The 136,461-nt window shown below is 45.8% G+C and overlaps 1 protein-coding gene across 3 annotated transcripts; it reads left to right on the top strand.

Annotated features, from left to right (window-relative positions):
* Positions 1 to 40,937: 40,937 nt before the first annotated feature.
* Positions 40,938 to 128,356, top strand: TMEM144 (transmembrane protein 144). 3 transcript variants are annotated; one of them, XM_063920477.1, is made up of 12 exons: positions 40,938 to 41,062; positions 49,801 to 49,983; positions 50,074 to 50,196; positions 66,230 to 66,329; positions 66,742 to 66,822; positions 68,178 to 68,259; positions 68,720 to 68,793; positions 77,778 to 77,896; positions 79,113 to 79,232; positions 80,085 to 80,182; positions 125,894 to 125,947; positions 126,721 to 128,356. In XM_063920477.1, exons 2-12 carry the CDS (start codon positions 49,842 to 49,844, stop codon positions 126,802 to 126,804), a joined length of 1,077 nt encoding a protein of 358 aa, XP_063776547.1. In that variant the 5' UTR covers positions 40,938 to 41,062; positions 49,801 to 49,841; the 3' UTR covers positions 126,805 to 128,356. The 3 variants fall into 3 exon arrangements, with proteins under 3 accessions (XP_063776547.1, XP_063776545.1, XP_063776544.1); XM_063920475.1 differs by lacking the exon at positions 40,938 to 41,062 and adding an exon at positions 41,071 to 41,205; XM_063920474.1 differs by lacking the exon at positions 40,938 to 41,062 and adding an exon at positions 41,228 to 41,484.
* Positions 128,357 to 136,461: the final 8,105 nt, after the last annotated feature.

Here is a 136,461-nt window from a genome sequence, read left to right as displayed (position 1 = left end):
TGTGTGCTGCTGGTCACCTCCTCTGAGCCCCCCTCTCAACCACACATCAGAAAGTGGGTCCTTCTTCCTCCATGGCGCCTTCTTCCAAGTGATAGTCGGGAAGATGACGCATGCATGCCACTGGGAAGATGGTGCAATGGAAAAGTAGGGACCCCATTGCTGGTGCGCAGTTCAGGTGCCCCCTGGACTCAAGGGCATGTGTGCACTCCACACATTCTCGGCAGTTGGGATGCTTGTGGTCATGTGACTGATGCCAGAATAACCCTAGCCGCTACCCCCACTATCTTAGCCATAACCCCCCCCCCCTCTTCCCTGTACAGTTAGGGGAGAGGTACAAAAATTATTACCCCTTCCCTTGTCATCATTCTAATTGTCGGAATGCCGGTGTCGGTCATGTGACCACCGTCATCCTGACTGCCGGAATCCTGTATCACACCCAAATATACCTACGCTGCTCCCCCTCTCTGCACTACTGAGTCTACACAAACACAGGGTATGCAGAGTAGTATACATCTACACTTACAACTAAATAGGTGTAATTGGCCTGTAGCCGGGTGTTCTCACCTAGGGAAAGTTAGGGTGTGTTGATAGACATGTCAACTATGTCAGATACGTAGAGCTGGTCATAAGTGTAAATACACCTGTTTCTGGGTGTATCTTTTGCAAGTGCACACTGATGGTGATGACTAGTAAAGCAGGAGTAGAGATGGTGGAGGGGGGGGGGGGGGCACAATGCAAACAATGCATACAGGTGAATGTCTGCAATCTTTCCATGCTTGCAGTGTAAGAGCTCAAATGCAGAATTTCCATCCACCGCTATCAGGTCCATGGTGTCTTACAATGCTGATGGTTTATACTGTATTTTACGTTTTATCAACACCGTGCTGTAACCAGGGCCCGAATACTGCTCCGCCGGGTGCTATGGGCCTGGCAGAGCAGTATTCTGAATCTGGTTACAGCAAGGTATTGATGCTGTTGTAATCTCACAAGCCCCCGCTTTGCTCTGATAAGATCAGAAAGGATTACTCTTCTGTACATATGTGTCCACTCTGGGTGGGAGGTGCAGAGCAGTAGCGGATTTTCCCAGTGTTTGGTGTGTCTCCCACCCCAACTCCTAAGGATAAACTTTCCCATGCTGAGATAAACTGAGATACTCTGCCAGGTTTTCCCAGGATTCTTAAAATAAATAGTTGACACCAGTTTATGGCTTCTGATACACAGTTTGTTAGTAAATAAATATTGTGTTCATCATGAAAAGGTTTTGCCAACAATAAGTTGTATACAGTATGTTTTACTCTTACTTTTTGACAAGTAAAACACATTTTTCAGACGAAACAAGAGATGAGTAAAAATTTCCGCCACACAGTAGCATGAATTGGTTATTATAGTGTCAGCTCCATCCTTAGACTATAAATGCCTCAAAATGCAAATGCTCAAATATAGGCCCTCATTCCGAGTTGATCGGTCGCAATGCGAATGTAGCAGAGTTACACACGCTAAGCCGCCGCCTACTGGGAGTGTATCTTAGCTTCTTAAAAGTGCGACCGAAGTAATCGCAATATTGCGATCACAAACCTCGTAGCAGTTTTGGAGTAGCTTCAGACTTACTCTGCCTGTGCGATCAGTTCAGTGCTTGTCGTTCCTGGTTGACGTCACAAACACACCCAGCGTTCGCCCAGGCACTCCCACCGTTTCTCCGGCCACTCCTGCGTTTTTTCCGGAAACGGTAGCGTTTTCAGCCACACGCCCCTGAAACGCCGTGTTTCCGCCCAGTAACACCCATTTCCTGTCAATCACATTACGATCGCCGGAGCGATGAAAAAGCCGTGAGTAAAATTACTTTCTACATAGCAAAGTTACTTGGCGCAGTCGCAGTGCGAACATTGCGCATGCGTACTAAGCGGATTTTCATTGCGATGCGATGAAAAATACCGAGCGAACAACTCGGAATGAGGGCCATAGTGTATTCCGTAGTCTTCTGAAACTAAAGTTTAACTAGGAAACTTTAAAATCGGAGCTTCGTAGCAGTGTGAAACAGTCTGTTCCCACTGAGAAATGGAATTCATGTGAAGTGTCACTATGCTTCACTCTTTCAAGAAGAGCTAAGAGAAATCATTTGTCCACTGAGTGAATTTGTTTAAGGATCATTAATGACTTCATATGTAAACCTGCTTTGCAAATTCTCTTCTGTGCTACTTACTTTTGCACAATTGCATACATGATTTCACATTCATATTGTACATTTGGGGTGAAAACATTTGGGTGTTCCAAGCTTGATGAGAATTTGGATGTACATTAAGAAGTTTAGAATAGATTTTATATGACTGAATTGCTTAAATTAGGTAAAGGCGTAGAGAGGGTATACATAAACCTTTCAGCTTCTGGAGTTGAACGCTTGACTCATTAATTAAAACGAGACATGTTGTACTTTCCAGTTCCACATCTGTGGGATCCTGCTCATGGAACAACATAAGAAAAAGCTTAAAACACAAAAAAACTAAAAGTTGTGTTAATGACAGGCCCAAAGCTAATACAATGGGACATCTCCAAGTGTTATTAGGTAGTTATAATTATGTTCCACTTATGACTTACTCCCTAGCCACTGGCCAGCTTTTCCTGCATCAGTCACAGAGACAAATTGCCCAGACAGACCTTATATACTCTAGACTCCTCCCCCTCCCCCATTCCTCCAACTGACAGGCAAACAACACTCCTAACTTGCCTTTAAAAGAGAGCTCTTCACAGCTTCTCTGTTTTGGTCAGTCACATGCCTGCAGCTGTGCTAGGCTTCCGGGAGAAATACCCTGAAATCAACAAACAGGTACAGATGAAGCCACGCTCATTGTGGCTACATCTGCTGTGGATGGGCACTCTCGGCACTGAGCTGTGTATTTAGCCAACCAATTCACTGTGGATGGGGCGCACCTTAGATACGCATGCAGTCGTGCTTACGCTGAGATGTAGCCACAATGAGCGTGACTACATTTGTAAGACACACTTTTTTTTAACTCTGCAGCACACTGTTCCTGTCGCCTTACTGGGTACACATTAGAAAGATAAAGTGGTCGACCTGCAGTCACGCCATAAGCCACAGCATGTTAGTACCTACAGTGCCTTGCCAAAGTATTCACCCCCTTACATTTTTCATGTTTTGTTGCCTCACAACAACCAGAATTAAAATGGATTGTTTGAAGGTTTGCATCATTTCATTCACAGAACATGGCTACAACTTTGAAGATGTTTTTTTTTTATTGTGAAACAACAAATAGAACAAAATAACAGAAAACTTCAGTGTGCATAACTATTCACCACCTAAAGTCAGTACTTTGTAGAGCCACCTTTTGCGGCAATTACAGCTGCAAGTCGCTTTGGATAAGTCTCTATGAGCTTGCCACATCTTGCCACTGGGATTTTTGCCCATTCCTCAAGGCAAAACTGCTGCAGCTCCTTCATGTTGGATGGTTTACGCTTGTGAACAGCAATCTTCAAGTCTGACCACAAATTCTCAATTGGATTGAGATCTGGGCTTTGACTAGGCCATTCCAACACATTTAAATGTTCCCCTTATACCTTAAACCACTCGAGTGTTGCTTTAGCAGTATGCTTCGGGTCATTTTCCTGCTGGAAGGTGAACCTCCATCCCAGTCTCAAATCACTGGCAGACTGAAACAGGTTTTGCTCAAGAATATCCCTATATTTAGCACCATACATCTTTCTCTCGACTTGAAAGCTTCCCAGTCCCTGCTGCTGAAAAACATCCCCACAGCATGATGCTGCCACCACCATGTGTCACTGTGGGGATGGTGTTCTTGGGGTGATGGGATGTGTTGGGTTTGCGCCAGACATAGCGTTTTCCTTGGTGGCCGAAAAGTTAAATTTTAGTCTCATCTGACCAGAGCACCTTCCTCCATACATTTGGGGAGTTGTCCACATGCCTTTTGGCAAACTCAAAACGTGCCTTCTTATTTTTAACACTAAGTAATGGCTTTTTTCTGTCCACTCTTCCATAAAGCCCAACTCTATGGGGTGTATGGCTTATTGTGGTCACATGCGCAGATACACCAGTCTGTGCTGTGGAACTGTGCAGCTCCTTCAGGGCTACCTTTGGTCTCTGGGCTGCCTCTCTAATTAATGCCCTCCTTGCCCGGTCTGTGAGTTTTGGTGGCCGGTCCTCTCTTGGCAGGTTTGTTGTGGTACCATGTTCTTTCCATTTGAAGATGATGGATTTGATGGTGCTCCGGGGAATCATCAAAGATTTGGATATTTTTTTATAACCCAACCCTGACTTGTACTTCTCAACAACTTTGTCCCTGACATGTTTGGAAAGCTCCTTGGTCTTCATGGTGTGATCGTTTTGCTTAGTGGTGTTGCAGCCTCTGGGGCCTTTCAGAAAAGGTGTGTTTATACTGAAAGATCATGTGACACTTAGGGGTATATTCAATTAGGGTCGGATCCATTCCGACATGCAGTTGTCGGAATGGATCCGACAACCCCTATTCAATTCCATCTCAATTCGACTTTAAAAACAGTCGAATTGAGATGAGACCTGTGAGCGGAGGAGAGGGGGGAGACCAGCGGGGAGAGCTGCGGGCAGACAGAGGAGAGCAGCGCTGCAGAGGTCTCACAGCCGCCAGACCTCACGGCAGTGTCCACCCGGCTCCAGCAAGCGTGACCTCACTTGCTGGAGCCGGGTGGATGCTGCTGTGAGCGGCGCAGCTGTGACACATCCTCCTGCAGCGCTGTGCTGTAGCGCTGCTCTCCGCTGTCTGCCCGCGGCTCTCTCCCGTCTCCCCGCGGCTCCCCCCCCTCCTCCTCTAAGATCCCTCATCTCAGTCTGACATTTTTTTATGTCGGACTGAGATGGTCGGAAACGGGGCCAAATCCTGTCGAATTTGGCCCTGTTTCCCTCAAAAGTACGTGAATTGGCAGCTATACCGCCGATTCACGTACTATTCGACATGTCGAATTCCCCGACTTGTCGAATAAAAATAGTGGGGACTGAATAGGTCGAATCACCATTCAACCTTAAAAAGTCGAAAACTGTCGTCTTTTCGACAGACGGCAGCTTTCAACCCTAATTGAATATACCCCTTAGATTGCACACAGGTGGACTTCATTTCGCTAATTATGTGACATCTGAAGGTAATTGGTTGCACCATAACTTTTGAGGGGCTTCATAGCAAAGGGGGTGAATACATATGCACATGCCAATATTCAGATTTTTATTTATAAAAATTATTTTTTATATAAGTTTTTCTCATTTCACTTCACTAACTTAAAATTCAGATTAAAAAAATCAATTAAATTACAGGTTGTAATGTAACAAAATAGGTAAAAAGCGAAGAGGGGTGAATACTTTAGCAAGGCAATGTATGTTTGTGTTTAAAATTAAGCTATACAAACCAGCTGGTCCCCCATCCTTTCCTATAAGAAAAGTTGCCAGTATTTACTTGGACCCCTTGCATTGGAACCAGAGCCGGATTAAGGGGGGGGTCCCGGGGATACGTACCCCCGGGCCCCCCTTCCCAAAAGGGCCCCCTGCCACACCACCAGCGGCGGAGCTTGCGCCAGGGCAGCCAGTGCAATTCACAGAGGCCCAGCGCTATGAAGGGGCCCACAGCCGGCAGCAATGTAATGAGTCAGCCTGACTCATTACACGCTGCCTGCACACAGGACACGGCGCCAGTGAGTGAGAAGGGTGATCTCATCACCCTTCAACTCGGCACCGCGCTGCTGCAGCAGCTATCAGTTTCCTGCTGGCTCTGTTACTGTGTGTTGTCCACACTGCATGCTGGGAGGAGGGAGAGTCACTGACAGGGCAGCAGTGTGTGCACAGGAGACGTCAGCACTCACCCCCTGCAGTGAAGAGCATTGCCGGAACCAGGGAGCCAGAGCCAGGATGTGCAGCAAAGTAAGTTGTGGATAAAGAAAACACATGTACTGTAAATACAAGGGTGTGTTTGTTTTGCTGGCTGTGTGTGCATGTTTAGCTGTTTGTGTGTTTGTTTTGCTATGGGTGTGTATGTGTATATCTGTTTTCCTATGGGTGTGTGTATGTGTTTTGCTATTGGTGTTTAGTGTGTGTATGTGTTTTCCTATGGGTGTGCGTTTGTGTATATATGTGTTTTGCTATGTGTGTTTAGCTGTAGGTGTGGGTGTTTTTTCTCTATGGGTGTGTGTGTATATATGTATTCTAATGTGTGTGTTTTACTATGTGTGTGTATACAGTACATATATCAATATCTACATATATAGCCATGCTCATGAATAGTGTGACCATGTCTGAGGCATAGGGGGATATTCAATTAGTGCCGAGTTTTCCGACAGTCGGAAAATCGGCACTAATTCGACCGTTTAGTAGCCAATAGCGGGAGTTTTCGACAGTGTTTTGCACCGTTTTCTCCATGCCTTTTTTTGGGGGGTCAAACAGACCAAAAAACTGAAAACGCACGTACGGCTCAGCTGTCCAATAACGAATGAGTGAAGTAGGCTGCCCCAATGGCTGAGCGGCAGGCTGCTTCATTCATACATGATTGGAGAGCTGATCCGTCGCTCTGCTGTCTATACGGTTGGCGGGGACGGGAGCGCAATTCGTTCACTGGATGGTATGTGAGTGACATCCCCCCCCCCCCCCGGTCCTCCTCCTCTCTTGAATAGGGGCCCCACTGTTTTAAGTACCCCGGGCCCCCCAGCGACTTAATCTGGCTCTGATTGGAACATGGGCTATCCAGTTGCAAAGTTACTTGCTTTTTTTTGTTTTTACTTCCAACTCATCATCTGTAAATACGATATAGCCTGATTCCGAGATGGATGCAGCTGTGGCAGTGTGTGCTTATTTTGCAGCAATTACAACTGTGATTTTATTCTAATGCCACTACAGAGCCCATCCCTGGTATTCAGCCATGTGTCACAATGTTCAAGGACTTTGGCGCCCAATTTGAGGGTCTTCAAACATGGCAATTATTCTTGGTGCGGCTTTAGATGCCAACATCTGTCGCAACATTAAAACTTGCACCAATCCTTTGCTAGGTGCAGACTCGAGGGCCTTATTCAGATTCGTTAGCAAACCAAAAAAGTTAGTAATTGGGCAAAACCATGTGCACTGTAGGTGGGGCAGATGTAACATGTGCAGAGAGAGTTAGATTTTGGTGGGTTATATTGTTTCTGTGCATGGGGAATACTGGCTGCTTTATTTTTACACTGCAATTTAGAATTCAGTTTGAACACACCTCACCCAAATCTAAGTCTCTCTGCACATGTTACATCTGCCCCACCTGCAGTGCACATGGTTTTGTCCAATTGCTAACTTTTTTGGTTTGCTAACAAACCTTAATAACCCCCAGATTCTCCATCTAAGTATGGCTTCTAATGTAAGTGCTTGTGTCCCATAATACTCCCATAAGATGCAGCATCTCTGTGCGTCTGAATAGCCACCTTCCTGTCACTTCCTGGTACATCGGCAGTGCGTGTGACTCAGGCCCATAGTACTGAAAGTACATGGTACTTTATGAAGTGTCAGAAAAAAACCCTGCCAATAAATGCCAGAAGGGTTGATGGTCTGATGAGCTGGTCCAGCCCTAAAGCCTGGCAAAGCTAGATACCTGGGATGTGCTGTGAGGTAAATGGCTCAGGAAGCACTGGCTAGCACCAGAGCTAGATTTACACACAATATATGAGCCAAAGGGTACATCTGGGCATTATACACAGGTGCAGAGGTATAAGAATGCCAAATTGATTTCTCACAAATATTTCAAATGTCCGCTCTAATATATATTGTAAATGCCTGCATCTCTTATTACCATATCCCATGAATGTGCGCTATACATCGCAAAACACTGCATCCCATAAGAGAAAACAATACACCCACACATTATCTGAGTTCCAAAGCTCATTGATGTATATATTTGTTATTAAAAGGATATGGATTCAATATACATTGCAAAGTACAGTATACCTATAGTTACATGATTACAACTCACACGGTAAGCAGTTAATACATAAAGTTACATACAGTTACATACAGTTACAGGCCAGCGATACAATTACCATTCCCTCCAATGCATCTTATGTCTCCCTCTCTCTGTAAATAAATACAGGAACTGTACTGGCAGCAAGTCCATCATTCTCTGAGACCAAAAAGCCACTGAGCTTCTGTGTGATCAATGTGTTATCTAGTTTCTGGGGGAGGGGTTCACGATGAGTCACCAGTCCCTTTGTATATGATGAACAGGTTCAGCCTTGGGGACGTCCAAAGGGGCTGGCCTGAGTTTCCTGTTCATTACCTGTTCTAATAAGAGTGATTTTTTTAGCTTTCATACATGTAATCATAATTATCCGCTGCAATGTCCCACAACAAGCATCAAATGAATCTACACATCAATCTGGTTGCTTCAATAGTAAACATGACCAGTCTATCTGGTTTTGTTCAAATAATACACATACATGATACCACTCCATCATATACAATTCTAAATCATCATGATGTCTGGCGCTTGATACCACCACAATTATGTACTGCATGAGATAAGTGTCGAATCCATCTCTGTGGCATGTCCGTGTAAATGCGGGTGTTACCATATATTGCTGTGCTTGCTACGCATATTTGCAAGTATAGCGACTTATATGTGTGTAGTTTGTATGTTCTCTTTATGTAATTTTTTTTTTACTTCGACAGTCCACCCTTTGGCACTAAACAATAACTGCCATCAATTATTAACATAAGAAAAAATATTTCATACCATAATCGGTGACCTAGACACAAGTATGTATGCATTTCGCAAATAAGACGCTTGACTATATTTGGGGAAGACAGGGAGGAGGACGAGACATCCTCTATATGCACTCGGCGGTCTCGGGACCACTGGTTGGGTCTGGGACAACATTCAACCTATAGAGTATGCTGGGACAGTGCTTTGGCCTATAATGTCTGATTTGCGATGAACATTTCACACATACATGTACCTACGTCTTTGTACACTGGTGTTTGGATTCGATTGAGGTTCTGCTGGGTAGATGAAGAAGACACAAACAAATCGTGACAGTGACATATAAAATTTTCATGATCTACATATTCCTATCATTTTCTGAACATTGTTTCCATTTCTGGAACGTATGCTAGGTCTGTTTAATCATTGAACAAGGGTTATAAGTAGTGTCCTTCCTAAATAACATAAACCTTCAGAGTTCGGGGAGAGTCACTCATAAACCTTTCTTCCACATATATTAATGAGCTCTTTATCTGCAATGTGTGAATAGCCATTGTCTGACTGTTCCTTATTACCTCTGAACTCCATAACTACTAGAACTTTGATTTTTCTCTGACTTTAACAAACTGATCGGCTAATCCTGGGATGCTATAAGGAGATCACTCCTTCCTACAGAACCAGTTCCAGTCCCACACTCGACTCCTCATAAAAAAACCTCGCAAAAATAGACTATCCTGAAAAATAAATGTTTGTCAGCGGGAAAGAGAGAAAAGAGAAATAGAACAAAACAACTCTTGTTCATAACAAATCAATTACAATGACTGGTCTTTCTGCAATCCTTTAGTACGCTCAGGTAGTGTTCAACAGTGCCGCCTCTCAGTCTTCACGGAACAGAGTCTCTAGTGATACGAGGTTCTCTTTGCCTTGCTCTTTGAACACACAGTTCACTTGGAACACACAGTTCACTTTGCTCTCCACTTTGCTCTTTGAACACACAGTTCACAAACTCGATGAATGTGAGCAATAAACTACTTTGTCACGAGTTCTCTGCGGGTCAGCGACCTTCTTGCAGTGGGACGAGTGGACCCAAATCTCTCTTTCGGCGACCTTTAGTGCTGTCAACAAAACTTGGTATGGTCCTTTCCACCTGTCTATTAGGCAACCTGAGCGTAAGAACAATCACACAGTCTCTTGGTTCATAATCAAGACAGTTAGCATTTGGCATACCAGCAATCAACAGTTTCAAGTTCTTCTGTCAAGTTCTCAAATGCTGGCTCATCTCAACAAGGTACTGTACTGTCACCTCATTGGTGTATTTCTGATCATTGTGCGGATCAATCATGACATGAGGTTGTCTTCCAAAAACAACCCAAAAAGACACAAATACCAAAACAAAAACAAATTTCGAAGGGGGTGATTCGTCGAGTGAAGATCTGGGAGTGGTTCCGAAGCTACATAATACTAGTGGCAGTATCTATGATCACAATAGTACAATTTCAAACTTTGCTCCTACTTCTAGGGGTACCATTATCTACACACAAATTTCTGCGCAATTTTCCTTTGCGGTAAACACAGCAGTATCCGTGGCGGCAGGAAATGCCTCTACCCAGTTTGAGAAAACATCAGTGCACACCAATACATAACAATGATTCCTAAAGGGTGTTAACTTTACGAAGTCGATTTGTATTTCCTGAAAAGATACGTCTGCAGGAGGGATATGGGATGGCTCTGTTGGTATTGCTTTACCAATATTCTTCCTCAAGCAAGGAAGACAGGTCATTGCTCTCTTTACCTGCATGAGAATAGAATCCTGGCGCACACCAGTAGGCTCTCATCAGCCTGCACCTACCCTCTTTGCCTAGATGAGTCAGACCGTGTGCCACCTCAGCTAGACTTGGAAGGTATGCTCTGGGGGCTACTGGCTTACCGTGTCCACCTGCCCGCAGTCCTGAGGACTCCTGGCCATACCCCTTTGTCCTCCAGACTGCCTCTTGTAGGATACACAATTTTTTTGTATCTTAATTTAACTATCGTGTGTTTGCAATGTAGAGTACCATGAGCATAACTCAAAAAAAAAAAAAAAAAGCAAAAGAATCATCTCTAGAGGAGAGAAGGAAGAAGAAAATTAAAAAGAAAATGTCAGTTTTGCCATTCACCAACAGGCATTTCAGTGTCTATACAAAATTTCCCTTCACCAGTATTCCCATTCTCCACCCTTTGTGCATGACAAGGCACACTGCAGTAATACTGGTGTCATCGTGCTGTTGAGATATACTGGGTTCGGGCAGAACTCTGAAGGACCTAGGCATGTGGAGTTTGAACTGTACTTGGGTCCATGTATTGTACCACCCTGTGTGAACGCAAAAGATGAAGAGGAAACTGTAGAGAAACAGAATAGAGGTTGGTGACAGATGAGTTTGTAGAGGTTAAGAAGATTTTATAAAAATTTGACAACTGGATTGGGCACTACGGGGAAGTGATTCTCTACTTGGTCTATACCCCTAAAAAAAAAATTCTGTGTGTCTTATCTCTACTTGGACTATCCCAGCCATCAATCCAGTGTCCTGTCCATCCTAAGTTCATAGGGAACCCGGTATCTGTGAGATAATTTCCTCTACCTGTGATGGACATGCATCTAGAACAGCAGAATGCGACATTAGTCTTCAAGTTTTGTCAAAGGGTAATGTTGCATTTATTTTGTTCTTCCCATTAGCCGAATCTATGTTTTCTATATGGCTTATGATTCCTTACTATATGTCCCTTGGTCCCGTCTATGTGTTTAATAATGTGGCTTGTGTTTTCTGTCTAGGGGATCTATATTGACTATGTGTCCTACTACTCCTACAATCTCTGGCAAAATGCCCTTCCTTCTTACAAGTGTAACATATTATTGACCATTAGGGGTCTGGGGTTTGGACTGATGGGTCTTTCCTGTATGTGCCAGTATACTTACCGTCCTCAACCTCTCCACCTGTTGTTCTCTGCGCCTAACACTATTCTTGTGATGTTCAATAGCACACTATCTAAGATTAGCTACTGTGACCCCTTTCCAATTTTGCAAAGAAGTCTGCACCCTGACACTCAATGCCTTATTGAGCTCGTCCATTTGTACAGAGACAGCCATCTCCCATTTGCCGAATTAGTGTTTACCAGTGGTCTTATCCAGATGGAGAGTTTTCTATTTCTGCAAGAGACAAAAACAAAAAAAAAGTTTAACAAGCTTCTAGGTCATGCAAAGTATTTCATTCAATCCTTCTCATCCCGTATTAAGGGTCTGTACATGGTCCAACAAACATTTCCAAGCTCATCTTTACTAGGGGCATTACTAGGAATGAATACTTCTTATATGGTTACTGAAAGAAATACCCTGGGGTTACCTTGTCTCTATCCGCTTTCCTACTGGCAAATACTAATGTGCGGACAGGTTATTTTCTCCATTTCTGACGTTACTTTCTTGATTTTTTTAGTTTTATTTTTGGGTTTTACTATATACGTACACAAATGATACCATACTTACCTGTTCCACTGGTCTCAGCCACTTCCCCACAGGCTACTGCTCTTCTTTTACCGGTTGGATACTCCTCTGGGTGCATGAGAAATGGCTGAAAACAATCAGGTCACCTTCTCCTCCTAAATAAAACTTCAACATTCATTAGTACATATATAGGTTACAGTCATATTTTTCATATTTTTATTATTTTCTATAGTTTGTATGCTGGCCGTAACTGCTTCCACATCTACATAAGGCGGTGTACTGGTTTCTCTTTTTTTTTCTTCCTACTTATTTATTGTTGCTACAAGTTCAAACAGTTCTTATATTTCCATTCTTGTCTTATATGACTTTGGTTAAACATACCACCTGCAATACCTTAGGATCAAACTCACCAACCCCTCTTGCTACCACAGGTTTAAACACTTTGTATGTCTGACCCTTTGTTTTCGGGATTTTATCAGACATATTCTTATCCTTAAGTTCTGCAATACCTCTGGTTCAAATCTGATCACCTTAGGGAATGGTACCCTATCTTTGTCAGTCATACATACCCATTCAGACAAAAAGTCTTCCGTGTGTGATCCATATTTACCACACATAACAAACTTCGCTGAACCTGAACCCTGGCTACAAAACGTCCACCGCTTGTGCAATTGGATCCCATCGCGGACTTTTTCCTTTTTACGCAATCCCCAATGCACAATACGAATAGACAGACGGTGAAAGTTCTTAGAGTGCTTTCACCCACTCCTTCTCCACCGAGTACCACGACTCACTCCAATAGTGACCACCGCGAACCCAGTGAGGCCCCTATCTGGTTTCTATTCACTGGAAGTGTTTAGGAGTGACTTACCTATTCCAGTGAATATACACCGCTGGAGATTTTCCTGAGAGAGACCAGCGAAAACTCCCTATACACTTACACACAAATCACGCTTGCGTATGCTCTACACAGCACCACTGATACCGCGATTCTTCGCAAAAGCTCGTAAAAGGGGTATCAAGTTGCGCTGTATATATCGCACCCACAAACGCGTGGTCCAATTGCACAGCTTATAGGTACTTGTTACCTATCTGCCGTACAACCACGGGTCGATGTACAAACTGTGACCCTCAGCCCCGGAGCGTAATACAAAAACCTTTTTACTTCAATACTTCTCAATACTTATGCACTATCACGCTCCTTTGCAAATCACCTCACGATTTGCGTATTAAACCTTATACTAACGTGAGTCAGCCACTTCACGCCATCAAGCCTCCTCTTACTTGATGTACCACACGACGGGATCCCGAATTCCCTGGGTTCAAATATCCACTCACTCCTACGTTCGCTCACTCAAATACACTTTGTTTTTCTGTACAGAAAATTTTAATTCATTCAGATAGGCAGCTTTACCCCAGAGGCAATACAGTTTTTAAACTAAATTTAGAGTAACCTGCTTTTGAAATCTGATAGTTATGTGCTATTGTATTAAAGGTCTACTATCTCACCTTTAAACTAAACAACACTATTGTGTGGTTTTATTATGCGCACACAACCCTATGCAAGCTTGCGTAATTACGCAACCGTGCGTACCTCTATGCCACGTGTGCGGCCTTGCGCCACGTGCACGTTTTTGTACGCTGTCCTCACGTTCCGTACCAAGTGTACCAATGTGCGTACGCAATAAAACAAATCACACAACTTCGATAAATGTGAACAATATAAACTACTATTGCCCACTAAACACAACACACACTTGTTCCATTTAACCCTATTACAACTGGGCCAGAACTGCGTTTTGTGTCTTTACGTTTACTTCCTTAAAATACTGTTATTTCAGTTTTAACTATATAGCAACAAATGTATACTATTTCACATGGATATATAATGACTCTAGCAATAATCAATAATTTAAATGATATGATTCAGATTGGATAGCTATCCTGCAGAACATACACTGATATAAACACACACATAATTATAATAATATTATATATAATATACCATTCACTGGTCTCCTATGAGACTCATTTACCCATTCAGTGCTTCTAATTTGCATATCAAAGCTATGTGCTTTTGCCTGCCTGTAAAAGTGTTTTTCACTGCTAAGAAAAAGCAGTTACACAGGTTAATTAACATTTCAATGGCTATCCTAAACTAGCAAGCAGATTTAACTAAATCCTGGAGGAAAAAAAAAAAAAAAACTTTGTTTATATCTGTGTGTAATTCTTACATCAAGTATTCATCTATTAACTCTCACTATGCCCAGCTGAAACTATTTGTAATTGACTATGGCATGGGTTAAATAAATGCATTGGTAACTCATAAATGGTGTTTGATGTGACCAAGGAAAGCTGATTATTCTGAGCAGTGAAAATCAGCCATTTAGAAAATGACCTTCCCAATATGGCCGCTGCTCCTCCCCCTTCCACATCCATGAGGGTTTCACAAAATGTTGGACAGGCCATGTGGTTAGTCCAAAATGAAGGACAGACCATGCGGCTTCCTTTGTCACAAAGAAATCACACACCATACAAGCACCAAAAGTTATTTTAGGCCTGAGTTAAAAAAAAAACTATATCAAGGCTATGCAGCAACTTTTAAACCTACTTAACAGATAAACAATCCAATCTGAATCAAACACAATATGACTTATTTGAACCTTGTTTTGCAACAGTAAAAATACATTTTAGCATCTTAAATATTATGAGAAACGCATTGTCCCTTGAATTTCATATCAGCGTCTTACTAATAACACAAAAATACACACGGATATGATTTTCTCAGCTTTTAAGATGCGTCCATCACAAGCTGATCGACCACAGCGTTGTGTTTATAATGTACAGTGCATCATTAAGAACGTGATATCCCGGACGTGCCCCCATCTAAGAATGCCAAATTGATTTCTCACAAATATTTAAAATGTCCGCTCTAATATATATTGTAAATGCCTGCATCTCTTATTAACATATCCCATGAATGTGCGCTATACATCGCAAAACACTGCATCCCATAAGAGAAAACAATACACCCACACATTATCTGAGTTCCAAAGCTCATTGATGTATATATTTGTTATTAAAAGGATATGGATTCAATATATATTACAAAGTACAGTATACCTATAGTTACATGATTACAACTCACACGGTAAGCAGTTAATACATAAAGTTACATACAGTTACAGGCCAGCGATACAATTACCATTCCCTCCAATGCATCTTATGTCTCCCTCTCTCTGTAAATAAATACAGGAACTGAACTGGCAACAAGTCCATCATCCTCTGAGACCAAAAAGCCACTGAGCTTCTGTGTGATCAATGTGTTATCTAGTTTCTGGGGGAGGGGTTCACGATGAGTCACCAGTCCCTTTGTATATGCTGAACAGGTTCAGCCTTGGGGACGTCCAAAGGGGCTGGCTTGAGTTTCCTGTTCATTACCTGTTCTAATATGTAATCATAATTATCCGCTGCAATGTCCCACAACTTCACAACAAGCATCAAATGAATCTACACATCAATCTGGTTGCTTCAATAGTAAACATGACCGGTCTATCTGGTTTTGTTCAAATAATACACATACATGACACCACTCCATCATATACAATTCTAAATCATCATGATGTCTGGCGCTTGATACCACCACAATTATGTACTGCATGAAAAAAGTGTCGAATCCATCTTTGTGGCATGTCTGTGTAAATGCGGATGTTACCATATATTGCTGTGCTTGCTGCGCATATTTGCAAGTATAGCAACTTATATCTGTGTAGTTTGTATGTTCTCTTTATGTAATATTTTTTTGACTTCGACAGGTATAACCTCCTGAAAATTTGCTGAGTTTTGATCAGAGATGTGCAGAAAAGGAAGGCAGGGGAGGCACTGCCTCATCTGCCATAGACATTATACTCCAGCGTTTTGACTATAAAAAGGATTAGAATAATACAAAGTAAATATTTCTAACATATTATGTATTTTTTTATATACTTTATACAGTCTAAATTCTGGCGCAGACATTAGTATGGCAGGAAAGGCTCTGCCTCACCTGCCTCACCCCCCCCCCCCCCGCACGTCACTAATAGCTACGTGAACATAGAGGTATACCTGGGCTGAAATACAGCCCCAGTCCTTCTTTAGTTCCTACCAGTGCTTAAAGTGATTCTGAAGAGGTGGTGGAACTCACCCCCCCAACTCTAAAGGCACTGTGCGCACTGTAGACACGCGGTGCAAAAAAGGGGAGTGGTCTCAAAACAGAAAGGGGCGTGGTCACCCAACATGACCACAGCATTGGCACCCCTTATACAATGCCCTCAGTAGTAGTGCCCCTTATGCAATGGCAGTGCCCACAGTTGTAGTGCCCCTTATGTAAAGCCCATAGTATTGTGTCCCTTATACAGTGAACCCAGTATTAGTGCCCCTTATGTCCCAAGGAGTGATGCCCCTTATTAAGTGCCCCCTATGCAATGCCCCAGTAGAGATGCCCCCTGTAGTTATGCCCCAGTCCAGATGCCCCCCCTAGAATCTGCCCCAGTACAGATGCTTCCTGTAGTTATGCCCCCAGTACAGCTGTCCCCTGTAGAGCTGCCCCTAGTAGAGCTGCCCTCAGTACAGATGTCCCCAGTACAGATGCCCCCTGTAGTTATGCTCCCAGTACAAATGCTCCCAGTAGAAGCTGCCCCAGTAAAAGCTTCCCCCAATACAGTTGCCCCCAGTACAGTTGCCCCCTATACTTATGCCCCCAGTAGAATCTGCCTCCTAGTAGAAGCTGCCCCAGTACAGTTGCCCCCTGTAGTTATGCCCCCAGTACAGATGCCCCCAGTAGAAGCTGGCCCTAGTAGAAGCTGCCTCCAGTACAGATGCCCCCAGTACAGCTGTCCCTACTAGAGCTGCCCTCAGTACAGATGTCCCCTGTAGTTATGCCCCCAGTACAGATGCCCCCTATAGTTATGCCCCCAGTACAGATGCACCCTATAGTTATGCCGCCAGTACAAATGCCCCCAGTAGAAGCTGCCCCCAGTACAGTTGCCACTGTAGTTATGTCCCAGTGTAGATGCCCCCAGTAGAAGTTGCCTCCAGTACAGTTGCCCCCTGTAGTTATGCCCCAGTGTAGATGCCCCCAATAGAGGCTGCCCCCAGTACAGTTGCCCCCTGTAGTTATGCCCACAGTAGTGATGCCCCCAGCAGTGATGCCCCTAGTATAGATGCCTCCAGTAGAAGCTGCCCCCTAGTATTAGCTGCCCCCAGTACAGTTGCCCCCAATAGTTATGCCCCCAGTACAGATTCCCCCAGTATAGATGCCCCTAGTAGAAGCTGCCCCTAGTACAGATGCCTCCTGTAGTTATGCCCCCAGTAGAGATCCCCCTGTAGTTATGCCCACAGAACATCTGTCCCTAGTAGAGCTGCCCTCAGTACAAATGTCCCCAGTACAGATGCCCCCTGTAGTTATGCCCCCAGTAAAGATGCCACCAGTACAGATGCCCCCTATAGTTATGCCCCAGTACAGATGCCCCCTGTAGTTATGCCCCCAGTACAAATGCTCCAGTAGAGGCTGCCCCCAGTACAGTCGCCTCCTGTAGTTATGCCTCAGTATAGATGCCCCCAGTACAGATGTCCCCGTAGAAGCTGCCCTCTAGTAGAAGCTGCCCCCAGTACAGCTGCCCCCTGTAGTTATGCCCCCAGTAGTGATGCCCCCAGTACAGATGCCCCTAGTACAGATGCCCCCAGTAGAAGCTGCCTCCTAGTAGAAGCTGCCCCCTAGTATTAGCTGCCTCCAGTACAGTTGCCCCCTGTAGTTATGTCCCCAGTACAGATGCCCCCAGTAGAAGCTGCCCCCTGTAGTTATGCCCCAGTATAGATGCCCTCAGTATAAGCTGCCCCCTAGTAGCGCCGCTTCACATGCACACAAAAAAAACAAAAAAAACACCACAATACTCACCAGCCTCGCTCCTACTTCCGAACAGCTGACTTCCGCTTGGCCGCCCGCTCCTCGGATCTATGGGAGAGACGTCATGACATCTCTTCCATAGCGCCTCACAGCCGCACACAGCCAGAAGCCGGAGCTCAGGAGTGAGCTCCGGCTACCGCTGAGGGGAAGGTGCCGGCGCCCCCTGGTAACAACCTCAGCGGGCGTCCGGCATCCCCATGCAGCTCCAGGCTCACATTCTTGGTTAGGTGAGCTGGAGGAGGCGGAACTGGGTTTCGTCTCCAACTGGAACTGAAGGAACGCAGTTCCGCCCCATTCCAGCTCACTTTAACCTCTGGTTCCTACTATGTAGAGCACCAACTCCATTTTTATATTCTTATTGTAATACATGGCCAAGTCACATTATTATGACCAGCAGCTAATAGCCAGAGTAACCACCGTGTGCAGCACGGACATCAGCTAGACGGGCTGGACTGTCGTTATAGACACATGTCTGATAGCCCCCAGGTTCATTTTGATTGTGAGCTGCTCCACTGTAGCGTGTCGGTCGGCCCTTGCTCACCTTTGTAGCTGACGTTCACCTCTCACATCAATGGCATGTGGTGTTCCGCAATTTCCACGTTGGTTATTCGCAATGGTGCCATTTTTCCAGTCACGATACACCTTCACCACAGCAACATGAAAATAGTTTACAAACAGCGCTGTTTCAGAAATACTGCCACACTGGGTCTGCAAACCGATAATCATCCCTTTTTGCAACTTGGATAAATCAGCCCTTTTCCACATGACAGCAATTCATGATATGTGTGTAGATGGCCTATCGCACACCTACCCACCAAGCCAGCGCAAGACATGCTGCCAAAGTCAATTGTAGGAGGTGGTCATAATAATGTGACTCGACCGTGTATATGCAATGTGTGATTTATATACAGTCCTCACATTTATATTTTGTAAGCCTGTTACTTTAAGATCACAAGACTTGCTGAAAGTCACAAGGAACTTTAAAAAACTCAAGAACCAACAGTTTTCTCTTTTTTTTTTTTTTTTTTTTCTGCAGGGTCAGTATTTTAATCACAAGATGAACCCAGTCAGAGTTCACATGTTGATTTAAGGTTACTCTTATGGTTATGTGGTTAATGATCAGACTAAATTGCAATGTTAGACTCCTAGGGGTATATTTACTAAGCTCCCGATTTTGACCGATTTGATGTTTTTTCATCAAAGTGTCATCTCGGGAATTTACTAACCTCAAATCTCAGCAGTGATGAGGCCATTCGTATTTTTTTAGAAGTCTAAGAGAAAAAATACAAATGAATACACCATCGGTCAAACGCGGCTGTTTAGGTATAGAATTCGGTAATTTACTAAAAATTCTAATTCACAAACACTGCCGGCAATAGCCAAACACTGCAGTGAAAAAATACAAATCGTAAAAAAAAGCAGTTTTAAAACCGACCTGCTTTTTTTTACCGTGTTCTGATAGTCATGCACGGATCCATGAGATCCGTGCATGTTTATCAGTGGGAAGGGGTGGGAAAGTGTTAAAAATCTGATTTTTTTTTTGCGTGGGGTCCCCCCTCCTAAGCAAAACCAGCCTCGGACTCTTTGAGCCGGTCCTGGTTGCAAAAATACGGGGGGGGCTCTGCGCTTGGTCCTGGTGTAAAAAATATGGGGGACAAAAGACGTAGGGGTCCCCCGTATTTTTTTACACCAGCACCGGGCTCCACTAGTCAGAGAGATAATGCCACAGCCAGGGGACACTTTTATAATGGTCCCTGCGGCCCTGGCATTAAATCACTAACTAGTCACCCCTGGCCGGGGTACCCTGGAGGAGTGGGAACCCCTTAAATCAAGGGTCCCCCCCCTCCAGCCACCCAAGGGCGGCAGATGGGAGGCTGATTGGCAAGTGACAAAATAAAGAATATTGGTGGTTTTTTTAGCAGAACTACAAGTCCCAGCAAGCCTCCCCCGCAAGCTGGTACTTGGAGAACCACAAGTACCAGCATGCGGGGGGGGACGGGCCCGCTGGTACCTGTAGTGCCAAGACGTGGCGCTCCCTGATTGGCTGAAGGGACCCTCTTTGACAGGAGTCACGGGGGTCCCGGCAGTCGGGAAAGGGGTTCCATGTGTAAACATGGGACCCCTTTCAGTGCGTGGTCCGAGTTTTGCGTTTTATTATTTTGCCAAGTACGTGGATTACAAGCAGAAGAGGACCGATCTACACAGGATTTTTGTGAGTATAATTTTATTTACAGGTAACCCGTGGATTCTACGTGGAGAAGGGGAGCGACTGCTTCGTGTCAACATAGGTAAGTATGTGTGTGTCGGTGTGCATGTATGTAATAAAGTTTTACTATCACGGTGTGTGTGTACTGTTTTTATTTGGGTATTTTTTTTGCAGTAGAACTACAGGTACCAGTGGGCCAGTTTTTTACCCGCATGCTGGTACTTGTGGTTCTCCAAGTACCAGCTTGCTGGGAGGCTTGCTGGGACTTGTAGTTCTGCTACAAAAAACAATATTCTCTATTTTGTCACTTGACTATCAGCCTCCCATCCGCCGCCCTTGGATGGGGGGGGGGGGGGACAGCCTCGGGCTTCACCCCTGGCCCTTGGGTGGCTGGAGGGGGGGGACCCCTTGATTTAAGGGGTTCCCACTCCTCCAGGGTACCCCGGCCAGGGGTGACTAGTTAGTGATTTAATGCCAGGGCCGCAGGGACCAATGTAAAAGTGTCCCCCGGCTGTGGCATTATCTCTCTGACTAGTGGAGCCCGGTGCTGGTGTAAAAAATACGGGGGACCCCTACGTCTTTTGTCCCCCGTATTTTTTGCACCAGGACCAGGCGCAGAGCCCGGTGCTGGTTGTTAAAATATGGGGGATCCCCTGTCATTTCCCCCCCCATATTTTTGCAACCAGGACCGGCTCAAAGAGCCCAAGGCTGGTTATCCTTAGGAGGGGGGACCCCACGCAATTTTTATTTTTTATTTTTAATACTTTAAATTTTTTTTTAAAGGTACACAATGAAGCCCTGCAAGGATCTCACAGATCCGGCCGAGATTCATTGTGTTAATTTCGGCAGTGGTTTACTATTCACTCCGTGAAATACTGGCCGAAAATACGAATGACATCGACATCGGAAAAAATGAAAATGCAGAATACGACAGCATAGTAAATGAGGCGTACAAAATTCAAAAAAGTTGCAAATTCACACATTCGATGTCATTCGTGTTTGAACTTTAACCTAATTCAGAAAAATACGAATTTTAGTAAATATACCCCTAAGACTTGTAATTGTTGTTATAATGATACTATTTGGAACAACATGGAGGCCCTCTAGTGGGTCATGAATGCTATTGCTACAATTACGTAACACTTCATTAGCTGCAGGAAATATCCAAGTCAGCTTTAGTAAACTTTAAAATATCATAGGTGAACATGGGAAAAGATTGCTTTTTATGGGGCAAAGTACACATGATCAGCTACATTGAAAATTTGTTTTTCAGAAAAAGTCACTTTGAATAGATAGGAGGGGCAGAGATTGCATAGATTTGCAGAGGTGCTTGACTTTGTGGAATAAGGAAAGGTTTTACGAATTTAAAGAAGGGGAGAACCTAGGGATATAGGGGGTCATTCCGAGTTGATCGTTCGCTGACGATTTTTGCAGAGCAGCGATCAGATAAAAAACCAGCAAAACTGCACATGCATATGCACCGCAATGCGCGCGCGTCGTACGGGCACAAAGAGCATTGTTGTTTTGCCCTGCTTCTAGCGACAATTTCATTCGCAAAACCGATCGCAAGGAGATTGACAGGAAGTGGGAGTTTATGGATGTCAACTGACCGTTTTCTGGGTGTGTTTGGAAAAACGCAGGCGTGTCCAGGCGTTTGCAGGGCGGGTATCTGATGTCAATTCCGGGACCTTCGTTGCAGCAATCATCGCACAGAATAAGTAACTACAGGGCTGGTCTTGTTTTGCACAAAAACAGGATTTTAACACCTACCGGTAAATCCTTTTCTCCTAGTCCGTAGAGGATGCTGGGGTCCACTTCAGTACCATGGGGTATAGACGGTTCCGCAGGAGCCATGGGCACTTTAAGACTTTTTCAGAGTGTGAACTGGCTCCTCCCTCTATGCCCCTCCTCCAAACCTCAGTATAGGAACTGTGCCCAGGGAGACGGACATTTTGAGGAAAGGATTTACTATTTTACTTAATGGTGAGATTCATACCAGCTCACACTTCAACCATGCCGCACACATGGCATTCAACAAAATACATGCCAACGGGCATGAACATTACAGTAACCGTGCTAAAACCATATATAACAAATCAACAACTGCAGGTAAAGTACGCACTGGGCTGGGTGCCCAGCATCCTCTACGGACTAGGAGAAAAGGATTTACCGGTAGGTTTTAAAATCCTGTTTTCTCATACGTCCTAGAGGATGCTGGGGTCCACTTCAGTACCATGGGGTTATACCAAAGCTCCAGTACGGGCGGGAGAGTGCGGATGACCCTGCAGCACCGATTGACCAAACTGTAGGTCCTCATCGGCCAAGGTGTCAAACTTGTAAAACTTAGCAAAGGTGTTTGCCCCTGACCAAGTAGCTGCTCGGCAAAGTTGTAATGCCGAGACCCCCCGAACAGCCGCCCAGGACGAGCCCACCTTTCTAGTAGAATGGGCAGTCACCGAATTCGGTATCGGCAATCCTGCTGTAGAATGAGCGTGCTGAATCGTACCCCTGATCCAGCGCACAATAGTCTGCTTAGAAGCAGGACACCCAATCTTGTTGGGAGCATACAGGACAAACAGCGCCTCTGTTTACCTTATCCGAGCCGTTCTTGCGACATAGATTCTCAAAGCCCTGACCACATCCAGAGACTTTGAAGCAGCGAAGGTGTCAGTAGCCGCTGGCACCACAATAGGTTGGTTTATATGGAAAGAAGAAACCACCTTTGGAAGAAATTGTTGACGAATTCGTAACTCAGCCCTATCTTCATGGAAAACCAAGTAAGGGCTCTTGTGAGACAAGGCCCCCAACTCAGACACCCTTCTTGCAGATACCAAGGCCAACAGCATGACCACTTTCCAAGTGAGAAATTTCAACTCTATCTCCTGGAGAGGTTCAAACCAATCCGATTGAAGGAATCACAACACGACGTTAAGATACCATGGCGCCACAGGAGGCACAAATGGAGGTTGGATGTGTAGCACCCCTTTCACGAATGTCTGAACTTCTGGAAGGGAGGCCAATTGTTTCTGAAAGAAAACAGACAAAGCCGAAATCTGGACCTTGATTGAACCCAATCGTAGGCCCGCATCCACACCCACCTGGAGAAAATGGAGAAAACGTCCTAACTCAAATTCTTCCGTTGGAGCCTTCTTGGTTTCACACCAAGACACATATTTTCTCCAAATACGGTGGTAATGTTTAGACGTTACTCCTTTCCTGGCCTGAATAAGAGTGGGAATGACTTCTTTGGGATTACCCTTTCGGGCTAGGATATGGCGCTCAACAGCCATGCCGTCAAACGTAGCCGCGGTAAGTCGTGATACACGCACGGCCCCTGCTGTAGCAGGTCCTTGCGAAGAGGAAGAGGCAGAGGATCTTCTATTATCAACACTTGAAGATCTGGATACCAAGACCTCCTTGGCCAGTCTGGGCCAATGAGGATCGCTCAAACTCCTGTTCTCCTTATGATTTTGAGAACTTTTGGTATCAGTGGAAGTGGAGGGAAGACATATACCGACTGGAACACCCACTGGGTCACTAGTGCATCCACTGCTATTGCTTGAGGGTCTCGACCTGGAACAATATCTCTGAAGCTTCTTATTGAGACAAGATGCCATCATGTCTACTTGAGGAACTCCCCAAAGACCTGTCACCTCTACGAAGTCTTCTTGGTGGAGGCCCCATTCTCCTGGATGGAGATCGTGTCTGCTGAGGAAGTCTGCTTCCCAGTTGTCCACTCTCAGAATGAAAATTGCCAACAGAGCTCTTGCATGTCTTTCTGCCCAGTGGAGGATCTTTGTCACCTCTGGCATTGCTGCTCTGCTTTTCGTTCCGCCCTGACGGTTTATGTACGCGACTGCTGTTACATTGTCCGACTGGATCTGTACAGGTTGATCTTGAAGAAGGCCGTTGTAAATGGCACTCAACTCCAGAACGTTTATGTAAAGACAAGTTTCTTGACTTGACCATCTTCCTTGGAAGCTCTCCCCCTGTGTGACTGATCCCCAGCCTCGGAGACTTGCATCCGTGGTCACCAGGATCAAGTCTTGAATCCCGAACCTGCGTCCCTCTAGGAGGTGAGAACTGTGTAGCCACCACAGGAGCGAAATTCTGGCTTTGGATGACAGGATTATCCTCTGATGCATGTGTAGATGGGATCCGGATCACTTGTCCAATAGGTCCCACTGGAATACTCTAGCATGGAAATCGGCCAAACTGTAAGGCCTCGTAGGCCGCTACCATCTTTCCCAACAACCGAATACATTGATGAATCGACACTCTTGTTGGTTTCAGAATTTGTTTGACCATTCTCTAGATTTCCAGAGCCTTCTCTACTGGAAGAAATACCCTCTGTAGTTCTGTGTCCAGTATCATCCCGAGGAAGGACAATCTTGTCGTCAGTTCCAATTCTGACTTTGGAAAATTTATGATCCAACCGTGATGTTGGAGTATTGTCAGGGAGAGTGCAATGTTCTGCACCAACTTTTCCCTGGACCTCGCTTTTATCAGGAGTCGTCCAGGTATGGAATTATGTTGACTCCTTGCTGTCAAAGGAGGACCATCATCTCCGCCATCACCTTGGTGAATACCCTCGGTGCCGTGGAGAGTCCGAATGGCAACGTCTGAAATTGGTAATGGCAAGCCTGTACTGCGAATCTCAGATAAGCTTGATGCAGAGGATAAATGGGAGCATGTAAGTATGCATCTTTTATGTCCACTGACACAATAAATTCACCCTCCTTCAGACTGGAAATCACTGCCCAAAGAGATTCCATCTTGAACCTTTGTCGGTAGAGATTCAGATTTTTCAGGTTTAGAATTGGTCTGACCGAGCTATCCGGCTTCGGAACTACAAATAGGCTTGAATAAAACCCTTCTCCTTGTTGTAACAAGGGAACCAGGACAATGACTTGATCCTGACACAATTTTTGTATTGCTGCTGCTACTACTTCCCTGTCCGGGACAGAAGCTGGTAAGGCCGGTTTGAAAAAGCGGCATGGGGGAACGTCTTGAAACTCCAGTTTGTACCCTTGGGACACTATTTGTACGACCCACGGGTCAAGGCCAGATTGAACCCAGTAGTGACTGAAAAGTTTCAGACGTGCCCCCACCTGAGCGGACTCCCGCAAGGGAGCCCCAGCGTCATGCTGCAGGTTTGGCAGAAGCAGAGATTGATTTCTGCTCCTGTGATCCCGGAGACACTGTGGGCTTTTTTCCTTTTCCCCTTCCTCTACCCGCAAAGAAAGGGGAACCTTTTCCCTTTTTGTATCTATTGGGCCAAAAGGACTGCATCTGAGAGTGATGTGTCTTTTTCACCGGTGCAGGAGCATAAGGCAAGAATGTCAACTTACCTGTGGTAGCCGCAGAAACTGAAGCATCCTGCCTATCTCCAACCAAGGCCTCACCTTTGTACGGGAGAGCCTCCATATTCCTTTTGGCGAATCCACAATGCCCTCCGTGCTGAGATTGCCATTGTAGCGGTTTTTGATCCCAAAAGACCAATATCCTTCATGGCTTCTAGCATATACGCAGCAGCATCTTTGATATGACCTAAAGTTAGGAGTATTTCGTCTCTATCTATTGTGTCAATTTCTGATGACAAGTTTTCTGACCACTTTTCAATAGCATTACTCACCCACACACAGGCAATGGTAGGTCTTAGTAATGTTCCATTGGCCACATAAATAGATTTCAACGTATTCTCTAACGTGCGGTCTGCCGGCTCTTTAAGTGAAGCCGTCCGAGGCGCAGGGAGAATCACCTTTTTAGTTAACCGTGACAGGGCACTGTCTAAAACTGGGGGTGACTCCCACCTTTCCTGTCCTCTGCAGGGAAAGGGTACGCTACCTGAATTCTTTTAGGAATCTGACATTTCTTTTCAGGGTTTGCCCAGATTCCCTCAAATAAACTGTTCAGTTCATGAGACGGAGGAAAAGTTACCTTAAGTTTCTTTTCTTTACAAAAGTAAGCCTTCTCCTGCGGTAAAGGAGGGGGCTCCGTAACTTCTAATACCTCCTTTATAGCCACAATCATGTATTGAATGTTTTTTGCCAATTTTGGATCTATGTCCCTGGAATCACTAGTGTCGACATAGGAATCAGAGTCAGTGTCGGTATCAGTAGTTACTATTTGTGCAAATGACCTTTTATGTGACCCAGAGGGATCCCCCGTGGATGAAAAACAGAACCACTAAAAATCACAATCTTCCACAGATTTTCTCCAGGTTTCTGCATGAGACTCAGACTTATCCAATCTCTTACTGATATGATTCACACTATCACGTAATTCTTTCACCCATTCAGCGCCACCACATTACAACTCTTTGTCCCTAAAATAGCTCCCTCTGGGGAAGAGCTCCCTGCCTCAGACATGCCACACGCGTGCACAAACACACCACAGACACCCCGGGGCTTATAGGGGACAGACCCACAGTAAAATCTGTCAGAAGGACACAGAAGGACTTGCCAGTTCACAACTCAGCGCCAGTGACTAAAATCCCTGTGCATGTAAAATGCCTACAGAGACTTTCAGCGCTGCCAAATTGTATTAATTGAGCACCAATACACTCTGCCCCCCCCCCCCCTTTTTCACCCTGATACTTGTTTCAGAAGTGGAGGAGGACCAGCGTTTCTTCCCCTGCAGCCTGCCTTGGAGAAAATGGCGCTGAGCAGTGTGCTGGCTGACTGAGGAGGAAGCCCCGCCCCCGTAATGGCACATTTCTCCTCAGAATTTTCCACACTATTTTTTATACTGGCGGGGGCTAGGACTGTGCATCAGCATCTTATGTCCCCTTTTAGCCAGTTTTGAGTAGGTTTCATGCTGCCCAGGGCACCCCCCCCCCCCCGCCCTGCACCCTGCTGTGCCTGTGTAATGGGCAGCATGGTCACGCAGCGTTCCTGCCCGCTGCGCGGTACCTTTTAGCCGTCACGATAACTGAAGATCCTCTCTTCTGTACACTAACCTGTCTTCTGACTTCTGGCTCTGTAAGGGGGGTGACGGCGTGCTGTGGAAGTGAGCGCATAGCCGCAGCTAGTGTTCAGTTCCCTTCAGGAGCTAATGGTGTCCTGTCAGCAAGAAGGAGAGCCATGAAACTATTCAGGAAGTTGGTTCCTACTTCTTCCCCCTAAGTCCCACGAAGCAGGGAGACTGTTGCCAGCAGCCTCCCTGAAAATAAAAAACCTAACATAAAGTCTTTTTTAGTGAAACTCAGTAGAGCTCCACTAGAGTGCGACGAGTCTGCCTGGGCACATTTTCTAAACCGAGGTCTGGAGGTGGGGCATAGAGGGAGGAGCCAGTTCACACTCTGAAAAAGTCTTAAAGTGCCCATGGCTCCTGCGGAACCGTCTATACCCCATGGTACTGAAGTGGACCCTAGCATCCTCTAGGACGTATGAGAAATGTTTTTGTACCGCTCGGGTGCACAAGCGTTCGCACTCTTGCAAAGTGAAAATACACTCCCCCGTGGGCAGCGACTATGCGTTTGCACGGCTGCTAAAAGTAGCTAGCGAGCGATCAACTCGGAATGAGGGCCATAGAACCAAATTCAGGTTTAATCGCTATTTAGACTATGAAGAGCCTCCCAGCTATGAAGATCCGCCCAGAAAGGTAAAAGAGGCCAGGACCGGCAACAGGGGGGGTCAAAGGGGACACCTGTACTGGGCCCCAAGGATTAGAGGGGCCGCAAGGATATGCTGCTTAGTGTCCAGCAGGGACCGGGTGCCATGTTTTTAATTGCAGGAATCGCAGCTGACGTCAAATACACGCCCCAAAAATGGCCATGACACACCTGTGTTTTCTCAACTGCTCCCCACAAATGCCATGTTTATGCCCATGAACACCCGCTGCCTGTCAATAATCAATCAATCAGCTTGCGATCGCATCATGGCAAGATGCTATCACATAAGAATCACAAAATCGCAGGTCATGCAAGTACAATGTGTTCGCAGCACATCGGATGATTGCAATTTAGCAAAAATTGCAACTGAAGCTGAATAAGGCCCTTAGACAGTACTTTGTTCTGCTATGATGTATGTAGAAGTGAGCATACCTTATATTCCTTTTATACCTGGCCTGGCAAACCTAGGAGGCTGCTTAGGATGCCAATAATTATTGAATGTACTGGTGTATTTATAAAGGGTGCAGAGTGTGGGGTGCACGCAGACCCCCGGGGTCCAGATGTGCCCACACCGCACACTCTACTCACATTATTTTCAATACTTACCCTCCGGAGTCCCGTGGCATAGCAGCAGCACTACAGAAATCACTAAGGCAAATTGTGTTTTTCCGGTGTTTCACACATGCGCAGTAGGGAAATCAATGGGAAAGCAGCCGCCACGTCATTTTTCCAGAGATCTGCTCGTGAGCTCTAGGCTCTGGGACGTCTCTAAGGTCCCCTAGGGACCCTAGTGCCCAGAGCTATGGCGCAGTCGGCTAGAGAGGAGGGGGCCCAGATGAAGCCTGCACATGGTCCTCCTCCTCTCTAGATACACCCCTGATTGTATGAGTGATATAGTATCACTAAACCAGTGTTTTTTAATGTACCCTCACTGATTGTTGACTTTATAATGCAGACAACCCAAAATCTCCAATGGTTTACATACAGACCCCAGTTCTATGATGCCTTTATAAAACAGATCTCTAGTGGCTTTAATATACAGACCACAGACATGTTAGACTTATTATATAAACCAAAGGTCTCTGATTGCTTTACAATTCAGACAAGACACCTAACCAAAAATCTATTTTGTGACAATATCAGATCTACTGGCGGCAATCCAAATATATATTTCACACCTCCTGCTGTCCCGTACTGTATTCTAGAATGCTAGAGAAATTTGCCGTACCCAGTAGGCAGCTCCACACTCTGATTGTTGGATAGATTTACAGCCATTTACCAATCATGGTATGGGGACCTCATGAGTCATGAAGCTTTGATTGGTGAATGGAGCTGGCTATAGTATTAACCAATCAGCATGCTTATAATTGTAATCTACTCAGTATGCCTAGTAACTGGTTAGCCACATAGTGTGTGGCCAAGCTTAACAGCTGTGAGACAAACAGAGGATCCTCCCCACACATTATAACTGTGTTTATAAGAAAACTAGAGATGTGCGTGGAGTCTTGTGTTTTGGTTTTTCGTTCTACTTTCATTGTTGTGTTTTGGTTTTGCAAAACCACCCTCAAGTGTTTCAGTTTGGAATTTGGATTTAAAATCCGAATCTTGGGTTATGGCTTTCGTGAAAATTGATTAAAACTGCTAACGTCATGCATTTTTTGCAATCCAAAACCCGAAATTCGGTTTTAAAAAACAGTATTCTGAACTACAGGAAGATCCGAAACAGGAATGTTTTGGATTGGATCCACAACATTCAAGTGGGTTCTTCTTTCTAAAGAACCAAATGCCACATCTATAAATAAAACATTCTAGTGACATCTATGAATCTGCACCATGCCAGGACAGATATTCTTCCCTCCTGCCCAGCCCATACCTGCTGCTTGATTATTGGAAAAGTTTAATAAATCAGGAAAATGTTAATAGTACATAAAAAGTATGTTAATAAAAAGTGTCTTTTCTGAAATGAAATGGGATGAATTATTATAATTTGTACTTTTTGCTATCCATGAAGTGCCCCAGACTTCCATTGGTTCTCTCTAATTATATGGGAGAAACCATCCAAGAAATTCTGGATCTACATCTGTATACTATTCCAGAAGAAAAATATTGCAATATGTTGTAAATATGAGAAATGTATGTGATTTGTTAGGGACCATTTGCTGATAAATCACAGGAAAGAAATCTGTGGTCAGAATTCTCACCCACTGTAAGAACTGCAATCATAAATGAATATGGTAATTCAGAAGCAGCGCATGTTTGGCAGAGCAGTGGTGAATAGACGCTGTGTGCGCATTCACGGAGACAGAGGAACTCTGGGCATGCCAGCAGCTCACAAAGCACTGACCATGCCTCCATAGTGATGGAAAATGGGGGAGTGGCTCACAATCGTGGCATTACAGTGAAGTCACCCCCCTTTACTGAGGCCACAAAGTTGGGAGGTATGGGATTCTGCTATGTGCAGACGTGCAAAGGCACAAGCTGAGGAGAAAATGGCCCAGTTAGTGGGTAAAGGAGGCAAAACTTTTTTTAGGTATATAAGCGAAAGGAGAAAAACAAAAGGCTGAATAATAAAACTAAAGACAGAGACTGGGAGTCTTGTTGAGGGAGACAATGTAATAGCAGATCATCTTAATAATTATTTTTGCTCAGTGTTCACTACTGAAAGAGAGGGGAAAGGGCCACAGTTAAGTTGCAGGGATATTCAGGGCAATGAAACAAGTACATTTACAGAGGAGAAGGTCCTAACAGAACTCACAAAGCTGAAAGTGGACAAATCTATGGGGCCAGATGGGATACATCCAATGATACTAGAAGAACTTAGCAGAACCCACCATTAACAGAATTATTCAACCAGTCATTAGCTACAGGAGCAATTCCAGAGGACTGGGAAAGAGCGAACATAGTCCCACTGCATAAAAGTGGAAGCAAGGAAGAGGCAAACTACTACAGACCAGTGAGCCATACATCAGTAGTAGGGAAATTGATGGAAACACTCTTTAAAGAAAGAGTTGTAGATTATCTCAAATCCAGCAATTTACAGGATCCCAAACAGAATGAATTTACTGGGGGGAGATCATGTCAAAAAAATGTGACTAAAGTGATGTATAAAGGTGGAGCCGTAGATATAGCTTATCTAGACTTTAGTAAGGCTTTTGACACTGTTCCACATCACAGACTGTTAAACAAACTTAAAAGTTTGGGATTGGATACTAAGATTATTGAATGGATAAGATCTTGGTTGCAGGATAGAAAACAGAGAGTTGTGGTAAATAGAGTGCATTCACAGGAGGGAAATGTTATCAGTGGAGTAACCCAGGTATCTGTACTTGGACCAGTGCTTTATAATGTCTTTATTGGTGACATTGCAAATGGCATTAAAGGGAAAGTATGCCTTTTTGCAGGTGACACAAAGGTATGCAACAAGGTAGACACACCAGGTGGGGGTAAAACAAATGACTGAGGATCTAGTTAGACTAGAGGAATGGTCAAGAGTGTGGCAATTACCGTTTAATGCCAAAAAATGCAAAATCATGCACTTGGGTCTCCAAAATCCAAAGGCTAAATATAGTATTAATGGCAGTCTACTGAAAACTACTGAGGAGGAAGGGGATCTAGGAGTCACTATTTCAGGTGACTTAAAGGCAGGTAAGCAATGTAACAAAGCAATGAGGAAGGCTAGTCAGATACTTGGCTTCACTGGGAGAGGAATCAGCGGCAGAAAGAAAGAAGTAATAATGCCACTGTATAGGTTATTGGTACGGCCTCATCTAGAATACGGTGTTCAATTATGGAGGCCATACCTTCAAAAGGATATTAATAAATTAGAGACTGTACAAAGAAGGGCAACTACAATGGTGCATGGCCTACATCACAAAACATACCCAGAAAGACTAACAAATCTCAATATGTATAGCATGGAGCAGAGAAGGGAAAGGGGGGACATGATAGAAACTTTCAAATATCAATATTGGCATCAAAACGGTTTCTTTACATTATCTAAAGCGGGAAAGTTTTGGACATGAATCCCAATACAGTGTAGTTATTTTGTTAGATTTAATGTTGATCTATTAATCTGTATGGAAAAATTCTATTTCTCCTTAAAGTTGATCTCTTATTTTAGTCCTATATATAATTGCATTTTTTTCTAATTATGTCATTTTTTAATTACAGTATTTAATTATGTAATTGTAAGCTCAATGGAGCGGGCCCTCAATGGAGTGGCTGCCTGCACCTAGCAGTATGCCGACTACTCCTTTGCTTCCTTCCATCTCAGCTGTATTGTGTACTAAGAATTGTGGTGCTAATTGTTACCTGTGATCCGTTTTAGTTTTTCAGATACTGTAATGTTAAGTTCTGTGTACCCTGTATTGTTCTAATGTCTGCCGTATGTACGGCGCTGTGAAACACTTGTGGCGCCTTATAAAGTAAATGTAATAATAATAATAATAACAATGTGGTTATAGCTGTGGGGTTTTTTTAACAGTCATTTATATGTAAACATTTGTTAATAACCTGTATTATGCCCATTGCTGAGTATCAGGGTCGTCCATCTGGCTCACCAATATGGTTGAGACAGTCATTGATGGTTTAACTTTGTGCATGCGCAGAATGTGGCTAGCATTAGTAATTGGGACTCTGCCACTGATGTACACAATTGATGGCCTTCCATTCTATCATAGATGTTGGAACCATAGGCGTGCGCAGGACATTTTATTAGGGGGTGCACGATTAGAAGGGCGTGTTTAGCACCGCCTATTGGGCATGTCTAACACCACCTAATGGGCGTGTCTAGCACCACCTATCAGGCGTGTCTACCACCACATATTGGCACTCAATGCAAACTAAATAATATAGAGAATTGATGCACAGATATATATATATATATTAAATCTGTTAAATTTGTATATTTTATTACCATAGATTATATCCTAATCTCTTGAAATATATATTGTTATTGAATTTGAACTTGTCCTCCTCCAAGAGGAACGCTGTATTCTATGGCGTTGGCACATGATGAGGAGAGAGAGAGCATGGGTGGGAGCATGAGCGGGCATGCACGCGGCATGACATCATCACGACACATCCCACAGTTTAGAGGAACTGGGAGTAGGATTATGTCAGTGATGCTGCACCATGCAAATGAATGACAGCCAGACTGAGCAGAGGGGGTGGCGGGCGCAATGGGCGGGAGGACAGAAATGAGCACACTCTGCGATCGCAGATACTGTAGCAGCAGCAGGTGTGTGAGGGGGTGACAGACATTAGGGGGTGCCTGTGCGCACCAGGAACCCCCCCTGCGCACGCCTATGGTTGGAACTGGAACAAGGAAGTAGCTTGCATCCCCTCAAATATTTGAGAGGCGTCAGTCAATGTACTGGGTCACCACCATCTACGCTTACCATGTGCAGTGTCAGGATGGAAAAAGAGCCCTTTTCTGGCTGCTACACCTCCTCCCTCCCCAGAGCCCTTCTCCGTCCACCTCCAGGGCCCTTCTCTGTCCTGAATCCAGCTCCAGCCTCTACAGTGTGTGGCTATGTCCCTACTCTGGGACCAGCCCTGCACCCTTCTCATGATTCCCTTCCCACTTTTTATGATCCTCCCCTCCCTCTGATACATAGAGACATCTATATAAATATAGATATACCTATGTCTGTCAGGTAGGTGGTGTGGCGGGCAAGTCCAGCTGCCTCTGAGGGGTCGACATTTAGCAATTTAGGGGTGCCAAAATGCAATTATATGTTGCCCCCCCATCTAAAAACATTGTGGCACCCCTGTCTCCGATTGATGGTAAAACTAGATACCATCTGCAACAGATCATCCACTGCTAGTCATCAATCAAAGACCAAGGGGTGGGGCTTAGTGAGCCATCAGGGTCAGGGCTAAGCTCTGTGTCTCTGGTGATGATGGAAAACAGAATAAAACTTTGGTTCCCAGTCTGCCATCAATAGTGGAGAACTATTAAATCTTAGCCACTGGAGCTGATTCAGCACACAAATCTGAGTGGACTTGTATTCACAAACTATTGGCGGAAAAAAAAAATAGATTTATGAACTTTGATTTTTATGGAATGGTCAAGTAACACACATAAATATAGCCACAATATTCCACATGGGGGATATTCAATAACCCGCGGTCGATGACAGCAGGTAATTGTTTCCCCAGTGGGCTATCCTAATCGCCCCAATGCGGCGTGCTCCTCCCCTTCGATGTCGGCCAGTGGTGCAAGTAGAAAAAATAAGATTTTACTTACCGATAAATCTATTTCTCGGAGTCCGTAGTGGATGCTGGGGTTCCTGAAAGGACCATGGGGAATAGCGGCTCCGCAGGAGACAGGGCACAAAAAGTAAAGCTTTTCCAGATCAGGTGGTGTGCACTGGCTCCTCCCCCTATGACCCTCCTCCAGACTCCAGTTAGGTACTGTGCCCGGACGAGCGTACACAATAAGGGAGGATTTTGAATCCCGGGTAAGACTCATACCAGCCACACCAATCACACCGTACAACTTGTGATCTAAACCCAGTTAACCGTATGATAACAGCGGAGCCTCTGAAAGATGGCTTCCTTCAACAATAACCCGAATTAGTTAACAATAACTATGTACAATTATTGCAGATAATCCGCACTTGGGATGGGCGCCCAGCATCCACTACGGACTCCGAGAAATAGATTTATCGGTAAGTAAAATCTTATTTTCTCTATCGTCCTAGTGGATGCTGGGGTTCCTGAAAGGACCATGGGGATTATACCAAAGCTCCCAAACGGGCGGGAGAGTGCGGATGACTCTGCAGCACCGAATGAGAGAACTCCAGGTCCTCCTTAGCCAGAGTATCAAATTTGTAAAATTTTACAAACGTGTTCTCCCCTGACCACGTAGCTGCTCGGCAAAGTTGTAATGCCGAGACCCCTCGGGCAGCCGCCCAAGATGAGCCCACCTTCCTTGTGGAGTGGGCCTTTACAGATTTAGGCTGTGGCAGGCCTGCCACAGAATGTGCAAGTTGGATTGTGCTACAGATCCAACGAGCAATCGTCTGCTTAGACGCAGGAGCACCCATCTTGTTGGGTGCATACAATATAAACAACGAGTCAGATTTTCTGACTCCAGCTGTCCTTGCAATATATATTTTTAATGCTCTGACAACGTCCAGTAACTTGGAGTCCTCCAAGTCACTTGTAGCCGCAGGCACTACAATAGGCTGGTTCAGATGAAATGCTGACACCACCTTAGGGAGAAAATGCGGACGAGTCCGCAGTTCTGCCCTGTCCGAATGGAAAATCAGATATGGGCTTTTGTAAGATAAAGCTGCCAGTTCTGACACTCTCCTGGCCGAAGCCAGGGCTAGAAGCATGGTCACTTTCCATGTGAGATATTTCAAATCCACCTTCTTTAGTGGTTCAAACCAATGAGATTTTAGAAAGTCCAAAACCACATTGAGATCCCACGGTGCCACTGGAGGCACCACAGGAGGCTGTATATGTAGCACTCCCTTAACAAAGGTCTGGACTTCAGGGACTGAAGCCAATTCTTTTTGAAAGAAAATCGACAGGGCCGAAATTTGAACCTTAATAGATCCCAATTTGAGACCCATAGACAATCCTGATTGCAGGAAATGTAGGAATCGACCCAGTTGAAATTCCTCCGTCGGAGCACTCCGATCTTCGCACCACGCAACATACTTTCGCCAAATTCGGTGATAATGTTGCACGGTTACTTCCTTCCTTGCTTTAATCAAAGTAGGAATGACTTCTTCCGGCATGCCTTTTTCCTTTAGGATCCGGCGTTCAACCGCCATGCCGTCAAACGCAGCCGCGGTAAGTCTTGAAACAGACAGGGACCCTGCTGAAGCAAGTCCCTCCTTAGAGGTAGAGGCCACGGATCTTCCGTGATCATCTCTTGAAGTTCCGGGTACCAAGTCCTTCTTGGCCCATCCGGAACCACTAGTATCGTCCTTACGCCTCTTTGCCGTATAATTCTCAATACTTTTGGTATGAGAGGCAGAGGAGGAAACACATACACCGACTGGTACACCCAAGGCGTTACCAGCGCGTCCACAGCTATTGCCTGCGGATCTCTTGACCTGGCGCAATACCTGTCCAGTTTTTTGTTGAGGCGAGACGCCATCATGTCCACCATTGGTCTTTCCCAACGGGTTACCAGCAAGTGGAAGACTTCTGGATGAAGTCCCCACTCTCCCGGGTGAAGATCGTGTCTGCTGAGGAAGTCTGCTTCCCAGTTGTCCACTCCCGGGATGAACACTGCTGACAGTGCTATCACATGATTCTCTGCCCAGCGAAGAATCCTTGCAGCTTCTGCCATTGCACTCCTGCTTCTTGTGCCGCCCTGTCTGTTCACATGGGCGACTGCCGTGATGTTGTCCGACTGGATCAACACCGGTTTTCCCTGAAGCAGAGGTTCTGCCTGGCTTAGAGCATTGTATATTGCTCTTAGTTCCAGAATGTTTATGTGAAGAGACGTTTCCAGGCTCGTCCATACTCCCTGGAAGTTTCTTCCTTGTGTGACTGCTCCCCAGCCTCTCAGGCTGGCGTCCGTGGTCACCAGGATCCAATCCTGTATGCCGAATCTGCGGCCCTCCAATAGATGAGCACTCTGCAACCACCACAGAAGAGACACCCTTGTCCTTGGAGACAGGGTTATCCGCAGGTGCATCTGAAGATGCGACCCTGACCATTTGTCCAACAGATCCCTTTGGAAAATTCTTGCGTGGAATCTGCCGAATGGAATTGCTTCGTAAGAAGCCACCATTTTTCCCAGGACTCTTGTGCATTGATGTACAGACACCTTTCCTGGTTTTAGGAGGTTCCTGACTAGCTCGGATAACTCCTTGGCTTTTTCCTCCGGGAGAAAAACCTTTTTCTGAACCGTGTCCAGAATCATCCCTAGGAACAGCAGACGAGTTGTCGGCATTAACTGGGATTTTGGAATATTCAGAATCCACCCGTGCTGTTTTAGCACTTCTTGAGACAGTGCTAATCCCATCTCTAGCTGTTCTCTGGACCTTGCCCTTATTAGGAGATCGGCCAAGTATGGGATAATTAATATGCCTTTTCTTCGAAGAAGAATCATCATCTCGGCCATTACCTTTGTAAAGACCCGAGGTGCCGTGGACAATCCGAACGGCAGCGTCTGAAACTGATAGTGACAGTTTTGTACAACGAACCTGAGGTACCCCTGGTGTGAGGGGTAAATTGGAACGTGGAGATACGCATCCTTGATGTCCAAGGATACCATAAAGTCCCCCTCTTCCAGGTTCGCTATCACTGCTCTGAGTGACTCCATCTTGAACTTGAACTTCTTTATGTACAGGTTCAAGGACTTCAGATTTAGAATAGGCCTTACCGAGCCATCCGGCTTCGGTACCACAAAAAGAGTGGAATAATACCCCTTCCCTTGTTGTAGAAGAGGTACCTTGACTATCACCTGCTGAGAGTACAGCTTGTGAATGGCTTCCAAAACCGTCTCCCTTTCGGAGGGGGACGTTGGTAAAGCAGACTTCAGGAAACGGCGAGGTGGATCTGTCTCTAATTCCAACCTGTACCCCTGAGATATTATCTGCAGGATCCAGGGATCTACCTGCGAGTGAGCCCACTGCGCGCTGTAATTTTTGAGACGACCACCCACCGTCCCCGAGTCCGCTTGAGAAGCCCCAGCGTCATGCTGAGGCTTTTGTAGAAGCCGGGGAAGGCTTCTGTTCCTGGGAAGGAGCTGCCTGTTGCTGTCTCTTCCCTCGACCTCTGCCTCGTGGCAGATATGAATAGCCCTTTGCTCTCTTATTTTTAAAGGAACGAAAGGGCTGCGGTTGAAAAGTCGGTGCCTTTTTCTGTTGGGGAGTGACTTGAGGTAGAAAGGTGGATTTCCCGGCTGTAGCCGTGGCCACCAAATCTGATAGACCGACTCCAAATAACTCCTCCCCTTTATACGGCAAAACTTCCATATGTCGTTTTGAATCCGCATCGCCTGTCCACTGTCGCGTCCATAAAGCTCTTCTGGCCGAAATGGACATAGCACTTACCCGTGATGCCAGTGTGCAGATATCCCTCTGTGCATCACGCATATAAAGAAATGCATCCTTTATTTGTTCTAACGACAGTAAAATATTGTCCCTGTCCAGGGTATCAATATTTTCAATCAGGGACTCTGACCAAACTACCCCAGCACTGCACATCCAGGCAGTCGCTATAGCTGGTCGTAGTATAACACCTGCATGTGTGTATATACTTTTTTGGATATTTTCCATCCTCCTATCTGATGGATCTTCAAGTGCGGCCGTCTCAGGAGAGGGTAACGCCACTTGTTTAGATAAGCGTGTTAGCGCCTTGTCCACCCTAGGAGGTGTTTCCCAGCGCTCCCTAACCTCTGGCGGGAAAGGGTATAATGCCAATAATTTCTTTGAAATTATCAGCTTTTTATCAGGGGCAACCCACGCTTCATTACACACGTCATTTAATTCTTCTGATTCAGGAAAAACTATAGGTAGTTTTTTCACACCCCACATAATACCCTGTTTAGTGGTACCTGTAGTATCAGCTAAATGTAACGCCTCCTTCATTGCCAAAATCATATAACGTGTGGCCCTACTGGAAAATACGGTTGATTCGTCACCGTCACCACTGGAGTCAGTGCCTGTGTCTGGGTCTGTGTCGACCGACTGAGGCAAAGGGCGTTTCACAGCCCCTGACGGTGTTTGAGTCGCCTGGACAGGCACTAATTGATTGTCCGGCCGTCTCATGTCGTCAAACGACTGCTTTAGCGTGTTGACACTATCCCGTAGTTCCATAAATAAAGGCATCCATTCTGGTGTCGACTCCCTAGGGGGTGACATCCTCATATTAGGCAATTGCTCCGCCTCCACACCAATATCGTCCTCATACATGTCGACACACACGTACCGACACACAGCAGACACACAGGGAATGCTCCTAACGAAGACAGGACCCACTAGCCCTTTGGGGAGACAGAGGGAGAGTTTGCCAGCACACACCAAAAGCGCTATATATAACAGGGATAGCCTTATAATAAGTGCTCCCTTATAGCTGCTTTATATATATCAAAATATCGCCATAAATTTGCTCTCTGTTTTACCCTGTTTCTGTAGTGCAGTGCAGGGGAGAGACCTGGGAGCCGTCCTGACCAGCGGAGCTGTGAGAGGAAATGGCGCCGTGTGCTGAGGAGATAGGCCCCGCCCCTTTTCCGGCGGGCTCGTCTCCCGCTATTTAGTGAATCCAGGCAGGGGTTAAATATCTCCATATAGCCTCTGGGGGCTATATGTGAGGTATTTTTAGCCTTTATATAGGTTACATTTGCCTCCCAGGGCGCCCCCCCCCAGCGCCCTGCACCCTCAGTGACTGCGTGTGAAGTGTGCTGAGAGGAAAATGGCGCACAGCTGCAGTGCTGTGCGCTACCTTTAGAAGACTGCAGGAGTCTTCAGCCGCCGATTCTGGACCTCTTCTGACTTCAGCATCTGCAAGGGGGCCGGCGGCGCGGCTCCGGTGACCATCCAGGCTGTACCTGTGATCGTCCCTCTGGAGCTGATGTCCAGTAGCCAAGAAGCCAATCCATCCTGCACGCAGGTGAGTTCACTTCTTCTCCCCTCAGTCCCTCGTTGCAGTGATCCTGTTGCCAGCAGGACTCACTGTAAAATAAAAAACCTAAGCTAAACTTTTTCTAAGCAGCTCTTTAGGAGAGCCACCTAGATTGCACCCTTCTCGGCCGGGCACAAAAATCTAACTGGAGTCTGGAGGAGGGTCATAGGGGGAGGAGCCAGTGCACACCACCTGATCTGGAAAAGCTTTACTTTTTGTGCCCTGTCTCCTGCGGAGCCGCTATTCCCCATGGTCCTTTCAGGAACCCCAGCATCCACTAGGACGATAGAGAAAATGTATTAGTGGTACTGAGTTGTGCGTGCGCCAAAGGCCAAAAATGGGTGTGGCCACATGCCACATGGGGTGTGGCCAATGAAATTGGGGGCATAATACATATATGGGGGGCCAGATACACATATGACCCCAATAGTGCAGTGCCAGATACACAGATGCCCCCGATAGTGCTAGATACACATATGCCCCCAATAGTGCAGTGCCAGATACACATATGCCCCCTCAGTGCCAGATACAAATATGCCCCCACAATGAAAGATACACATATGCCCCCACTGTGGCAGCTATAAATATGCCCCCACAGTGCCAGATACAAATATTCTCCCACAGTACCAGATACCCATATACCCCCTTAGTGCCGGATATGCTCCCACAGTGCCAGATAAAAATATGCCCCCACAGTGCCAGATACACGTATGCCCCCACAGTGCCAGATATGCCCCTACAGTGCCAGATACACATCTGTCCCCACAGTGCCAGATATGCCCCACAGTTCCAGAGACACATATGCCCCCCCCCCACAGTGCCAGATACACATATGCCCCCCCACAGTGCCAGATACACATATGCCCCCCAATAGTCCCAGATACACATATGCCCCCAGCAGTGCATCTCACCACTGCTGCTGCTGTCTGGGGCTGGCTCTGATGCCACAGTGTCCGAGGAGAGCGCAGCATGTGGTGGCTCCTGATTAGCTGCTGGTCTGCGAGCTCTGATTGGCTCACGAACCTGCTCCTGATTGTGATGCACGCCGCCGCCTTTGCCGCCGGATGGACATCGGACTGAGGGCAGGAGAGACACATGCTGCGCTCTCCTCCACTCAGACACAGCAGCTGCAAGGTGGTCGGCCCAGTGATACTGCATACCTGCTGCCAATTTCTTACCAATACGCAGTACTTCCCCGCAACACCATACGTGCAGCACTGATGTCGGCACTTATTGCTGATTATGCTTCAGGTACCCATACCTCCCAACATGGGCCTCTCCAGGAGGGACAGAATGCTCTGCTCCTGGACCTCCCTCTTAATTTATGATTGCCATCACCTGTGCTGAAACACCTTTCTTATCCATTAGCCTGTTCAACACAGGTGCCAGCAATCATAGAGAAAAGGAAAAGTCCAGAGGCAGAGAATTGTGTCCCTCCCGGAGAGGGTCATGTTGGGAGGTATGGGTACCTCAGAAATCGCGATATCCTGACTTTTCACCAGGCGAAAACGGATCGTGGGTAATAATCTACCCCACATAGAATTATTATTATTATTACCACCTCCGGTTATTTAACAGGAACAAAATGCGAGTAACATTCAGCAGCAGCCCTTACGAACTGATTAACAGCCTAATGTTCCCTACAGATGCAGAAATGACTGGGTAAGTATACACCGTCCTACAGTATGAAGCCTAGAAAGGGAGAGGGCACATGATAGGTCTGAGCGACAGCTCCGGCACGCCTACAGGCTGACCATGTACACACAAACACACACGTGGCTGACAAAGCGTCTGTGATGAGGTGTGCCGCCGCAGCGCTGGCTGAGCCGGGCCGGCTGTCATGTGATCAGGAAGAAAGTCACCTGACTCCTTCATTTCGGTAACTGGAAATGCAAAACAAAGCTTAATAACAAGTGCGGGGACAGAGCCCTCTTGCTGCTGGTAGGTACTTATACGGTGTCTGTATCATACTTCTTATAGCCCTTTGTAGTTACGATAGTCTCTTCATTTGACTGCTCAGAATAAAAGTACAATAAAGCATGGCAATACTTTGTGTTTGTTACATTGCTTCCTGTTGCAGAAACTGCTGTTACCATAATTTGTTACCCTGTAAGCAGTCTTTTAAAAGTTATTTCCCAGTAAGAAGTGGTCCTCATTTCTAGGCATATGATTTTGTTTCGTGCAATATGGGGTCTATTTACTAAGTCTTGGATGGAGATAAAGTGGACGGAGAAAATGTACCAGCCAATCAGCTCCTAACTGCCATTTTTCAAACCCAGCCTGTGACATTGCAGTTAGGAGCAGATTTGCTGGTGTTTTATCTCCATCCAAGGCTTAAGACCCATACACACTAGATGAGAATGTTAAACATATCGCTCAGAAGGGCCATTCTGAGCGATATCTTTTACTATCTCGTCTATTGTGTACACTCAGTATCGTTAACGATGCGTGCTCCCGCGCATCGTTGACGTCCACCTCCCTCGTCAGTCCAGGTGAGGGAGGACCTCATTAACAAGGGCCATGCTACAGCCGCAGTATGGCCCCGCTCCCTCCGCAGTCGCTCCCTTCACGTCGATGCCGGGTCCCCGCCGCAACCAATATCGCCGGGTACACACATCGGCTAGTGTGTACCCAGCTTTAGTAGATAGACCCCTATGTATAGAAAATATTGCAGTTAAGCAAGTTTAGTTAGTATGTATGTATGTATACATGTATTAGGGGGTCTATTTAGCTCACAGATATTTTCTTGTTGATCGACATCAATGTTATATTTATAAGATGCTGCAAAACTTTACTGTACAGACATTTAGAATGTGAGATTATACAATCACCCTTGTCATTAATCTGTTCCAATGAGCTACCTGCAGTATATCCATATCTCTCCTAATACCCCATTCCTCCTTTTCAATTACGCCTTAGCTGTCTTTTTTTTCTCCCTGTCTATCTGTTCTGTGATTCCCCACTGTATATTACACTTGTACAAATTGCTCATCCTGCCCACTGTAACCTATGTAGTGCACCTAAGATGGCTGCTTCACCTGGTACTTTCATTGGCAGGATGAACTACATGTGGATTGAGAGATGGACTGGGGCTACACTTCTATTTGTAGTTCCCCATTACAAGTAATTTCTTCTAGGCATTGAGATGGCACACTGTCCTCTAAATAAAATGTTGTAAAAAAACAAATCATACATAGAAGCGAAACAAGAACATACAAAATTGATAGAGAAGGTGAAGAAATGATATAGAGGGTTAGAGGGGAGGGAATTCTGGTGTTGGAACCCTCGACTAACGGCATCCCGATGGTAAGTATTGGGGTTAGGGTCTGTGGAGAGGGGGGGGGGGGTTAGGGTTAGGCACCACGGGGGGGGGGGGGGGGGGGTTAGCCTTAGTCGCTATACCCCTGTGTCTTTGCCCAGCTACCACCCCCTCTGGTTAGCCCTAGCTGCCACCCCCTGTGTCCTTAGTCCTAGCCGCAACCTCAGGCGGTTACGGTGGGGGCAGGGAAGGCATAAATGCATTACCCTGTCCCCTGTTGGCATGCTAAATGTCGGGATGCTGCGGTTGGTCATGTGACCACCAGCATCCTGACCGACGACAAAGCATATCACCCCCAGTTAGAGGGCACTGCTTACAAGGTCTCAATTCAGTCCATTGTGGATTGAATACCTCCGGGAATTAGCTCCCGGTGTTACTCAATTTAGTGTGCTATGGCGCCTGACGAGAGGATTTCTTCTTTCTTGCACCCCTCCATGAGTACGATGCAGAAAATCGACAAAAGTGCTGATGCAATGCTGATTTCTGCCCTTAGCTAGTCGGAAGCAGCATCGCGCCGGGCACTTTAGAAGGAGAATGCCGCTTTTTGCGGTAAAACACCCTGTTTAGTTTGCAAGAACCGGCATTCCTCGACATGACAGCTAATTCCCAGCGCTATCCAATCTGCGCTGATTTGAACCAAGCCCATAGAATTTACAATCTAGAAGTTGCATATTGAATCTAATATTGCATTTGAAATATTAGCATATATCATATCTGTATCCTGTGTAATGATTTAATGTTTTGGGGATTTTTTTTGCACAATTTTTGTGATGGCATGGGCAGAGGTTCCATTTTCCACATCATTCCCACAGATCTAGAGTCTGATTTATACAACAATAGAAATTCGGGAGGGGTGGATCTGGTGTCTGAATATGAACTACACATATGTGGTTGTGAGGGTCTCTAGGGTTCAGCGGCATCCCGGTCAGTAGTATGCCGGCAGCGGGGCTACCGCTCAAAAGCCCCTTGTGGGCCTGCTGCGCTCTCCACGCTGTTGGCACAGTGGCTCGCCAGACACCCACAAAGGGTAGAATAGCCTGTCTTGCCGGTATCCCGCGTCGGGATTGTACCGCTTGTCAGGATTCCTATGTCTGCATTCTGATCGCCGGGATCCCGAGCGTCGGTATCTTAATCACTTCCCAATCTCTGTTATGCCATTTCCCTAAAAGAATAGTCTGTATCTGCACCAGTTTAAGACAGTGGGGGTAATTCTGAGTTGATCGCAGCAGCAGGTTTGTTAGCAATTGGGCAAAACCATGTGTACTGCAGGTGGGGCAGATGTAACCTGTCCAGAGAGAGTTAGATTTGGGTTTTATTCAGCCAACCAAGCAAACAACTACCCTTATTTTATGTTGTAAAACATCATCAAAAAGATGAAAAAGGTTCCTTAGTGGCTGCATTGGGGTAACCACAAGTCAGATGTACCTGTGGCGGATTTCCTGTATACTGTGTAATCCAGACTCCAGAGTTTCCCTTAATTGGGTTGGGTATTAGCATATAAGGAATGACATCCGCATGTATTAGTGTCCTGCATAGGAATGTCAGAGGTATAAATGTATAAGGTGTTTTGAGACGCTGTGAAATAGATATTTAAACTTGTAGTCAATGTTTTGTTCAAGTAGATCAAAATCTGTTTAGAAAAAGCATGTGAGAACTCTGAAATCAGTCATGTTCTGCTTATTTTATGGTGCACAAAATGTGGTTTGACTTGCATATCAGTTAATGTGCATATTATACAGACATTACAGTGTTCCTCGTAAATTCCTCTGGGGCTCCATCTCTATCACTGTGTGAGATTACTAAATTTATGCACATTAATTACAACAGATTACAGTATTTTATGTTAACTGGCTGCTGCATTAGCTGGGGCAGAAGCAGGGCCCAAGCGCTATTATAGGCTCATTTCATTGTTCTGTCCCCCTCCTAGGTTTTTCTGAAATACTTGGGCCTTATTCTACAAACAGTACAAAACAGTTGCTTATCTCTGCTCTAGTACTAGGTTGGTGGGAAATTAATTTTAATGCTCTTACCACATTATAGGACAGCTAGATGTTTTGGGACCAATGCAGAGCTGAATGCACGTTTGTCATATTTGCACTTGCATTGCTGTCACAGAACTAAATGTGGATTTTCATCCCTGTGACCCCGGCGTATAGCCTCTCTGCGGACAGATTGCTCCTATGGGTGGTCTTCTGTTTGCCGGCGTCCGGGGCCCCGACGACCAGCATACCTGCGCCGGAATCCCAACCTCTGGCATACCGACATCTTTTCTGCCTCTTGGGGGTCCATGACCCCCATGGAGGGAGAATAGATAGCGAGCGCAGCGAGCATGCAAGGGGCTCATTTGCGCTTGCCCAGCTGTCGGTATTCCGGCGGTCGGGATTCCGGCGCCGGTATGCTGGTTGCCGGGGGCCCGGCCGCCGGCATACCCTAGTACACCCGCTCCTATCTGTACACCTAACTTGATAGATAGATAGTTATCATTATCAATGCACACTTACACCAGCCTTATCCTGAAATCATGTGTAGGCACAACTCTGTATGGACTGCGACTCTGTTGCACCCTCGCTAAACTAGGGCCCTACACACCAGGCGATTTGCCTCCGAGGTGCCCGACGACCGATACAGCTGACGGGCGTCACCCGGCTCCATAGCAGTGCATGCTAATATGGACGAGATTGTCCATATTGGCATGCATGTATAAGCGCATTATTCATCGTTGGTGCCTACACACCTAACGATATCTCGTTCATTAATGAACGAGATCGTTCATATCTTTCAGTGGTATCACCCAGTGTATAGGGGCTACTAGCCTACATGCAAAACTCGCGCTACCACCCAGTTACTCCTCTTCAGCTGCGAGTTGAGATGCGACTGAGTTGAGTCTATCTTGGTATAGCCATTGTTGCATATAAAATCACCATGAACCCGGAATAACAGACCTCAGCACTGTGAATAATGTTTCTTATCTGTCTGCAGTTAAATACAATGTATCAATGTTTAACCAGTGTGTACTCTAGGGTGGGTACAACTTTGCTATTAGGGAATGCTAGAACTGTGAAAGGGGAAGGAAGGGCATGTTGGGATGTGTAGTTTCACAACAGCTGGAGAGCCACAGGTTGTCCAGGCCTGAACTAGGCGATGTGCTCTATGAGCGACGTCGCCTAGGGTGTCCCCTTTCCTGCCGGGGCGCTCATCGGCAGTGTGTACACACTGAGCAATATGCAAACAATATCGCTCAGTGACGTGACGTCGCGGCCGGACTGTGCATGCAGTTTTTGGACGACAGTCCAAATTGAGCTGCATGCACTGCCGACGGCGAGGGTCGTTAATGACCCGCACATCGCTCGTCATTGGGCAGCGTACACACTAGTTGATTTGGTAAATGACGTTGCTCAGGAAGGGCAAAATGAGTGACGTTGTTTACTTTATCGACAAGTTAATACTTGTCAGTTTGCATCCTCTGCAGTCTCTCCGCAGTTTTCTTTAAATATATAAAATCAAATGTCAACCCCCAAGAGTGTTAAATCTTCAAACACTCTCCTGTCAGTGTAATTTCACATTAACCCTTGGAGTGCTGGTCACATAAGAGTAGTATTCTAGTGTTCCTTCTAGGATCTTGAAGGGGCAGGCCGCCGGAGTCTGGGGCACCGCGCGCCCGAAACGGGGGGCGCGGACATGCAAATTAGGGGGTGTGACCATGCCCCCGTCATTTTAGTGGGCGTTGCGGCTCACAAACGCTGCTATAGAGGGCGTCTGTGGCCATCGAAGTCACTGTTGGGGGCGTGCCCAGCACCTCCGTCGGTGCTGGGCTTCCCCCAGCTCTCTCCCAATGCGCTTTACACGCTGGGAGATCAGGAAGCGGGCAGCTGTTCTAGCAGGGCGCCGCAAAAGGGGCAGGGTGGATTTTGCCTTTTAAAAATCGGGTAGGACGCGGCGCCCTGCTAAAACAGCCTAGAGTGAACACTAGTATTCCTTCCACAATCGCAGCAGAAATGTGTGTATCCCTCAAGAAACAACACTTACATATACCTGTAGTAAGAAATGCCAGTGCACATAGAGGTTTCTTTGTAGCCCAATCTGTATGTTATTTCAGTACACACCCCCTGTATCCCTCTGCGTGTCCCCCTCATCTATTCAGTTGGCAGTGATGTATACCCTAATGAGGGAAATATACACATAGTAAAGAGGGAGAAAGAAACTACTATCATAGTATACAAAGATTTTTTTGTTCCCACATGGAACTAAATAATTAAAAAGTGTTAAAAGACAAAGCATGCACATATAGGAAAATCAGAGCCGTACCCTTTTGCTGGTGAGGCTGCACTATGGCTCTGAATTGTGGCCGGGATGAACAGAACAGCGCATTCACATGGTGGCACATTGTGCCCTGCTAAAACAGTCCAGACTAATACATACTGGGGCCGATTCAGAGATGGATGCAGCTGTGCGTCCGTACACAGCGGCTGCATCCATCTGATCTGTGGACGTGCACTGGCCGCAGTGCGCTTGCGCTTCCCTTCTCCTTGTGGACGCATCCAGGAAGGATGCAGCCGTAAAATGATTGACAGCGGCAGTCATTTGCAGGGCGGCGATGTGGCTTTGGGGGGGAGTGGCAAGCTGGGAGTGTTTGCGGGGAGGCTGCATGACATCACACGCAGCTTCTCTGATTTTAAACATTGGCGACGGACCGCTTGCAGTGCAGCCAGGCTATGCTGCCAGGGGTCTACCTTAATGCGATGCATCGGAAGGCGGCCTGTCACACATGCTGGACAGCCTCGCTCTGTGCTGAGCGGCCTCCAGCATGCAAGGGGATGGACGCAGATCTGGTTGTATGTGCAGTGATCTGCGTCCATCTCTGAATAAGGTCCATTAAACGCTATAGCAAGACTAATGTTCCTCTCTCTCAGCTCTACATCTGTCACACCACTCATAAATCCCTGCAGTGGCTTCCTCTGTCCTCCAGAAACCAATCCAAATTACTGTTCCCTACAAAGTCTTTAACAATACAAGCCATTTCATACATCTCATATCTCATCTCTAAATAAACCCCCTCGTACCCTCATAGATGTACCTGTGACCCGTGCCTAGTAAAACCTATAACTCTTGCTTACAAGACTGCTCCTGTGCTGCTGCCCGCTTATGGAATGCCCTATCATGATCTATCAGTGTGTCCTACACCATACAGATCTTTAAACACTCTCTGCAAACCAAGCTTTTTATTCCTACTAGCACCTATACAGCCCGCATTAATTCATAATAAAAAGTGAATGATACTCTGAAGTACACCTAAGGCTATCCGGATTTGACATACTACATCATATTGATATTTTTTGTTTCTTTCTTATATGAAAATTCTGGATAAAAATATCTGCAAGGAGAAGTTCTGTTCAAACAAAAAACCCTTACAGACCAATTTTGAAATGTTTATATTATACAGTACATATATGTATTGTCTGTTTGGATGTATGACATTATGGCACATGGATTAGCTCTTCACATTTACACAACTCACCTTCATAGCGTCTCAAATCTCCAGTCTGAGTTGCACTAGCTCCTCATGTTTCAGCTGTCCCCTTCCAATGTCAGCTTTCCCGGGAGCAGGGCCCTCACAACCCTTTATTTTTATGTCTACTTTTTTTTTTGTCTGCCTTATATGTCTCGGTGTTCTATATTGTTTAGTCTGGTGCTGCACAGTACAATGGTGTAATACAAATTTACCATAATAATAATGATGATTGATAATAATAACTAGCTGATGTGCCCAGTTTCATCCGTGCAGAGGTTTGCTGGTCAGAACATTTCACCCCCTTAGGAGTCGAATTTCGAAAATCCCTGCTTAGTGAGTGGCAGCAAATAACTGTCACAGTTTCCAGACCACCCATCAGGTCACATGTTCAAGGTCACCCAGCAGGTGCATAGGGAGAGTTCACCAAGTGTCACATTTTCCAGGGCACAATGGTGATGTATTGTAAATGGCAGACGGACGTTTTGCCACATAACGAAGCAACCAATTACATTTCCAATATTTTTCTGCAAAACTATCGACCAAGACTTATAATTTAGTATATGATGTGCCCTGCTCAGACAACTGCATCATAAAAGTATGTCATTAATGAAAGTCATCCTTCTGCAATCAATATGTAGATATGCAGTAGGTATTTTTATGTCATTGCCTTTGGTTTTGTTCATTTATTGCAACATTTTTGAAAGATGATCTTGAAATATATTTCTGTGAGATGTATGAGCATTGTTTTTATTTTAAAGAAATTGTTAAGCCATAATATAGATGTATGAAATATATTTGAATTATTGTTCTTTTTTAAAGAGTATTGCATTTTTCTGGAATAGACATGTCCATTTTCTAAAAAGTTTTACATAAATCATTTTCTAAGATAAGAATATTAAAAATGTTGAAATTTGTTTTAAACTGTACTTCATCATACTAACAAGTCTCAAATTTTGTGATGGGGATCCGGTCTCTAGGTCGACAGTAACTAGTAACCCTGTCGACCTAGCTACTGTCGACCAATAGTGGTCGACACTGTCTAGGTCGACAGGTCAAAAGGTCGACATTAGTTTTTCACAATTTAAAAAAAAAACTTTTTCATACTTAACGATCCACGTGCACTACGATTGGAACGGTAATCTGTGCCGAGCGAAGCAGTAGAGCGAGGCACATTGCCCGAAGCTCGCGAGCCATGCGAGGGGACACGGTGCACTAATTGGGGTTCCCGGTCACTCTACGAAGAAAACGACACCAAAAAAACAAACTCATGTCGACCTTTTGACCTGTCAACCAATAGTGGTCGGCCTAGACACTGTCGACCTAGTTACTCTCTACCTTCCATACCACACCCTTTGTGATGTCTATTCTTATTTTATTATAAATTCGTTTTTAAATATATATCTGTATGGTTTTTTGTTTGTTTTTTTAGATTTCTTACATAAGGGAAAAGGATATCAAAACATTTAAGCCATGGAAGACTGGATGATTCCTAGTAACCACAGTGTCAATAATAACAGTTCTAATCTAGCGCTGGGCTTCACATCTTCTGTTGTATCGGTTATCTTGTTTGGCTCCAACTTTGTCCCAGTGAAGAAGTTAGACACTGGAGATGGTAGGCATTCTATGTGACCATGCAGTATGTTTGTTATTGAATGTCCGTTCCAGGATCTCTCATTATTTTACGGGTTTTGTTTTTTCCCAGGCATGTTCTTCCAATGGATTCTGTGTGCCTCAATATGGATCGTCTCTTTAGTAGTCAATCTCATTCTCCGCTGTCCAAAATTCTGGCCTCTTGCAATGGTCGGAGGTTGTGTCTGGGCTACAGGTAAAAAAATATAGTTGTCTATTTGTATAAATGCTATAAATGAATGCAGACTAGGTGCGGTAGTACGCCTGTTTGCAGCTACATAACAAAATGACACCACCTGCTGTGAGTTTCAAGGAGTGGAGGTTGCACCATGTGACATTTACCTGCTTCCTGTACAGTCGTCTCAGTCTAGTTACTCACACTAAGCAACTTAATTTCTTCCTACGATTCATCCGAGAAAACACATTTATAGGCAGAATTCTTCAAATGTGAACCGACCACTAGAAACTTGCAGATGACGTCACACAGTGTCACTTACGTCTTCTAACGTAAGACAGAAATTAGGCTCCAGCTGACAATATTGTACATAGTATAGTTTATTTAAGGTGTGGTCCAATAGTGATAATTTACATTTGGTAGCACCTGGATTCCTCTCTTGTTTCACAAAGTGCATGGTCAGGGTCACTTCTCAAAAGCGGAATAGGGACGTGTATAAAGTCACTCCTTTGTCTAAATATTCTGACTACATTATCATACCCTCAAACATTTTACACACAAAACCCGGTACAAATTAGGAAAGGGGCGTGGTCACAGGTAAAATGGGTGTGGCCACGCCCCCCTTTTCTATACTTTCTATGTTAATTTGGAGAGTCAAAAATCGGTACAAAACCCTTTTTGACAGGTCAGACCATAAAAAAAAAAGGTACTGTACCTGCCAAAAAAGTACAGTTGGAGGGTATGCATTATTGTTTTTATTATGTTTTATGTACAGATCGTTAAGATGTTACACAGCACTGTACATTAAGGGAACTAAATAAGCAAATTTCTGTAAAGATTCTGAAAATAAGTACTCACACCATGCCTCTATAAAAGATCATTGCAATATCTGTGTAAACAATGATAGGACCATGATGTGTGAAATTTTATATAGGTTCTTTGCTATTGAGAACTTGTAGTAATTTCCAACATCATTTTAAATTTGTGTAAATACAGTAGTTTTATATATTGCATCACATTTAGTAAATTCCTTTTCTTCATATGTAGATTCCTTCAGATATGATTGTGTGTTTTCTTAAATATATGCTTAGAATATTTCTGCTTAATGTACAGTTTTTCTGTGAAGACAGGAGACACATTATACGATTGTTTAGTTATAAAACAGAGTACTCCTAAAGGCCCATGCACACTAGAGGACTTAAAAGATTTGACAGATGAGCGATTTCCCTTGAACTTCATAGAGTCCCTAACAAGCGATATTGAGTGTACACACTGAGTGCTTTTACAAATTATCTGAATGGTGAACAATCTGCTGGGAATTGTTTGTGAAGCTGGTGGCTAGTGCACAAATCCATTCCAGATCTTTCAAATTGGTCAAATCGCTCATATTAGATATCGTTCACTGCGTACACACGTGCCAATATGAGCAATTTCACAAGTGACAGTGAAGATTTTGTTGCATGCGCGGGTGCACGCCTCGTTTGCTGAGTACACATTAGAAAATTTGAATGATAGAGCGTTCAAAACCATTGTTAATGCTCAAATCGCTGGAAAAAAAATCTTCTAGTGTGTATGGGCCTTAACTCTTCCCAGGTGTAAATATAATGGATTAGCTTGGTGATATTTGCATCCTTTTTATCAGTATAGAAATAATACCAAATATCTTTCTGCAAGAAGCGCATTGCTCTAACCGTAAACCATACAATCTAATACAAAATTAGTAATTTTCTATTCTATCCTTAAAAATATTGTGTGTAGTAATGTAGTGGGTATATTAATTTTGGCATTTGCAAAGAGGGTTTGTGTAATAGGAAATTATTTTAATGTGGCTATATGGGTCAAATCGGCTGCAATCTTGGCGGACCAGGCACAGTAATAACTAAGACCAGTGCACGCCTTCTTACATTTGGAACTCTCCCCTCTCCACTGTTGGTGTATCATTTGGTACTTTTAATGAGATCCTATAAGACAAAACAGATAATGAAAAGTTGAGAAAATATACATAGCTTTTTAAAGAATTACACGCTGGAGTACCCAGCGTTGCCTGGGATTTTAAGAATGTCTGTTTACAAAAATAAATGTAAATATTAAACACACAGTATAAATAACATTGTAGATAGCTGAATACCCGTGCTTCGCTACGGGATGAGGGTGGTAAATGAGAATGATAGTTGTTCGTTAATTTACGTTGGTTGGAGATCTAGTATATAGGCATATCTTGCTTCCCTGCCGCACTATGTGTAGTGGCCGGACCCCTTTTGGTCCCCAAGGGACCCCGGTCTTCCCACTATACAACTCTGTCTGTGGCTTCCTGCTGCCTCCATTCCCCACCTCACATCATGTCAGTGCCCCTATGAAATTATACATTTCTCTGACGTCCTAGTGGATGCTGGGTACTCCGTAAGGACCATGGGGAATAGACGGGCTCCGCAGGAGACTGGGCACTCTTTAAAGAAAGATTAGGTACTACATCTGGTGTGCACTGGCTCCTCCCTCTATGCCCCTCCTCCAGACCTCAGTTAGAATCTGTGCCCGGCCAGAGCTGGATGCGTTCTAGGGGCTCTCCTGAGCTTGCTAGAATGAAAGTATTTGTTAGGTTTTTTATTTACAGTGAGATCTGCTGGCAACAGACTCACTGCTACGTGGGACTGAGGGGAGAGAAGCGAACCTACCTGCTTGCAGCTGGCTTGGGCTTCTTAGGCTACTGGACACCATTAGCTCCAGAGGGATCGAACACAGGCCCAGTCCTCGGTCGTCCGGTCCCGGAGCCGCGCCGCCGCCCCCCTTGCAGAGCCAGAAGAACCGAAGAGAAGTTGAAAATCGGCGGCTGAAGACTCTGGTCTTCATTAAGGTAGCGCACAGCACTGCAGCTGTGCGCCATTGCTCCCTCTGCACACCACACACTCCGGTCACTGATGGGTGCAGGGCGCTGGGGGGGGGCACCCTGGGCAGCAATTAGAGTACCTTCCATGGATAAATAGCACATAATACAGCTAATAAACTGTATATGTGCATAATCCCCCGCCATAAAGCATATAAAAAAGCGGGAGAAGTCCGCCGAGAAAGGGGCGGGGCTATCTTCCTCAGCACACGGGCGCCATTTTCTCTTCACAGCTCCGCTGGAAGGCAACCCCCCAGGCTCTCCCCTGCAGTTTCCAGGCTTCAAGGGTAAAAAAAGAGAGGGGGGGCACTAAATTTAGGCGCAAACTGTGTATAATAAGCTGCTATAGGGAAAAATCACTCACTTTAGTGTAAATCCCTGGTTATATAGTGCTGTGGTGTGTGCTGGCATACTCTCTGTCTCCCCAAAGGACTTTGTGGGGTCCTGTCCTCAATAGGTTTAGGTGTCTGCTTATGCTCAAAACTGAAATAAATAACCATAGAATCTGCTTTATAAATAAATCAATTAATCTTTACTTCAATTAATAAACAATATATTACACATAAAAACTATAAAATCAAAGAATTGGTTTGTATACCACACACTCAAATAGGGAGCATCAAATAACCTCTAGCGCTGTATAGTTGTTAGCAACAATGTACCTCTTTTGACACTAAACAGACCCTTTGCAATCTGCTAAATATTGTGTCAAACTGTAACAATATACTGACAGTTATGCAAGGAAAAAAAGTCTCTCCTATCCTGCTCCTGGCGTCCCAGTGCAGAGGGATGCTGCTGTATAATGGTTTACCCGAGCTTACGGGAATGTCTGGCAGTGCAGTCACCCGGAGAGATACACGTTCCTGTGATTGTCAGTATGAACATCCACCGCCCGCGCTATAGTGCAATCTCAGTTCTGGCAGGCGGGTATATATTTAAATGCTCCCAGTTACCGCTTTCCAATGTGGCCGCTGGACTTGGCACAGTCTCGGTCCTGGCTTGCAGGTAAACGGAGCTCCAGTTTGCGCTTACAACGAGGCTGTTGCAGATAATGCTCGTACGATGCTTCCGTCAGTGTGTGGCTGCAAACGGGGATATGACGTCAACGCGTTTCGTCTCGTCGTAAATCGGGACTTCCTCAAGACTGAAGGGCTCATTCCATCTTGGCCCTTATTTAAATCCCCGTATGGACCGCCTTTCATTAAAATTACAAACACCAGTGTGAAACAGGCTCGGTCTTAAAAATTACATACACACTGATCTCCTGTGATTATAATTACATAGATCCGTATATTAAGTCTAGAAACTTAGATTTATATATATTTAACAGTTAGAAATTGAAAATAAATAATTAAGAAGCAGACTCTAGGTACTTAGTAAACAACAAGTATTTCCATATAAGCACATATATGAACATTAAAATAGAGCTTTCAAAAATTCAGGTGTTTTTATTTTAAACAATAAAGGCAACAGTGTTAGTATTAACATTATGGTCAGCATCACCGATATTAATATTTTAATTTTAACTATTCATGATTTTAATCAAAATGACAATAAAATATATGATTCATGTAATTACTACCATTCCCCATATAAATTGACCTAATCTAAGCAAGTGTAATCAATCGCCTCGTTAAGCCCCTTAGGACTTAACGTATCCAGTTTAAATATCCAAGCAGATTCTCCAATGCATAGCTGCCGATATCTATTTCCACCCCTCCTGGTATTACAAAATTGTTCAACCACTATTAGAGAGAACCCCTTAGGATCCCCATTATGACATTTAATAAAATGTCTTGATACACTATGTTTAATGGATTTATTAATAATATTACGCCTATGTTCCCTAAAGCGGCATTTGATTGTTCTAATAGTCCTGCCGACATATTGCAGTCGGCACGGACATTGTAAAACATACACAGAATAAGTGGATTCACAGTTTAGATATTGTTTAATCGGAAAACTCCCCCCACTACTACAAGATATAACATTTGTTGACCCATTATTCATATGCCCACAAGTAAGACAAGTGGATTTATTGCACCTATAGCTACCGCAAGGTCTATTAGGGAGCCAAGATTCTGGCTGATCTTTTTTTGCTTGTTTGATTGGTCTCAAATCACTCGGTGCTAATAGATTCCTTAAATTTGTATTTTTCTTATATATTATCCTTGGTTTATCCCCAATGTACTTATTCAATACATGATCTTGTTTCAATATTCCAAAATTTGTGTTCATTATCTTTTTTATCTTATTCGATTTGGAGTTAAACTTAGATACAAATAACAGCTCTTCAGAGGGATCAAGCTGATTGGTGGCTTCCAATGTTCTAATAGAAGATTTAAATTGGGATCTCGAAGTAATCCCTCTGTCCAGTTTTCCAGTATTAGTCTCTATTCTCTCTGTTGTTTTAGTAGAGGTCAAAGCCTCCTCTAACAGTTTCTGTGGGTATCCTCTTCTTTTAAAATGATTGATCATAGTACCAGATTGTTCAGTGAAATCCTCATCTCTTGAGCAGTTGCGTCTAATACGCATTAGTTGATTTTTGGGTATATTTTTAATCCAAGGTTTAAAATGAGCGCTTTCATAATGTAAATAATTGCTCGTTCCTACTGGTTTAGTATAATTATTGGATACAATCGCCTCGTCTTGAATTGAGAAAGCCACATCAAGAAAGTTTATCACATCAAAATCAAAAGTGTATGTGAACTTGAGATTATACGTGTTATTATTAACAAAATTAAACTCTTGTGCTAGTGTAGGACCCCCATCCCAAATAATGAACAAATCGTCAATAAAACGGCCATAGAGGACCAGGTTATCTCTATATGGACCGCTCCATATATACTCCTCCTCGAAGCGGCCCATATAGAGATTCGCGAAACTTGGCGCGAACCTGGTCCCCATGGCCGTCCCAAGTGCCTGTAAATAATAAGTGTCACCAAACAAAAAATAATTGTGAGTGAGTATATACCAAATGGATTGAATAATAAAATCACGTTGCTCCAACGTCAAGCTTTGATCCCTATTTAAGTAATAATTCACCGCATCAATACCAGCTGCATGTGGAATATTGGTGTATAATGCTTGGACGTCAAGGGTAAGAAACCCCCAACTCTTCTTCCAATTTCTTCCTACCACCTTTTGTAGGATATGTTTAGTATCCTTGATATGTGACTGTAAATTAACAACGTGATTTTGTAGGTGTACATCAACAAAATGTGACAAATTAGAAGTGAGGGAACCAACACCTGAAATTATAGGGCGCCCAGGAGGTGAAATTAGTGTTTTGTGAATTTTGGGAAGGTGATAAAAAACCGGAGTGATGGGATGTGTACATAATAAAAAATAAAATTCATCTTCAGATATGGCCTTCTCATTCTTTGCAAGATCCAACATAAGTCGGTATTCTTTTTGATAACGAAGTGTAGGATTATTAGGCAGAGATGTATAATATTGAGTGTCTAGTAATTGTCTGTTAGCCTCCAATATATAATCATCTCTGTTCTGTATAATGATCCCCCCTCCCTTGTCTGCTGGTCTAATGACAAGGGAGAGGGTTTCTCTTAATTCCTTCAAGGCAAATCTCTCCTTTTTGGACAGATTGTAATTTAATTCATAATGACAAGATGATTGTCTATTTCCAGATCTACTGCACAAAGATTTAAAGTCCCTGAGAGTTTTATTGTAAAAAATAGTAATTGCTGAACTTTTATGTTCTAACGGAAAAAATTGAGATTTCCTCTTAAATTTAGGTAAACATGTAGGATCTTTCATTGTGTCTATGTCAAATAATTTGACTTCTTCAGAGGTTTCACTTAATAACTGCTCCAAACACTGGAGACCCTCCTTATCAGACTCATCTAGGATAATCTGTATTTCAATAGATTCCTGATGATCAGGATTTTTGAGTTTTTTTGCTGCAAAAAAACGTTTCCTACATAAATCTCTAGTAAATTTATTTAAATCTAAGAAGAGTTCAAAAATATTGGGCTCTTTAGTGGGGGCAAAATTTAGTCCTTTCTGTAATAATGAAATTTGATCATCCAGTAAGTTTGTGATTTGAAAGATTAAAGATTCCGTTGGTGTCTATCTGAATCTTGCTCGTCTGCTTTCTTTTTCTTCCTCCTCTGCTCCCTCTCTTTCTCTGCGTTTTTTTGGGGTGGGAGGATTTAGTGCATCGTATGGGTTGGGGTGGTGAAATTTGGATTGGTAAAAATCCTTGGATTGATCCGAACCTATATTATCACCTGATTGCATCCTCTTCGGTCTAGTGCTCCTATCCTGATGCTTGATTTTATAGTTTTTATGTGTAATATATTGTTTATTAATTGAAGTAAAGATTAATTGATTTATTTATAAAGCAGATTCTATGGTTATTTATTTCAGTTTTGAGCATAAGCAGACACCTAAACCTATTGAATTTAAAGATGTATAAATACACAAAAGCGCACCACTTTTCCTTGTTTTTTGTCTCGAATTGTTTGAGGATCTAGCTAATCCTCTAGTGTGTGCAGCTAGTGGCTAATTAATGAATACTGTTGACTAATTTGCGCCGGGATTTTGGGGTGTATTTCTCTCCAGAGAATCTTTTGTATTTGGGGTCCTGTCCTCAGTCAGAGCATTCCCTATGTGTGTGTGCGGTGTGTCGGTACGGCTGTGTCGACATGTTTGAAGAGGACGCTTACGTGGAGGCGGAGCAAAAGCCGATAGTTGTGATGTAGCCCCCTGCGGGGCCGACACCAGAGTGGATGGATATGTGGAAGGTATTAACCGACAGTGTCAACTCCTTGCATAAAAGGTTCGATGACGTAACAGCTTTGGGACAGCCGGCATCTCAGCCCGCGCCTGCCCAAGCGTCTCAGAGGCCATCAGGGGCTCAAATCGCCCGCTACCTCAGATGGCAGACACAGATGTCGACACGGAGTCTGACTCCAGTGTCGACGAGGATGAGACTAATGTACAATCCACAAGGGCCATCCGATGCATGATTACGGCAATGAAAAATGTGTTGCACATTTCTGACATTAACCCGGTTACCACAAAAAGGGTATTATGTTTGGAGAGAAAAAGCAGCCAGTGACTTTTCCCCCATCTGATGAGTTAAATGAATTGTGTGAAGAAGCGTGGTGTTCCCCGGATAAGAAATTAGTGATTTCTAAACTGTTACTAATGGCGTACCCTTTCCCGCCAACGGATAGGTTACGCTGGGAGACATCCCCTAGGGTGGACAAGGCGCTCACACGCTTATCAAAAAAGGTGGCACTGCCGTCTCAGGATACGGCCGCCTTAAAGGAGCCTGCAGATAGAAAGCAGGAGGCTATCCTGAAGTCTGTGTATACACACTCAGGTACTATACTGAGACCTGCTATTGCTTCAGCATGGATGTGTAGTGCTGCAGCAGCATGGTCTGATTCCCTGTCCGATAACATTGATTCCCTTGACAGGGATACTATTTTGCTAACCATAGAGCATATTAAAGACGTAGTCTTATATATGAGGGATGCACAGAGGGACATTTGCCGGCTGGCATCTAGAATTAATGCTATGTCCATTTCTGCCAGGAGAGTATTATGGACTCGGCAGTGGACAGGTAATGCTGATTCTAAAAGGCACATGGAGGTTTTGCCTTATAAGGGTGAGGAATTATTTGGGGACGGTCTCTCGGACCTCGTGTCCACAGCAACAGCTGGGAAGTCGGCTTTTTTACCCCATGTTCCCTCACAGCCTAAGAAAGCACCGTATTATCAAGTACAGTCCTTTCGGCCCCAGAAAGGCAAGCGGGTCAGAGGCGCGTCCTTTCTGCCCAGAGGCAGGGGTAGAGGGAAAAAGCTGCACCAGACAGCCAGTTCCCAGGAACAAAAATCCTCCCCTGCTTCCACTAAGTTCACTGCATGATGCTGGGGCTCCACAGGTGGAGTCAGGTGCGGTGGGGGCCCGTCTCCGGAACTTCAGCAACCAGTGGGTTCGCTCACAGGTGGATCTCTGGGTTCTACAAGTGGTATCTCAGGGATACAAGCTGGAGTTCGAGACGTCTCCCCCTCGCCGTTACCTCAAATCAGCCTTGCCAGCCACTCCCAAGGAAAGGGAGGTAGTACTGGCGGCAATTCACAAGCTGTACCTCCAGCAGGTGATAATCAAAGTTCCCCTCCTTCAACAGGGAAGGGGTTACTATTCCACAATGTTTGTGGTACCGAAACCGGACGGTTCGGTGAGACCCATTCTAAATTTGAAATCCTTGAACACTTATATAAGGAAGTTCAAGTTCAAAATGGAATCGCTAAGGGCGGTTATTGCAAGCCTGGAAGAGGGGGATTTTATGGTATCACTGGACATCAAGGATGCTTACCTGCATGTCCCCATTTACCCACCTCACCAGGAGTACCTCCGATTTGTGGTACAGGACTGCCATTACCAATTCCAGACGTTGCCGTTTGGTCTGTCCACGGCACCGAGGGTATTTACCAAGGTAATAGCCGAAATGATGATACTCCTTCGAAGGAAGGGAGTTATAATTATCCCGTACTTGGACGATCTCCTTGATAAAGGCGAGGTCCAAGGAGCAGTTGTTGCTCGGAGTAGCACTATCTCAGGAAGTGCTACAACAGCACGGTTGGATTCTGAATATCCCAAAGTCGCAGCTGGTTCCTACGACGCGTCTGCTGTTCTTGGGCATGATTTTGGACACAGAACAGAAGAAGGTGTTTCTCCAGGAGGAGAAGGCCAAGGAGTTGTCATCTCTGGTCAGAGACCTCTTGAAACCAAAACAGGTGTCGGTGCATCACTGCACGCGAGTCCTGGGAAAGATGGTAGCTTCTTACGAAGCAATTCCCTTCGGCAGGTTCCATGCAAGGATCTTTCAGTGGGATCTGTTACACAAGTGGTCCGGATCGCATCTTCAGATGCATCGGCTGATCACCCTGTCCCCGAGGGCCAGGGTGTCTCTGCTGTGGTGGCTGCAGAGTGCTCATCTTCTCGAGGGCCGCAGATTCGGCATTCAGGACTGGGTCCTGGTGACCACGGATGCAAGCCTCCGAGGTTGGGGGGCAGTCAATCAGGGAAGAAACTTCCAAGGACAATGGTCGAGTCAGGAGACTTCCCTACACATAAATATTCTGGAACTAAGGGCCATTTACAATGCCCTAAGTCAAGCAAAACCCCTGCTTCAAAACCAGCCGGTGCTGATTCAGTCAGACAACATCACGGCGGTCGCCCATGTAAACAGACAGGGCGGCACAAGAAGCAGGATGGCTATGGCAGAAGCCACAAAGATTCTCCGATGGGTGGAGAATCACGTGATAGCACTGTCAGCAGTGTTCATTCCGGGAGTGGACAACTGGGAAGCAGACTTCCTCAGCAGGCACGACCTCCACCCGGGAGAGTGTGGACTTCATCCAGAAGTCTTCCTGCTGATTGTAAATCGTTGGGAAAGGCCACAGGTGGACATGATGGCGTCCCGCCTCAACAAAAAGCTAAAAAGATATTGCGCCAGGTCAAGGGACCCTCAGGCGATAGCTGGGGGCGCTCTAGTGACACCGTGGGTGTACCAGTCGGTTTATGTGTTCCCTCCTTTTCCTCTCATACCAAAGGTACTGAGGATAATAAGAAAGAGAGGAGTAAGAACTATACTCATCGTTCCGGATTGGCCAAGAAGAACTTGGTACCCGGAGCTACAAGAAATGATCTCAGAGGACCCTTGGCCTCTGCCGCTCCGACAGGACCTGCTACAGCAGGGGCCCTGTCTGTTCCAAGACTTACCGCGTCTGCGTTTGACGGCATGGCGGTTGAACGCCGGATCCTAATGGAAAAGGGCATTCCGGTGGAAGTCATTCCTACGCTGATAAAAGCTAGGAAGGATGTGACAGCAAAACATTATCACCGCATATGGCGAAAATATGTTGCTTGGTGTGAGGCTATGAAGGCCCCAACAGAGGAATTTCAGCTGGGTCGATTTCTGCACTTCCTACAGTCAGGAGTGACTATGGGCCTAAAATTGGGATCCATGAAAGTCCAGATTTCGGCCCTGTCTATTTTCTTTCAAAATGAACTGGCTTCACTGCCTGAAGTTCAGATGTTTGTTAAGGGAGTGCTGCATATTCAGCCCCCTTTTGTGCCTCCAGTGGCACCTTGGGATCTCAACGTAGTGTTGGATTTCCTAAAATCACATTGGTTTGAGCCACTTCAGACCGTGGAGTTGAAGTATCTCACGTGGAAAGTGGTCATGCTTTTGGCCTTTGCTTCGGCTAGGCGTGTGTCAGAATTGGCGGCTTTGTCATGTAAAAGCCCTTATCTGATCTTCCATATGGACAGGGCAGAATTGAGGACTCGTCCCCAATTTCTCCCTAAGGTGGTATCAGCGTTTCATTTGAACCAACCTATTGTGGTGCCTGCGGCTACTCGGGACTTGGAGGCTTCCAAGTTGCTGGACGTAGTCCGGGCCCTGAAAATCTATCTTTCCAGGACGGCTAGAGTCAGAAAAACTGACTCGCTGTTTATCCTGCATGCACCCAACAAGCTGGGTGCTCCTGCTTCTAAGCAGACTATTGCTCGCTGGACCTGTTGCACGATTCAACTTGCACATTCTGCGGCTGGACTGCCGCATCCTAAATCAGTCAAAGCCCATTCCACGAGGAAGGTGGGCTCTTCTTGGGCGGCTGCCCGAGGGGTCTCGGCTTTACAACTTTGCCGAGCTGCTACCTGGTCGGGATCAAACACGTTTGCAAAATTCTACAAGTTTGATACCCTGGCTGAGGAGGACCTTGAGTTTGCTCATTCGGTGCTGCAGAGTCATCCGCACTCTCCCGCCCGTTTGGGAGCTTTGGTATAATCCCCATGGTCCTTACGGAGTACCCAGCATCCACTAGGACGTCAGAGAAAATAAGAATTTACTCACCGGTAATTCTATTTCTCGTAGTCCGTAGTGGATGCTGGGAGCCCGTCCCAAGTGCGGACTTCTGCAATACTTGTATATAGTTATTGCTTAACTATAGGGTTATTGTTCTGAACCATCTGTTTAATGAGGCTCAGCTGTTGTTCATACTGTTAACTGGGTATAGTTATCACAAGTTGTACGGTGTGGCTGGTATGAGTCTTACCCTGGATTCCAAATCCTTTCCTAGTAATGTCCGCTCTTCCGGGCACAGTTTCCCTAACTGAGGTCTGGAGGAGGGGCATAGAGTGCACACCAGATGTAGTACCTAATCTTTCTTTAAAGAGTGCCCAGTCTCCTGCGGAGCCCGTCTATTCCCCATGGTCCTTTACGGAGTACCCAGCATCCACTACGGACTACGAGAAATAGAATTACCGGTGAGTAAATTCTTATTTTTTTATACAGTTTCTTATATAGCGCAGCACATTATGTATCTCCTGATATACTCTGTGCTGCTGGGGGACCATGCTACTTCCACTATATAACTCTTAGTGTGTGGGTTTGTGCTACCTGCATTCCCCTCCTCACATCATGTCACATGCCCTGTCACATGCAGCCCTGTCATCACTGACATATCATGCATGTCCTGATATAGGGGGTAATTCTGAGTTGATCGCTGCAGCAAGTTTGTTAGCAATTGGGCAAAACCATGTGCACTGCAGGGGGGGCAGATATAACATTTACAGAGAGTTAGATTTGGGTGTGGTGTGTTCACTCTGCAATTTAAATTGCAGTGTAAAAATAAAGCAGCCAGTATTTACCCTGCACAGAAACAAAATAACCCACCCAAATCTAACACTCTCTGCAAATGTTATATCTGCCCCCCCTGCAGTGCACATGGTTTTGCCCAACTGCTAAAAAATTTCCTGCTGCGATCAACTTGGAATTACCCCCATAGTCTGTGCTGCTGGCCCACCCTAGGAGTGCGTGTGGTGTGTTACCACCACAGTGTTTCTTCCCAGAGTGTAAGTCATATGTGTAGCAAGTTTGGTGTAAATTACTCCAGGCATTCCAGAGTTATGCTGTCTGCTGAAAAACTCTGTACTGCTGCCTCACCCCTAGGGGTGCTGGGGGTGCCTTACCCCCATAGTGTTTGTTCCCAGCTTGTAAGTCATATGTGAACCAAGTTTGTTGTAAATAGGTCCAGGCATTCGGGAGTTATGCTGTCTCCTGAAATACTCTGTGCTACTGTCCCACCCTTGGGGGTGCTAGGGGTGTCTAACCTCCACAGAGTTTGTTCCCTTATTGTAAGTCAGATGTGTACCAAGTTTGGTGTAAATTGCTCCAGGCCTTTCACAGTTATGCTGTCTGCTGACATACTCTGTGCTGCTGTCTCACCCCTTGGTGTGCTAGGGGTATCTGACCCCCACAGTGTTTGTTTCCAGAGTGAAAGTCATAGGTGTACCAAGTTTGTTGTAAATTGCTGCAGGCATTCCAGAGTTATGCTGTCTGCTGAAATACTCAGTGCTGCTGCCTCACCCCTAGAGGTGTCTTCCTCCCACAGTGTTTGTTCCCAGATTGTAAGGCATATATGTACCAATTTTTGAGTACATTGCTCCAGCAATTCCGCAGTTATGCTGTCTCCTGATATACTCTGTGCTGCTGTCTCGCCCCCTAGGGGTGCTAGGGATTTCTAATTGTTTTAGTTGCCTCCGCCGTGTTTTAATATGCTTGTATGTAAAATTTAACGATCTTTGCTTGTAATAAGTGGATTTGTATAGAAAGACAGAGGACAGATTTTCGCTTTTATATAGTAGATTAAGGTCTCATAAATCACTTTTGTCAAATTCGTTCGTTCTACCAGTGTTTGTAAGATTAGTGCAAAGTACAAAAATAGATCTGAAATTGAAACCGATCAGTTCCAATCCCGAATACCGTATCACAGTGTTTCTGTACGCCAGAGGAGTAGCTAGGTGCCATGGTGCCCGGAGCAAGGGTATGTTTCGGCGCCCCCTCCCCAGTACTGAATTAGGGGCATGTTACATTTGAAAAAAAAAATATTGACAAATCCTAGATTGCTGACAGGGCCGGTTCTAGACCTTGTGGAACTCAGGGCGAAAGTTTCCTTTGGGCACCCCACATGTTTAAAACAGGGACAATGAGCACCGAGTGTGTACCCCCTCTGCTTCTCCTCCTGCTCTGTGGCTGCCTGTATAGCAGACAGAAGGAGGAGGTGGGCAGGTGGCAACGTGCTCTTTAACTTTTCCAGCGCCAGGGCTCACACTCCACTGGAGCCACCCTCGCTACACCCCTGCTGTACGCGTCCTTAGCTGTGTTGAGCCAAATGAAGTTTTACTTGGCAGCAGTTGACCTATTGGCTTTTCCAGTAAGAACAAGCAGTCTTAAGTAGGAGGTTAGATTCTGCAGTTGTGCCATGGGGTGGTGGTGGGGAATTCCCCTTCCGCGACCAGGGCTGAAACTAGGATTTTTGGCACCCGGGGCAAGGCAGTAATTTGGTGCCCCCCATGCATACACACACGCTTTGGAACCATGTCAAAAACACAGTAATAAACGGTTGCGTCAGGGTGCATCCAGCACACATTCCCTGGGAAAATGGAAGGAACACAAGAAAACCAGCAAACACCTCAGATACAGTATTGTGGGGGACTCTGACTGTCCAACTGCTGTAGGACTACAAAGCCCAGCATGCCAGTCGGGACCTAGGGCCAATTGAAGAGGAGGAGTACCAACTTTCGGGGGGGGGGGGGGCATAATGTGGGTTATCCTGGCTGCAGAGAGGAGTCCCTAGGACTGGCTGGTGTTATATACCTGATATAAGCCATGCAGTCTCTGTATCATACACACGAGGGGGGGAGGGGGAGGAGGAGGTATCTCCGACTGGCTAACTGCTGTAAGTGGAGGAGTTATTCATTAGGTATAGTATGAGGAAAGGAAATAGCATTTTAAAAGATTGTTAGCATCCGTTCCATTGTCTGTTTGTCCTATTACCATCTGAAAGGCGCTTCCGATGTATTAAAACCAGGACTTCACGGTTTAGAAATATTTTTTTCCCTTCAGTTATAGTAAGAATGAACCAGTTTGGGGAATTCTGATATTTAATCTATGTTGACTGATTTGCATATGCGTTGATCCGGTTGTAATTTAATTGTTCTGTACAAATTTTTGTTTGATCAATGACAAATAAAGTATTTATCTTATCTAAGTCTATAAAGCCCTGCATGCTGGTAGGGACCTAGGACCACTCTTTGGGAGGCAGCAGCTGTCCTGGCATATAGAGACCTCACCTCAGTGCTCAGACCGATTATCAGCTGCTGCTGCTTCCTCTCGCCCTTTTCTCCTCTGGTGGAGCTGCCCTGCAGGAAGGGGGAGGCACTGAGGAACAGGGCCGGGGGGCAGACATAGTTTACACAGGCACAGGAGTATGTCACCGACCACCACGCCCCATTCATAAGTGTTCTAGTTGCCGGTGGGTGGGGGGTGTAGTTTCCGAGGAGTCCACATTGGTGGTGCTGGGGAGCGGGTACCTGCAGCAAGGGATCTTGGACCTGGCAGAAGATAGCCCCTTATGGCTGAGAGGAAGGAGGGAAGGCAGAGTACCCATATCTGCACCCTCTCAGATTGTGCACCCAAGGCGCATACCCCCTTAGCGCCCCCCCCCCCCCCCCCCTTCCCCTAGTTACGGCCATGCCGTGACACAGACTTCAGCTTCTATGAAAGCAGCAGATATTTACTTGGAAAAGCAGGGTATTCATTCTAAGCAGTTTGACACTATCCTTTGGTCTGACTCAGGAACCTATCTGTCTATATGCTCCGCACAATACATGGACCCTGTCACAACCCAATTAATGCCACCTTTGTATTTGTATGTAGATCATTATATTTTGAAGGCTAAAATATGCAGACGCACAGTAACCTCATTTAACATAAAACTCACTGGTGAAGGGCTAAAATAACAACTCTGCTCCAGAGGCTCATCTGACTTAATGAATTACCTAGAGCTATGGCTGAACTAGAATGCAAATGTGAATGCATTGGGATTCTGCCGCATGTACAGGAATAATTACATTTTGTATACAAATGCTTAGTCCTTTGTTTAGAGTGGGCTGTCATATCTCTCCTCTGTAACTGCTCAAGACCACATTAATGATGTAAGATTGTTTCCATCTGACATTATAACACTGATTTTGAAATATATTTGTTTTACCCTTTTTTATATATATTACAAGCCATCTCGCAAATACTGTGGCACATTATCAAATATATTTCTGTTTTATGTTTTACAGGTAATATTACAGTTGTTCCAATAGTAAAGACAGTTGGCCTTGGACTAGGTCTTCTACTTTGGGCTTCTACCAACCTATTAACTGGCTGGGCAAGTTCAAGGTATCCTCATCATGATATAATTTAACATACAAACTTTTATTTTAGGATAAATAAATAGACACAAGCCCGATCATTACAAAATCATTCAATATGTATTTTTTTTATCTTTTAGTTTACATTTTATAGAGGGGGCATTCCCACTTCTCCTATCTGTTTGCCTTCACTATCAGCAATCTTATTCAATCCTAGACAAGAGGCTGGGTGTATGTAGGGCCCCTCCATGCCGTTTCCCAATAAATATAAATAATAATTAAAGCTTTAGCTAAATCTTTACAGAAGTTTCCTGTTCATTTTTTCACAAAGGGTGAGGATGGGGAAAGAACCCTTCATTTAGCACCTTGTGACATCGTTGATATGCAACAACCTTTTATATAAAACTCAATCATGGAGTCATTGTCTTTGTGTTTTGCAGGTTTGGGATGTTTGGAATTGACCCAGAAGTGGTGGAAAGGCCATATTTAAACTATGCAGGAGCAGGTCTCTCAGCTCTGAGGTATCCGTCCCCACCACTCATTCTACTTGATCATATATCTTTGTGTCATGAACTCAGTGACTTATATTGTGTACGTCACTGTTGCATCAATAAGTAATATGGCACATAACAACTAAAGTGTTACTTGTAAGTGTGAAGTGTACTTAGTGGAGAAAAGCCAAAATTGGGTAGTGCTTTAATAAACTATATACTATAGATTAAAATGAGACAGGATTCCATTGTGAGAAGTTTTCAACTTTAAAGTGGAACTAAACCCAAAATGTAGAAATACCAGGTAAAAGAGAGAATATTTTAAGTATTAAAGGTAAATTAAGAAGTTTTGTAAGAAAATGTCAAATGTAGCAATATTGCTGCCGTGATATTTATGTTCAAACGTCCCAGGAATCATTGACTGGCACAGAAAATTTTTGGAGCTTTCAGTGAATGATTTCTGATTAGATAGAACTGTGCGGACATTCTTGTTACTTCTGCAATGTATTAGAGTATTTTGAGAGTTTAGTTTTCTTGCGTTGGTTAGCTGTATTTTGTATTAATGACGCTGTGGACCATTTACCAAGCAATAGTGAAGGGTAAATGACTCCCAAGTGCCATCAGGATGTCCTAAAACTGTATTTATGGGAAATGCTTAAACTGGACATACACTATACAATTATCTGATAGATAATCTGCCAGATCTGGCAGGTTGGAATGAAAATCTGGTAATGGATGAGAGCAAATGACAATCAACCATTTGCTCCCAAACACTGGAAAATGAACAAAACCTGTTATTCAGACAAAAATCGTTAAATACGGATTTAACCAATTTGTATGAATGAGTTTTGTCTGTTTTTTAGTGTTTGGGAGCAAATGGCCGATTGTCATTTGCTCTCATCCATTACCAGATTTTCATTCCAACCAGGCATATGATCTGCCAGATAATTGTATAGATTAGGCCCAGTTTAAGAAATGAAGCCTTCATGTTCACCACGAGGGTACGTTCAAAATTACAGTGAACACACACGTCACGTGTGTTTGGACCATGAACCTTCGGAGTGAGAGCATACGTTTACCATAAAATATGCCTATTTGTACATACAGGTGGAGGTTAGTTACTCTAGACCTGCGGGGAAGTGGGCCACCAGACACAGAGGGTGGAACTTCTACAGCCAAATCCACTATCCAGGGCTAATATAGAGCAGTATGTACAATTTTTCAATGAGACAAGCGCTGGATTGCAATCCTCAGCTGAAATAAACCCTGCTTCATTGGCCAATTGTAAATTGCTAACATTTTTCACATTTTGCGGTTGCTTCTGTGAATATAACATAATAATTCCCCAGGCTGATTCATATGCAGTATTTGTATTTGCTTTTTAGTGCCATTATTTTTCTATTTGTGAAAACCGAAGTAAAAAGTGTCACATCGGAGTCAGAAACAACCCCACTTCTAAGGAATAGTGTACGTATTATAAAGTAACATTTCTGTGTTTTGTTTATATTCACAGTCGGCTCATGCCTGACAGAGGAAAATAATTCTGTAGAGGCTGGTCAGTCTTGCATTATATACACTATTGTTTATTATCATAAAATGATTTTCTTTAATCAAAAGTTTAGAAAGACTTCATCATGATTATGCATTAGTTTTTTTGGGGGAAATTACCTGCACAACTCCAAAGAATCATTTTAAGAATGAGGTTACGAAGTACAAAAGTACAATGTATAAAAATATCAGGATACCATAAACAATGATACATAAAATATTTGTTTTTATTAAAGTACATTAAGTATTAGAAGGATTATGATTAAGATTTATTTATTTTATTATTTTTTGCGAAGAGTTCATATGATCATTTTGGTGATTGGTTCCCTGTAACTTATCCACCAGACCTGAACAACCTGATTTTGTGTTTTTCCAACAGATTAACTCCCAGGAACACGCTGTTACAGATGCATCATGGGTAGACAAATTATCACCTTTACAAAGGCGGATAATGTAAGCAGACTGTAAATAAGCAACAGCTAAACTGTCATGTAAGAGGCCAAGGTTCATTTTGCAGAAGCCTATAGACTGAGATGATGCCATTTATAGATCTTGTGAATACAGCACTTTCAAGCAGTATTGCAGTGACATAATATTTACAATCAAACATTGAAATGCATACAATCTGAACTGATTTAGAGCAGCAGCCAGACAATACACTGTAAGACAAAAGTTAGATTGTTCCTTTTGTTGACTTATTTTCTTTCACTTGTATTGTAACTTTAATTTACTCTTAGCTCCTTTTTACTTTATTTTGTTATTGTTATGCAGCACTTGTTCTTATTTGTTATGCTGGGCATCTGATGCCTTTTATCCGACAGCCTCAAACTCTGCAGAGCTGTCGCAGTGTATTTCACCCGATATCTGTGCTCCTCCTCTGGGAGAATACATTTCTCCATTCCTTCCCTGTAAGGGGGGTACACCCGGAGAGATCCGTGCTTAATTTCTAAGCAATCTGACTAGATTCTCTCCGTGTGTATGCCCCATAGCGATAGTGATGCGCGTCGCTATCGACGGTACTTGATAGGCCATTTCTCTGCTGGGAGAAATGAGCGTCCCCCTCGCTCAGCACATGTCGCGCTGTGTGCTGAGCAGGGGAGAGATGTTTGCTGAGCTTTCTGTGCTAGATCGCTCAGCACACATCTCTGGGAGCAATCTCCCTGTGCGTACGCCCTTAGATGAACAGGAAAAATGTCCATCAGTCAGCTGCAGTAGGGCATATATGTAGCTGACTTTTAACTTAGAAAATATTGCATGGACATGTTGAACAATCCAGCATGCCTGACCAATCAGTTGATGTTTTCCAATCATTCGCGTTCATACACTGTGCAATTATCTGGGTGACCCGCTGATGTCAGGTGGATATGTGAGGCTGATTAGACTACAGGTGCATGTTGTTTACTTGGCTATATGAAAGTCTGCATATGCCCAAGCCTGTTGCTGTGTTTTATACCGTTGCAATTAACCAGAGTTGGAGCTCAGTGTAAAAGTGTTAACTTGGGTTCATTGACCCGGGAATCTAACCTGGTTACCTTGCAGGGTTAGTCCTTGTCCTGGGAAGGACCCTGGTTAGGTGGCAGTGTGAACGGGTAACCCGGGTCATCTGACCCAGGTCTCGTTCACAGCACCGGGGAAGTTGTATTCCAGGCACAAGGAGATGATGTCATCTTCAGGCACTGGAACTGCACCAGTGTAAAGCCAACCAGTGTTGGAGCCACAGTATGAAAGTGGTCTGTCCCGGGTCTGACCAGTATTGGAACAGTGTTCCAAATCCTGGATCAGAACTGTGACTTTGGCGTATAAATGAAAAGTTTGCAGTTCCAGGAGAGATTGATAACTTATCATATCGACTGCTGTTTATCTTCTATCACCTGTATTCTGTTATCTTCAGTAAAAATCTATTCTGGTTCTGAGTCAACATGTGGACTAACCTCCTTGCTCACATCCACTATGGACCTACCAACTGTAAGGCATCTGCCAAGCGGATCGGCCAGATAGTTGAAGCATATATGCCCAACATTAGAAATAGTTGGTGTACTTTCTCTACTGCCTTTATTTCTTTTACACAATGCCATTCACATATAATCTAGGGGAAATAAGTGTTTGCTTTTGACCTAATTGTAACCTAATCTAATTTTCAGTTAACCTAAACAAGTAAGGGCAATTGGCCAACTCACATCCCAATTTTGAAATCAATGATGTCTGTGGAAGTGGAAATACATAAACATTGGGTTTGTAAAATTGTCATGGAAATGGCAAAAATAATCTCACTTGCTTCAGATAGTTTAGATTGCATGAAACCCATAGATATGAATGAGAGTTCCTATACAGTCAACATTGCATTGCAATGGGTGCAGAAACCCCATAATAACACATTGTCAGCAGAGATGAATGAGCAAATGCTCCTATTATGTAAATAAAATAAATGGCAATTTCTCTTACGTCCTAGAGGATGCTGGGGACTCCGTAAGGACCATGGGGAGTAGACGGGCTCCGCAGGAGACATGGGCATTAAAAAAGAACTTTAGGTATGGGTGTGCATTGGCTCCTCCTTCTATGCCCCTCCTCCAGACCTCAGCAATAAGGACCTCCAAGTCTGGCTAAAATAGTGATATACAGGCTGGGCACTGTATATATGAGACCCCCGCCAGTTTTTTTTAAATTTTCAGTGGGACCGAAGCCCGCCGCTGAGGGGGCGTGGCTTGTTCCTCAGCACTCACCAGCGCCATTTTCTCCACAGCACACCGCTGAGAGGAAGCTCCCGGGACTCTCCCCTGCTTACCACGGTGAAAGAGGGTTTTTAAGAAGGGGGGGCACATAATTGGCGCAAAAATAGATGATAATAGCGCTATCTGGGTAAACATATTATGTTTTTTCCCTGGGTCATTGGTGCTGGGTGTGTGCTGGCATACTCTCTCTCTGTCTCTCCAAAGGGCCTTAAGGGGGAACTGTCTTCAGTTAAGAGGATTCCCTGAGTGTGTGGTGTGTCGGTACGCGTGTGTCGGCATGTCTGAGGTAGAAGGCTCTCCTAGGGAGGAGGTGGAGCAAATGACTGGTGTATCTGTCTGGTTGGATATGTGGAATGTTTTAAGTGCTAATGTGAATTTATTGCACAAAAGGTTGGACAAAGCCGAGTCCAGGGGATGTACAGGGTGTCAAGCCCTGCCTGCCCCTATGTCACAGGGACCTTCGGGGTCTCAAAAGCGCCCACTATCCCAAATAGTAGACACGGATTCTGAGTCCAGTGTCGACTACGACGATGCAAAGTTACAGTCAAAATTGGCTAAAAGTATTCAATATATGATTATTGCATTAAAAGATGTTTTGCATATCACGGAGGAACCCCCTGTCCCTGACACGAGGGTTCACATGTATAAGGAAAAGAAACCTGAGGTAACCTTTCCCCCGTCTCATGAGCTGAACGAGTTATTTGAAAAGGCTTGGGAATCTCCAGACAAAAAACTGCAGATTCCCAAAAGGATTCTTATGGCGCATCCTTTCCCGAATAAGGACAGGATACGGTGGGAATCCACCCCAAGGGTGGACAGAGCGTTGACACGCTTGGCCAAAAAGGTAGCGCTGCCATCCCAAGATACGGCTACCCTCAGGGATCCTGCTGATCGCAAGCGGGAGGCTACCTTGAAGTCCATTTACACACATTCTGGTACCTTACTCAGACCGGCGATAGCGTCGGCTTGGGTTTGTAGCATTGTCATAGCGTGGACAGATACCTTATCGGGGGAAATTGATACCCTGGATAAGAATACCATATTATTGACCCTGGGTCATATTAAAGATGCTGTCTTAATATATGAGAGATGCTCAAAGAGATATTGGCCTACTGGGTTCTAAAGTCAATGCTATGGCGATTTCTGCTAGACGAGTCCTATGGACCCGGCAATGGACAGGTGATGCCGACTCAGAGGCATATGGAGGTTTTACCTTACAGGGGTGATGAATTGTTTGGGGAAGGTCTCTCGGACCTGGTTTCCACAGCTACGGCAGGTAAATCAAATTTTTTGCCTTATATTCCCTCACAGCCTAAGAAAGCGCCACATTATCAGATGCAGTCCTTTTGGTCAAATAGGAACAAGAGTACGAGGATCGTCCTTTCTTGCCAGAGGTAAGGGCAGAGGGAAAAAGCTGCCTACCACAGCTAGTTCCCAGGAGCAGAAGTCCTCCCCGGCCTCTACTAAATCCACCGCATGACGCTGGGGCTCCGCTGGGGGAGTCCGCCCCAGTGGGGACACGTCTTCGACTTTTCAGCCACATCTGGGTTCACTCACAGGTGGATCCCTGGGCAATAGAAATTGTGTCCCAGGGGTACAAGCTGGAATTCGAAGAGGTACCTCCTTGCCGGTTTTTCAAATCGGCCCTGCCAGCTTCTCCCCAGAAAGGGAGATAGTTTTAAATGCGATTCACAAATTGTGTCTTCAACAGGTGGTGGTCAAAGTTCCTCTGCTTCAACAAGGGAAGGGGTATTAATCAACCCTGTTTGTAGTTCCGAAACTGGACGGTTCGGTCAGACCCATTCTAAATTTAAAATCCTTGAACCTATACTTGAAAAGGTTCAAGTTCAAGATGGAATCGCTCAGAGCGATCATCGCCAGCCTAGAAGGGGGGGGATTTTATGGTATCTCTGAACATAAAGGATGCATACCTTCATGTTCCCATTTATCCACCTCATCAGGCGTACCTGAGATTTGCGATACAGGAGTGTCACAGGGTGTCACAATTATCCCGTACTTGGACGATCTCCTCATAAAAGCGAGATCAAGAGAGCAGTTGTTGAACAGCGTATCACTTTCAATGAAGGTGTTGCAGCAACACGGCTGGATTCTCAATATCCCGAAGTCACAGTTGGTTCCTACGACTCGTTTGACCTTCTTAGGCATGATTCTGGATACGGACCAGAAAAGGGTTTATCTTCCGTTAGAAAAGGCCCAGGAACTCATGACTCTGGTCAGGGACCTATTGAAGCCAAAACAGGTGTCAGTGCATCACTGCACTCGAGTCCTGGGAAAGATGGTGGCGTCTTACGAGGCCATTCCCTTCGGCAGGTTCCATGCAAGGACTTTCCAATGGGACCTACTGGACAAGTGGTCCGGGTCTCATCTGAAGATTCATCAGTTGATCACCCTGTCCCCCAGGGCCAGGGTATCTCTCCTGTGGTGGCTGCAGAGTGCTCACCTTCTAGAGGGTCGCAGGTTCGGCATTCAGGATTGGATTCTGGTAACCACGGACGCGAGCCTCCGAGGTTGGGAAGCAGTCACACAGGGAAGAAACTTCCAAGGTCTTTGGTCAAGCCAGGAGACTTGTCTTCACATCAACGTCCTGGAGCTGAGGGCCATATACAGCGCCTTTCGTCAAGCGGAGACTTTGCTTCGCAATCTACCGGTTCTGATTCAGTCAGACAACATCACCGCAGTGGCTCATGTAAACCGCCAAGGCGGCACAAGCAGCAGAGTGGCAATGACGGAAGCCACCAGGATTCTTCGCTGGGCGGAACATCATGTCAGCGCACTGTCAGCTGTGTTCATTCCGGGAGTGGTCAACTGGGAAACAGACTTCCTCAGCAGACACGATCTACATCCAGGAGAGTGGGGACTTAATCAGGAAGTCTTCGCACAGATTGCAAGTCGGTGGGGACTGCTCCAAATAGACATGATGGCGTCCCGCCTCAACCAAAAACTACAGAGGTATTGCGCCAGGTCAAGAGACCCTCAAGCGGTGGCAGTGGACGCCCTGGTGACACCGTGGGTGTTCCAGTCGGTCTATGTGTTTCCTCCTCTTCCTCTCGTACCTAAGGTGTTGAGAATCATAAGAAAGAGGAGTACAGACAATTCTCATTGTTCCAGACTGGCCGCGAAGGGCCTGGTATCCGGATCTGCAGGAAATGCTCACAGAAGATCCGTGGCCCCTTCCGCTAAGACAGGACCTGTTGCAACAGGGACCCTGTCTGTTCCAAGACATACCGTGGCTGCGTTTGATGGCATGGCGGTTGAACGCCTGATCCTAGCGGAAAAGGGTATTCCGGATGAGGTCATCCCTACTCTGATAAAGGCTAGGAAGGACGTGACCGCTAAACATTATCACCGTATATGGCGGAAGTATGTTTCTTGGTGTGAGGCCAGAAAGGCTCCTACGGAAGAATTCCATCTGGGCCGTTTCCTTCACTTCCTACAAACTGGAGTGAATTTGGGCCTAAAATTAGGCTCCATTAAGGTTCAAATTTCGGCCCTATCCATTTTTTTCAGAAGGAATTAGCTTCTCTCCCAGAAGTATAGACTTTTGTGAAGGGAGTGCTGCATATTCAGCCTCCTTTTGTACCTCCGGTGGTGCCTTGGGACCTTAACGTGGTGTTGAGTTTCCTTAAGTCACACTGGTTTGAACCACTTAAAACTGTGGAATTAAAGTACCTCACTTGGAAAGTGGTTAGTTGTTGGCCTTGGCTTCGGCTAGGCGAGTGTCGGAGTTGGCGGCTTTGTCTCACAAAAGCCCCTATCTGGTTTTCCATGTGGATAGAGCAGAATTGCGGACTCGTCCTCAATTCTTGCCCAAAGTGGTCTCATCTTTTCATATGAACCAACCTATTGTGGTGCCTGTGGCTACGCGAGACTTGGAGGATTCAGAGTTCCTTGATGTAGTCAGGGCTTTGAAAGTTTATGTAGCCAGGACAGTTCGGGTTAGGAAAACAGAGGCACTGTTTGTCCTGTATGCAGCCAACAAGGTTGGCGCTCCTGCTTCCAAGCAGACTATTGCTCCCTGGATCTGTAACACGATTCAGCAGGCTCATTCTACGGCTGGATTGCCGTTACCAAATTCGGTAAAGGCCCATTCCACTAGGAAGGTGGGCTCTTCTTGGGCGGCTACCCGAGGCGTCTCGGCATTACAGTTGTGCCGAGCAGCTACCTGGTCGGGTTCAAACACCTTTGCAAAGTTTTACAAGTTTGAAACCCTGGCTGAGGAGGACCTCATGTTTGCTCAATCGGTGCTGCAGAGTCATCCGCACTCTCCTGCCCGGTTTGGAGCTTTGGTATAATCCCCATGGTCCGTACGGAGTCCCCAGCATCCTCTAGGACATAAGAGAAAATAAGATTTTAAACCTACCGGTAAATCTTTTTCTCCTTGCCCGTAGAGGATGCTGGGCGCCCGTCCCAGTGCGGACTGCTTCTGCTAGACTTGTATATAGTTATTGCTTACATAAGGGTTATGTTACAGTTTGTTCAGTCACTGACTGAGGCTGTGTTGTTTTCATACTGTTAACTGGTTCATCTTACCCGAGTTATACGGTGTGAATGGTGTGGGCTGGTATGAATCTTGCCCTTGGATTAACAAAAATCCTTTCCTCGTACTGTCCGTCTCCTCTGGGCACAGTTTCTCTTAACTGAGGTCTGGAGGAGGGGCATAGAGGGAGGAGCCAGTGCACTCATACCTAAAGTTCCTTTTTAGTGCCCATGTCTACTGCGGAGCCCGTCTATTCCCCCATGGTCCTTACGGAGTCCCCAGCATCCTCTACGGACTAGGAGAAAAAGATTTACCGGTAGGTTTAAAATCTTATTTTTTTTTTACAATTTGAACAGACTTTTATCATCATTTATTTACTGTCCGTACTACAGCTCATAAAAACAAATCCTACATAGAAACAGCACAAAGATGTAAATTGACGTAGAAGGTGCAGCTGTTGGACAGAGGGTAGTGATGGTCTTGCTTGTAAGAACTTATAGTATAGATGGAATGGGTAATGCAGATGGACAAGATTATTAGGATGACGGGTTATAGTGAACAGTAGAAGTAGTATCCTCAAGCACACTAACAGTCCAGGTTTTAGTGATATCCATGCTTGAGCACAGGTGACTAAGAGGGACATGTGATAAAAGTGGAGAAGGGAACCAGTGGAGAAGTTACCCATGGCAACCAATCAGCTGCTCTATATACTTTTAAAGTATGCAAATTAGAAATGTTACATCAATGCTGATTGGTTGCCTTGGGCAACTTCTCCACTGGCTCACTACTCCACTTTTATCACTGCTTAGTACATGTACCCCTTAATCAGTTATTTTGATTTAACCATATGTGCTGAAGCCTGGATATCACTAAAACCTGCACTTTTAAGCTGGGTATTCATTAGACAATATGTCGCACGATCCCATGGATTGGAGTGACATATTGGGTGCATCGTTAAGTGTGTATCCATGATAGATGGTGGTCATTAGGCCGACATGAGTTAGGTTGACATACATTGGGTCAACCACGTCTAGTCAACATACATTAGGTAGACATGTACTAGGTTGACATGAGTTTTTCACTTTTTATTAATTTTTCAACCTTTTTCATACTTAAAGATCCACATCGACTACAATTGGGAACGGTAACCTATGCCGAGCACAGTGGTAGTGGAGCGAGGCACCGTGCCCGAAGTTTGCTCGCCATGCCGAGGGATCACGGTGCACTAATTGGGGTTCCCCGTCACTTTTTGAAGAAAACGACACCCAAAAAAGTAAAAAAAATCCCTCATGTTGACCTTTTTCCATGTTGACCTAATTCATGTTGACTAAACGTGATCGACCCAATGTATGTTGACGACCCAATGTATGTTGACCTAACTCATGTCGACCTAATGAACCACACCCATCCATGATATGCGCTCCTGCATGTCACCAGCGACGTCCCCGGCTGGCCATGCAACAGGACCGATGGGGGATGATGCTAGCAATTACATGCTGCATCGGCAAGTGTGTTTGTACTTGCCGTATACAGAGTCTCGTCGGCAGCAGTGTCTGGCTGGGTAGACATCGCTAAGTGCGCACCCAGCCTTAGTGTGCCTTGAGGACCGAGTATGTAAATGCCTGGGAGTATAGTGAAGAGGTGAGTGCTGTGGATGTGCTTAAGAGATTGAAGGTTGGGGAGAGAGTCTGGACAGGGAGTTCTGGAAGACAGGCTGGTTCTCCATCTAAATGTATAAGTAGGTAAACTAGAATAACCATGGGCCTAATTCAGATTTGATCATAGCAGCAAATGTGTTAGCAGATGGGCAAAACCATGTGCACTGCAGGGGAGGCAGATATAACATGTGCAGAGAGAGTTAGATTTGGGTGGGGTGTGTTCAAACTGAAAAACTAAATTGCAGTGTAAAAATAAAGCAGCCAGTATTTACCCTGCACAGAAACAAAATAAACCACCCAAATCTAACTCTCTCTGCACATGTTATATCTGCCTCCCCTGCAGTGCACATGGTTTTGCCCAACTGCTAACAAATTTGCTGCTGCGATCAACTCTGAATTACCCCCATGTGCTAGATATTAAAGCTGAGAAAATGTTGTTGCTTTTTTTCTCCTATGCTCCTAATCGCTTCCTCTTTAATTTTTCAGTGTAGCATGTATAAATGTAAAACTCTTTTCATTTTGTTTTACCTTTGCATTGTCTGTTTGTAATAGAGGCTCCGTGATGGCTATTGTAGCAGGAGTTCTTTACGGTTCCTGCTTTATTCCAGTTCTCTACATCAAAGACCACAGTAAGAACAATGAAAGCATATATGCCGGAGCCAGTCAGTTTGGTAAGAGAAACACCAGCCAGAAGTTCAGATACTTTATTGTAATGTACAGCTTGCTGTTATTGCACACATTTCTGCACACAATCTGACTAGATTGCTTAGAATTTAAGCATTATCGCTCCGTGTGTACCCCCTACAGCGATAACGATGCGCAGCCCCGCGCATCGCTATCGCTGCTGGGTGACGTGAGTGTCCCCTTCCCCGTCTCCCCCCGCATGCTCAGCACAGATCGCGTTGTGCTGAGCTACGGGAGAGATGTGTGCCGAGCGGTTCGCTCAGCACACATCTCTCCTGCATCGGCCCGTCTATATGGAGGTACGTTACCATTATCTAACTGTTGAGAAGGCCACCCAATTGCTTCCTGTGCTTAAATGATATCATTCCCAGCAGTGATTAGCAGTATTGTATGAGAGTGCTGTAGACTTGTCTGTTTACATCCCTGAAAGTATTAGGGCTTGGACCTAAATGTTGGCTTCTATAGCCCACTCTACAGTTGTAAAAAGAGATGGAAAAAATATAAATGGGATGGATGCATGATATAAAGTCAGACGCAAGCCGTGAGTTTGGTAACAGAGGCTTTGATGAGCTGTGTTGAAGAAAAAGGGGTAGAGCCAAACTGATTGCAGGCAGCACTGTGAACTGCAGTTGTTGCTTATATCAGTGGTTCTCAACGTTGTTCCTCAAGTACCCGCAACAGTTCATGTTTTCCAGGTCACCGAGCAGTTGAACAGGTGTATTCATTACTCACTGACACATTTTAATAGGAACCACAGGTGGAGCAAATTATTTCACTTGCAATCCTGTGAGCAGACCTGGAAAACATGAACTGTTGGGGGTACTTGAGGATTGCGGTTGAAAACCACTGGTTTATATTATCATGCACATCCCAATGTGAGACTCCAGTCCTCCAAATGGTTGTACAAGCATCTCCATGGAGGCACTCAAAGTGTAGGTCCTCACCTATAGGTACAGAGAGGTGCATTTGACAACATTAGATGAACATCTGCGTAATGTGTGGTTAATGTCATTTATAAATCTGATTTATCTATGATCAATGACTCTTCGCTTGCACAATGAAGTGTTTGGTAGAAAATCCTATTCTTAGATGGCACTTTCACACTGGCTGTTTTTATGCAGCAGCATACTGTATATAATTTCTATATTAATGCTGTTCATACTGTAGCTGTGGTGTTTATTGACCAGTGATTATCTTTTTCAGATCTGGATTATGTGTTTGCACACTACAGTGGCATTTTTATCACTAGCACCGTATACTTCCTCATTTACTGTGCAGCAATGAGAAATCGCCCTAAAGTTTATCCAGAAGCCATACTGCCTGGTAAGTGTTGCCATGGATACCAGTCAGATGATTTAATACTGTGCAGTGGCAATAAATATATGCATATGCATGATTGCATTATTTTAACGTTTGATATGTAAAAGGAATCAAACATAGAAATGTCACATTTGTAACAACTTGCAATTCACTAACAGAAAAAGGACACAAGAATGAATTAACCTGATCTCAAATCTATGGGGGGTATTCAGTTACTGACTTTTTTTTCGACCAGTTGAGAAAAACTTCCCTTTTCGCACGTTTTTATGTTGAATTTACATTCGACCTATTCAATGCTTCTGCCGTTTTTTCTACTGGTCGAAAAATCTGGCACAGGCGAAAAGTACATGGATTGGCGGTAAATTTACATTCCATCTATACTATAAGTTCTTACAAGCAAGACCCTCACTACCCTCTGTTCACATGTTTTGGCGAATTCATAGCTTTCATCTAAAATAAAATCCCTGCATAAGATTTATATAACATGGGACCTACCTGGCACACCAATTTTGGCGAATTCATAGCTTTCTTCTAAAATAATAAAATCCCTGCATAAGATTGATATAACATGGGACCTGCCTGGCACACCAAGAGGTGCTGTTTGGCGCCTGCAGCTATGATGTTTGAGGAGACATCTGTACTTGTTCTTTCAGTCATACATGTTCCCTGCTTATTGTAAGTTAGTTTCTTTGTGAAAGAGCAAGTTTTGGCGCTTGAGTTCCAGGATCCTGATGTCATAAAGTAATAAGCACGCAAAGTTCATAAGCAGCATGTGTCAGTAGAGTCTGACAAGCCTTTCTTGTTTCAGCATTTGTATCATTTGTGATTAATATGTATTTTCCTTTGTTTTTAAAGGTTTTATCTCTGGATTTCTCTGGGCAATTGCCAATTGCTGCTGGTTTCTAGCGAATAACTACCTCAGTGCTGTGGTCAGCTTCCCAATTATCACTGCGGTCAGTAGTTACTGTGATGTTAAATACAAAGATGTGGGGTGAACCATATTAGGCAATTATGTATCTTCTGAATGTCAATGGTAATGCCACAGCATGCACTGACCTTTACAGAGCATTTAACAGATACATCAAATGAGCCACAATGTAGCTCTATACATAAAACAAAATCACTTTCTCAGTTTAAGAAGAAAATTACATGAAAGTATATTTTTTTTCTTCGGGGTCCATGGTCTCCACAGGGTTAACCTTGAGTATGGCTGGTGGAGATCAGGACTGGCACCGAACAGTATAAGCTTGTAAGCCTCCCAGGATGCACTTCATATCCTGCCCTCATGCTCAGGCTCTTAAAAAAAAAAATTCAGTGCTAGCAGGAGCTGGTCATCACTGAACAGGGGCTGCACACTGCAGGCCAAACTTTTTCATTTTTATTGGTTTTTTTTCTTTAAGATTTAATTTTTTTTCTTTAAGCAATCGTGCCTGCCAGTCCGGAGGAAAGGCAGCAATGAGGCTCCAATACCCCCACCGGGCCGCAACACCATGACTGGGTAGGTGATTTCGGCAAGACTTCTGACAGCACCTTCCACTAGCAGAGGCACAGGGGCACCCGTGACTGCAACCGGAGACATTGGGGGACAGGTAAGGAGCGTTCCCACTCGCGGGACCAGCGCATCATGCAGTACTTATGCCGCCGGTCCTAGGAGATGGACCGGCGGCGCTGATGCACTCCCGGACCATTAAATGTTTTTGCGGCCACTTAGGGGAGGTCAGCACTTCCCCGGTGGCCCCACTCCCGGCCCAGGGCGCCATTCCACTACGGTTTTCCCGCTCTGGGCTGCTCCTCCCTCATCCTCCTTCACCAAGAGATGCAGGGCAGCCATAACAGAGCTCTGCAGGTCTCTAGGAGCGGTGGCCTGAGTCTCCCTGTATACCTCTCCACATAGCAGGTTATACACAGCACAGCATCCTACCAGCCTTCTCCACATGGCTGTGTAGTTGATATCAGTACCCATTGCTGTCAGGGGTGTAACTAGAACTTGTGGGCCCCATAGCAACATATTGGAACCGCCGCCCGACCCCCCAGCCTTTGTCACCGCAATGCCCCTTAGAGGCAGGAGAGAGAGGGGAGTGAGAGAGAAAGAGGGTGCCAGGGGGAGAGAGAGAGAGAGAGAGGAGCGAGAGGGAGAGAGAGCGAGAGAAAGATAGTGTCAGGGAGAGAGGGAGAAGGAGCGAGCAGGAGAAACACTACTTAACTACAGCAGAGGAAGTTGGAGGCATACATGGTCAGACGGAGGGGGTGAATGGATGGGAGCATGGGTGGACAGTCAGAGCACTATATGATGCATAGACCGATGTTTGCGGCATTGACGGACAGACAGAGCACCATATGGGTGTATAGATGGATGGACAGACAGGCGGGAGGGAGCATAGAAGGGCATACAAACAGACAGAGCACCATATGGGGGTATAGACGGACAGGAGGGGGCATACACAGACAAACGGATGGATAGAGCACCATATGGGGGTATAGACGGACAGACGAGAGGGGGCCTGGGCGGACAGACAGAGCGCCATATGGGGGCATGGACGGACAGGCAGACAGATGAGAGAGGGCATAAATGGACAGATATGTTCGGACCCTCTAACTATACACGGTGCAGGGGATGCTGCTGTTATGGAGCTTGGGGGGTGTCCGAAGACAATCCCACTGTACCCTCTAAAATGTATTATTTTTTAATAATTTTTTCTTTTTTTCCCCCCTTTTACTTACTGCTGTTTGGGGCCTGGCAGTTCGCATAGCCAGGGAATTGAAATACACCCTTACTTGGATGACCTCCTTCTTCTGGCACAGTCTCCAGAGGTGCTGGACCGTCGCTTACACCTATGTCATTTCTTCAGAGCCACGGATGGCTAATCAGCTGGGCCAAATCCTCGCTTATCCCGTCTCAGAGGATGCTCCACGTCGAAGCACTACTGGACACCAGCGTACAACGCATCTTCTTTCCTCAGGATAGGATTGCAGCATTGCAGTTGTACATCCTCAGCCTACTTCCCAGTCCATGGGTCTTTCCCATTCGGCAATGGACTCCATTGTATCAGTCTTCGACTTGGTGGAATAGGCCCAATTTCTCCGGCAGGGTCCACAGGTTATCCACATGATAACATTGAGATATGATGGAGCGACAGCGGATTGGCACCAAACGATCACAAGCTTTCTGGCCTCCCAGAATGCACTGGGCTCGTCCATATAATCCCGCCCACTGACTCAGTCAAATCAGTTTTTTGTTTGTTGCGGCAGGAGCCGGACCATGGTCACAGGGCTGCTGTGTTTGGCAGCCCTAAGCTTTATTTGATTTATTTTTATAGTCTTACTATGTTTTTTGAGTGATCTTTCCTAACACCGTCTTACACGCATATTGGAAAGAGTCGCTCCAACAACTCTCCGCCGGGTCGCAACAATGCTTACCCGCGGTACAAGTACTGTCTCGACGGGCGTCTGTGTCGGATGTTACTAGCAGGTCCAGCAGACGTTACCAGGCTGTGGCCGGAGCATGGGGAGAAGGTAAGGCATCGGTTACGCTTAGAAGGGGAATACGGACACAGCCGCACTGTTTTGGGAGGAGACTACCAAACAGTAGCTGGCGCGCCACCACCACAGGTGCTCTAGCGCTAGGCTTTAGGGATCATAAGGCGCCAGGAATAGTTGAGGCTGCGATCCCTAGAGTTGATGTCAGCAGTGGGGAGTCGGACGCTCTCCTGGTTGCCCCTCCCCCCAGTTCATGACAAGTTACCGTGCGTCTCCCGCCATGAACTGATAGCGTCTGAGACGGAAGTGAGGCAATCACGAGGGTTCTCGTTCGCAGCATAGGCGCTGCGTCTGTATACACTAAGGTTTACCGCTAAGAGACTGGGTCGCAGACATGAGCGTCTGCATGCACTAACTTTCACTGAGCGTCTGTGTCCACTAAAAATTACCGGCCCGGTAGTGTACACTAGTAGCGTCTGGATCCACTCGGCGTTCGCTAACGTATTGGTCTATCCTGGAAGTGGGGTAAGTCTTCCTGTATCCCACTCTACTGAGTACGGGTTATACAGCACTAAATTTCTATCTACTTTTGTTAGTATGAATAGTTAACTTTAGTGCCTATTGCATATGAGTTTTATGTACATTACTGTGGTTTTCTCTGGCTGGGTCCACAGGATTATCCACAGGATAACATTGGGATATTGTCGAGCGACAGCGAAAATGGCACCAACACGGTCACGAGCTTTCTGGCCTCCCAGGATTCATTGGGGCCTCCACTATATAGTCCCGCCCACTGACTTAGATCAGTTTTTTGCTTGGTGCGGCAGGAAGCCGCATGGTCACAGGGCTGCTGTGAATAAAGCAGCCTAAAGCTTTTATTATTTTATTTTTTATAGACTTACTATATTGTTTTTTTTGTGCGACTTCTCTTAACAGCGTCTTAAACGCATACTAGAAAGAGTCGCTCCAACAACTCCCCACCGGGTCGCAACAACGCTTACTTTCGGGTATCAGTGCTGTCTCGACGGGCTTCTGTGTCTGATGTTCTAGCAGGTTCAGCAGACGTAACCAGGCTGTGGCCGGAGCATGGGGAGACGGTGAGTCTATGGACTTCCTCTTACTAGAGGGGTCAGGACACAGCTACACTGATTTAGTGGAGACTACAAACAGTGTGTTGATGCGCCGAACATCTCGAGTGTGACAGCGCTACGCTCCGGGGATCATAGGCGCCAGGACTAGGTAGAGGCCGCGATCCTGGGAGTTTAAGTCAACGGGGGGATTCAGACGCTCTCCTGGCCGTCCCTCCTCCGAGTTCATGGCCAGTTCCCGCGTGTCTCTCGTTTCATGAACTGAATGACCTCACTTCCGGCTCAGACGCTACCACGAGGGTACTCGGTCGCAGCTTAGACGCTGCGGTTGTGTACACTGGAGATAAAACCCGCCAGACCGAGTCGCAGGCCTTAGCGTCTGCATACACGTGGAAGTCGCTCAGCGTCCGTGTCCGTTATCAGTTACCAAGAGTGGCAGTGTACACCAGTAGCGTCTGAATCCACTCAGCGTCTTACGAGCGTATTTGCTTGGATATGGAAGTGTGGTGAGTCTCCCTGTATCCCGCTCTCCGGAGGCAGGGTATACAGTACTAAAAATTCCTTCTACTTTTTAGTATGCATTGTTAATTTTTAGTACCTATTGCATATGAGACCTGTATATTACTGTGTTTTCTGCATGTTATGTTGAAAAAAGAGCCAGTTAAAACAGAAGTACAATTTTCCTACTTATGTATAAGTTGTTATGGAGGTTGTATTCTCGTATGACAATGTCTAATGCTTTAACATGTGACTGACTGCTAGTGTGTGTGCTGACTTTTCTGTGTAATGTCAGTCCTGTTCTGACCCTCAAATCAGGTGCACTGTGGTCAGATTGATCTCACCTCTATATACTGACATATAGGGTGTTTTTCAGTCACAAAATTGTGTAGTCAATAACAGATTATTACCACCAACAGAGCCACCATGAAATATGTTCGCAAAGACTCTATCTTCTATAGCGGACAAGTTAACTACAGTAGCACCACCTCAGGGGTTAGGTTACACTATGAACCCATACATGCAGCTTCCTTCCTACGGCTTGGTTCCAGTAGCCTCTACAAGCAACCAAGAGACAGTTAAGACTAAGACAGATACGTCTATGTGGCAGACTACACAAGATGATACATCGGACGATGAGACAATAGATTCGACTCCGTATGATGATCAGTCGCAGAGTTTTAGTTCAGATGATGTAGCTGAACTTATTAATGCTGTGAAAGCTGTTCTCTCGTTGGAAGAGCCAGCCAAGACAGTGTTAAAATCTAAAGCACCTGTATTTAAACGAACAAAATCAGTGAAAGCTGAATTCCCAGCGTCAGATGAGCTGACAGAAATGATGGATGAGTCTTGGGCAGCGCCCAGTAAAAAGTATAAGATTCCTAAGAGATGGGATTCTTATTATCCATTTCCAGCTGTGGATTGTTCAAAAAGAGAAGTTCCTCCAAAAGTAGATGCACATGTTCTGCGACTCGTGCATAAATCTGCTTTACCACTGTCATCTACCTCACTAAATGATGTCACAGACAGAAGGGTAGATAACCTTTTGAAAAATATTTATTTCTCTAGTAGGAGCAGTGGTAAGACCTGCTATGGCTTCGGCCTGGGTAGCAAAGGCAATGGGCGAATGGATAGAGGAACTAGAGAATAGCATCCCTTCTCCTACTAGGGAGCAAGAGGATCATTTTTGCCGTTTAAGACAATCTGCCCAGTATGTGGAAGAAGCAGCAATTGATGTAGGTACAGTTGCTTCTAAAGCTTCAGCCTTGACAGTAGTCGCTCGTCGAGCAATTTGGCTACGTACCTGGAAGGCAGATGCGGAATCCAAGAAAGAATTGGAAGCATTGCCTTTTGTGGGTAATATATTATTTGGAAAACCTTTATCGGATATCCTAGAATCAGAGGCTGAATCGAAAAAGGTCAGATTTCCGGCTACCTATAACCCTAAGTCCGAGGGTTTAAAATTTCGCTCATTTCGGTGGCAAAGCAAAAGCTAAAGAGGAGCCTAAACAACCCCAGTTTAAATCCAGGGGTAGGAAGCAGTGGGCTAGCAAAAAGCCAGCTTCCAAACCTGAACAGAAACCCTCAGCCTGAAGAGACGGGCCTCCGCCTGGAGGATTCCAGGGTTGGGGGCCGACTCCTTCAATTTGCACACACATGGCAACAGTCAACAGCAGATGCCTGGGTGCAGAAGGTAGTATCTCAGGGGTATGGGTTTCCATTCAGGAGGCAGCCTCCTCAAAGATTTTTTTGCACCAGCCCGTCTCGTATAGAGTCGAAGGCCAATGCCATGCAAGAAGCAGTCTAAAAATTACTGCAGTCAGGTGTGATTGTCCCAGTACCTCCATCACAAAAGGGACAGGGGTATTAATCCAATCTATTTCTAATCCAGAAACCAAATGGGTCATATCGACCAATTCTAAATCTGAAAATGTTGAACAAATACATATGGATCCGGAAGTTCCACATGGAGACGTTACGCTCCATAATGTTGGCTATGGAACCGGGAGATTACATGGTATCTCTGGATGTATGGGATGCTTACCTACATGTGCCTATATCACTGTCACATCAGTGTTACCTCAGGTTTGCCATCCTCCAGGAACATTTCCAGTTCCAAGCTCTGCCTTTCGGGCTAGCTACAGCACCCAGGGTGTTTACCAAGATCATGGTGGTTATGGCAGCTTGTCTGCGCAAGCAGGGGATAAGAATATTCCCATACCTCGACGACCTATTAATCTTAGCACAGTCGCAAGATTTACGGTTGAGCCAGCTTCAACAGACGATAGTTTGTTTACAGAGACACGGGTGGCTCATAAATTGGGAGAAGTCGTCCCTGAATCCGTCACAGCGGATGGTTCATTTGGGGGCCATATTGGATTCAGACCTACAGAAAGTTCTCTTACCAGAGATAAAGATAGTCAAGGTGCAGGTCATGGCTCAGGAAGCGTTGCAAGCCCAGACCATGTCACTCCATGCAGCAATGCGACTGTTGGGTCTGATGGTATCAACCTTCGACATGGTGGAATATGCGCAATTCCACGCCAGACCATTGCAGCACCTTATTCTGACCAAATGGAACGGAAATCATCAGACGATAAAGAAGCAGATGATAAAGATTCCAATAAATGTAAAAAGGTCTCTAGCGTGGTGGCTACAGACAGACCATTTAAACAAGGGGAGACCCTTTTGGATAAAAGAGTGGCAAGTCCTGACAACAGATGCCAGGCTGGGGGGCGGTACTCGGAAGCCTATGGTTCCAGGGAAAGTGGACCGCAAGGGAAAGTCGCCTGCCGATAAATCTGTTGGAGATAAGGGCCGTTTACTTGGCTCTAGTTCAGGCAAAGGACAATCTACAAGGAAGACCAGTCCAGATCCGCTCAGACAATGCGACGGCAGTAGCATACCTCAATCATCAAGGAGGCACTCACAGCAAGAGTCTGATGGAGGAAGTAACTCCCATTCTAAAATGGGCGGAGCTCCATCTCCCGGCATTGTCAGCAGTATTTGTCCCGGGTGTACTAAATTGGGAAGCGGATTTTCTCAGTCGGCACACCATTCAGGAAACCGAATGGGCACTACACCAAGAAGTGTTTCAGACACTGGTGAACAGATGGGATCTACCAGAGATAGACCTTATGGCGTCTCGTCTAAACAACAAAGTTCCGAGGTACGGATCAAGAACAAGGGACCCAGGAGCGGTCCTGTTAGACGCACTGTCAGTAGAATGGATGTTTCAGCTGGCATATCTGTTCCCTCCAATATCTCTGTTACCCAGAGTAGTGAGAAAGATAAAGCAGGCAAAAGGAGCAATTATTCTAATAGCTCCAGCTTGGCCAAGAAGGCATTGGTACACAGATCTGTTGAGAATGTCCATGGAAGCACCGATACTGCTCCCTCAACGTCCAGATCTGTTAATGCAGGGTCCTTGTTATCACAGTCATCTGGATCGCCTATCTTTGACGGCGTGGCTGTTGAAACCTTTATCCTAGAGGCTAAAGGATTTTCGAAACAAGTAATCCAAACTATGCTTAGAGCAAGAAAGCCTTCTTCAGCTCGTGTGTATCATAGATTATGGCAAGCCTATATTCACTGGTGTACTGGAAAAAAATTAAATCCGAGATCTTTTAAAGTAGCTAGGATTTTGGATTTCCTTCAGGCAGGATTGGATAAAGGGTTGAAAGTTGCTTCCTTGAGGGTGCAAGTCTCAGCGTTGACTGTATGGTTTCAGCAGAAGATTGCTGATTTACAGGATGTACGTACGTTTTTCCAAGGAGTAGTACATATTCAACCTCCATTTGTTCCTCCTGCAGCTCCCTGGGATTTGAATTTAGTTCTTAAATTTCTCCAGGGTCCTTTGTTTGAACCACTTAAGAGAGCAGATCTTACGGGGTTAACGGTTAAAGTTCTTTTTTTACTGGCAATGGCGTCAGCCAGAAGAGTGTCAGATTTAGGAGCATTATCATGTAAGTCTCCTTTCCTAAGTTTTTTCCCCAGACAGCGCAGTTCTCAGGACGAGATCTAGCTATCTTCCAAAGGTGGTATCAAAGTTTCACCTGAATGAAGAGATTGTAGTCCCAGCTTTTCAGGTATCGGGACTATCTGCGGGAGAAGCGTTGCTGGACGTGGTCCGGGCTTTAAGAATCTACATAGATCGTACTAGTGCCATCAGGAAAACAGATTCTCTCTTCATCCTCTACGGATTCCATAGGAGAGGTTGGCCTGCTAGTAAACAGACGCTGGCGAGATGGCTCCGAATGGTAATATCAGAAGCTTATTCTCATGCAGATCTCCCTATTCCGGCTAATGTCTCTGCACACTCTACGCGTAAGGTAGGTCCTTCTTGGGCAGCACAGCAGGGTGCTTCAGCAGAACAGATATGTAGGGCAGCCACATGGTCTTCCATAAACACATTCATCAGACATTATGCCTTGGATACTTTTGCCTCTCATGACGCAGACTTCGGGCGAAAGGTCCTCCTGTGCAATCAGGAGCGTCCCCACCACTAAAATCGCTTTGGGAATCCCAATGTTATGCTGTGGATAATCCTGTGGACCCAGCTAGAGAAATATACGTTATGGTAAGAACTTACCGTTGATAACGTGATTTCTCTTATGTCCACAGGTATCCACAGGGATCCCACCCTGACGCATCTGATTTGAGGATCTAGACCATCATAAAACCTCTTCCTTCTTGTATGGAAGGGTGTGCATGTGTGTTCTTATCGCCTGTACAGGTCTCTACCTAATGTTCCTGCCTAAAATCGCTGTGGAAAGAACTGATCTGACTGAGTCAGTGGGCGGGACTATATAGTGGAGGCCCCAATGCATCCTGGGAAGCCAGAAAGCTCGTGACCGTGTTGGTACCATTTTCGCTGTCGCTCGACAATATCCCAATGTTATCCTGTGGATACCTGTGGACATAAGAGAAATCACGTTATCAACGGTAAGTTCTTACCATAACGTATATTTCTTCGCAATGCATCTGAATACTTTAAGGATCTGTATAGAACAGAATTCAGTAATATGTACTCCTACATGCTTTGCGATGTGTTCGTAGTTGATAATCTGCTCATATATATGTGTGTGTATATATATATATATATATATATATATATATATATATATATATATATATATATATATATATATAATGTGTATAATATGTGACTGACTGCTAGTGTGATGCTGACTTACTAATAGATGAATGTCGGTTGATACTTCTGATCCTTAATGCAGGTGCATGGGAAGGGTCACACATATCACTTTAGAGAAAAGTTATTAACAGTCACAAATTGTGTAGTACACTGTAAAAGTACTGAGTATTTATCATGTCTAAGGGCGGCATACACTGACAAAAACACTCATGTTGTTGTTTGGCTAAAACTGTATTATCCTCTATGATCTGGTACAGGATGGTTATGTGTAATAATGATTTGCTGTTTAGCATAATACATTCCTGATTTACATCAGGTATAAATAGACCCATTGAGGGATGTTTGCACAGACCTTGTACAGTTTAGCTGAAATGTTAATTCTTACATTATTAACACAAGCTGCTCACTGATTGTGGTATATCCCCAACAGCGTCTCCAATAAGACAAGCTGATGAACCGAATGTAAATAAATCATTGACTTCACAGGCTACATATGAGAATCATCAGACGATGAAAGCTCTATATACTCTACTTCAGCATACGAAGAACAGGCAATAGATATCAGCTAATTAAATAAGCTGTATAAATGAGAGCAAAAATATGCTAGTCTGTCAATAGAGGCAGCAGAGCCTGGGGTAAAAAAATAAGGCACTTCTGTTTAAACGTCTCAAAAGGGCCTCTGCACGAGGGCAGAATTCAGGAAAAAGGTTTGGGTTACACCCAATAAAGTAGAATGGCCGATAAATGGGATTCCAATATCTTTTTTTTCAACCTAGGGACTGTTTAAAATAGGGAAGTGCCTCCAAAAATAGATATGCATGTCATTGATAATGCAAAAATCTATAGGGCCTCTGCCGTCAAAAGAATAAGACCATATTGTCGTTGTCTAGGGCAGTCATAAGGCCAGCCAGGACTTCACCTTGCAATCTACGGCTACACCACACGGGAGAGGCCCAATCTCACTAGATTTTGGAAGCTAAGCAGTGTTCGGCCTGGTTAGTTCTTGGATGGGAGACCACCTTGAAATACCAGGGGCTGTAGGTACATTGGGCTGAGTTACTGGAAGACAGGTTTTCAGCGCCTGCAAGGGAGTAAGAATCCCATATAGCTCATATGGCACTAATGTTCTAGGGCATTGGCATAATAATCACTGTTCAAGAACAGCTTGGTTCACATACATGGGAAGCTGATTCAGAATCTACGAAGGTTCTGGAAATGTTTGCCTTGATTGGAAGTTTCTGTTTGAGTTAACAGTTATTCCGGAGTCAGAAACATACTCCAAGAAGGTCAAGTTTCCTTCCACATATAACCCCAATTCTAGGGGTCTGGTTCGGCCTTGTCGGTCATAATGGAACATAACATCCCCAATACAATAAGTTTGGTAAGGCAAAGGCAACCAGAGGACAGCTTCCAAACCAGAGGCCATCAGCATGATGGTGAGGGTCTCCTTCTGGCAGATTCCAGAAGGATAAGGGGCCGACTTCTTCAGTTTGCACAGATTTGATAGCAATCTACAGATAGAAATACCGCTTCATGCACCTAGTAATCTAAGGTTATACTTTCCCTTCTGGAACCATTCTCCTAAAAGGTTTTCAGTCTCAGCCCATCTCGGATAGAGGCATAGGCGAGGGATTTGCATGAAGCAATTCAGAAAATGTTTTGTCAGGAATAGTCATTCCAGTAACCCAGGCACAATGGGGGGGTTTATTCCCACCTGGGTCAAAAACAATCCCTCGCCCCATAATCAGTTTCAAAAACAGAGACATTTGGGTAACTGTTTTAGTGGAGGCAACTCCATAGTTGGGTGGGGAGCCAATATATAATATGGTATTCCTGGATAGGTCAGGAATCTTACCTTCAGGCTCCTATAACACTGTCCATCAGTGTTATCTCAAGGTTTACCATCCTTCAGCAAAATTTCAGTTAGGCCTTACCCTTTGGGTTAGCCACAGCCCCAGAGTATTTATCAAAATGAATATGGCAATTTATCTCCGTTAGTAGAGGTTAAGAAAATTGCCATACCTTGACCACCTTCCTATCCTGACACAAATACAGGAAAGGTTCTGTGTCATCTGCAACATACAAATAACTTGTCTGCAGAGGTACGGGTGGTTCGTAAATGGGATCATCTCTGGTTCCGTAACATAACTCACTGTGGGGGGTATACTGAATTCGAGTTTGCAGAAAGTAGTTACCTCGGACCAAGATATCCAAGGCAAAGCTAGGAGAGTGGTTACAATGTCAAACAATATCAATTCACGCAGCAATGCGAATGATGGGTTTGATGGTGTTAACAATGCACATGGTGGAGTGGGCATAATTCCACTCCAGACTTTTTCAGCATCTCCTCCATCTAAAGGCCGCATCACACTGGATATGTCCAATCTCAATTGATGTTGGAAGTTAAGCAGTGTTGTACCGGGATAAATTCTCTGAGAGCAAGACCATCTGTGAATACCAGGTGGTGTAGACGGGCCAGATGGATAGTACACAAACAAGTACAAGTAGCCTGGGGGCTACAGACATTCCATCTAGGTCAGGGGATGCCTTTTTCTTTTCGGATATCAGGTGGGGAAATCCTGACAACAAATACAAGTCTTCACTGCTATGGAGACCATTATCCGGAAAATTATGATTCCGGGGATTATGGACCATAGAAGAAAGGTGCCTGCTAATAAATCTGTTAGCACTTCAGGCCATATACTAGGTCCTGATTCAGGCTTGGGACATTCCTAAAGGAAGATCGGTCCAGATCCGCAAGGACAAGGAAATGACAGTAGTGTACCTCAACTTTCAGAGAGGAACCCGCAGATAAATAGCAAGAAAAGAGGTAAATCACATACTAAAGTGTGCAGAACCCCATCTTCCAGCCTTGTCCTCAGGGTTTGTTCCAGGAGTCCTAAACTGAAGAGCTGATTTCTCAGTCGACATGCCATTCAGGCAAATGAATGGGCTTTACACTACTAAAGTTGTGTCCGACTCGGGTAGACAAATGGGCTTGGCCAGAGATAATTCTCATGGTGTCACATCTGAATAACAAAAGCCATAATCTGGTCAGGAACAAAGGAAGTTATCTTTGTGGATGTCTTTTTAATGGGAATTTATTTCTCTTATGTGTTTCTCAAATCATCCTGCTACCCAGGATAGTGAGGAAAGTACAACAAAGATGCCGGGAGTCTAATAAGCCCCGGCTTAGCCCAGAAGGCGTTGGTACACGGATCTGCAGAAAATGTTGAATACATTTTCTGTTTACTCTACGCCCAGACAAAGACAGGGCCCTTGATTATCACAGATATCTGGATCAATTTGTTTTGATGGCGTGGCTTTTGAAATCTGTATACTGAAGTCCAGAGGATTCTCACAAATGCTCAGAACAAGGAAAAATTTCCTTGACTCGTAATATCACCAAACATCGCAAGCTTATATTCATTGGTGCAATGAAGGAGGTATGGACCCGAAATCTTGCAGAGTTTCCAGGGTTTTAGCATTCCTTCAAGCAGGGATAGATAAAGGGTTAGCGGTGGCTTCCTTGGAAATACAGGTGTCAGCATTGACTGTATGGTTCCGAAAGAAAAATGCCAAATTGCAGGCTGTGCGCACTTTTTTCCCAGGGAATGCTGCGCATTCAACCTTCCCTTTCTCTGACGTCCTAGTGGATGCTGGGAACTCCGTAAGGACCATGGGGAATAGCGGCTCCGCAGGAGACTGGGCACAACTAAAAGAAAGCTTTTAGACTACCTGGTGTGCACTGGCTCCTCCCACTATGACCCTCCTCCAAGCCTCAGTTAGATTTCTGTACCCGGCCGAGCTGGATGCACACTAGGGGCTCTCCTGAGCTCCTAGAAAGAAAGTTTATTTTAGGTTTTTTATTTTACAGTGAGACCTGCTGGCAACAGGCTCACTGCATCGAGGGACTAAGGGGAGAAGAAGCGTACCTACCTGCTTGCAGCTAGCTTGGGCTTCTTAGGCTACTGGACACCATTAGCTCCAGAGGGATCGACCGCATGGAACTGGCCTTGGTGTTCGTTCCCGGAGCCGCGCCGCCGTCCCCCTTACAGAGCCAGAAGCAAGAAGAGGTCCGGAAAATCGGCGGCAGAAGACATCAGTCTTCACCAAGGTAGCGCACAGCACTGCAGCTGTGCGCCATTGCTCCTCATACACACTTCACACTCCGGTCACTGAGGGTGCAGGGCGCTGGGGGGGGCGCCCTGAGCAGCAATAAAAACACCTTGGCTGGCAAATATATCACAATATATAGCCCCAGAGGCTATATATGTGATAAATACCCCTGCCAGAATCCATAAAAAAGCGGGAGAAAAGTCAGCGAAAAAGGGGCGGAGCTATCTCCCTCAGCACACTGGCGCCATTTTCTCTTCACAGTGCAGCTGGAAGACAGCTCCCCAGGCTCTCCCCTGTAGTTTGCAGGCTCAAAGGGTTAAAAAGAGAGGGGGGGCACTAAATTTAGGCGCAATATTGTATATACAAGCAGCTATTGGGAAAAATTCACTCAATATAGTGTTAATCCCTAAATTATATAGCGCTCTGGTGTGTGCTGGCATACTCTCTCTCTGTCTCCCCAAAGGGCTGTGTGGGGTCCTGTCCTCAGTCAGAGCATTCCCTGTGTGTGTGCGGTGTGTCGGTACGGCTGTGTCGACACGTTTGATGAGGAGGCTTATGTGGTGGCAGAGCAGATGCCGATAAATGTGATGTCGCCCCCTGTGGGGCCGACACCAGAGTGGATGGATAGGTGGAAGGTATAAACCGACAGTGTCAACTCCTTACATAAAAGGCTGGATGACGTAACAGCTGTGGGACAGCCGGCTTCTCAGCCGCGCCTGCCCAGGCGTCTCAAAGGCCATCAGGGGCTCAAAAACGCCCGCTCCCTCAGATGGCAGACACAGATGTCGACACGGAGTCTGACTCCAGTGTCGACGAGGTTGAGACATATACACAATCCACTAGGAACATCCGTTACATGATCCCGGCAATAAAAAATGTGTTACACATTTCTGACATTAACCCAAGTACCACTAAAAAAGGGTTTTATGTGTGGGGAGAAAAAGCAGGCAGTGTTTTGTTCCCCCATCAAATGAGTGAATGAAGTGTGAAAAAGCGTGGGTTCCCCCGATAAGAAACTGGTAATTTCTAAAAAGTTACCGATGGCGTACCCTTTCCCGCCAGAGGATAAGTTACACTGGGAGATATCCCCTAGGGTGGATAAGGCGCTCACACGTTTGTCAAAAAAGGTGGCACTGCTGTCTTAGGATACGGCCACTTTGAAGGTACCTGCTGATAAAAAGCAGGAGGCTATCCTGAAGTCTGTATTTACACACTCAGGTACTAGACTGAGACCTGCAGATAGTGCTGCTGCAGCGTGGTCTGTGACCCTGTCAAACAGGGATACTATTTTGCGAACATAAGAGCATATTAAAGACGTCGTCTTATATATGAGGGATGCACAGAGGGATATTTTGCCGGCTGGCATCCAGAATTAATGCAATGTCCATTCTGTCAGGAGGGTATTAGAGACCCGACACTGGACAGGTGATGCTGACTTTAAAAGGCACATAGAGCCTTATAAGGGTGAGGAATTGTTTGGGGATGGTCTCTGGGACCTCGTATCCACAGCAACAGCTGGGAAGAAAAATTTGTACCTCAGGTTTCCTCACAGCCTATATTATCAGGTACGGTCCTTTCGGCTTCAGAAAAGCAAGCGGGTCAAAGGCGCTTCCTTTCTGCACAGAGACGAGGGAAGAGGGAAAAAGCTGCACCAGTCAGCCAGTTCCCAGAATCAAAATTCTTCCCCCGCTTCCTCTGAGTCCACCGCATGACGCGGGGGCTCCACAGGCGTAGCCAGTTACGGTGGGGGGCCGCCTCAAAAATTTCAGCGATCAGTGGGCTCGCTCACAGGTGGATCCCCGGATCCTTCAAGTAGTATCTCAGGGGTACAAGCTGGAATTCGAGGCGTCTCCCCCCCCCCCCCCCCGCCGTTTCCTCAAATCTGCCTTGCCGACAACTCCCTCAGGCAGGGAGGCTGTGCTAGAGGCAATTCACAAGCTGTATTCCCAGCAGGTGATAGTCAAGGTGCCCCTACTTCAACAAGGACGGGGTTACTATTCCACACTGTTTGTGGTACCGAAACCGGACGGTTCGGTGAGACCCATGTTAAATTTGAAATCCTTGAACACATACATAAAAAAATTCAAGTTCAAGATAGAATCGCTCAGGGCGGTTATTGCAAGCCTGGAGGAGGGGGATTACATGATATCCCTGGACATCAAGGATGCTTACCTACATGTCCCCATTTACCATCCTCGCCAGGAGTACCTCAGATTTGTGGTACAGGATTGCCATTACCAATTCCAAACACTGCCGTTTGGACTGTCCACGGCACCGAGGGTCTTTACCAAGGTAATGGCAGAAATGATGATACTCCTTCGAAAAAAGGGAGTTTTAAATTATCCCGTACTTGGACGATCTCCTTATAAAGGCGAGGTCCAAGGAGCAGTTGTTGGTCGGAGTAGCACTATCTCGGGAAGTGCTACAACAGCACGGATGGATTCTATACATTCCAAAGTCACAGCTGGTTCCTACCACACGCCTACTGTTCCTGGGGATGGTTCTGGACACAGAACAGAAAAAAGTATTTCTCCCGCAGGAGAAAGCCAAGGAGCTGTCATCTCTAGTCAGAGACCTCCTGATACCAAAACAGGTATCGGTGCATCACTGCACACGAGTCCTGGGAAAAATGAGAGCTTCTTACGAAGCAGAATTCCATTCGGCAGGTTCCATGCAAGAACCTTTCAGTGGGACCTCTTGGACAAGTGGTCGGGATCGCATCTTCAGATGCATCGGCTGATAACCCTGTCTCCAAGGACCAGGGTATCTCTACTGTGGTGGCTGCAGAGTGCTCATCTTCAAGAGGGCCGCAGATTCGGCATACAGGACTGGGTCCTGGTAACCACGGATGCCAGCCTTCGAGGCTGGGGGGCAGTCACACAGGGAAGAAATTTCCAAGGACTTTGGTCAAGTCAGGAGTCGTCCCTACACATAAATATTCTGGAACTGAGGGCCATTTACAATGCCCTAAGGCTGGCAAGGCCTCTGCTTCAAAACCAGCCGGTACTGATCCAATCAGACAACATCACGGCAGTCGCCCATGTAAACCGACAGGGCGGCACAAGAAGCAGAATGGCGATGGCAGAAGCCACAAGGATTCTCCGATGGGCGGAAAATCACGTCTTAGCACTGTCAGCAGTGTTCATTCCGGGAGTGGTCAACTGGGAAGCAGACTTCCTCAGCAGACACGACCTACACCCGGGAGAGTGGGGACTTCATCCAGAAGTCTTCCAACTGTTGGTAAACTGTTGGGAAAGACCACAGGTGGACATGATGGCGTCCCGCCTAAACAAAAAACTAGATATTGCGCCAGGTCAAGGGACCCTCAGGCGATAGCTGTGGACGCTCTAGTGACACCGTGGGTGTACCAGTCGGTTTATGTATTCCCTCCTCTGCCTCTCATACCAAAGGTACTGAGAATAATAAGAAGACGAGGAGTAAGAACGATACTCGTGGTTCCGGATGGGCCAAGAAGAGCTTGGTACCCAGAACTTCAAGAAATGATATCAGAGGACCCATGGCCTCTACCGCTCAGACAGGATCTGCTACAGCAGGGGCCCTGTCTGTTCCAAGACTTGCTGCGTTTGACGGCATGGCGGTTGAATTCCGGATCCTAAAGGAAAGGGCATTCCGGAGGAAGTCATTCCTACGCTGATAAAAGCCAGGAAAGAAGTAACCGCAAACCATTATCACCGTATTTGGCGAAAATATGTTGCGTGGTGTGAGGCCAGGAAGGCCCCAACAGAGGAATTTTAGCTGGGTCGTTTTCTGCACTTCCTACAGTCAGGAGTGACTATGGGCCTAAACTTGGGTTCCATTAAGGTCCAGATTTCGGCTCTGTCGATTTTCTTCCAGAAAGAACTGGCTTCACTGCCTGGAGTTCAGACATTTGTAAAGGGAGTGCTACATATTCAGCCCCCTTTTGTGCCTCCTGTGGCACCTTGGGATCTCAACGTGGTGTTGAGTTTCCTAAAATCACATTGGTTTGAGCCACTTAAAACTGTGGATTTGAAATATCTCACGTGGAAAGTGGTCATGTTATTGGCCTTGGCTTCGGCCAGGCGCGTGTCAGAATTGGCGGCTTTGTCATGTAAAAGCCCTTATCTGATTTTCCATATGGATAGGGCAGAATTGAGGACTCGTCCCCAGTTTCTCCCTAAGGTGGTATCAGCTTTTCACTTGAACCAACCTATTGTAGTGCCTGCGGCTACTAGGGACTTGGAAGATTCCAAGTTACTGGACGTAGTCAGGGCCTTAAAAAATTATATTTCCAGGACGGTTGGAGTCAGGAAAATTGACTCGCTTTTTATCCTGTAGGCACCCAACAAAATAGGTGCTCCTGCTTCTAAGCAGACTATTGCTCGCTGAATTTGTAGCACAATTCAGCTGGAGCATTCTGCGGCTGGATTGCCGCATCCTAAATCAGTAAAAGCCCATTCCACGAGGAAAGTGGGCTCATCTTGGGCGGCTGCCCGAGGGGTCTCGGCTTTACAACTTTGCCGAGCTGCAACTTGGTCAGGGGCAAACACGTTTGCAAAATTCTACAAATTTGATACCCTGGCTGAGGAGGACCTTGAGTTCTCTCATTCGGTGCTGCAGAGTCATCCGCACTCTCCCGCCCGTTTGGGAGCTTTGGTATAATCCCCATGGTCCTTACAAAGTTCCCAGCATCCACTAGGACGTCAGAGAAAATAAGATTTTACTCACCGGTAAATCTATTTCTCGTAGTCCGTAGTGGATGCTGATCGCCCATCCCAAGTGCGGATTGTCTGCAATACTTGTATGTAGTTATTGCCTAACTAAGGGTTATTGTTGAGCCATCTGTTGAGAGGCTCAGTTATATTTCATACTGTTAACTGGGTATAGTATCACAAGTTATACGGTGTGATTGGTGTGGCTGGTATGAGTCTTACCCGGGATTCAAAATCCTTCCTTATTGTGTCAGCTCTTCCGGGCACAGTATCCTAACTGAGGCTTGGAGGAGGGTCATAGTGGGAGGAGCCAGTGCACACCAGGTAGTCTAAAAGCTTTCTTTTAGTTGTGCCCAGTCTCCTGCGGAGCCACTATTCCCCATGGTCCTTACGGAGTTCCCAGCATCCACTACGGACTACGAGAAATAGATTTACCGGTGAGTAAAATCTTATTTTTTCCTACTACAGGGTCAGGGAATCTAAATCTAGTTCTCAAAGCCTGTCAAGTTGCTCTATTTAAACCACTGAGTGAAGTGGATTTTAAATGGTTGACCGCTAAAGATCTCGTTCGGCTGACTATGGCATCAGCTAGAAAAGTGTCGGATTTTGGAGCACTATCATGTTAATCTCCTTCTCTCTTACGTCCTAGAGGATGCTGGGGACTCCGTAAGGACCATGGGGGTATAGATGGGCTCCTCAGGAGACATGGGCACTATAAAGAACTTTAGAATGGGTTTGCACTTGCTCCTCCCTCTATGCCCCTCCTCCAGACCTCAGTTAGATCCTGTGCCCAGAGGAGACTAGGGGCACTACAGGGGAGCTCTCCTGAGTTTCTCTGAAAAAAGAATTTTGTTAGGTTTTTTATTTTCAGGGAGCACTGCTGGCAACAGGCTCCCTGCATCGTGGGACTGAGGAGAGAGAAGCAGACCTACTTAAATGATAGGCTCTGCTTCTTAGGCTACTGGACACCATTAGCTCCAGAGGGTCGGAACGTAGGTCTCACCCTCGCCGTTCTTCCCGGAGCCGCGCCGCCGTCCTCACAGAACCGGAAGATAGAAGCCGGGTGAGTATAAGAAGAAAGAAGACTTCAAAGGCGGCTGAAGACTTCGGATCTCCTCTGAGGTAACGCGCAGCGGTAACGCTGTGCGCCATGCTCCCACACACAACACACATGGCGGACACTGAAGGGTGCAGGGCGCAGGGGGGGGCGCCCTGGGCAGCAATTTTAAACCTCTAGGGACTGGCTAATGATAATATAGGGGCTGCGGAGGCACTATATTGTAAAATCCCCCGCCAGTATGGAAAAATTGAGCGGGACCGAAGCCCGCCGCTGAGGGGGCGGAGCTTGATCTTCCAGCACTAACCAGCGCCATTTTCTCCACCGCACACTGCAGAGAAGCTGGCTCCCTGGACTCTCCCCTGCTGAACACGGTGACAGAGGGCAAAAAAGAGGGGGGGGGGGGGCACTTTTTATTGGCGCAGTGAGTGTATATTTATTAGAGATGAGCGTGTTCGGTTTTACTCGGATTTACCCGAATCTCCTTATTGGCTATCGGACGTCACATGTTTTGGATAGCCAATAAGAAAAATCCTGAAAATAAGAAATGGCGATAATTCTGGTGTAAAGAACAGAGTAAATCCGAACCCGCTCATCTCTAATATTTATATAAAAGCGCTGTTTTTTGTCTGGGAATTGGTTTCCAGTGTCAGTTGGCGCTGGGTGTGTGCTGGCATACTCTCTCTGTCTCTCCAAAGGGCCTTATTGGGGAATTGTCTCCATATAGATATATCCCTGAGTGTGTGGGGGTGTCGGTACGCGTGTGTCGGCATGTCTGAAGCGGAAGGCTCTTCTAAGGAGGAGGTGGAGCAGATGATTGTGGTGTCTCCGTCGGCGACGCCGACACATGATTGGATGGATATGCTGAATGTTTTAAATGCAAATGTGTCTTTATTACGTCAGAGGTTGGACAAAGCAGAGTCCAGGGATAGAACAGGGAGTCAATCCATGGCTTTGGCTGTGTCATAGGGCCCTTCAGGGTCTCAGAAACGTCCCCTGTCCCAAGTAGCAGACACTGATACCGACACGGATTCTGATTCCAGTGTCGACTACGATGATGCGAGGTTAGACCCAAGGGTGGCCAAAAGTATTCATTATATGATTATTGCAATAAAGTATGTTTTACATATCACTGATGACCCCTCTGTCCCTGACAAGAGGGTACACATGTTTAAGGAAAAGAAACCTGAGGTAACCTTTCCCCCATCTCATGAACTGAACGCGTTATTTGAAAAGGCTTGGGAAACTCCAGACAAGAAACTGCAGATTCCCAAGAGAATATTTATGGCGTATCCTTTCCCGACACAGGACAGGGTACGGTGGGAATCCGCACCCAGGGTGGACAAGGCATTAACGCGCTTGTCCAAAAAGGTGGCGCTGCCGTCTCCAGACACGGCCGCCCTCAAGGATCCTGCTGATCGCAGACATGAAACTACCTTAAAATCTATTTATACACATACGGGGACCTTGCTCAGACCGGCAATAGCCTCGGCTTGGGTTTGTAGCGCTGTTGCTGCTTGGACGGATACCTTGTCAGCTGACATTGATACCCTGGATAGGGATACCATTTTATTGACCTTAGGTCACATTAAAGACGCAGTCTTATATATGAGAGACGCTCAGAGAGACGTTGGTCTGCTAGGTTCGAGAGCCAACGCCATGGCGACTTCTGCTACGCGAGCCCTGGGGACCCGTTAATGGTCGGGTGATGCCGACTCAAAGAAGCATATGGAAGTTTTGCCTTACAAAGGTGAGGATTTATTTGGGGAAGGTCTCGTGGACCTGGTTTCCACAGCTACCGCGGGCAATTCTACCTTTTTACCTTATGTTTCCCCACAGCGAAAGAAAACACCACAATATCGGATGCAGGCCTTTCAGTCGCATAAGTCCAGAAGAGGTCGGGGCTCTTCCTTCCTCGCCAGAGGTAAGGGAAGAGGGAAAAAGCAGCCTGCTACGGCTAGTTCCCAGGAGCAGAAGTCCTCCCCGGCTTCTGCCAAATCCACCGCATGACGCTGGGGCTCCACTGAGGGAGTCTGCGCCGGTGGGGGCACGTCTTCGACTCTTCAGCCAGGTCTGGGTTCAGTCGGACGTGGATCCTTGGGCAATGGAAATTGTATCCCAAGGCTACAAGCTAGAGTTCGAAGACATGCCTCCTCGCGGATTTTTCAAATCGGCTCTACCTGCTTCTTCCCCAGAGAGGGAGATAGTTTTAGCTGCAATTCAAAAACTATGTCAACAACGAGTGGTGGTCGAGGTTCCCCTAGGTCATCAGGGGGAGGTTCCCCTAGGTCATCAGGGGAAGGCTATTCAACCCTATTTGTGGTCCCGAAACCGGATGGCTCGGTCAGACCCATTCTAAATTTAAAATCCCTAAACCAGTACTTGAAAAAGTTCACATTCAAGATGGAATCGCTCCGGGCAGTCATTTCCAGCCTGGAGGGGGGGGGGATTTTATGGTGTCACTGGACATAAAGGACGCGTACCTTCATGTCCCCATATATCCCCCTCATCAGGCGTACTTGAGATTCGCTGTACAGGACTGCCATTACCAGTTTCAGACGTTGCCGTTTGGGCTTTCCACGGCCCCGAGGATTTTCACCAAGGTAATGGCAGAAATGATGGTACTCCTGCGCAGGCAGGGAGTCACAATTATCCCGTACTTGGACGATCTCCTGATAAAGGCGAGATCAAAAGGTCAGTTGTTGGAAAGCGTGGCGCTCTCCCTGAGAGTACTGCAGCAACAGATTCTGAATCTACCAAAGTCACAGTTGGTGCCAACAACTCGGCTATCGTTCTTAGGCATGATTCTGGACACAGAACAAAAGAGGGTTTTTCTCCCAATGGAAAAAGCCCAGGAACTCCAGAACTTGGTCAGAGACCTGTTGAAACCGAAAAGGGTGTCAGTCCATCAATGCACTCGAGTGCTGGGGAAAATGGTGGCGTCCTACGAGGCCATCCCCTTCGGCAGGTTTCATGCGAGGACTTTTCAGTGGGATCTTCTGGACAAGTGGTCCGGGTCCCATCTTCATATTCATCAGAAAATCAGCCTGTCCCCCAGGGCCAGGGTGTCTCTCCTGTGGTGGCTGCAGAGTGCTCACCTTCTAGAGGGTCGCAGGTTTGGCATTCAGGACTGGGTTCTGGTGACCACGGACGCGAGCCTCCGAGGATGTGGAGCAGTCACACAAGGAAGAAACTTTCAAGGACTATGGTCAAGCCAGGAGGCTTGTCTTCACATCAATGTACTGGAATTGAGGGCCATATACAACAGCCTGCGTCAAGCGGAAAATCTTCTTCACGACCTAACGGTTCTGATTCAGTCAGACAACGTCACAGCCGTGGCTCATGTAAACCGACAGGGCAGAACAAGGAGCAGAGTGGCAATGGCGGAAACCGCCAGGATTCTTCGCTGGGCGGAAAATCATGTAAGCGCTTTGACTGCAGTCTTCATTCCGGGAGTGGACAACTGGGAAGCAGACTTCCTCTGCAGACACGATCTCCATCCAGGAGAGTGGGGACTTCATCAAGAAGTTTTTGCAGAGAGAACCAGTCGTTGGGGACTTCCTCAAATAGACATGATGGTGTCACGCCTCAACAAGACCCTCAGGCAGTAGCGGTAGACGCCCTGGTGACACCGTGGGTGTTTCGGTCGGTCTATGTGTTTCCTCCTCTTCCACTCATCTCAAAGATATTGAGAATCGTAAGACGAAAAAGAGTGCGGACAATACTCATTGTTCCGGATTGGCCTCGAAGGGCCTGGTATTCAGATCTTCAGGAAATGCTCACAGGAGATCCGTGGCCTCTTTCTCTCAGAGGGGACCTGTTGCAACAGGGGCCCTGCGTGTTCCAAGACGTACCGCGGTTACATTTGACGGCATGGCGGTTGAACGCTGAATCCTAGCTGGAAAAGGCATTCCGGAAGAAGTCATCCCTACTCTGATGAGGGCTAGGAAGGAGGTGACGGCGAAGCATCATCACCGTATCTGGAGAAAGTATGTATCTTGGTGTGAGGCAAAGAATGCTCCTACGGAAGATTTCCATCTGGGCCGTCTTCTCCACTTTTTGCAGACAGGAGTGGATATGGGCCTGAAATTAGGCTCCATTAAGGTACAGATTTCGGCCCTATCAATTTTCTTTCAGAAGGAATTGGCTTCTCTCCCAGAAGTCCAGACTTTCGCAAAGGGAGTGCTGCACATACAGCCTCCTTTTGTGCCTCCAGTGGCGCCATGGGACCTTAACGTGGTGTTACAGTTCCTAAAGTCTCACTGGTTTGAACCTCTTCAAACAGTGGAATTAAAATTTCTCACTTGGAAGGTGGTCATGTTGTTGGCCTTGGCGTCTGCAAGGAGGGTATCCGAATTGGCGGCTTTGTCTCACAAAAGCCCCTATCTGATTTTCCATGTGGATAGAGCAGAATTGAGGACTCGTCCTCAATTTTTGCCAAAGGTGGTTTCATCTTTTCATATGAACCAGCCTATTGTGGTGCCTGTGGCTACGGGGGACTTGGAGGATTCCACGTCCCTTGATGTAGTCAGGGCCTTAAAAATTTATGTAGCCAGGACGGCTCGGGTTAGTAAAACAGAGGCTCTGTTTGTCCTGTATGCAGCCAACAAGATTGGCGCTCCTGCTTCTAAGCAGACTATTGCTCGCTGGATCTGTAACACGATTCAGCAGGCTCATTCTACGGCTGTATTGCCGTTACCGAATTCGGTGAAGGCCCATTCCACTAAGAAGGTGGGCTCTCCTGGGGCGGCTGCCCGAGGCGTCTCGGCATTACAGCTTTGCTGAGTGGCGACTTGGTTGGGTTCAAACACTTTTGCAAAATTCTACAAGTTTGATACCATGGCTAATGAGGACCTCATGTATGCTCAATCGTGGCTGCAGAGTCATCCGCACTCTCCCGACCGGTTTGGAGCTTTGGTATAATCCCCATGGTCCTTACGGAGTCCCCAGCATCCTCTAGGATGTAAGAGAAAGTAAGATTTTAAACCTACCGGTAAATCTTTTTCTCCTAGTCCGTAGAGGATGCTGGGCGCCCGGCCCAGTGCGGACTAAATTCTGCAAGACTTGTATATAGTTTTTGCTTACATAAGGGTTATGTTACAGTTTTGATCAGTCTCGGGCTGATGCTGTTTTGTTTCATACTGTTAACAGGATAGTATATTCCATGTTATACGGTGTGGATGGTGTGGGCTGGTATGAATCTTCCCTTAGATTAACAAAATCCTTTCCTCGTACTGTCCGTCTCCTCTGGGCACAGTTTCTCTAACTGAGGTCTGGAGGAGGGGCATAGAGGGAGGAGCCAGTGCACACCCATTCTAAAGTTCTTTATAGTGCCCATGTCTCCTGTGGAGCCTGTCTATACCCCCATGGTCCTTACGGAGTCCCCAGCATCCTCTACGGACTAGGAGAAAAATATTTACTGGTAGGTTTAAAATCTTATTTTCTGTTGTTATCCAGATAAAGTAGTTCTCAGAACTAGGTCTGGGTATCTTCCTAAGGGGTGATCTATATTTCTCTGACGTCCTAGTGGATGCTGGGGACTCCGTAAGGACCATGGGGAATAGACGGGCTCCGCAGGAGACTGGGCACTCTATAGAAAGATTTAGGACTATCTGGTGTGCACTGGCTCCTCCCCCTATGACCCTCCTCCAAGCCTCAGTTAGATTTCTGTGCCCGGCTGAGCTGGATGCACACTAGGGGCTCTCCTGAGCTCCTAGAAGAAAGTATAGTTTAGGTTTTTTATTTTCAGTGAGACCTGCTGGCAACAGGCTCACTGCAACGAGGGACTAAGGGGAGAAGAAGCGAACCTACCTAAGTGGTGGTAGCTTGGGCTTCTTAAGCTACTGGACACCATTAGCTCCAGAGGGATCGAACACAGGACCCGACCTCGTCGTCCGTTCCCGGAGCCGCGCCGCCGTCCCCCTTACAGAGCCAGAAACAAGAAGATGGTCCGGAAAATCGGCGGCTGAAGACTTCTGTCTTCTCCAAGGTAGCGCACAGCACTGCAGCTGTGCGCCATTGCTCCTCATGCACACCACACACTGCGGTCACTGATGGGTGCAGGGCGCTGGGGGGGGGGGGGCGCCCTGAGCAGCAATAGTAACACCTTGGCTGGCAAAACTAACACCATATATAGCCCCAGAGGCTATATAGGTGTATATTAACCCCTGCCAGAAACGATAAAATAGCGGGAGAAAGCCCGCCGAAAAATGGGCGGAGCCAACTCCCTCAGCACCCTGGCGCCATTATTCCCTCACAGCTTCGCTGGAAGGAAGCTCCCTGGCTCTCCCCTGCAGTCCTGCACTACAGAAAGGGTAAAAAAGAGAGGGGGGGCACAATTTAGGCGCAATATATATATATATTATAGGCAGCTATAGGGGAAAACACTCTGTATAGTGATATCCCTGTGTTATATAGCGCCCTGGTGTGTGCTGGCATACTCTCCCTCTGTCTCCCCAAAGGGCTTTATGGGGTCCTGTCCTCTGTAAGAGCATTCCCTGTGTGTCTGCTTTGTGTCGGTACTGCTGTGTCGACATGTATGATGAGGATAATGATGTGGAGGCGGAGCAAATGCCTGTGAATGTGATGTCACCCCCTGCGGGGTCGACACCAGTGTGGATGGACTTATGGAAGGAATTACGTGACAGTGTCAGCTCCTTACATAAAAGGTTTGACGACATAGGACAGCCGGCTACTCAGCTTGTGCCTGTCCAAGCGTCTCAAATGTCATCAGGGGCTATAAAACGCCCGCTACCTCAGATGACAGATACAGATCTCGACACTGATACCGACTCCAGTGTCGATGATGATGAGACGAGTGTACCCTCCAATAGATCCACCCGTTATATGATTGAGGCTATGAAAAATGTATTACACATTTCTGATGATACCCCAGGTACCACATAAAAGGGTATCATCAGAAATGATACCCTACTACCAGTAGTTTTTCCTGCATCTGACGAATTAAATGAGGTGTGTGAGGAAGCGTGGACTTCCCCAGATAAGAAATTGATCATTTCTAAACGGTTAATGACTGCGTACCCTTTCCCGCCAGAGGATAGGTCACGCTGGGAAACACCCCCTAGGGTAGATAAAGCGCTGACACGCTTATCAAAGAAGGTGGCACTACCGTCTCCGGATACGGCCACCCTAAAAGAACCTGCTGATAGAAAGCAGGAAAGTACCCTAAAAGCTATATACACACACACTGGCGTTATATTGAGACCCGCTATTGCATCAGCTTGGATGTGCAGTGCTGCTGCTGCGTGGTCAGACTCCCTGTCGGAAAACATTGATACCATGGATAAGGACAATATTTTGCTAACGATTGACCATATAAAAGACGCGGTCTTATACATGCGTGATGCACAGAGGGATATTTGCCGGCTGGCATCAAAAATAAGCGCTATGTCCATTGCCGCCAGACGGGGGTTATGGACTAGGCAATGGTCAGGTGATGCCGACTCCAAGCGGCACATAGAAGTTTTACCCTATAAAGGGGTGGAACTTTTTGGGGAAGGTCTTTCAGACCTCGTTTCCACAGCTACTGCTGGGAAATCGACTTTTTTGCCACAGGCTACCCCACAGCAAAAGAAAGCACCGTATTATCAGGTACAGTCCTTTCGGCCCCAGAAAAATAAGCGGGCTAGAGGCTCATCCTTTCTGCCGAGGGGCAGAGGAAGGGGGAAAAAGCTGCAGCACACAGCTAGTTCCCAGGAGCAGAAGTCCTCCCCTGCGTCCGGTAAGTCCACAGCATGACGCTGGGGCTGCTCAGGCGGAATCGGGAATGGTGGGGGCACGTCTCAGGTTTTTCAGCACACAGTGGGCTCTCTCACAAGTGGATCCCTGGGTCCTTCAAGTGGTATCTCAGGGGTACAGGCTGGAATTCGAGACGTCTCCCCCCCCGCCGTTTCCTAAAATCTGCCTTGCCGGCAATTCCCTCTGCCAGGGAGGCAGTGTTGGTGGCTATTCAAAAACTGTATTCACAGAAAGTGATTGTCAAGGTACCCCTCCTTCAGCAAGGAAAGAGTTACTACTCCACAATGTTTGTGGTACCGAAACCGGACGGTTCGGTGAGACCCATCTTAAATTTAAAAGCCTTGAACACTTATATCAAAAGGTTCAAGTTCAAGATGGAATCGCTCAGGGCGGTTATTGCGAGCCTGGAGGAGGGGGATTACATGGTATCCCTGGACATCAAGGATGCGTACCTGCATGTCCCCATTTACCCTCCGCACCAGGAGTACCTCAGATTTGTGGTACAGGACTGTCACTATCAGTTCCAGACGCTGCCGTTTGGGTTATCCACGGCACCGAGGGTCTTTACCAAGGTAATGGCCGAAATGTTGATACTCCTTCGCAAGAAGCGAGTTTTAATTATCCCGTACTTGGACGATCTCCTGATAAAGGCGAGGTCCAAAGAACAGTTGATAGTGGGGTTGGCACTTTCTCAGGAAGTGCTACAAAAGCACGGCTGGATTCTAAACATTCCAAAGTCACAGCTGGTCCCGACGACACGTCTTCTGTTCCTGGGAATGATTCTGGACACAGACCAGAAAAGTGTTTCTTCCACTGGAAAAAGCCGAGGAATTGTCATCTCTGGTCAGAGACATCCTAAAACCAGGAAAAGTGTCGGTACATCAATGCACACGAGTCCTGGGAAAAATGGTAGCTTCGTACGAAGCAATTCCATTCGGAAGGTTCCACGCAAGGACGTTCCAGTGGGACCTGTTGGACAAATGGTCCGGGTCCCATCTCCAGATGCAACAGCGGATAACCCTATCGGCCAGAACCAGGGTGTCGCTGCTGTGGTGGCTGCAGAGGGCTCCTCTACTAGAGGGCCGCAGATTCGGAATACAGGACTGGGTCCTGGTGACCACAGATGCCAGCCTTCGGGGCTGGGGGGCAGTCACAAAGGGAAGAAATTTCCAAGGACTGTGGTCAGATCAGGAGATTTCTCTTCACATAAATATCCTGGAGCTAAGGGCTATTTACAATGCCCTAAGCCAGGCAAGACCCCTGCTTCAAAACCAGCCGGTACTGATCCAGTCAGACAACATCACGGCGGTCGCCCATGTAAACAGACAGGGCGGCACGAGAAGCAGGATGGCGATGGCAGAAGCCACAAGGATTCTCAGATGGGCAGAGAATCATGTGTTAGCACTGACGGCAGTGTTCATTCCGGGAGTAGACAACTGGGAAGCAGACTTCCTCAGCAGGCACGACCTCCACCCGGGAGAATGGGGACTTCATCCAGAAGTCTTCCAAATGCTGGTCAACCGGTGGGAAAAACCACAGGTAGACATGATGGCGTCCCGCCTCAACAAGAAGTTGACAAGATATTGCGCCCGGTCAAGAGACCCTCAGGCGATAGCGGTGGACGCTCTAGTGACACCATGGGTGTATCAGTCGGTTTATGTGTTTCCTCCTCTACCTCTCATACCCAAGGTACTGAGAATAAGAAGGCGAGGAGTGAAAACCATACTCGTGGTTCCGGATTGGCCAAGAAGAGCTTGGTACCCGGAACTTCAAGAGATGCTTACAGAGGACCCTTGGCCTCTGCCGCTCAGACAAGACCTGCTGCAGCCGGGACCCTGTCTGTTCCAAGACTTACCGCGGCTGCGTTTGACGGCATGGCGGTTGAACACCGGATCCTGAAGGAAAAGGGTATTCCGGAGGAAGTCATCCCTACCCTGATCAAAGCCAGGAAGGATGTCACCGCAAGACATTATCACCGCATTTGGCGAAAATATGTTGCTTGGTGTGAGGCCATGAAGGCCCCGACGGAGGAATTTCAACTGGGTCGATTCCTGCACTTCCTGCAAGCAGGGGTGACGTTGGGCCTCAAATTGGGGTCCATAAAGGTCCAGATTTCGGCTCTGTCGATTTTCTTCCAAAAAGAACTGGCTTCACTGCCTGAAGTTCAGACTTTTGTCAAAGGAGTACTGCATATTCAGCCTCCTTTTGTGCCCCCAGTGGCACCTTGGGATCTCAATGTGGTTTTGGCATTCCTGAAATCACATTGGTTCGAACCACTTAAGACTGTGGATTTAAAATATCTCACGTGGAAAGTGGTCATGCTGTTGGCCCTGGCGTCGGCCAGGAGGGTTTCAGAATTGGCGGCTTTGTCTTGTAAAAGCCCTTATCTGATTTTCCATATGGATAGGGCAGAATTGAGGACTCGTCCTCAGTTTCTCCCTAAGGTGGTCTCCGCTTTTCACTTGAACCAACCTATTGTGGTGCCTGCGGCTACTGGGGACTTGGAGGATTCCAAGTTGCTGGACGTAGTCGGGGCCCTAAAAATTTATATTTCCAGGATGGCTGGAGTCAGAAAGACTGACTCTCTGTTTATCCTGTATGCACCCACCAAGCTGGGTGCTCCTGCTTCTAAGCAGTCTATTGCGCGCTGGATTTGTAGCACTATTCAGCTGGCGCATTCTGCGGTAGGCTTACCGCAGCCTAAAGCTGTAAAAGCCCATTCCACACGGAAGGTGGGCTCATCTTGGGCGGCTGCCCGAGGGGTCTCTGCTTTACAACTTTGCCGAGCAGCTACTTGGTCGGGGGCAAACACGTTTGCAAAATTCTACAAATTTGATACACTGGCTGAGGAGGACCTGGAATTCTCTCATTCGGTGCTGCAGAGTCATCCGCACTCTCCCGCCCGTTTGGGAGCTTTGGTATAATCCCCATGGTCCTTACGGAGTCCCCAGCATCCACTAGGACGTCAGAGAAAATAAGAATTTACTCACCGGTAATTCTATTTCTCGTAGTCCGTAGTGGATGCTGGGCGCCCATCCCAAGTGCGGATTGTCTGCAATACCTGTACATAGTTACTGTTACAAAAATCGGGTTTTGTTGTGAGCCATCTCTTCAGAGGCTCCATTTGTTATCATACTGTTAACCGGGGTTCTTATCACGTGTTATATGGTGTGATTGGTGTGGCTGGTATGAGTCTTACCCGGGATTCAAAAATCCTTCCTTATTGTGTCAGCTCTTCCGGGCACAGTTCCTAACTGAGGCTTGGAGGAGGGTCATAGGGGGAGGAACCAGTGCACACCAGATAGTCCTAAATCTTTCTATAGAGTGCCCAGTCTCCTGCGGAGCCCGTCTATTCCCCATGGTCCTTACGGAGTCCCCAGCATCCACTACGGACTACGAGAAATAGAATTACCGGTGAGTAAATTCTTATTTTATTCCACCTTAATGAAGATATTATGGTCCCGATTTTTCAGGAAACTGGATTTTCTGCGGGAGATGCGTCACTGGACGTAGTCCGGGGATTAAGGATCTACATGGAACGTACCAGTGCCATTAGAAAGACAAATACTCTTTTCGTCCTCTACGGTTTTCACAAGAGGAAATGGCCTGCTACTAAACAGACGCTAGCAAGATGGCTTTGAATGATGATTTCAGAAGCATATTCTTAAACTGATCTCCCTGTCCCGGCTAATGTCTCTGCTTACTCTACATGTAAGGAAGGTCTTTCATGGGTAGCACAATATTGTGCTTGAGCAGAACAGATATGTAAGGCAGCCACATGGCTTCCAATAAACACATTCAATCATACATTATGCTTGGGATATCTTTGCCTCTCATGATGCTCAATTCGGGCATAAGGATCTCCTATTAATCAGGAGCGTCCCCACCACTAAAAATTGCTTTGGGAAGTCCCAATGTTATCCTGTGGATAACCTGTGGACCCTGCCGGAGAAATATACGTTATGGTAAGAACTTACTGTTGATAATGGTATTTCTCCTATGTCCACAGGGATCCCACCCTAATGCACCTGATTTGAGAATCTTTATACTCCCCAAACTGTTCCCTTTTGCATGGGAGAGTGTGCATGGGTGTTTTTTGCCTGAATAGGGTTCTACATAATGCTCCTGCCTAAATGCTTTGGAAACAACTGATTTGACTGAGTCAGTGGGCGGGATTATATGGATGAGCCCGGTGCATTCTGGGAGGCCAGAAAGCTTGTTTGGTGCCAATCCGCTGTCGCTCCATCATATCCCAATGTTATCCTGTGGAAACCTGTGGACATAGGAGAAATACCGTTATCAACGGTAAGTTCTTACCATAAAGTATATTTCACTCCAGGCCTCTACAAAGCCCGATACTTGCCAAATGGAATGGTCAGACTATGATACTGCCGCAGGATGTTCGAGTGTTCCTCTCATGGTGGCTACACACGTCCAACCTGGAAAAGGAGTGGCCAATCTGGATTCCACACTGGTCACCAGCCTCCAAGGGTGGGGAGCTGTCATGGGCAGGCTCTCTTTTCAGGGTCGCTGGTCTCTGACGGAAAGGGATCTCCAGATCAATGTCCTGGAACCATGGGCAGTTTACCATACCCTTCAAATGGCTCAGGACCTGTTACAGGGGTCTCCAGTTCAAATCCAGTCAGACAACACCACTGCGGTGGCTTATATAAATCGACAGAACTCCACCTTCCAACCATATCCACAATATTCATTCTGGGAGTCCTTAACTGGGAAGCAGACTTTCTCAGTCAACAGGATGTTCACGCCAGAGTATGATGTCTATACCCAGATGTCTTTCAGATTCTGGTACACAAATGGGGTCATCCAGATGTGGACCTCATGGCCCCCAGACACAAACACAAGGTTCCAGTTTACTGGGCCAGGACAAGAGATCCAGAAGCGAGCTTCGTGGACACACTCACAGTCCCATTTGACTTTTCATTTGGCCTGTCTCTTCCCTCCAGTGTCTCTCCTTCCCAGAGTACTACGCATATTCAAGGAGGATGGCGGCACGGTCATACTGGTGACTCCAGCATGGCCCAGACATCTTTGGTTCATGGATTTGCTAGATCTATCCATAGCCGAGCCCTCCCCTCTGCCTCTTCGTCCAGACCTGCTCTCTCAGGGGCCTGCCGCGCCTGTCTTTGATGGAGTGGCTCTTTAGACATCCCCCCCTAAAGGGTAAAGTGTGGGGGTTCAAACTATGCTTCAGGCTCAGAAATCAGCTTCAGCGCACATATATCACCAAATATGGCACTCCTGCTTTCAGCAGTGTGCTCATTGTCACTACGACCCTACAATTCTCAGGATTCCTAAACGGTTAGCCTTTTTACAGGCGGGCCTAGCCATGGGTCTCCACCTAACTCCTCTGAAGGTCCAGGTCTCTGCCTTGTCAGTCTGATTCCAAAAGAGACTTGTTACCTTGCCAGATGTACGTACCGACGGGGGGTCGGACTAAACGTGGATGCCTACCTAAGGTAGTGTATAAATTCCATATCATTGAACCCATTGTGGTACCGGCCTTCCAGGAACCTGGTATCGCAAGAGGATGTGGTCCATGCTCTCAGGATCTAGGTGGGCCATACTAGTTCCAGATTCCTTATTCATCCTCTATGGATTCCACAAGTGGGGCTGGCCAGCCACTAAGCAAATGTTGACTCCGCATGACCATTTCACAGGCTTACGCGCAGGCTGTTCAAAGTACAGTCACTGCTCACTCTATTCTCACTGTGGGTCCTTCGTGGGCAGCACGCCGTGGAGCATCTGCAGAACAACTTTGCAAGGCTGCTGCGTGGTCTTCTGCCCACACGTTTCTTAGATCCTATGCCCTTGATACATTTGCCTCTCAGGATAAAACCTTTGTCTGCAATGTCCTTCTTTCAGCTTAGGTGCGTCCCCTCCCTATTACTACTGCTTTAGGGCATCCCAAGGTTAACCCTGTGGAGACCATGGACCCCAAAGGAGAAAATAAGCGTTATGGTAAAACTTACCTTTGTTAACTCTCTTTCTTCAAGGTCCATAAGATCCACAGGGCGCCCACCCTGACTCACCTAGCGTCAATGGATTGCTAAACCGGTCACCAGTTCCCTCCTCTATGTGAGAGTCTGTTTTATGTGTGTACCTTTCTTCCTTCTCTGTCTTCTCTCCAGCTCCTGCTTTGGCCTTGTTAACTAAAACTGAAGTGCCTGAGCATAGGGGTGGGATATGAAGGGAATGGAGCCCAGTGCATCCTTGGAGGCTCACAACCTTATACTGTTCAATGTCAGTCCTGGTCTCTACCAGCCATACCCAAGGTTAAACCTGTGGATCCCAAGGTCCTCGAAGAAAAAGAATTAACAAAGGTAAGTTTTACCATAACGGTTTGTTGTTTGTTCATGGATTTACAGCATACTACAGATGTGTCCTCATACATCTTGCTTCAATATGCCATCCAGCGGGAGCTGCCTGGCGTGAGTGAGCTGACGTGTCCCACACAACTCCGTTAGTGTCACTAATCTTTTTTTTTTTTTTTAAGCCAAAAGCAGACTCTGCTGATTTAAATTATATACAGCATGCCTGTATTGTCTGTGGCTGTATCTGCATCCGAAGGAAAGCACTGTAACGTACTATTTCTCCGGCAGGGTCCACAGGTTCTCCACAGGATAGCAATGGGATATGATGGCGCGACAGCGGATTGGCACCAAACGATCAAAGCTTTCTGGCCTCCCAGGATGCAACAGGCCCGTCCATATATCCCGCCCCCTGGCTCAGGCAAATCAGTTTTTTGTTTGGTGCTGCAGGAGCCGGACCATGGTCAGAGGGCTGCTGTTTCACTAGCAGCCCAAGCTTTCTTATTTTATTTTTATAGTCTTACGGTTTTTTTTGAGTGATCTTTCCAAACAGCGTCTTATACGCATACTGGAAAGAGTCGCTCCAACAACTCTCCACTGGGTCGCAACAACGCTTACCCACGAGTACAGTGCTGTTTCGGCAGGCGACTGTGTCAGATATACTAGCAGGTTCATCAGACGTTACCAGGCTGTGGCCGGAGCACGGAGGGAAAGTAAGGTATCGATTCCGCTTAGTAGATGGAATACGGACACAGCCGCACTGTTTTGGGAGGAGACTACCAAACAGTCGCTGACGCGCCGCCACCACGGGTGCTCCAGCGCTAGGCCTTATGGATCAGAGGCACCAGGAATAGCGTGAGGCCGTGATCCCCAGGGTTGATGTCAGCGGTGGGGAGTCAGACGCTCTCCTGGTCGCTTCTCCCCCCAGTTCATAGCCAGTTTCCGTTGAGTCTCCCGCCATAAACGGTTTCCTCTCTTCCGTCTCAGACGCTACCAGAGGGGACTCGGTCGCAGCATAGGCCGCTGCGTCAGTGTTTCACTAAGCGCTACCACAGGAGATCCGGTCGTATCATAGGCGGCTGTGTGATCACTGCGTCTGTGTTCACTGAACATTACCATAAGCGCAACGGAATATGCTGCGCTATATAAGAAACTGTTAATAAATAAAAAAAATAAAAAAATAAATAAGACAGGTGCGTCTGTGTTCACTGAGCATCTGTGTCCACTATAGGTTCCTGGAGCGGCAGTGTACACTAGTAGTGTCTGGATCCACTCAGCGTTCGCTAACGTATTGATCGATCACTGGAAGTGAGGTAAGTCTCCCTGTATCCCACTCCACTGAGTACGGGCTATACAGCACTAAATTTCTATCTACTTTGTCAAGTACGAATAGTTAAGTGCCAATTGCATATGAGTTTGTGTACGTTTACTGTGGTTTTCTTCGCATTGCGTCTGAATACATTAGACCTGTTTATACAGGATTCAGTAAATGTCCGCCTACATACTTTAAAAAGTGTTTGTAGTTGAGGACATGCTCATATGACTAATATATAACATGTCACTGACTGCTAGTGTGATTGCTGACTTTAATATATGTTTGTCATTTGTTTTCTTCTGATCCTCAATGCTGGTGCATGGGTAGGGTCAGATTGATATCACTTTAGAGGGTTAAAGTGATTACAGTCACAAATTGTGTAGTACACTCTGCAAGTGCTGATTTATTTATCATGTCTAAGAGCGGCAAAGGTGACGAAGGTACACTTACAGCAACACTCATATCATGTCTGTCTTGCAAAACTGTATTATCCTCTCAGGATCTGGTTCAGTATAGTTTATGTGCAAATTGTTTTGCTTTTCAGCATAACACAAGGCAGATCCCTGTACAACATCAGGTACAGATGGATCCACCTTGGGCTATGTTTGCACAGACTTTGTCCAGTATAGCTGAACGGATAATTCCTACAGCTTCGGTACCAGGTATAGGGTACCCATAAATGCAGCTCCCTACCTACGGTATATCATTTCCCCCAGCAGATTCTCAAATGAAGCAAGCTGATAAACCGATGGTAAGTAAATCTTCACCTTCACAGGCTACACATGATGATTCATCGGATGATGAAAGCTCTATTTATGCTACTTCAGTATACGAAGAGGAGGAAGAAGCTCTCAGCTCAGTGGATGTAGCTGAATTAATTAGAGCGATGAAAGTCATTCTGTCCTTAGAAGATTCAGCAGAGCCTGTGTTAAAAACCAAGGCACCTGTGTTTTAAAAGTCCCAAGACAGTCGAGACTGAGTTTCCAGGGTCAGACCAGCTGACGGAAATTATAGAAGAGGCTTGGGCAACACCCAACAAAAAATATAGAATTCCCATAAAATGGGATTCAAATTATCCCTTCCAGCCGGGGACTGTTTAAAAAGGGAGGTAGCTCCCAAGGTAGATACGCACGTGATTCGATTAATGCGAAAATCTGTATTGCCTTTGCCATAAACATCTTTTTAAATGATGTCACAGATAGGAGAGTGGATGGTTTTCTAAAAATTATATTTTCCCTGGCTGGAGCAGTCATAAGGCCAGCCATAGCTTCAGCTTGGATAGCAAAGGCAGTGGCTGCCTGGGCTGAGGCATTGGAAGGTGATTTTTCATCAGCTTCTAGAGAGCAAAAATCTTATATAGCCCATATTAAACCAGCAGTATTCTTGGAAGAAGCTGCACTAGATATGGGTGCTATTGCTTCTAGGGCATCAGCCTCAGCGATAGCTGCTCGCAGAGCAGTTTGGGTACATACATGGAAAGCTGATTCAGAATCCAAGAAACTTTTGGAATCTTTGCCTTTTTCAGGAAATATTCTGTTTGGTAAGGAATTGAGATATTCTGGAGTCAGAAGCAGACTCCAAGAAGGTCACGTTTCCTTCCACATATAACCCCAAACCTAGGGGTCCGAGCTTCTGGCCCTTTCGGTCTCAAGGAAAACCAAAGGGAAAAGTTGATCGCAAACAGCGAAAAAGCATTCGGCTATCAGAGGGCCAGCTTCCAAACCAGATGATAAGCCATCAGCCTGATGGTGCTGGCCTCCACCTGGGGATCACAGGGTGGGGAGACGACTTCTTCAGTTTGCACACATCTGGCGACAATCTACAACAGATGCCTGGATGCAAGAAGCGGTATCTCTATGTTATGTTTTTCCCTTCAAGAAGCATCCTCCTCGAAGGTCTTCTGCACCAGCCCGTCTCGGGTAGAGACAAAGGCCAGGGCTTTGCAGGAAGCAGTTCAGAAATTGCTTCAGTCAGGAGTAGTCATTCCAGTACCCCCGGCACAACGGGGCAGGGTTTTTACTCAAACCTATTTTTGGTCCGGAAGCCAAACGGGTCATTTCGGCCCATTCTCAATCTCAAAATGCTAAACAAATATATTTGGGTGCCGAAGTTCCACACGGAGACCTTATGCTCCATAGTTTTGGCCATGGAGCCAGGGGATTATATGGTATCCCTGGATATTCAGGAAGCTTACCTACATGTTCCTATAGCACTGTCTCATCAGTGTTATCTCAGGTTCGCTATCTTCCAGCAGCATTTTCAGTTCCAGGCCCTACCCTTTGGGTTAGCCACAGCCCCAAGAGTATTTACCAAGATTATGGTGGTTATGGTAGCTTATCTCCGCAAGCAGGGATAAGAATTTTTCCATACCTCGACGACCTTTTAATCCTGGCACAATCACAGGAAATGCTCCTGTGCCATCTTCAACAGACAGTAACATGTTTGCAGAGGCACGGGTGGCTCATAAATTGGGCAAAGTCGTCTCTGGTTCCGTCACAACGTATGACTCACTTGGGGGCTGTACTGGATTCAAGTCTGCAGAAGGTATTTTTACCTTGGAACAAGATATCCAAGGTACAGTCAAAGATTCAGGAGTTGTTACACAGTCAAACAGTATAAATTCACGCAGCAATGCGAGTGATGGGTTTGATGGTGTCCAACATTCAACATGGTGGATTATGCGCAGTTCCACTCAAGGCCTCTGCAGCGTCTGATTCTGGCCAGATGGAATGGAGTATGTCAGACAATAAAGAAACAGACGATGATACTTCCAGTAAAGGTAAGAAAGTCATTAGCCTGGTGGCTACAGACATCCCATCTAGACAAGGGGTGACCCTTTTGTATATCAGATAGGGAGATCCTGACAACAGATGCCAGTCTTCAGGGCTGGGTAGCAGTGTCCGGAAAATTATGGTTCCAGGGACAATGAACCACAGAAGAAAGTTGCCTGCCAATAAACCTGTTAGAACTATGGGGCATATACATGGCACTGATTCAGGCAAAGGACACTCTTCAAGGGAAACCAGTCCAGATCTGCTCGCACAATGTAACGGCAGTAGCGTACCTCAACCATCGGGAAGGAACCCGCAGCCAAACAGCAATGAAGGAGGTAAGTCACATTCTAAAGTGGGCAGAACTCCATCTCCCAGCCTTGTCCACAGTATTCGTTCCGGGAGTCCTAAACTGGGAAGCAGACTTTCTCAGTCGACACGCCATTTCAAGCAAGCAAATGGGCTCTACACCCGGAGGTCTTTCAGACTCTAGTAGACAAGTGGGGATTGCCAGAGATAGATAGATCTCATGGCGTCCCATCTGAACAACAAGTTGCCCGCATACGGGTCAAGAACAAAGGATCCCAAAGCGATCTTTGTGGACACCTTGTCAGTGAAATGGGATTTTCATCTGGCATATCTGTTTCCCCCAATCACTCTGTTACCCAGGGTGGTGAGGAAAATAAAGCAAGCAAAGGGTGCCTTGATTCTAATAGCTCCGGCTTGGCCCAGAATGCATTAGTACACAGATCTGCAGAGATTGTCGATGGATGCTCCAATTCTGCTCCCTCAACGTCCAGATCTACTAATACAGGGTCCTTGTTATCACAGACATCTGGATCGACTATCTTTGATGGCATGGCTCTTGAAACCTCTATCCTGAAATCAAGAGGATTCTTACAACAGGTAATTCAAACAATGCTCAGAGCAAGGAAACCCTCCTCAGCTCGTATTTATCACAGAATATGGCAGGCCTATATTCATTGGTGCAGTGAGAGAAGTATGGACCTGAAATCCTTCAGATTTTCTAGGGTCTTAGCTTTTCTTCAGGCAGGAATGGATAAAGGTTTGATGCTTCCTTGAGAGTTCAAATATCAGCATTGACTGTATGGTTCCAAAAGAAAATTGCCAATTTACGGGATGTGCGTACTTTTTTCCAGGGAATGCTGCGCATTCAACCTCCTTTTGTTCCTCCTACAGCATCTTGGGACTTAAGTCTAGTCCTCAAAGCTTTGCAAGTTGTTCCGTTTGAACCACTTAATAAAGTGAATCTTAAATGGTTGACAGCTAAAGTTCTCTTTCTACTGACTATGGCATCAGCTAGAAAAGTGTCAGATTTAGGAGCGCTGTCATGTCATTCTCCTTTTCTGATTTTTTTTTTATCCAGATAAAGCAGTTCTTAGAACTAGGTCTGGGTATCTTCCTAAGGTGTGAATTTGTTGCTATATAATTGTGTGATTAACAGTATAAAAGCGCTGCATGTCAGTGGGCATTTTGTGTTCACAGACATTGGTGTTACTGGCGCTGGATTGTGAACTGGCAAATCTGATCTGTGTCCTTCTGACAGATTTTACTGTGGGTCTGTCCCCTATAAGTCCCGGAGTGTCTGTGGTGTGTTTGTGCACGTGTGTGACATGTCTGAGGCAGGGAGCTCTTCCCCTGAGGGAGCCATTTTAGGGATACAGAGTGGTAAAGTGGTGGCACTGCTGGCACACCACGAGCCTGAATGGGTGAAAGAATTACGTGATAGTGTGAATCATATCAATAAGAGATTGGATAAGTCTGAGTGTCATGCAGAGAGCTGGAGAAAATCAGTGGAAGATGTGATTTTTCATAGTCCTGCTTTTTCATCCATAGGCGACCCCTCTGGGTCACACAAGAAACCATTTGCACAAAAAGTACATACTGATACCGACACGGACTCTGATTCCTGTGTTGACGATAGTGATTCCAGGGGGATAGATCCTAAATTGGCAAAAAGCATTTATGATTGTTGCTATAAAGGAAGTTTTGGAAGTTACGGAAGCCCCTCCTGTACCTCAGGAGAAGGCTTATTTTTATAAAGAAAGGAAAATTAATGTAACTTTCCCTCCTTCTCATGAGCTAAATACCTTATTTGAGGGAGTTTGGGTAAACCGTGAAAAGAAATTTCAGATTCCCAAAAGGATCCAGGTTGCTTATCCTTTCCCGGCAGAGGACAGGAAAAGGTGGGAGTCACCCCCCGTATTAGACAGTGCCCTGTCAAGGTTAACTAAAATGGTGATTCTCCCTGCACCTGGGACGGCTTCACTGAAGAAGCCGGCAGACCGCAGGTTGGAGACTACGTTAAAATCTATTTATGTGGCCAATGGTACATTGCTCAGACCCACCATTGCTTGCGCATGGGTGAGTAGGGCTATCGAAAAATGGTCAGATAACCTGTCATCGGAAATTGACACTATAGAGAGAGACGAGATACTCCTTACGTTAGGTCATATCAAAGACGCTGCTGCATACATGCTAGAAGGCATGAAAGATATTGGACTCTTGGGTTCAAAAGCCGCTACCATGGCAGTATCAGCTCGGAGGGCGTTGTGGATTCGCCAGTGAAATGCTAATGCAGATTCCAAAAGAAATATGGAGGCTGTCCCGTATAAAGGTGAGGCCTTGTTTGGCTCCTGCATCGGCGAAAAAGACACATCACTCTCAGATGCAGTCCTTTCGGCCCAACAAATACAAAAAGGCCAAAGGTTCCCCCTTCTTTGCAGGTAGAGGAAGGGGAAAAGCAAAAAATCCGCAGCGTCTCCAGAATCGCAGGAGCAGAAATCAAACCCTGCTTCTGCCAAATCTGCAGCATGACGCTGGGGCTCCCTTGCGGGAGTCCGCCTGGGTGGGAGCAAGTCTGAAACTTTTCAGTCAGATCTGGCTTCAATCAGGCCTGGACCCATGGGTCTTACAAATAGTGTCCCATGGATACAAACTGGAGTTTCAAGACGTCCCCCCATGCCGATTTTTCAAATAGACCTTGCCAGCTTCTCTTTCCAGACAGAGAAGTAGTAACAGCTGCAATTCAAAAATTATGTCAGGATCAAGTCGTTGTCCTGGTACCCTTGGCACAGCAAGGAGAAGGTTTTTATTCGAGCCTTTTCGTAGTTCCGAAGCAGGACGGCTCGGTCAGACCAATTTTAAACCTGAAAAATCTGAATCTCTACCTCAAAAGGTTCAAGTTCAAGATGGAATCTCTGAGGGCAGTGATTTCCAGTCTAGAGGAAAGGGACTTCATGGTGTCTGTAGACATAAAAGATGCTTACTTGCATGTTCCCATTTATCCTCCTCACCAAGCTTATCTGAGATTCGTAGTACAGGATTGCCATTACCAGTTCCAAACATTGCCGTTTGGACTCTCCACGGCACCAAGGGTATTCACCAAGGTGATGGCAGAGATGATGGTCCTCCTTACCTGGACGATCTCCTGATAAAAGCAAGATCCAGGGAACGGTTGGTGCAGAACATTGCACTCTCCCTGTCAGTACTCCAACAACACGGTTGGGTCATAAATTTTCCAAAGTCACAGTTGGAACCGACGACAAGATTGTCTTTTCTGGGAATGATACTGGACACAGAAGTACAGAGGGTATTTCTTCCAGTAGAAAAGGCTCTGGAAAACCAGAGAATAGTCAAACAAACAAATTGTGAGACCAACAAGAGTGTCGATTAATCAATGCATTCGATTGTTGGGAAAGATGGTAGCGGCCTACGAGGCCTTACAGTTTGGCCGATTCCATGCCAGAGTATTCCAGTGGGACCTGTTGGACAAGTGGTCCAGATCCCATCTACACATGCATCGGAGGATAATCCTGTCATCCAAAGCCAGAATTTCGCTCCTGTGGTGGCTACACAGTTCTCGCCTACTGGAGGGACGCAGGTGCGGGATTCAGGACTGGGTCCTAGTAACCACGGATGCAAGTCTCCGAGGCTGGGGAGCAGTCACACAGGGGGAAAGCTTTCAAGGAAGATGGTCAAGTCAAGAAACCTGTCTTCACATAAACGTTCTGGAGTTGAGAGCCATTTACAACGGCCTTCTACAAGCGGTGCATCTTCAAGATCAGCACGTACAGATCCAGTCAGACAATGTAACAGCAGTAGCGTACATAAACCGTTAGGGCGGAACGAAAAGCAGAGCGGCAATGGCAGAGGTGACAAAGATCCTCCTCTGGGCAGAAAGGCATGCAAAAGCTCTGTCAGCAATTTTCATTCCGGGAGTGGACATCTGGGAAGCAGACTTCCTCAGCAGACACGAATAGGAGAATGGGGCCTCCACCAAGAAGTCTTCACAGAGGTGACAAGTCTTTGGGGAGTTCCTCAAGTAGACATGATGGCATCTCGTCTCAACAAGAAGCTTCAGAGATATTGTTCCAGGTCGAGAGACCCTCAAGCAATAGCAGTGGATGCACTGGTGATCCAGTGGGTGTTTCGGTCTGTATATGTCTAACCTCTACTTCCACTGATGCCAAAAGTTCTCAAAATCATAAGAAGAACAAGGGTTCGAGCAAGCCTCTTTGCTCCAGACTGGCCAAGGAGGGCTTGGTATCCAGATCTTCAGGAGTTGCTCAGAGAAGATCCTCGGCCTCTTCCTCTTCGTGAGGACCTGCTGCAGCAGGGGCCGTGTGTGTATCAAGACTTACCGCGGCTACGTTTGACGGCATGGCTGTTGAGTGCCGGATCCTAGCCCGATAGGGTATTCCCAAGGAAGTCATCCCCACTCTTATTCAGGCCAGGAAAGGAGTAATGTCTAAACATTACCACCGTATTTGGAAAAAATATGGGTCTTGGTGTGAATCCAAGAAGACTCCTACGGAGGAGTTTCAGGTGGGACGTTTTCTCCATTTTCTGCAGGCTGGTGTAGATGCGGGCCTGAGATTAGGGTCAATCAAGGTCCAGATTTCGGCCTTATCAGTTTTCTTTCAAAAACAATTGGCCTCCCTTCCAGAAGTTCAGACGTTCATGAAAGGGGTGCTGCACATCAAGCCTCCAGTGGCACCATGGGACCTTAATGTGGTGTTGCAGTTCCTTCAATCGGATTGGTTTGAACCTCTACAGGAGATAGAATTGAAGTTTCTCACTTGGAAAGTGGTAATGCTTTTGGCCTTGGCATCCGCAAGGCGGGTGTCTGAGTTAGGGGCCTTGTCTCACAAGAGCCCTTACCTGATCTTCCATGAAGATAGGGCAGAGTTGAGAACTCGCCAACAATTTCTTCCAAAGGTGGTTTCGTCTTTCCATATGTACCAACCTATTGTGGTGCCATTGGCTACTGACACTTTAACTGAGTCAAAGTCTCTTTGTTAGAGCTTTGAAAATTTATGTCGCAAGAACAGCTCGGATAAGGTAAACAGAGGCTCTGTTTGTCCTGTATGCTCCCAACAAGATTGGGTGTCCTGCTTCTAAGCAGACTATTGCGCGCTGGATCAGAGGGACGATTCAGCACGCTCATTCCACAGCAGGATTGCCGATACCGAAGTCAGTAAATGCCCATTCTACTAGAAAGGTGGGCTCATCCTGGGCGGCTGCCCGGGGGGTCTCGGCTTTACAACTTTGCCGAGCAGCTACTTGGTCAGGGTCAAACACGTTTGCTAAATTTTACAAGTTTGACACCTTGGCCGATGAGGACCTCAAGTTTGGTCAGTTGGTGCAGCAGGGTCATCCGCACTCTCCCGCCCATACTGGAGCTTTGGTATAACCCCATGGTACTGAAGTGGACCCCAGCATCCTCTAGGACGTATGAGAAAATAGGATTTTAATACCTACCGGTAAATCCTTTTATCCTAGTCCGTAGAGGATGCTGGGCACCCGACCCAGTGCGTGCTTTACCTGCAGTTGTTAATTTGTAGTTACACTAATGTTGTGTTACGATTATTTCAGCATATTGCTGCAATTGTTAATGCCTGTTGGCGTGTGTTATGTTGAATTCCATGTTGTGCGGCATGGTTTAGGTGTGAGCTGGTATGAATCTCACCGTTAAATTAAAAGTAAATCCTTTCCTCGAAATGTTCGTCTCCCTGGGCACAGTTCCTATACTGAGGTCTGGAGGAGGGGCATAGAGGGAGGAGCCAGTTCACACCCTTGAAAAGTCTTAGTGCCCATGGCTCCTGCGGAACCGTCTATACCCCATGGTACTGAAGTGGACCCCAGCATCCTCTACGGACTAGGAGAAAAGGATTTACCGGCAGGTATTAAAATCCTATTTTCTCCTAAATCCACAGGTTCCACAGGGATCCCACCCTGACGCGCCTGATTTGAGGATCCTTTTACTCACTAACCTCTTCCTCCTTGTATGGAAGGGTGTGCCTGTGTGTTCTTCTCGCCTGATTAGGGCTCTACATGATGCTCCTGCCTTGTGTTTTGGAATACAACTGATTTGCCTGAGCCAGGGGGTGGGATATATGGACGGGCCCGTTGCATCCTGGGAGGCCTTAAAGCTTTGATCGTTTGGTGCCAATCCGCTGTCTCTCCATTATATCTCATTGTTATCCTGTGGACTTAGGAGAAATACCGTTATCAACGGTAAGGAATTACCATAACGTATATGTTCGTATGCAGATACAGCTGCAGTCGCACACAGAATATAGGCATGCCGCATATCATTTTAATTATCATAATGTGCTTGTGCATCCTGTTCACATAACAATGTGAATAAAATGCGCTTTAATGGAAAAAGTTGCACGTAAAGATGCGCAACACTACTGAGTTAGTCATGCCATGCCATGGAATGAAAGAGCTGTTTAACGTGCAGGGAGACTAGATGTTAGTGGATATATTTGTATGCGCACCCTAAAAGTCCAAGTTTTAAGGATATCCATGATCGAGAACAGGTATGTTAATAAGTGCCTCAGTCATTTTAATATAACCAACTGGGCTCAAACATAGATATCCTCAAAACCTGTACTGTTGGGGTGCCTCTGGACTGAGTTTGGGAAACACTGGCTTATAGGCTAATTTCACCCAAAATAAGATAATTTTCCATTACATACTATGCAGGATATCCAATTACCTGCTGTAATTTACCGGGGCTAATGGATTCGCCGGGGGCTGTACTATTTGGCAAAACCAAATCCTCGATGAGGGACCATTTTTTCTGCGATAGCACAGAGGTCCGCAGCTTTTCATGGACCCTATGTGCTTTCGTGTGATGCATGAAACAAACGGGCTCTAATCGTATAGCCCGAATTGACTACCAGGCTTTTTTTTTTGTGTCCTGCAAATTACCGCGTATAATAGGATACCCAGTCCTATATGTTAAAATACAAAAATATGATAATTTGTACTCCAGCAATACCAATTCAGTGTGTTCCACTATGTGTGTAAAGGTCTAGCACACTTTCTGAACCTACTGCCTTAGTTTAACAGGTAGCAGTGTTGTTGATGCCCTTCTCTCTGAATTTACTAAGGTGCTTTGACACACACCCAGTGTTGATTTGGAAAGGGCTGACCCATACGTAGCTCCTCCCCTGTATAGTTACAGGAGCTCAAGGAAACTGCTCTATCGAGCACAGAGAGCATGTTATCATGCATAATTCCTCCCAACAATAACATTTTGGTGTAATTAGCCCTTAAAGTGTATGTACTACCACACATATTTAAGCAGCCTATTGATGATCACAGTCATGGGGCGGTATTCAATTATTTTCACCCCCTTCCACACCCGTTCTGTTTCTGCTGACTGGCGTGGTATAATAATTTTTAGCTCATTACCCCCTGAGTAGCGAAGGCTCCCAACCCTTTACACAGCTAATCCTGATTACTATGGGCGCAATATGTGCGATAACGGGGATACCGCCCTTGATGTGTGCGATCTTGGCTGCAGAACGGTCTAGTATTTGCAGTTTTGCAACTGTCACTGATCTGGACACATAGCCAGATACCATTGAGGTGGGGATGTCTCAAACCTTCTAAAGAGGACAAAAGGAGACCAGCCAATCAGATTATAGAGATTATTTATATAGTACATTGTCTAAAGTGACTGGTAGAATCTTATTGGTTGTTATAGGCATTTTCTACACCTATCCCCCTGGATCTTATGTGCACAGACAGCTAAAGTACAAACTTTCTGCTATCCTAGGCACCGAGGGTCTCTCTGCTCATCCTTCAGTAGTGGTAGAGGCAGTAAGTTTTGTATGCAAGTAAACTGTTACCTCAAATATAATCATTTTTGTCATTGTTTCCCAGTGCTTATACATTTGTTGAAAACCCTCTGTTTAATAGAGATTTTGGTCTAAGCAGTACAATGGGGTACAATTTTCTGAATTACACAGAACTTTATTCCAAATTCAGAATATTAAAAAACAACAATAATGTATTGTTTGTATTCCCCTTTATCTGTTATACATGTCTTTCTAGACGTGTATTAAATCTATATTGTTATTACAGGGTCCTGGATTGGTTGCTGCTATGTGGGGAGTTTTAGTTTTTAAAGAAATAAGGGTAAGTAAAATCTATAAACTAAAAACCCTTGTTTTCTTTATTGGAAAGTATACAGCAGGGAGTGTCTTGCAAATAACGGTTTGTAAAATTCCCATTTACATTGCCAACAATAATCTCTGAGTTAAAACACTCGGGATTATTTGAAACCGGTAAGGCCATTTCAAAGGGTGCATAAAGCCTGTGGTGCCATAACGTTCTGGGACTTGTGGAACTACAAATGCAGACTGAACTATTCCCCAATAGAATTATACTGCTTTTATTTTCAGCAGGTCTGGAGATCAGTACCCACGCAGCTAAACACAATCTGCCAAAATGTAAAACTTGCTTGTGATTGGCTGAGCTTCTGTGAGCATAGCATTTCATTGGTGCTTGGAAAAAGCAGCAATTTTGTACAGTACAGCAAATCCCCCTTTAATTTACTGAATTTAAAATAAATATATTTTAATAGATTGGAGAGTTTGGCGAATGAAGTAATTATTTATGGAGCGGTTAGGCAGCTTAAACTTTATAATGAAATCACCAATTAATAGATATCTGCTCTGAACTGGTAGTGATATCTTTCATGATATTAAATTGACCTGATAATAGTCTCCACTCTCAAATTAAACACAATGCCAAGATATAGGCCTCATGTCAGTTAGTTGCATGAACCTATCCACTAAGTGGCTGGATCTGGTCACATTGGCAGTAGCTGTGTATAGAAATTTGAATTTCGTTTACTGGTCTACAGTGTATAATTAGTGTTGGTGTTCATTTTATTTCTCTTTTTACAGGGCCTGAGGAACTACCTGCTTCTTGTGCTGGCGTTTTGTATTGTACTCTCAGGTTCTCTCCTGACAGCTTTTTCTAAAACATGAGGAACAATATTATGAAATTTCCACCAGGAGGTGCTAGTGATTTACTGCTGTTACCTAAGCATTGTCTTATGCTGACAAATGCAAACGGATGTGGGACATACTGCTTTTCTTCTTTATTGGAAGAAATGGAAGCCAGTGTTTATTTGTGTTATGTTTTTATTTTGAAATATTATTATTGCATTTTGATGTTGCTCCTATGCAACATCAAACACTCTATGAGAACACTCTCTTGTTATAATTTGTTAAGGTGCATACACACTGGGCGGTTTTGCCCAGCGATGATCGCGAACATCGGTGGCAGGAAAATAGCTCAGTGCATACACAGAATACGGGCCAGTTTGTATAGGCCTTTACTGTTTTTTTTTTTTTTTTTTTTTTTTTTAAATAATTAAGTGTACATACAGATGTGTTCTTATACATCAAAGAACTCTTTGCAGCGCACCAGGTTCCTTGTGCCAAGTGTCTTTTTCATCTGAACTTGCATCTAATGCTAGCTACACACCTGAACGACAGATTGGCCTTTCAGCCAGTCCGCTGACCTGACGATTGCTAAGGGCATACACACTTACCGCCCGATGTGTCGTACCGGACATAACAACTGAGTGGGCATTTAAGTGTGCCCGTCCAGTTGAGATGTCAGCCATTGGTAGTCCCTGCAGCAAGTGTAACTGCCTATACACACAGCCAGATGGCCCAATATATCTGCACATAAATCGTTCTTCAGCTGTGCTGCACAGCTGACGTGATATGTCTGTGAACAGTGTCATTCATAAACATATCAGGGGTACACAACCGCCGACGGATTTACGATATATCGCCCATTTGCTTGAACTGCTGATATATCGGTAAATGCGTATCTTGCTTTAGTCGCAATATGAAGCAAGAAAACTGATTACTTTGCTATGCGACACTTGTATATCTGTGTGCGAATAAGTCTTAGTCTGATGCAAAGTCTGGCAAAAAAGATGCTGCACTACTTAGTGCAGTGCACTTGCACCTGGCATCTTGCTACGCATGGCGCATTTTGTATATGCGGACACATCTCTATATCTAGATTTTGTTTCTAGCAGAAATTTTGTTGTATCCCTTTTTAAAACCCTGTAATTTGTAATATTTCTACAGTCCTAATTCCATCTTTACACTTCCTTTTAAAAGGCAACATATACTGTATAAAATAGGTGCAAAATGGAAATTGGACATGTCGACACTGTGTGTGGAATATTAGTGTCATTTATGGCTATTCCTTGGAGAGCTACTGTAAGAGGTTGTATTTTGTACCAACCCATCTGCCACCCCCTAGTAATAATATTATTGTTTTGAAAATTTCTGAAGTATCTGGTTTCTCTACATAGAATTGATGATGACTCCTTGTAAAAATGTAAAAAAAAATAATCAATTTTGGCAATTTCTGATTAGAGAGGACTACAATTTACCAGTCGGCACTCACCCCACACTACACTTTTTTAACTGGATAGCCACTTGGATATTGTCAGCGCTGAGCTGTTTTAATAACATTTAACATTGCTTATAAATGAATATGTTTTAATTTTAATATTTGTTATATTTTTAATACTGGATAAATAGTTTAAAGTGATGACAATATGAAATAGTTTGAATTGTCAAGATGATTACCAAGGGGCATAAACTCATCAGTGACGTATCTGTAATGGGTGCAGTGTGAGTGGTGCACATTGGCTCCTCTGGTCCAGGAGTGGCCATACCACATACACTGCACCCATTTCTTTACTATTTACCTCTCTAGAGTCCCGCAGCAGCAGTGCTGCAAAATATCTGGGAAAATGGCACGGCGGGCATTTTCCCAGAGACTTGCTCATGCGCAATAAACTCTAGCACAGCGCTAGAGTCTACTAGCGCTTCCACAGAGGCAAAGACTATTCTGCCGGCTAGAGAGGAGGGAGGCTGGACAGAGATTACACGTGGGGCCCCTTTCCCTTAATACTCTCCTGATCAGGCTTACCATGCTATCCCTTTAAACTGGGACACTCATGGATTACACATGTTCTATGGCTGATTAAAACCAACTGAAATGCAGGCTTGAAATCAGCCAACCACAGAACCTGTGTAACTCATTTAGTGTCCCCGTTTAAAGGGCTAGTATGGTAAACCTACTCCTGATCATAATGCTCTTTATTAGCAACAAATACATTTTGTAATCTTGTTGGGTACATGAAATGAGAGTTGGAATCCAAACCATCCATTGAGTTGTTTTAAACACTGTTACTATATGGAAAGTTAGTTTAAAGTTACAGTGCTCCGTGTTATTGTGACTTTTACACTGTAGCTTTGTAATGAGTGTAATGAGAGAGTATCTGACAGGTGTTAAGCCCAGTACCCACAGGCCGATGCAGGAGAGATGTGTGCTGAGCGAACCGCTCAGCACACATCTCTCCCGTCGCTCAGCACAGCGCGATCTGTGCTGAGCGTGCGGGGTTAGACACGGGGGAGCCGCTCATTTCACCCAGCGGGTGAAGTGAGCGACCCGCTAGATTGGCCTGCATGCAGGCCAATCTAGCAGCAGCGATAGCGATGTGCGGGGCCGCGCATCGCTATCGCTGAGGGGGCTACACACGGAGCGATCATGCTGATATTCTAAGCAATCTAGTCAGATTGCTTAGAATATCGCTCCGTGAGTACCCCCTTTACTGGTGCCTGTGACACTGGCTGTACCTCAGAGTGTGACTCACGCAGCGTTTTTGTCACTTAGGAAAGTGCCTCTGATCACTCAGACGCAACCTTCTGTATTTCCACAATGGCATGTAGCATAGAAGAAATCTGTCTGCTAAGCAGCTGCCTGTAAAATACTGAGAGGAAGTAGCTGTGCTGAAGTATACGTTAATTTAGACATATTTGACATATTTTCTAATCAAATAATTTTTTTTTTTTTCATTTATTTTTATAAAGATTTCCAGATTGTCCATTTTTCTAACGTCCTAGAGGATGCTGGGACTCCGTAAGGACCATGGGGATAGACGGGCTCCGCAGGAGACATGGGCACTTTAAGAAAGACTTTGGGTGTGCACTGGCTCCTCCCTCTATGCCCCTCCTCCAGACCTCAGTTTGATACTGTGTCCAGAGGAGATGGGTGCACTGCAGGGAGCTCTCCTGAGTTTCCTGCTAAGAAAGTATATTTGTTAGGATTTTTATTTTCAGGGAGCACTGCTGGCAACAGACTCCCTGCATCGAGGGACAGAGGGGAGAGAAGCAGACCTACTTAAATGATTGGCTCTGCTTCTTAGGCTACTGGACACCATTCGCTCCAGAGGGAGTCGGAACACAGGTTCGCCCTGGACGTTCATCCCAGAGCCGCGCCGCCGTCCTCCTCACAGAGCCAGAAGAAAGAAGCCGGGTGAGTATGAGAAGAAAGAAGGCTTCAAAAGGCGGCAGAAGACTTCATTGATCTTCACTGAGGTAACGCACAGCACTGCAGCTGTGCGCCATTGCTCCCATACACCTCACAAACGGCAGTCACCTCTTATTTGGCAAAAGAGAGCATATATACAGCTGGACACTGTATATATGCATGAGCCCCCGCCAATTTTACACTTTTAGCGTGACTGAAGTCCGCCGCTGAGAGGAAGCTCCCCGGACTCTCCCCTGCTTATACCACGGTAGAAGAGAGGGTTTTAAAGAAGAGGGGGGGCACATAATTCGGTGCAGATAATAACAGCGCTACGGGGTAAACATTAAATTGCTGTGTTTTTCCTGGGTCATATTGCGCTGGGGTGTGTGCTGGCATACTCTCTCTGGGGGAGATGTACTAAGCCTGAAAAGTACCAGCCAATCGGCTCCTAACTGCCATGTCACAGGCTGTGTTTGAAAAATGACAGTTAGGAGCCGATTGGCTGGTACTTTATCACAGTGATATTTATCACTTTTCAAGCTTAGTACATCTGGCCCTCTGTCTTTCCAAAGGGCCTTGTGGGGGAACTGTCTTCAGAAGAGCATTCCTTGAGTGTGTGGTGTGTCTGTATGTGTGTGTCGACATGTCTGAGGTAAAAGGCTCTCCTAGGGAAGAGATGGAGCAAGTGTGTGTGGTGTCTCCGTCGACAACGCCGACGCCGGATTGGATATGTGAAATTAAGTGCTAAGATGAATTTATTACACAAAAGATTAGAGAACAGACAGGGAATCTACCCATGTCTGTCCCTATGTCACAGAGATCTTCAGAGTCTCACAACGCTCACTATCCAAAATAATAAACACTGATATCGACACGGAGTCTGACTCCAGTGTCGACTACGATAATGCAAAGTACAGCCAAAACTGGCAGAACAGTATTCAATATATGATTATTGTAATAAAGGATGGTTTGCATATCACTGATGACTCATCTGTTCCTGACACAAGGGTACACATGTTTAAGGGGAAGAAAGCTGAGCTAAATTTCCCTCCTCTCATGAATAAAAAGAGCGGGAATCTCCAGACAAGAAGCTGCAGCTTCCCAAAAAGAATTCTCAGGGAGTATCCTTTCCCTAAATGGGGCCAGGATATGATGGGAATCTTCCCCTAGGGTGTACAAGGCATTGACAAGTTTACCCAAAAAGGTAGCGCTGACTTTACAGCTATCCTCAGGGATCCTGCAGATAGCATGCAGTAAAAGTACTTTGAAGTCCATTTACACACATTCTGGTACACTACTCAGACCGGCGATTGTGTCGGCATGGGTTTATGGCTCTGTAGCAGCGTAGACTAATACCTTATCAGCGGAGTTTGAAACCCTAGATAAGGATACCATGTTGTTGTCCCTAGTATGTGTATGTGTGTATACACATACTAGGGTTACAGGCTGGAATTCGAAGAAGTGCCTCCTCGCCGGTTTTTCAAATCGGCTTTACCGAAACAACCCCTGGAAAGGGAGATAGTGTTACATGTGATTCACAAATTGTGTCTGCAACAAGTGGTGGTAGAGGTTCCCCTGCTTCAAAGAGGGCAGGGGTAATACTCAACTCTGTTTGTGGCTCCGAAATCGGACGGTTCGGTCAGACCCATTTTAAATTTAAAATCCCTGAACCTTTACTTTAAACGGTTCAAGTTCAAGATGGAATCACTCAGGGCGGTCATCGCCAGCCTAGAAGGGGGAGATTTTTTTGGTATCTCTGGACATAAAGGTTGCATACCTGCATGTCCCCATATATCCTCCTCATCAGGCGTACCTGAGATTTGCGGTACAGGATTGTCATTACCAATTTCAGACGTTGCCGTTTGGGGTTTCCACGGCCCCGAGAATTTTCACCAAGGTAATGGCGGAAATGATGGTGCTCCTGCGCAAGCAGGGTGTCACAATTATCCAGTACTTGGACGATCTCCTCATAAAAGCGAGATGACGGGAGAAGTTGCTGAGCAGCGTATCACTATCACGGAATGTGTTACAGCGACACGGCTGGATTCTCAATATTCCTAAGTCGCAGATGAATCCTACAACTCGTCTGCCCTTCTTGGGCATGATTCTGGACACAGACCAGAAAAGGGTTTTTCTTCCGAAGGAAAAAGCACAGGAACTCATGACTCTAGTCATGAACTTGTTGAAACCGAAACAAGTGTCAGTACATCATTGCACTCAAGTTCTGGGAAAGATGGTGGCAACATACGAAGCCAGTCCATAAGGCAGATTCCATGCAAGGGCCTTCCAATGGGACCTATTGGACAAATGGTCCGGGTCGTATCTGCACTTGCATCAGCGGATCACCCTGTTCCCCAGGGCCAGAGTATCTCTCCTGTGGTGGCAAAACAGTGCTCACCTTCTAGAGGGCCGCAGGTTCGGCATTCAGGACTGGATCCTGGTGACCACGGACGCGAGCCTCCGAGGTTGGGGAGCGGTCACACAGGGAAGAAATTTCCAAGGACTTTGGTCAAGTCAAGAGACTTGTCTTCACATCAACATCCTGGAACTAAGGGCCATATACAACGCCCTACGTCAAGCGGAGATCTTACTTCGCAATCGACCAGTTCTGATCCAGTCAGACAACATCACCGCAGTAGCTCATGTAAACCGCCAAGGCGGCACAAGTAGCAGAGTGGCAATGGCTGAAGCCACCAGAGTTCTTCGCTGGGTTGAGAATCATGTAAGCGCTCTGTCAGCAGTGTTCATTCTGGGAGTGGACAACTGGGAAGCAGACTTCCTCAGCAGACACGCTCTGCATCCGGGAGAGTGGGGACTTCATCAGGAAGTCTTCGCGCAGATTGCAAGTCGGTGGGGACTACCCCAAATAGACATGATGGCATCCCGTCTCAACAAAAATCTACAAAAGTATTGCGCCAGGTCAAGAGACCCTCAGGCGGTAGCTGTGGACGCCCTAGTGACACCGTGGGTGTTCCAGTCGGTATATGTGTTTCCTCCTCTTACTTTCATACCCAAGATGTTGAGGATAATAAGAAAGAGAGGAGTGAGAACAATTCTCATTGTTAGGGATTGGCCACGAAGGACCTGGTATTCGGATCTGCAAGAAATGCTCACAGTAGATCCGTGGCCTCTTCCTCTAAGGCAGGACCTGTTACAACAAGGTCCCTGTCTGTTCCAAGACTTACCGTGGCTGCATTTGACGGCATGGCGGTTGAACGCCGGATCCTAGCGGAGAAGGGTATTCCGGATGAGGTCATTCCTACGCTAATAAAGGCTAGGAAGGACGTGACATCTAAACATTATCACCGAATATGGCGAAAATATGTTTCTTGGTGTGAGGCCAGGAATGCTCCTACGGAAGAATTCCACCTGGGCCGTTTTCTTCACTTCCTACAAACTGGAGTGAATTTGGGCCTAAAATTAGGCTCCATTAAAAGTTCAGATTTCGGCCTTATCCATTTTCTTTCAAAAGGAATTGGCCTCATTACCTGATGTACAGACTTTTGTGAAGGGAGTACTGCATATTCAGCCTCCTTTTGTACCTCCGGTGGCACCTTGGGACCTTAACGTGGTGTTAAGTTTCCTTAAGTCACATTGGTTTGAACCACTTAAGACAGTGGAGTTGAAATATCTCACCTGGAAGGTGGTCATGTTGTTAGCCTTGGCTTCGGCTAGGCGAGTTTCGAAATTGGCGGCTTTATCACATAAAAGCCCCTATCTGGTTTTCCATATGGATAAAGCGGAATTGCGGACCCGTCCTCAATTCCGGCCTAAGGTGGTCTCATCCTTTCATATGAACCAACCTATTGTCGTGCCTGTGGCTACACATGACGTGGAGGATTCAGAGTCCCTTGATGTGGTCAGGGCTTTGAATATTTACGTGGCCAGAACAGCTAGGATCAGAAAAACAGAAGCACTGTTTGTCCTGTATGCAGCCAACAAAGTTGCCGGCCCTGCTTCAAAGCAGACTATTGCTCGCTGGATCTGTAACATGATTCAGCAGGCACATTCAACGGCAGGATTGAAGTTACCTAAATTGGTTAAGGCCCATTCCACTAGGAAGGTGGGCTCTTCTTGGGCAGCTGCCCGAGGGGTCTTGGCACTACAGCTGTGCCGAGCTGCTACTTGGTCGGGGTCAAACACCTTTGCAAAGTTCTATACGTTTGATACCCTGGCTGAGGAGGACCTCCTGTTTGCTCAATCGGTGCTGCAGAGTCATCCGCACTCTCCCGCCCGTTTGGGAGCTTTGGTATAATCCCCATGGTCCTTACGGAGTCCCAGCATCCTCTAGGACGTTAGAGAAAATAAGATTTTAAACCTACCGGTAAATCTTTTTCTCGTAGTCCGTAGAGGATGCTGGGCGCCCGTCCCAAGTGCGGACTACTTCTGCAAGACTTGTATATTGTTATTGCTTACATAAGGGTTATGTTATGCTTTCATCGGTCTTGGACTGATGCTATGTTGTTTTTCATACTGTTAACTGAGGTAGTATATCACAAGTTATACGGTGTGATTGGTGTGGCTGGTATGAATCTTGCCCTTGGATTAACAAAAATCCTTTCCTCGTACTGTCCGTCTCCTCTGGGCACAGTTTCTCTAACTGAGGTCTGGAGGAGGGGCATAGAGGGAGGAGCCAGTGCACACCCAAAGTCTTTCTTAAAGTGCCCATGTCTCCTGCGGAGCCCGTCTATCCCCATGGTCCTTACGGAGTCCCAGCATCCTCTACGGACAACGAGAAAAAGATTTACCGGTAGGTTTAAAATCTTATTTTCTGAAGTAATGTTTTCTTCATTCTTAATTCTGTGTGTGGACAACTATTTCAAATGACTTTAGCATAGGTTCTCAAACTCGGTCCTCAGGACCCCACACAGTGCATGTTTTGTAGGTCTCCTCACAGGATCACAAGTGAAATAATTAGCTCCACCTGTGGACCTTTTACAATGTGTCAGTGAGTAATTAATACACCTGTGCACCTGCTGGGTGACCTGCAAAACATGCACTGTGTGGGGTCCTGAGGACCGAGTTTGAGAACCTGTGGACTTTAGGGAAGGAAGCAGTGCAACAAAGCAACGAGAAAGGCAAGTCAGATGCTTTGTTGTATACGGAGAGAATCAGTAGCAGAATAATGCCACTGTATAGGTCATTGGTACGGTCTCATCTAGAATACTATGTTCAGTTCTGGAGACCAAATCGGGAAAAGGATATTACTTCATAAGAGAGCGTCCAAAGAAGGGCAACTAAAATGGTACATGGCCTACATCCCAAAACTTACTGTACCAGAAAAGACTAAAAGATGGTAACATGTATATTAGGAGCAAAGAAGGGAAAGGGGGACATGACAGAAACTTTCAAATATATTAAGGGTTTTAATAAGGTCCAGGAGGGAGGACATACACTGAACATTCACTGAAACTGGAAGGAGGTAGGTTCAGAGGAAATTTGAGGAAAAATTACTTCACAGAAAGGGTAGCGGATACGTGGAATAGCATCCCATAAGAGGTGGGAAAGGCTAAGGCAGTAGAGCAATTGAAACATCCTTGGGATAGACATAAGGATATCCTTACAAAGAACTAAGGTTCAAATAGGATTGAGATTACCTAAAGGATAAAAAAAAAAAGGGGAAACTAGATGGGGCAAGTGGTTCTTATCTGCCTTCAAATTCTCTGTTTCCTCTTCTCATTCTATGCCGCCTGAGAGCATGCAATACAAATTTCTCATGTCTTTGCTGAGGCTAAATCTCCAAAAAGTGGAAGACCCCTGACCCTCCTACTGTTTATGCCCTTAAAAAGAATGTTTGGCATATTGACAGCATGGGAAGTATTACCTATTATCTGCATGATAAACAGCATAAATTTGGCCTCATCTGTGCCCCCTGGTATCATATATACTGTAGCTTCTACACCATGATTACACACACCTTTTACTGAGCATGTATGGAGGAGCTTTTGGGTTCTCCACACCGCACTCCTTGTCAGATAAGTACGATATACCGTGTCATCTCTAATACTGACTGTATTCCTGCTGTTTGCTTTTGAGGACCCCCTCATATCACTCCCACCCCAACTTGTATCCCATTTCCTTCCAGTTTTTTTCTAAAACACAAAAGACAAAGGGAATGTTTTAATAGTCTGTTTGTCAATGTTTATTGTTGATGTCTTCATCTGTTCTATTTTACAAATAAAGAGTTAAAAAAAAAGAAAATAGATTTCCATTCATTCAATAGATTCCTTGGTAAACATGACAATAAGAGCGCCATAACCAAGGAATCTGTATTCTAGAGTCAAATAATATAGAGG

This window comes from Pseudophryne corroboree, chromosome 1 (genome assembly GCF_028390025.1).
Source record: "Pseudophryne corroboree isolate aPseCor3 chromosome 1, aPseCor3.hap2, whole genome shotgun sequence".
NCBI lineage: Eukaryota > Metazoa > Chordata > Amphibia > Anura > Myobatrachidae > Pseudophryne > Pseudophryne corroboree.
Note: the sequence above shows the minus strand (reverse complement) of the source record. Positions and strands in the feature narration are given on the sequence as shown.

What these genes read in the sequence shown, in the direction of transcription:
- TMEM144 (XM_063920477.1), top strand. Translation starts at nt 49,842, where the DNA reads ATGGAAGACTGGATGATTCCTAGTAACCACAGTGTCAATAATAACAGT. An exon ending in CCTTTACAAAGGCGGATAAT is followed by an intron (nt 68,794 to 77,777) that starts GTAAGCAGACTG and finishes TGTTTGTAATAG; the next exon opens with AGGCTCCGTGATGGCTATTG. An exon ending in TGCCGGAGCCAGTCAGTTTG is followed by an intron (nt 77,897 to 79,112) that starts GTAAGAGAAACA and finishes TATCTTTTTCAG; the next exon opens with ATCTGGATTATGTGTTTGCA.